Source organism: Choloepus didactylus, chromosome 11 (assembly GCF_015220235.1).
Source record: "Choloepus didactylus isolate mChoDid1 chromosome 11, mChoDid1.pri, whole genome shotgun sequence".
Taxonomy (NCBI): Eukaryota; Metazoa; Chordata; class Mammalia; order Pilosa; family Megalonychidae; genus Choloepus; species Choloepus didactylus.
The window spans coordinates 35,560,407-35,704,585 of record NC_051317.1 but is presented as its reverse complement, the minus strand read 5'-3'; the positions used below and the strand labels follow the sequence as shown (position 1 = coordinate 35,704,585).

The following is a 144,179-nucleotide window of genomic DNA, read 5'->3' as shown; positions in this document are numbered from 1 at the left end:
ACTCCCTACTGTTAACTGGCTCGGCCAAGAAAGCGAGGGATCCTGCACACATCTTAATCTTACAGTGCAGCTCCCCACTGATCCCTCCTGGTTACTCGGCCAAACCTGGGGCTTCGGAATCTATGAGAAAGGAGCCAACCGAAGATCACTTATTCTAATAAGAAAGGAGGCTTTAAACCAACCAAAGAAAAATACTGTTATAAAAAAGCCCTTTAACATTGGTCCCAATAAAGTCATTAACCCCCTTTTTCCACAGCCCCCCAGCCGTACCTCAGCTACAAACAACGCATCGCCAACCCCACCACCCCAACCTTTTCTACCCCACTCTCGCTACTCTTCTCGTTATTCCTCTCCCCTCCTCAGCCTCATCCAAGCCGCCTTTGCCTCAGTGAACTCCTCCAACCCCAATTTTACCTCCTCCTGCTGGCTCTGCCTCTCCACCTCTTCCTCACTGTACGAGCCCGTTGCCTCCAACCTCTCCTTTTCAGAAAGCACAGAAGACAGCCCCTCGGAGTGCAATTGGAATACCTCTGCCATCCCCCTAACCTTTCATTCAGTTTCCTATACGGGAAAGTGCGTCCGCCCTCGCTCCAGTAACTCTCCCGACCTCACTGCCTGTGCCAGCTACTCATCTCCTAGCAGCTCGGCAAAATTTCTCATTCCTCATAACTCCTCCCAATGGCTCTGCTCCTCTACAGGACTTACCCCCTGTCTCAGCACAAATATCATCAGCGAATATAAAGAAACTTGCCTCCTAATTGTCCTTATCCCTAGGGTCTTATATCATAGCGAAGAAGACTTCTTCCTCCGTCTGGAAAGAACTGCAGCTCCTGTCCTTCTGCAAAAGCGAGAGCCCATCACCGTCCTCACAATTGCCTCCCTCCTAGGTCTTGCCGGCGCTGGCACCGGAATCGCTGCACTAGCCAGTCAAGGCTCCGCCCTAACTCACCTCAGGGCGGCTGTTGACGAGGACATTCCTCACTTACAAAACGCTATTTACCATTTAAAAAAAATTCTGTCAATTCCCTCTCTGAGGTAGTGCTCCAAAACCGCCGAGGTCTTGACCTTCTCCTCCTCAAAGAAGGAGGCCTCTGCGCCGCCCTAGGAGAAGAGTGCTGTGTTTATACCAATTCCACAGGTCTCGTCGAGAACAGCCTGAAAAGGGTCCGAGAGGAACTAGAAAAGCGTAAAAGAGATCGAGAAGCCACCAATTATTGGTCCAGTTTTTTCACTCCCATCCTCCCATACATCCTTCCTTTTCTTGGCCCCCTATTAATAATTATTCTAGCTCTCATCTTAGGACCCTGCCTCATCCGCAAAATTGTCCAGCTTGTAAGAAAACAAACAGATGCCCTTTTTTCCTCGTTCGTGCAAATCCAGTATCAGCGACTCGCCACCTCTGATGCCCCCCACTCCAAGATGACAGCCAACCCTCCGCGACCTCAACGCCACCGGTCAACCCGCCGACCGCGAGGCCCTTCTCAATCACCTGAACATCGCTCTCACCTCGAGTTCCAGCTTCTCTGAACCCCTGAACTTTAAACCCCTGAACTTTAAACCCCTGAACTTTAAACCCCTCACCTTCGCCCAGCCCGCTGCAGCGAAGCCCTTGTCAAGCGCCCGGGCACCACACCTACACTGAACTCCAGCCCCGCTGAGCCACCGTCAACCCCTTTTTCCCTTCCCTGACCTCCCCCTTCCCTCACCCTTAGCGGACCTCTCCGGTAAAGCCTCTTCCTCTAATTAGAAAAGAAAGGGGAATTGCGGGGACTGAGCTTGTACCTCGGCTTGCCAGGCCTGGGCCAGGGGACCTGATCACCCCCTGGGGAGGGTAGTAGGTACGGGCGTGAGTGCCCTCTGCAGCCCCCCCGAGCCTGAGGAGCGAGGTCAAGGCAGCTCCCTTTTCCTCACCCAAAATGCCACTGGCAGGGGAGGCTTGCCGGAGGAAACCGCCTTTCTCCCAACTGCCCTTTCCCCACTTCCTTATCTTACCCACATACTCCCTTGTGCCAAGGCCGCTCCTGCCACCGCCAGCGCGCATGCACCGTGGCCAGAACAACCCCCGCCCGCTGCAACGGCTCCTGAATCCTCTCAGAACCAATCCTAGCCCCTCTCCCTTCAATATTGCCATTTTAGGCTACTTCACCTCCTTTCCAGCCCTGCCCCTCTTACCAGCCTATATAACCTGTAATCACCCCTGAATAAATCTCTTTGGCGCATACCCCTACTGGATGAAGAGTGTTTTTGTCCTTATCGCCGCCCTCCTTGCACGCCTCTCGCCGAGGACTTTGGCCACGTCCTCCACCTCGCCCTCGCCTCCGGGAAAGAGCCCCCGCCGCCGGTACCCTTTAAGCAGCCCCGAGAGCTGAGGGCTCGGCTACCGGCCGCCACTCCCCCTAGAAGCAGTAACCCCGACCGCAGTTGATCAATTTTACTCCATAGTAACTCAAGAAAAAGGCTCCTTCAGTAAAAAATAAATGGAACACCATTTGGTTCCCCCAAGGAAATTTTACCCTAACATTAGTTGTAACCAGCCACTGAGGAATTATCACAACCTCACATCCACAAACATTAGCTCGAGAAGTTGGTCCGGCCTCTTCATATTAGAGAGGATATTTCAAATACACTCAAAATCCAAGTTGCCACTCTCTAAAGTTCATGAGTTCTGGAACCTTCTTATCAAAGTTTCCTTCTGGACCACACCCTGCTGGCATTAATAGTTCAGTCTCTCCTTGAAAGCAAAAATTAATTCTTCCTCCAATGTTAGCACAACGTGATTATTGAATATTCCTGATCACTTTGATATTTTCTGACAAGATATTAGACAATTTTCCCTCTCACCAGCAAGTACTAGGAATGACCAAACATAGCTTCTTCAAACCTGGAAATCTGAAAGCAAATGTTACCTCTGTGAAAGGCATGCTAATATTAACCATCAATGTAAAAGTAATGAAAATCCTATAATTCACAGTAAAATCGTCAAGCAACTTTATCAAGTATAAGTAAATACTTGGGTAAAATCTGGAGTGTTCTAAAATTGTACCCAACATGAAAAGTCTCGAGGTACTAGTTGGCTTGGAGAAAATAAATACAAAGGAAAGTTTACACATTATTATTTCAAGATTTTAAAATTACACTTTTCTGCAGTCAGCAAAAATAGTGATTTCTTTCATAAATGGAAAAGGGAAGTCATAATCTGTCACCAGCTCACCAATGGTAATTGAATCTTTAGCTTGTGCACACTCTTGAAAATCAAGACTGAAGTCCCATCTATTAGCTGTTAAATTTTGGATCCGTGTATGGTTTCTTTTTCATTAAGCTGCTAAATCCCTTGCGTGGAGGTTGCAACTGTGAATTACTGATTAGCCCTAAATTTAACTGGATTTTTTGGGTAAAATCCAAAGTTCTAATCCACAGAGGCTGAAACTATTTATAATTTTTGTTTGCAATTTCCCCAGTCATGCCGTGGTAGGTCCACGTTTTCTTTATTGAGAATGAATTCTGATTTTCAAAGTGTCTCTGAATCACAGTGACAAATGCTTTCCAAACAAGTAGAAAGACTGTAACCAAAGGATATGGACTACTGAATTGTTAGAAATATAAATTCAAAACATTTTTCTCTAACGTCTTTTTATTGGTCAAATAGGGATGGAGAGAAAAGACAAGCCACATTTGATGACGGGATTGTTAAATTCCTTAGGTTTGACAACAGTATTGTGGTAATGTAAGAGATCACTGTTATTTTAAGGAGATGCATGATGCTGTTATACTTAGGGATGAAATGTCAAGATATGGACATCTTATTTTCAAATGATTCAGCAATAAATATATATATACACACACACATACATATATAATGTTAACCATTATTGAACTTAGAATTTAGATCTTTATTGTACAATTATTCTTATAAATATTTGGTAATATTTATAATCAAAAGTTATATAATATATGCAGTTAAACAATATAATTTTAAAATTTTATAAGAAAAAGGGATGGTGATGTTGGGAAAGATTTTCTTCCACTGATAAATTTGACATTTAATACTTAATCTGTACCTACCCATCCACTCCCCCTATATCCTACCCTGGGCAGAGTGAGACCAGCCCTCCTGTGCTAGGAAAGGACGGGGCTGCCTTTCCTTTAAATGACTTAAAGGCTTTGGGGACACGGGGATTGAGTAAGTGTATTTTCCCTGTGTGTAAACATGTCTTTTGGGGGTTCAGAGGATGGATGGTAGTGGTTTGAGTTACATATTCCAGTTAAACAAGTTCTTGGTCTTGACTCACATCCTTGTGTGTGTGTGAACTCACTGTAAAAAGGACCTCTTGAAGATGTTTTTTAAAGTGTGACCCAAATGAATGAAGTTGGGCCTTACTCTGGATTACTGGAGTCCTTTATAAGCAGAAATAGCTCATTCATAGCAAGAGAAAGCCACATGGAGGAGCAGAAACTGGAAGTCAGTGGAACCCAGAAAAGAAAGGAGGGGACATTGCCATGTGACAGGAAATCCAAGGATTGCCAGCCAGCCAGAATGCTACTAACCCTGGGAGAAAGCAAGCCTTCCAGCCTCTGAAACCATGAGCCGATAAATCCCTGTTGTTAAGGCAACCCGCGGCGTGGTATTTGCTTAGCAGCCTGGCACACTGAGATAGGAAGCTAAAACATTTCCATTTACGATCTGCCATCTACTTAATAGGCCCTTTTGAGCATTAACTGAGCTCTTATGAGCAAGGTGCTTAGGGTGGAGCTTGGCACAACGTAATTGCTCAACACGAGTCCACGGTTATGATTATCATTATCTAAAACTATCATGCATACTGCCTGCTACTGTCCATTAAGTGCCACTTGTATTGCTCTACTAGGATGGTGCAGGTGTTCACGGAAGGAAGGAAAGATCCCTGTTGGCTGTGGTCGTCGAGGACGGTGACACGGGGCAGGGAGCTGCAAATTCAGAGAGGTGGAAGCAGATAAGCAACTTCATAGCTTTGAGGAAAGCAGTGGTAAAGCCACAGAAAAGTGAATCCTTAAGACATATCAGGGGCACAGTGACTAAACAGCCTAGTGTTCTGATAGTAGAGGGTTCCCCTGATGATCAAAATGTGAAGTAAAGAGGAAACTTGAATCAGAATACAGGACATTTTGAAAGGTGAAATGCAGGATATCTGAAAAGGTGAAACAACCGTCTCTTCTTCTATTTTCCTTATGTTCTTCATCCCACCCACACACCAACACACACACAAACTCCTCATCAGTAATTCAGGAAGGAAAGTAAACCTTCCATTAAAGGGTGACTCTTCAATTGGCCCACTGCTGGCCCCAACCTCAGGAGGCATGAAATGGGATCACTGTGAGAAACACTTGCATGGTTAAGTAAGCATACTTTTAGCCAGAAAAACCTCTCCTTCCAGTATGTCTGTTGACTGATTAATAACTTCTGTCTTTCTTTACACATGAAGCTTCAAAATTTCTCTGCAAAACTTTAAGGAGTTAAAAGTTGCTGCTTAAGCCATATTACCACGGCAGGCTAAGACACTACCAAACAAAATAGGACTACATTTTTACAACTGAGATATGTGGAAATTACAATGTAGGAAGCATTTCTCTGCATGTTATCTCCTTTGAGCCAACATCTTAGGGCCAGGCTGTCTGATCAGACTCCCCATACTCTTCCGTGGGGCATTTTTGAATGGAAGGTTAGCATGTGCATTTCTTGGACTTCACTTTCCAAACGTGCAAGTTGAACATATGGGAGCATAATTATAATTCAGCCGAGAAAAGGATTCCATCTGTGTGCTATATTGGCTGAATAACCTGTGTGAGACTTTTAATACTTGTGAGTCTCAATTTCCTCATACATATTTACCACTCAAATTATGATGTATCTTGTAATCAAAGAAGGGATTTTGTGAATCTTAATGCACTATGTGAATACTATCAATATTGTTCCCAATGACCAATTCTCTGAAGAAACTTAATAAATGGTAATTCAGAATTATCCAGGTTGACATATGAGATGGGCCACCACTTATTGAATGCTAATGATGTACCAGGCATTGTGCTCAGCTTTTTCACATATTATCTCAAGTTCATCCTCAGAATAATTCCATGAAGTGAATGTTACTAGCTTTCCCATTTTGCAGAAGAAGAAGTATATTGATAACTAGCTCAGGACCATATATTAGGACAGGGGGAGTCAGGCTCCACACCCAAGTGCAAGCTGGCATTCTCACCAGCTGTGCCTCTGCTCAAGTTTTCATTCCCTAGTTGTACACATGTGTTTACAAAAATATGATTAACTTTACCAACCCTGTATCTTGCAGAACCACCTCCCCGACTACCTCAGATGCACAGGCAACAAGTGCTGATTGTTGAGCTTTACTGAGGTTTTGTGGTTATTTGTTACACAGTGCTACTGTGGCAAGACTAACCACTGCATCAGGTCATTCCCACACTCAGCCAAAGGTGAGAACCACTGACTGATTCATCAAAAGTGTCTCCCTCTTTCCTAAATATAGCTCATTCCACCTCAAACCTATATCCTACCACCACCAAACCCATACCTACCCCTCAGTTTCTCAGCCTAAAGAGCACTTCTGGAAATGTCTACACTGATGCCCTGCATCCCTGGCTGTGCTCCTCTCCTGTCACTGTGCTGCCAAGGCACCATGTGCTTGCTACAATTAGCACTTCTCCCAGGTCATTGCGTAGCAAATAGAGAAAAGCTTTATACTTAGGAGTTAACTGAAGATTTCCTTTCAAGCAAGAGCCTAGTTTAGTAAAAAGGGACAGTACTAAGCCAAGGAGCTAGATAATACGTAAGGGCAAAAAAAGTAAGGGGAGTACTTAGAAGTGTTGGAAATGACCAAACTCCATGTTTCTAAATCTGCAGAAGCATTTTGAAAAAACCAAAGTGGTGGGGGGAGGAGGAGAAGCACTCAGATGTCATGATCGCTAATCACTAACCCCGACAGTGAACTTTAGAGTTTATACTGTGGCTTCTATGTACAAACTGCTCAACAAATATTTAAACATGATTAGGATTACCTTATTAATCCTGAGTCTTTCCTGATTAATTGGGGAAAAAAAATTCTAAATGCTAAGTGTTCTGTTCTTATAGGCAAGCTAGATTAATACTGAAGCCAGTACCACATCAAAGTCCTGATCATTTGAAATGGTAGAATGTAGCATTACTTGCACAAGAAATTGTCCACTATATTATATATATACATATATATTATATTATGATATGTTATATTATATTATGATTTATATTATATTGTTATATTATTTTATACTCAGACCTGCTAAGAAGGTACTGTAAAGCTCAGTCCCTCAAGTACATTGTTTTCATTCCCAGATAAGACCCATGCCTTATGACTTATATGTAAATGGAGTTTCTACAGTGTTTGATGAGTAAATCTTTGATTTAAAGTACACCGCTCATATTGAAATATTAATAGATATTACCTTTGAAAAAAATGTTTGCTTAATTTAAAAAACCATGTCAATAAAGTTCCAATCTGAGCTATTACACATTTCAGACTGATGAAGTCTGAACAAATGAGATATATTATGCTATCAGACACCTTGACTTTCCAGACAAATGTGATTTAGATTATGTAGTATAAAACACATTAATGAAAAAGTAGACTCTACATATTTTCATTTCTGTGGAAGAATGTCAGGGTTCAAAAACTGGGTCACTTATAGTCAAAAAAACATTGTACCCATATTCATCAAAAACTTGTATTAAAATATTCTAATCAAAACTACTAATAACAGCCCAAAACTGGAAACTAACCAAATTCCCACCAACTATGGAATGCATAATACATTGTTCATTCCATGACAATATATTATTCTACATGTAAGAATAAATTTCACACAATGGAGTATTATGCAACCTTGAAAACGAACATTCTACAACATGGATGAGCCTTCCAAACCCAATATAGAGCCAAAGGAGCCAGACACAAAAGGTCTCATTTATATAAAGTACAAAACTCGATAAAACTAATGTCAGACCAGCAGTTCCCTTTAGAGGTGGTGGTGGCTAAGAGGGAGCAGGCAGGGGCCCCTGGAGTGCTGGTAAGTTTCTGTTTCTTGCTTGGAGCCCTCGATGCATGAGTGTGTTCCACTGTTGAACATTTGAGGTGTGGATTTCTTGTGTACATATGGTACACTTCAATACAAAGCTTTTGCTTTTCTAAATTGGATAGTGAAAATAAATACCCAGATAAGGTGGGCAGAAGGTTGCCACAGAAGGAGGTGTTTGCAGTACACTGTTTTTCAAACAGGTTGCATTAGAAGTCTGTCTGATAAAGAACACATTTGGCTCTGCTTCCATTCCACAGATCAAAATGCACAGTCACACCTGAAGCACCTGTTTCTAAAGGGCAAGAGAAGTCACCGCTGAATATGACAACACACCACCAAGGGCCAGGGGATGGTCTATAATTGCTAATTGTGTGACCCAGGCAAATGATCACTTCTCAGCTCCCTTGTCCATCCAACAAGACTTGTTTTAAGAATCATATGAGAGAAACCATGGAAGTATGTGTTGTAAACTGCCAAGTACTACACAGATAAAAGTTAGCAGCTTGGAGCCTATGGCAAGATATCTTATACAAACCAGCCACAAAAATCATGCCACACCTGGCCACGGAAATCTTAGTGTCTGAATATTGGCTATGCTTTTACGGTTCAAGTCCAAGTCATTCATTCACAGCAACCAGTGCCAGAAATCAGAGTGCTGTTCCATGATGAATTAAACTTTTATTTAAAGCATAAACTCCAAGAATTCAAAACACCACCATTTTAATTTGGAATTTTCCTTCATAATCTTTCAAAGAAATAAGAGACTGTCTCATTATCTAGTGTTATTAAGACCAATTTTATCACTTTATGATCAGCTATTGTTTGCACTCTTCATTTTGATGGAGCCTTCCTTCCAATGCATGTGACACCTAACTCTAGTCTAATTTTGGATCCACAAATATGCACTGCACACAGCATTTCACTTATCTCTGAAATAAAATTATTGTTCTAGTTCTAAATTTCTTCCTCTAGCACATTATTGTTTGTTGAATTATTGATCTTACTTGGGAAAGTAGAATATTAGCTTTCAAGTCCTTTACATTTAGATGCCATTTGTTAATTTGCATTAAGTAGCTGGCATGATGAGCCCACTGGGAATTAACTTTGCTTCTAGCTGTTACTAATTATTAACATTTTTTATCCTTGGTCTTCAAGTATTTGTTTTGATACCCTACTTTCCTATCTGTTCCAAGTCATAAGTCATCAGGCAGGAAGCAATTAAACCATCAGATTGCCCTAATGGTAACACCCTGGGAGATCATTTATATTATGAACTAGAGTTTGCGTTTTAACAACCAATAAAGATCAATCTGTTTAAATATTGAAAATTAAAATACAGAGACTTCCTGATTATAAATTATCCTATATTTGAATGTCCAGATTCCTCTGCTGAGCTTTGAATTTCTGGCAATGGGGAGAATGGAGCAGAGGGAACTACCACTTCTTCCCCAAACACAAAGAAATCCTGGATAAGTGGTCCAAATTGTTTAAAAGTACAGAGTCAAGCTCAAAAGAAAGAAAGAGCAATTTTCAGGGTGCCTAAATGTAAGAGGGAACTTGCAGCCAGTGGTTAAGTGGGAGGTGATGCCCTGACATCCCAGAGACGCAGGTCATGGCAATGAGCCCTAAGAGCCGGGGTTCAGGATTTTAATGCCCACATTGGGAGAAGTAGTGAGGTCTTGGGCCCTCGGGATGTAGGAAGAGCGGGAACTGATAGCCCTGCATAAATCTAGCACCTTTGAAGATCTTACTCCTCCACTGAAAACTTATTCTGTTATCAGAAGTGGGGTTGTAGCAGTTATTTACGGCTGTGTAACAAATTACCCCAAAACTTAGCAGCTTATTAAAACAAACATTTATTATCTCCTAGTTTCTGTGAGCCAGGCACCGAGGTGTGGCTTGACTGGGTCCTCTGACCCCTCCCGAGGCTACCGTCAAGGCACAGGTTCAGGTAGATTGGCTTCCAAGCTCACCCATGGAGCCCCTGGCAGGATTCTTCCTCAATAGCTGTTGGATGAGGGTCTAAGTTCATTGCCGGGTATTGGCCTGAGGCCTCCCTCAGTTCCTTGCCACCTGGGCCTTTCCCTAGGACAGCTAACAACACGGCAGCTGGCTTCCATGACAGTGAGCAAGCAAGAGGCCAGAGAGGGCCCACAAGGAGGAAGCCAGAGTCTTTTGATAACCAAATCTCAGAAGGAGCATCCCTCACATGTGCTGTATTCTACTTCTTAGAAACAAGTCTGGGTCCAGCCCACACTCAAGGTAAGGAAATTATACAAGAACGTGAACACCAAGAGGCAGAGGCTGTTGTTATACTAGAAATGGGTTGGCTTTTATAATGGGGATTTGTTAGCTCACAAATTTGCAGTTCTAAGGCCATGAAAATGTCCAAATTAAGGCATCAAGAGAAGATACCTTCTCTGAAGAAAGGCTGGTGGTGGCATCCGGGGTTCCTCTGTCACATGAAAGGCACACGGCCGGTGACTGTTGATCCTTCTCTCCTGGCTTCTGCTCTCTCTTAGCTTCTAATTCTAGTGCTTTCTCTTTCTGAGCTTCTGTGGGCCCTCTCTTAGTATCTCCTGGGGCATTTCTCTCTTAGCTTCTCCAGGGCAAACTCTGGATTTTATCTCTTAGCTCCTCTGAGCTCTCTGAGTTTCATCTGTCTCATAGAGGACTCCAGCAAGGGGATTAAGACCAACCTTGAATGGTCTGGGTCACATCTCCATGGAAACACTATCAAAATGTCCCACCCCACAATAGAGCTGCCCCCATAGGGATGAATTAAGAGAACATGGCCTGTGGAGGTGGGAGCCACTGACGGAGCTTGCTGCCTTCTTGCTACTGCTCGACTTCCCAGTTCCCCCCACTCTCCACCCTGGACAGAGAGGGTAGCCGGGTTGTGGTTGGTCAGATAGCCCCATCTCCTGCTGCCAATCCCCAGCCCTAACCAGCACAGAGCAGACGCTGGCAGTGGCAGCAGCCAGCAAGGAGGAAGATGGCGGGAAGGCTGCTGGCCTGTGTGATGGACTGTGGCAGCAGGTATAAAAAACTAGGATGTTCTGGAAATACAGGACTACAGTTTATCATCCCTCCGTATTAAGGAGTCAGCAAAAGTGGGTGATCAAGCTAGGAGGAGGGTGATGAAAGGTGTTGATGACCTAGATGTCTTCATCGGTGATGAAGCAATAGAAAACCCCACATATGCAACAAAGTGGCCAATCCGCCATGGAATAGTTGAAGATTGGGACTTGATGGAAAGGTTTATGGAGAAAGTGATCTTTAAATACTTAAGGGCAGAACCTGAAGACCACTATTATCTTTTGACTGAACCTCCACTGAATACCCCAGAAAACAGAGAATATACTGCCGAAATGATGTTTGAGTCCTTCAATGCTGCAGGCTTGACACTACTGTGCAGGTTGTTCTTGCCTTAGCTGCATCTTGGACCTCCAGACAAGTAGAAGGGACATTGACTGGCACGGTCATAGACAGTGGCTATGGCATCACTCATGCCATTCCTGTGGCTGGAGGGTATGTGATTGGCAGCTGTATTAAGCACATTCCAATCACAAGACGAGATGTAACATAGTTTATTCAGCAACTGTTGAGAGACTGAGAAGTAGGAATCTCCCAGAGCAACCCTTGGAAACAGCTAAGGCAGTAAAGGAGCACTGTAGTTATGTCTGCCCAGATTTAGTAAAAGAATTTAGTAGAAGAATTTTAAGTATGACACAGATGGGTCAAAGTGGATTAAGCAGTATACTGGAATCAATGCTATCTCAAAGAAAGAATTTTCCATTAATGTTGGTTATGAGAGATTCTTGGGACCTGAAATCTCTTTTCACCCAGAGTTTGCTAATCCAGACTTCACACAACCTATCTCAGAAGTAGTAGATGAGGCAATTCAGAATTGTCTTATTGATGTCAGGCATCCTCTCTGAAAGAACATTGTCCTCTCTGGAGGTTCAACCATGTTCAGGGACTTGGGACGCCTCTTGCAAAGAGATTTGCAAAGGACCATGGATGCCTGGCTGAAATTAAGTGAGGAATTGAGTGGTGATGGATTGAAGCCAAAGCCTATTGATGTACAAATGATTGCACACCACATGCAGCGATATGCAGTCTGGTTTGGGGGTCGATGTTGGCCTCCACACCTGAGTTCTACCAAGTGTACCACACCAAAAAGGATTATGAAGAAATTGGACCTAGCATTTGTGGTCACAATCCCATGTTTGGAGTCATGTTGTAAAACTGACTTCTAGTTGTCAGGGCTAGGGCACTGGAGAAGAGATCTTTCTGATTACCTGTTTTGTCTGGATGGCTGGTTTTGAAGTTTAAAGCCTGACTTGACAGTAATAAGACTAAACATAATTATACAGGAATATTTTAATAAGTGTATCAACATGCAAAGATTGAGGAAAGCTAAAATGAATAAGTGTTTTTCTTTAGATTGAATAATTAAATCTTATATGCAACAAAAAGAAGTGGGTTTTAGTTCTCTCTGTGCCCTGATATTTTGTTTGTTATTGAATTATCCAAACTCCATGGGATTTATTGGTATGTAGATAGCTCTATAATGCTTGAATTGTACACATCTAAGTGTGCAGTGCCAGAGCTTGTTTATATTTCATACTTTTTATACTTTGAGGAAAAAATCAAAGAAAAACTGTAATATTTGAGGAAAAAAAGTGACCAAGTAACAAGATAAATTGTAAAAATAGCCTCATGAGACCTGACATACGTACTCATGGGATTCCAGTTATTAGAAATGGCTTCTGTCCCCTTCTACCCTTCAATGGTTTTCTTTGCAAGTGCTTTTGGGACTAAAAAGCTAGCATTTTGGATTAACTGACGCCTGCTAGTGCTTTCTGATTACTCTCATTCTGTTTCTTGCTTTAATAGAAAAGTAAAGACCAGACTGTTGGACCAGTGTTGCAATTCTGTAGTGTCATTTCTTATTAAAAAACCAATAATTTGATAATGAAAATCGGTGTATTTAAAGCCTAACACCATTCTAATAAAGGCACACATTTCTTTTTACTACTTGTTTCAAGCTCTTTAATCTCTTTACAAGTTAACTAATCTATTTTCCTCAAACTTCTACAATAGTTCTTTAAAATCACAAGAGTTGGTTAGCATACTGATTTTTATATATGCTCTATACAAATAATTATGAACTTTTAATATGTTGAGTGCTTTCATTTTGATAACTAGAGTGCCATTTGATATTTTTATTTGTATGTCATTTCCAATTTGAAAGCTTTTTGAGTGCCAGTCCCTGACATATCATGGAAAGTTAATTTTCTTTGCATTTAAAAATATCTGGATCATGAAGAAAAAGTGATGGAAATGAATTAAAACTGAATTAACTAAAAAAAAAAGAGAGAGAGAGAGAGAGGACATGGCCTTATACAGGGTACATAACAGATTCAAACTAGTACACTCCACCCTTTGGAACCCCAAAAGACATGTTCTTTCCGTATGCAAAATACATTCATTCCATCACAACATCACAAAAGACATAAGTCATTTCAGTTTAATAAGTTTTATCAAATCCGGTACAGGTGGTTTGTCCTAAGGAAAAATTCCTCCTCTGGCTATGGACCTGTGAAACTTAGAACAAGTTATCTGCTTCCAATATTCAAAGGAGGGACAGTCATAGCATAAACATTCCCATTGCCATGGGGAGAAATTGGAAGGAAAACAGGGATCAAAGTTTCCAAACAGTTCCAAAAACCTGCAAGGCAAACTCCATTAGATTTCAAAGTCTGAGAGTCATCTACAGCAAGAGATTTTATCCTCGGGGCTTGAGAGAGAAACAGTCCCACACTGTCCAAGGGCTTCTGACCTGCTCTCTCCAAACACTGAGGGTTTCAACATTTCCAAACATTTGGGGAGACCACCTTGTTCTCAACCCCACCCTCTTCAAGCACCCTCTGCCATCTCTAGGGCACCCTCTTAACCCCCTTAGAGCAGTGGGGTAATGGCCAGGCTCTCCCCAATTCCTGGGGAATGTGCTTCACCCTCTCTGAGGCATGGGGCAGCAGCATTCTTCCTGAACAACAGGGAGGCCAAGCTCCCCTCAATTCCCCAGTTATCTGAGATCCCTGGGGTGGTAACACTCCCCGATCAATGGGCAGAAGGCCCGCCCTCTGCAAACTCCAGGGCAAACTCACCCTCTCCACATGCAACGGGGGCAGGGGGTGGAGGAGCTCTACTCTCCTAGCCCGAGATTTCTTTGCTCCAGATCTCAGCTTCCATGGTTCTGCCTTTGAAGTTGTTTTTCCTTCAATCTGTCCCTTTTCTGTCCCTTTTAGTCCAGACTGGCAATGGTTCCATTTATACAGATCCCACAAAAGACTTGTTGGTTTGGCATGCAGCATACAGGGATCCCAACCTTCAGACAATAGGACTTTCCACAAATCCTTTCTGGATAACTCCATCTCCAATCCTGGCTTGTACTGAAATGGCTGACTGGTTCCATGTTTGGTTAAATCCTCACATGGGGCACTATTCTCTGTGAACTCACTTTCTGAAAGCTCAGAGTTTTCCAAGCCATCAATTTCTGGTTTCTTGTACCCAAGAGTTCAGTTTTTAGGTTATCCCTTTTCTCTTGCATTTTACTCTAAGCTGCAAGGAGAAGTCAGACTTCATTTTCCACCTTTAGTTTGGAAATTTCCTCAGCTAATTGTCTCAGCTCGTCACTTTCAAATTCTATCTTCCATCCAACACCAGGACTCAATTTTAGCAAATTCTCTGCCACTTAAAATAAGGATCACCTTTCTTCCAGTTTGCAACAGCACATTCATCATTTCTGTCTAAGTCCTCATCCAAAGTGACCCGAGTGTCCGTATTTCTACCAACTGTCTCTTCAAAGCAATCTAGGCCTTTCCTATCAAGCATCTCAAAGTTCTTCCAGAATCTTCCCCTTTTCTATTATAAAGCCATTCTAACATTTTTGGTATTTGCAAGCCCAGCAGCACCCCACTCTTCTGGTACCAAAATCTGTTTTGGTTTGCTAAAGTTTCTGGAATGCAATATACTTTTTTTTTTTTTTTTGAAATAAATTCAAAGTTATAGGAACAGTTGCAGAAACAATACTAACCCCATACAAAGAATTCCATCATACCCTGACCCCCTTCCCCCGATAGCTCAATCCACCAACCTTAACATGCTGTCACATTGCTATTTCTTTCCCTCCCTCCCTATCTATCATCCATCATCTATTGCTCTGTCTTCTGAACATATGAGAGCTAGCTGCACACATACTTGAACATACACTATAATTCACGTATACACTTCCCATGAACAAGAACATTCTTTCATGCAATCCCATTAAGCACAGCTAAGAAGTACAACAGGTTCAACAATGATACAAAGCCTACATTCTATATCTCCTTTACCTTATGTCTCAACTGTGTCCCTTTGAGCCACCTGTCCTCTATCCTCTAATTCCATCCAAGTTCATCCTTGGCATTCAATCATCTATTTAGACTGTCTTTTTTTTTTCAGTTGTGGGAACATATATACAGCCTAAATCTTCCCATTCTACCCCCTCCCTAGCCTTCCATTAGTGGGATTAATCACCTTTAGAATGTTGTAATGCTCTTTCCCACCATCCATTACTAGAAATTTCCCTTCACCTCAAAGAGCAACTCCACCCTCATTTCTTAACTCCCCATTGCACCGTCCCCCATTTCTCTTAACCTGAACTCTACAATTCATCTCTATGGTTACATTCTCTGATAGTTTCTTTGTGTTTGCTGTGGGGGTTAAAATTAACCTCTTATATCCGTAACAATCTTGTTTTTCTTTGATACCACCGCCACTTCAATAGGACACATAAACTATGTTCTTATGCTCCTCCATTCTCCTACCTTTATATAGTTGTCTAAAATTACGTATTTTACATTGAGTTAAAAACCACTGATTTGTCATTAGGGTTTGTGTAATTTATATCATGTAGGAAGTAAATAGTGGAGTTACAGTTCAAAAATTATTGACTTCTGTTTGTATTCCATTGTGGTTGGAGAATGTGCTTTGAGTATATTCAATTTTTTTTCTTTTTTTTTTTTTTTAATTCCTTGAGTCTTGTTTTATGTCCCAGCTTATGGTCCCTTCTGGAGAAAGATCCGTGATCACTAGAGAAAAATGAGTGTCCTGGTGCTTTGGGATGTAAGGTACTATATATTTCTGTTAAAATTCTCTATATCTCTTTCTTCTTTCTGTTGTTTCTCTGTTGGTAGGGTTCCCTTTAGAATCTGAAGTAGGGCAGGTCTTTTATTGGCAAAGTCTCTCAGCATTTGTTTGTCTGTGAAAAATTTAAGCTCTCCCTCGAATTTGGAGGAGAGTTTTGCTGGATAAAGTATTCTTGGTTGGAAATTTTTCTCTCTCGGTATTTTAAATATGTCATGCCACTGCCTTCTCGCCTCCATGGTGGCCACTGAGTAGTCACAACTTAGTCTTACGTTGTTTCCTTTGTATGTGGTGAATTGCTTTTCTCTTGCTGCTTTCAGAACTTGCTCCTTCTCTTCAGTATTTGAGAGTCTGATCAGAATATGTCTTGAAGTGGGTTTATTTGGATTTATTCTATTTGGAGTTTGCTGGGCATTTATGCTTTGCATATTTATATTGTGTACAAAGTTGGGGAAGTTTTCCCCAACAATTTCTTTGAATACTCTTTCTAGACCTTTACCCTTCTCTTCCCCTTCTGGGACACCAATGAGTCTTAAGTTTGGACGTTTTATTTTATCTATTGTTTCCCTGAGATCCATTTCGATTTTTTCAATTTTTTTCTCCATTCTTTCTTTTGTTCTTTCATTTTCTGTTCTGTGGACTTCTAGGACACTGAGATGTTGTTCAGCTTCCTCTAGTCTTGTATTGTGAATATCCAGAGTCTTTTTAATTTGGCCAACAGTTTCTTTTATTTCCATAAGATCTTCTATTTTTTTATTTAGCCTTGCAATGTCTTCTTTATGCTCTTCTAGGGTCTTCTTTAGGTCGCTTATATCCTGGGCCATGGTCTTCTTGATGTCCTTTAAATCCTTTGCCATGCTTTCGTTCCTCGATTGTACTTCTTTGATTAATTCTACGAGGAACTTCGTTTCTTCTGATAACTTGATTTGTGTGTTTGGAGTTGGATTCTCCATATTGTCTGGTTTTATCATATGCATTGAGATTTTCTGTTGTTTTTGGCCTCTTGGCATTTGCTCTGCTAGACAGGGTTCTTTTAATTTAAAAAAAAAAAAAAAAAAAACTATCTAATTTTTCAGAAACACTGTTTGGTGACATACACTTTCTCTAACTAACCAGCAGATGGCGTCTGTGAGTCACCTATACCTCTCAAGTCAGTTCTCTGCCTTGTCCCCACATTATGTGGGGAAACAATTCTTGTGGGGTCTAGCTGGAGAACTCAGCCTGGGTGTGTTGCTGGAGCTGTCCGCCCTGAATGTGGGGCGCTTGTACGGGTGGTCAGGGAGGAAGGACAGCCTCAATATTCAAATCCCCCCGGTTCCCGGAGATTCAAGGCTGCTGCAAGAGTCCAAGCCTTCATTTCATTTCAGCCCCAGCCCCTCTCTCTCGATGTCCCACAAACCACCGGACTTGGCGTAGTGTCTCTGGGATCTCCGAGCTGGTCCCTCTGCCCAGCTGCGCTCCTCCAGGACCTCTGGTGAGGGAATGTTGTGCTACGTCATCAGCGTGCACCGTCCCTCAAGGGAAGCCCTGGGCCGCCGGGCCAAGCCGGCTCGCTTTCAGCCTTATGCAAAAATGGCCAAACGGGGCATCTCCACACCCCTCTCCTCACACAGTTCCTCCTTCCCAGCTCCAGGACAACGGGCGGGGCTCTGGGCTGCGGGCACGGCCCCGGGCAGGAGTTCATCCAGCCCTCCCGGGAGCCAGCTGCTAGCTGCGGGGATTCTTTCAGCTTCTGGCTCTCCACTCCGTTCCCCCAGCCCCAGGGTTATCTGCAGAGGGCTATTTTCCAGGCCAGACACCGAGAGGCCAGCCCAGCCCCCTCTTGCTGTTTTACTGCGTGTTTCCCACGATCGCACCTGCAGCCGCTCCTGGCTTTTCCCCTTTTTCCTTTTTTTTTTTTTTTTATTAAAAGAGCCCATTGGTCTCCAGACACCAGATTGCTGCGTGGCTGCGGGACTTCCAGCCAGCTTACTCACTCGTTTCAGAATGCAGACTCTCAGTTTCACCAAGTATACAGCCCCTGGGAACTAGCAGATCTCGTCCAGCTGGCACATCGCTGTAACCGGTATTCTGGGTCACTCTCTGGTCCTTATCTAGTGTTTTCCACGGAGGTGTTCCTTAGCCCTGTCTCACCTAGCCGCCATCTTCAATCTCATTTGCAATATACTTTTATAATGGGGATTTATTATTTACAAATTTACAGTTCTTAGGCCATGAAAATGTCCAAATTAAGGCATCAAGAGGAGATACCTTCTTCAAAGAAAGGCTGGTGGCATCCAGGGTTCCTCTGCCACATGGAAAGGAACATGGCTGGTGACTGTTGGCCCTTCTCTCCTGAATTCTACTTTCTCTTAGCTTCTGATTCTGGTAGCTTTCTCTCTCTGAGCTTTTGTGGTCCCTCTCTTAGCATCCCCTGGGGCATTTCTCTCTTAACTTCTCCAGGGAAAACTCTGGATTTTATCTTTTAGCTCCTCTGAGCTCTCTGAGGTTGATCTGTCTTTTATCCTCTCACAGAAGACTGCAGCAAGGAGATTAAGACCCACCTTGAGTGGGCTGGGTCACATCTCCATGGAAACAACCCAATCAGAAGGTCCTACCCTACAATACGTCTGCCCCCACAGGGATGGATTAAGAGAACAAGGTATTTTATGGGGTACATAACAGATTCAAACCAGTACAGGTGCCATCTTAGAAGCTTCTGACCACAGGGTTATTGGTCTGGACCCATGTAATCTGACTCAGGAATATGGTTATTAGAATCTAGAAGCTTGGAGGAGGGTCCCTGCAGAGCCCTGACACAGACCTCTACAGAGGGATCTGCCTGGCTGGTCCTAGTGTCTCTGTGGGTTGGGGTGGGGTGGGGGGGCATGAGACCAGCATGGACACTGTAAAAAAAAGCTGGACACTCGAACCATCACCACTGACAAACCATTGCTGGTACAACACTGCAAGAATAGTGGGCAAAAAGGAAGGGGCAACTTCCTTCTCCCACCTCCTGTCTTCCATTACCACTTGGGGGTCCCCTATTGACCAAGTTACAAGACAGCCAGATGGCAAAGGGGAAATGTGTTTTGCAGAGCCCAATCCTCTGCATCATAAAGCCAAGTAAGGAAGGAGGGACATTGAAGCTAAAACACCATGGCCAAATAACCAGCCCAAAAAGTAAGAATAAATATCTTCCCAAGAAAGTAGCAAGGAGGCTTGTGTCTGCTTGGGAACCTGGGCAAAAATGATTGTAAAGTCCCCAAGGAGAAATCAAAACAGCTTTTTTGTACCTAGCATAGGTCTGGAATCTGATTTTATGCAACACAAACAGTACAGGAATCTCAAAAAAATAACGCAAATAACATCCCGGACAAGTGAAACCCTGTGATTCCAGGAGGAGAAAATGCAAAACATGCTGGGGACCCTTTGATGACACGGGCCCATGGGCCTACCACAGAGGAAAACAGATGTCCAGTGAAGATGAGCTCATTATCAAAAATTAAAAAACAGAATAGGAAACGCTCCACCATAATGGTGATTCAGTTGTCACCCCTCCCCGCCCAAAAAATACAAAACATAACAGGAGAATTAGCACCATCAAGAATTTAGGAAATTAGAAAAATCTGGAAGAGACTGTGAAGTACATTTGTTAGAATTGATAAAAAAAGATAAATAGATAATAAAAGAACAGGATAACATGGGGGGAAAGAGGCAGATTTTTTAATGGATCACACTTCTGGAAGAGAAAAACATGTCCATTAAAATGTAAAACTCAGTGGTCAGGTTAACTAGCAGATTAGACAAGAGGGAAGTGAGAATTGGCCATCTGAGAGCTCTAGAGCTGAAATAATTATCCAGAACACAGCACAGTGAGATAAAGAGGTTTAAAAAAAAAAACAAAAAACCTCCAAAAACAGTTTCTAGATACACATGGCAGCTTTGGTCTCCACATTTACACCCCTCCTTCCTAAAATTCCACTGGGTGACAGTGATACACAGGTACCTCGGAAAGGGCCAGTGCCTGTGGCACTCAAAACAGAATTGGTTGACAGAGTGTACGAAAAGAGGCTGGACCCTGTTCCCCTCTTATTTCCTAGCAGAAAACTGGAGTTTTCATTTCCAGAGAAGTTGACTCAGATGGACCCTGGACTCAGACAAAACGGGCACAGCTGTGATCAGGGCCCACGCCAGAATCTGAAGGCATAAGCGGAAGGCCACATACTGGCCCCTTCCTGCACTTGACCTTGAGAATATGGACAGCCAAGGTCCACTTCTCAGACAGTAAAGTACAGGATGTCCCTCTTGGGAAACTGAGTCACTCAAGACAGAAGACCTACATTGTTTATAGAAAATGCTTTACTCAGAGATCTGGTAAATGTAGGCTGTAGGTTCCACTAAAAATGTCTCCATGCATTGCCGAATGTCCACCGCCAAACAGAGTGAGCACGAAACTCCTCCGGTTAAGAACCACTGCTCTGGGCTGTCACCATGCACCCCCCAACTAAAGGCCACAGCTCTCCCTTAACTCAGTGGAACAAAGGCCAGGAAATGGGCTGCTCCCTGGGTTCTGTGAGCTACAGTGGACTCAGAGCCTCTCTATACCCCAGTGTTCTCAGACTAAGAGGAAAGTGGATTGGATGTGGTCAGATCTTTCAGCTCTGAAATCCCATGATCCCATACCACAGGAAAGTGTTTCTGCATGTGCAGATATGCATTCCAAAAGTGGTGTGTTTCTGACACAGGAATTGCAGCTGCCTGCTCCGCCAGGACCCTGATTTGATCGATTCATTAAGATGACCCCATAATGGGAACCTTGGAATGAATGGCCAGTAACGACAGAGAGCAGCTTGTTCATCCTCTCATTTGTAGTCCAGTGAATTTGCCATCTACTCCATAACACTCCATCAATTTACTCAATAGACTGCTGCACCCAGAGGAATAGAGAGCAATAAGCAGTATTATAACACTAGATTATACTCGGAGAGGGCATTAAAGTAGTAGAGAATTATAAAGCAGAACCACTCTTCTTGGTTTAAAATGATTAAAGATCACATCTTAACAATGTGAGTTCTTAAAAAAAATTAACTTGTTTTCTAAATCAAAACCCATGTTAAATTTAACAATTCTTCAACAGAACTTTGAGATCCTCAAAGAATAAAAGTGTAGGGTCTGGTTATGCAGTACCTAATATTTGGGAAGCACTTTTAAACTTATGAAAAATTTTTCATATCTACATTTCATTTTATTTTTACAACACTGTAAGTGAACTGGAATGACTTGAGCTGTGATGATTTTTAGATGAACAAAGGTGCAGAGAGCTTAAGTTGCCCCAGATCACATGCAGACACTCACCTCAGGATTCTCGTTATAATGCTATTCATCGTGCGACAAAGAATGCACACTGACCCAGAAGATCTTCTCCGTACACTGTGCATCACCTGGGTCTCTATGCATGTTTGTTTTTTGGTCCAGTTTTGAGCCTCTGCTACTAAACAGAGATGGGGGAAACAAGCTTGGGAAGAGGTCAAAAGAGACGAAGTCATTCTGAATTTGAAAAATGAAACCTAAGAGAAAGACCTTAGAGAAGAGAAAGGTGGGGAAAATAAGGTAGAACACAATCAGTCAGACAAGATCAGGATTTTTTTAATCCAATAAAAAAAGAAGTATTCCAAAATTAATCAAGTTTAGATCAGAAGGAAAGCACTGTAAACTCTGAGGTTTGTCAATAGGGTCGCATTAAGCCCTAGAGGAGTTGCAAGTGCCCCATTCCAAAGAGGATTCCCAGGAAAAGGTAGAGTTGGGGGGTGGCTCATGTAGCTGCTCTCCAATCCTTTTTTAAGGCTTCCCATTTCAGCGTGTTCTCTCTAAAGTGCCCTCTAGCAGGGAATAAGGTCCATGGTTTCCATTTTCCCCTGTCAGATGCTGAAAGCAACATGTTGCAGTAGAAAGAACAAAACGCTGCCAATCAGGAGACCTGAAGACCCATTGGCAAGGCATTAACCTTTGCCGGCCACGTGATCCTCACTTGTGAAATGGGAGTATTGAACTAGCTGATCTTTAGTCACTTTCAGCCTTGATCTTTGGTAAATGGGGCCAGATCAAGGGAAAGTAGTTAAATCCCTGAGGTTTGTCCTAGCACCTCTAGCTTTTCCTTTTTTCCTCCCTTCTTCTCCAGACAGTGCCTTTATCCTCCCCATGTTAAAACAGGATAGGATCTGATTCTGTCCGCTATACTTTGACAGAAAGTGTCTTCTACCAACCTACTGTCTCCCATCACATGTATATAGCAAGTCTTTGAGTCCACGTTAGTCCAGAGGAATGGCGTGCCAGCCAAAGCTGAAAGTAGAGATTTGATGTGCAACAGGGAAGGCACCAGAACTTCCATTTGGCTCTTGCTCAGCTTTGTCCTATGGATGACATGACTGGAATCATTTCAGAAAGTCTGTTGGTTGGGTCCAAAGAGAAAAATAGAGGAGGATTGCCCCACTCCCTGTCCCTCCATATCTTTACCCCATTCCTTCCCAAAGACTATTGGATATGTGGGCAGAATTCCAGGGATGTGGGTATGTGAAGAATCAACTTGCCATTGGAGCCTGTGCCTGCAAAATATGTCATCCTGCTGTCCACACTGGGAGGCCCCATTTCTCTCTGCACTTGCAGGTGCAAGGCTTGTATGGAATGCTCTACCGTAGACAGATAAAATTTACTGCAAGGGAAATCTGACGTACTCTCCAGAGAGTTATTTGGACTTCATGATAATTAGGAGTAAACAATAAATGGCCCATTGGCTTTGTTGGGTTAGTTTTTAATTTTTTCTTTTTGTTTTTTGTTTTATTTTGTTTGTGTGTGGTTTGCTTTTTATTTATTCATTTAAAAAATATTTGTTTTGTTTTGTTTTTTATTTATTTATTTTTGTTGGGTTAGTTTTTGGTTTCTCACTTTGGTGGCTCTCTTGTTTTTATCAGTTGACAGATCTTTTTCTGCTCTTTTGCATGGTTTAATTCTAGTGTCGCTCGCTCTCACACATACACATCTACACCCTTGTTCTGAATACAGCAGCTGAAAGTAAACTGAGAAAATTTGTAAAACAGCGACACATGAATCATTATCAACAGCATGAAACTAAGAATGCAGCTCTAGAATCTGTTAATTCTTTTGACAACTGTTCCTAACACAAGTTCCTTCTAGATCCAGTGACTGGGCCAGACTGTGACATTTAAAGCACCTCTCATTGTGTTTGAAATGTTCACCCAGGTTGGTGAGAAAAAAGAAGCACACAAGTTCACAGCCCAAATCAAGGATGATTGCTCTGCTGGAAAAATCAGAAACTCAGAAAAAAAAAAAAAAAAGAGAAATTGTGGGGATGAAGCTAAAACTTCAGGAAGAAGCTTTCTTCACTTCAAGTCAAATAAATGAATCTAAAAGTCCCTTGTTCTGTATCTTTTGAGAACTGTTTCTAAAGATGCTCCAAGTTGTGATCAACAGAAATTTAAAAATAACAGCAAACAAGACTAGGCCTAAACATGAGCTTCTTACTCCTGGTAAAAATAGAATCCTCAGTGGATCCTCTCTTAAGGTAGGAGAGAAAGAGAAAAAGAGGCAGAAAATGTGAGTATCCAAGAAACACAGCCACACGCTGCGATGCTTTAAAATAAAGCAAAAATATTGACTCCGTGGATTAATCAGCTGGAGGAGCCTCCACATACAATTTCCCAGATAAGGGGTAGTTACGGTTACTGCACTTTGGAAAGCAGAAGTGGAGGGGAAGTGTCACTTTAGATAACTGCAATTTAAGTAAAACAACAGCTTAATAAACTGTCAGCATCTCCCTCACAGTCTAAAAACAGACGGGCTTTGCTACCCAGGAAGAATGAGAATTTTTAGAAGGGCTGCAATTTAAAGAGTCTGTCGTAGCCCTTTACTGAATCATTAAAACACTGAAAACCGTAACTAATGATGAAAACCTCAAATTCTCGTCAGAAGCTTCGATGCTGTGTCATATGGTCGAGAGTACAAAACCATCATCATTTTCAAATTATGAAACAGAGAACAGAAATTATATAAGTGCCAACTTTGAATAGGGTTTTGGCTGAAGTGTCTTTCCAATACAGTGGTTCTCATTGTCTGCTGTAGTCTGGCTCTGTAGTAGCGGTGAACACTGCATTAGTGAATATTGAACCATTGTCCCCAGGGGAAATACAGGGTTAGGTTTCTGCCAGCCTCTGGTCACAATTTTCATCAACTGTTTAATATATAACCTTGTTTTATGTGTGCTTCTGTTGAAAAAACACCTTGCTTAATATAGTCTGTTGGTTTATTAACATTGAACTCACAGCCAACAGCACTGTAACTCGTGCCTGAACAAAGCTAACCTGACACATGTATTTTCTCTGTAAGCCATGTCACCTTTTTGCATTTAGGAACACTGGACAGCCTTCAAGCAGTGTGCTTAGGAGTCATTTTAAACAGCCAAAAAAAGCACAAAAAATGTGAAAAACGTGGCACTAAATAGACCACAAAAAGGAAGCTTACTTACGGCATGAGCCCTGCAACAAGAAGGCAAGGCATCATTTTGTTTGACCTCAGCTGGGAACAGGTGCATCAGACAACTCAAAGTTTTCACCACTTGGGGCATGCCCGCCAATGTCTGCAAAAGCACCTAGCAAATTGATTTGGGGGTTACAAATAAATTTTAGCAAGGAGGTGAGTACACAAATATGGAATCCACAAATAGTGAAAATCAACTTTTTTTTTAATTATAGAGCGTCCATAAGGCTAATATGGTAGCTAACATTTCAAAGTCAGACCTATGAAAAAGGTCATATAAATGAACATATATATTTCAGCTATGCAATGAATAGCTTTCCTTCCTGCCACAGATGGGATGACCAACTCCTCCAGGCGTATCCAGGACTTTCCTGGTTTCAGCACAGAAAGTCCTACTTCCTGGGGAATTCTTTAGTCTAGGACCTACCAGGACAGTTGGTCATCCTAGCAGCAGCACACCGAGCCCCAGTGTGTCGTGAGCTGCCATAAGTTCTAACAGAGCCCTTTTGGGGAGATGTAAGTACCTGGCACCTTCAGGAAGTCATTAGAACCCATTTGTCCCCTGATCCTAACATAAGAAGCTGGCATTTGCCTTATTTTGATTTGAAACTAGAAGGCAAATGGTTGGAGATGGTGCACACATACAGTTCTTGAAACCTGTCCACAAGCAAACGTAGACATTCCCGAGACTTCCAATGGCTGTTTCCTCACGGGTCCTGCAGGATGTTGAAGATGTGTGATTGTAACAAGTTCTTCAAAAGGTGGAAGTGGCCCTGGCCAGTTCAGGAGCTGTAGGTTTCTGTCCTGGCTCTGCTGCTGACCTGCATAACCTTGAGTAAGTGGCTTCCTCTCTGTGGTTGACTGGCCAACGTGGAGGTCACTTCCCAGTTAGCTGACCGTCCGTATTCTCTCTTTGCTGCTGGATGATGTTAAGCTGCCCCTCTCCAGTCGCAGTTTCCTAAGCAACTGTGTGTCTCTCTCCGGTTTGGGGCAGCATGAGACAATAATATCAATCTTCAATAGGACATTTTTTTAAGGACACTAAGTGTCCACAAGGAGGATAAAGTTAGTAAACAACACTGCTCTATTCAACTCCCCCTGTCCCCCAAGTAATCAGGCCTAACAAGGAACCCAAACTCTGACACAAATTGGAATTCCTACCACATGGAAGCAAGTTACCGAATGAAACTATACCTTTATGTTTAATTACTAATGAAGGGATGACACTATGGACTCATGCTATCAAGCCTGCAGAGGGGATGGCTTTAAGTGATGGAGGAAACCATGCTCGAGTTTTAATGTATCTTCTTTAAACGAAAAGACTCATAAACTTTTATCTTTATGTTGTTTACTTCTTTCCATCAAAATTTAATTCTTATTCCTTTGGTTGTTGGTCCTATTCATGATATTTTGTTTAAAAAGTAAGCTCTTGTCACACCAACTTGGAAATAATAAGACAACACTGCGTCCGTTGTGGCCCATTGTCTAAAAGTTGCAGATCCTAACCCAAGAAAGCTGTGCTTCTGGTTGAAAGATGGAAAAAATTCATCTCTGTCATGTTTACTGTGTGACTCTAGAAGGTCCTGCCAAGAAGCCCAGTTCTTTACATGTTCACACCTTTTGGGTTAAAGAAGGACTAGGTCAGTAAAAATTAATTAAAGGAGTTACTTAAGCAGAAAAGGGAAATTACTGAGCAATTTCGTACTTCTGGGTGAAAACCCCATCCCCTGAACAAGTGGCTTTGTTTCCTGATTTAACAGTAGGTGTTTCTTAGCTTCTTCAACCCACCTGCATCCATTTGCACAATGACTGAGCAGATGCAATTAGCTTCCAGTGAGCCAAGTAATGGTTTTCTTAGAGGATTGGGAATGCTTTCTTAGACTCTCATGTGTACTGCTGTCTGCTGAGGCTTCCTTTAATAGCCACAATGTGTCTTTTCTCAAAGTACCAGGCAAACATTTTGCTGCAAAAAAAACAATGCTGTGGGGTCAAAGAGCAAGTTGAAAATGTGGATGGGGAGAGACCAGTCTCGCTGCTACTTCCACCGGTGAATTCAACCTGGAAAGAGAGGAAACCAAGGTCCCGGAGCACCTCCTGACTGCCAGGCAGCTCACCAGGGCTTTCCCATACCCATGCCAGCATTCTAGAACTTCAGTTCCACGAGGGCAGAGACCTCATCTGTCCATGGCAGGCACTCCAAACATACTTGTTTCTTAAGGCAAACTGAAGGCCTTAGGAGTCATCTCCGTGGTCTTGCTCAGTAACTTCTCACTTCTCTGGGCAGGTGATTCTGGAAACCAGCTGTATTCCCTTGAGTCATCACACCTGGAAATGCTCTCGGAGCCCGAAGGTAATATCGCCACGACTTTCGGATTTAAGGAAATGGGGATAAATTTTGACGGATACATTTAAATCACTTTTGAATAAAGAGGACATTAATAGCTAGTACAGGAATGACCATCACTGGGGAAAGCATTTGAATGAGACTAGCAGTCTAATCTAAACAAAGAAATAGCATCGTAACTGCTTAAATAAGCAAATGCTATCTATAAAGTTACAAGGTCATCTAATATTCTTAACTCACCTGTATTTCTTCAATACTTGCTTTAATGACAAATATTTGAGCGCCTATGATGTGTGCATCTGGCACCATGTCAGGGCAGTGGGGATGACAAGCTGGAGCACACACGGCCACGGTTGAGCAATCAGTCGCCATTAAGACTCCTGCCTTCCAACCCACTGATGACCACATTTCATCAAATCTGAGACACATCAATTGTAAGACACAGCCCTAGTTCAGAGTTGGTAAAATGTGAAATATGGTATTGTCACTCTCCCTGCACTTGGTTCCATTCTGTTCTTAATTCTGTCACTACTACAATTGCCACTACCCACATGTAGGTAGGATAGGGCACCTGAAGGTGCCTGAAGATTAGGCTGGAATGGGGGCTCTTCTTACTGAAAGGGAGGTTGTCATGCAGACTAACCAGTTAAACTCCCAAGCATCAGTATCCTCTGTTAGCACAATCTACTGTAATACCTTCATTTGAGTACACAATTTGCACACATGCGGAGTTTAATTTAAAAGAAAATTGAAAGTAAAAACACATTTTTTACACTTTTTTGTGAAATATAACATATATACAGAAAAGTGGTAACTTTCAAAGTACAATTTAACAAGTAGTTAGAGAGCAAATTCCAAAGAATGTTACGGGTTATTTCCTTATTGTGAAATATATATACAGAAATGTGGTAACTTTCGAAGTATAATTTAAAAATAGCTATAGAGCAAATTTCAAAGTATGTTATATGTTACAGTTCCACCATGTCAGTTATTTCCTTCTAGCTATTCCAGTACCCTAGAAACTAAAAACAAAAATTATTTATATAAAGATTCAGCATTTGTAATCATTTGTTAAATCCTATCTTGTCTGTTGCTACCTCTTCCTCTCGTTTAATCATTTTCTCAATCTTCAGGGGTGTCTGAGCAGTGAGCACCCTAGCTTGTTCATATTAAAAAGGGGTGTCGACATTATGGGAAGGGGGCTGCATCTGGTTGATGTTCTTGAAGAGGCTGTTATCTCTGGGTTTTGGACTTATCTGGCATAGGAACTCTCTGTGGGTTTTAAGTTTCTGAAAAGTAAACTTCGTGAATGAAACTTTCATAGAGTCTCAGAGAGGGACCTAGGTATTCTTTAGTATTTTCAGGACTACTGTTAGTTAGGACTTGGCATACTGTGGGCATTTAGAATATCTGAAAATGCATTTTTCATGACAGAGTGAAGAAATATAAGAATTGGAGGAAAAAACCTAGATTCTTATGCCTATATACTATTGGCAGATCCATCCATAAATTCAATTGCTACAGATAAAAAAAATCTGTTATTTTTTCATAATGAGTGCAAAATGATTTGGCAGGCTGTATTCTGCATGCTTTGAGTGTATTTTATCCTAGATAAAGATTCCAGTGAGTTAATATAGCAGCTGTATCCCCAGTTTTATTTTAGAAACTGATGCCACTTTTGCTTATGTTTTTATAGCCAAAGGAACTTATCCAAACAACTCATTCAAAAAGAGGAAATTAAAAGCAGTTTTCCTTAAAATCATTCCCATCTTTTTGGTTCCTAGAGGGAAAATATTGACCATTACTAGGTAGATGTTTTCATATAAATATATCAAGGCTTCCTAATTATGATTTTTAATACTGAATCTTGGAAAAATTTTAGGGTACAGAAATTTTGTCAACCAAGAAACCATAATTCCCTGAAACACTTCCCCTGTGGTAAAATTATCACACCAAAGACATTCAACTATGAAAGTAAAAGGTATAAATATGAACCCCCAGAACCATTAGCCTCCCAAAGGGGAGGGAGGGATGCTGGATTTCATAGCACCTGACATGTAATCGGGTCTTAATAAACACTTATTAACTGAATGAATGAATGGTTGGATGAATAAATGACTTGCACAGCTATAGAAGAAGAAACTGTGATAAGGAAAGTGTGACAGTTCCAGGACTATAGAACACTTTAGAATAGATATAAAAAACCAGCGTGGGATTCCACTGGCTTAAAGGATGCAAACATCCTTTACAAAGGATGACACAAAGGAAGCCATGGTATGTTCCCAGAAGGGGTCGCAGGTTTAGTCTAATCTGTAGGACCAGAGAGATTGTGTGTGCTCACAGACAGCAGGGAGACAAGCTCAAAGCAGAGTATGGATGGGCTTTCTAAGTCAGGATTTTCAAAGAGCCGCAAAAGCCAGGCACAGCTCTGTTGGCTTCCCACTGTGGACACTACAAGGCTCAAATGAGCTCATGTGGGTTCTTCACAAATTAGAGGACTTGTGAATCATTTCTTAGAGACTGCACAATCCACAGACAGACTGAGGCAGGGCTAGATCTCAACCACATGTATCCTGAATCCATATCCAGAGCTGGTTCTCCTAGAATGTGATGCTTCCTGATTCTCCAGCACCAAGGTAGAAAACAAATGAATGAGGGCAAGCCCTGAAAATAGCCAAAATAGTGGCTGAAAGTAAACAGAACCGTCTTTTGACTCAACGCTTGCCATTTATCCTTGTCACATGTCCTAATCAAAGAGTAAGGGACAGATCCTGATATTGAATGTTTCTGCTCACTGCCACAGACGCTCACCCCCAGTGTGGCAGGAGGGGAAGGCGTCCAGGAATTGCTTTGCCTAACTCCGTGCCACCGCGGCTCTGCTGCTGCAGAACTGCTGAGCTGGGTTCCGCTTTGCCTCAGGTGTCACTGGCAACATTGTCAGTTAAGCAGCGATTGCTGAGTCTTTATTCCTGGCAATGAGGCGAGAAATAGAAAGTGCACAGCTGGATTTTCTCATCACAGATTGAGTTTGCAAGGCTTAGGGCTGGGGAGGGAGGGAGTCATCTTTTAACGTGCTAACTGAATAGTCAAGCTGAAAGTCAAAATCTGTAAAATCTAAGAGGGAATCCCATCTTTTGTCTGTCTCTAGTTCTCAGCTAAGTCTGCCCTGTAAAAAGAAATAGCAATTTTCCTGTAGATAATTAAATGAAACAAGTATGAACCCTCCCCAAAAGTAAAAGTCATTAGATTTAAATAATTCAAATATAAGTCCTGTCTTCTCTTTACAGCTGGTCTTTAAACTTCGTGAGAGCAGGGACCTTGTCTTCCAGCTCTTTGTGTTTCCCAGGGTGCAATTCATGGTGTCATGTGCCCGCCTCCCAAACGAGGCCCATCTCAGCCTGGGTGGGGGTAGGGGGCCTCTTCTTTGGCCTCTAGGGTGGTGGCTGTCCTCATGTCTGCTGCTTTCACATCCATTAGGATTTTGGAGTTCTCTACTTCTTACAACCCAATCTCCCCTCAATGCTCCAATCTCCTGCTGTAGTTAATCATTCTTTATACGCAGCTTTCCCTGTTCAAATTACAGGGGGGTTTCTGAATCCTGACTACACCCTGACAGATGTAACATCCATTTTTTTGTTTCTCTTTGTGTTCTGTTTTGTGGATCTGGAGGGACTCGTTAAAAAGGATGGTGTTCACAGCAGCGGAAAATGGCAGCCGAGGGGTATTTTTCAAGATTAAGCAACGCATATGAAAGCTATAGACAGGTGGATGCACAGATGATTGATATTAATATAACATGTGTAAATGAAGTAGATAATGAACATTGCTTTGAGGGATCTAAATTGTTGCCCGAAAAACAGTGAAACTTGTGATATTTATTTCACTTATAAATGAAATTGAAATATGTTATAACCTTTTCTATAATAATTATATTAATAAATCAATATTTAATAATAACTTAATGTCAATATATAATAAAGATAACATCAAATATGATGCCATTATACTGTGTGAATGCAGTATATAAATGTAACAGTCCATTTCTGAATCTAAGTATTGTTTTGAGAAATTTATTGACAATTCTAGTTGCATCTGCCTCAGAGAAATAAATTTTCTCCAAAGTGACCTGAAAAAAAAAAAAAAAAACAGTTAAAAACTATAATGACTCAAGATATGTTGACTATTGTGGGGTCACTGTTAAAAGAGAGCCAAGTATTGGAAAATCATGATTATAACAACATAATTAGCAATTTTGCTAAAACAAAGGCAAAGAATAAAAATTTTAAGAATAAACATATAATTTGTGAATTCTGTGTGCTTTTTATCTTATTACTCATCCAAACATCGCTGACACATCGACAGGGTACCCAAGCATGCATCATAATAATTAAATAGATCCATTACTATTTTGATGACCCTGGATCACTCTAAAGCAATAGTTTTACCATTGTTTGTTTTTTTTTTAATTTTTGTGGTATGAAATTATATTTGTCAAGGTAGGAGGATAGAAACTAAATTTCTTAACTTGATTTGTAGTTTTAAATATTTAGATAGGATGTCCGTGGGTCTCCATTTGTACTGTTGCCCTGATGCCCACAAGTGCTGGAGCCGCTGGGACTCCTTGTTTCTTTCAGATCTCTACTGAGATGCCATCAGATCTGTGATGTCTCTCCTAACCCCACTTTTTAAAATTGCTCTCGTCAACACTACCCTGCTTTTATTTTTATTCACTTAGCACCTTCTACCATAATAGGTGGGGGGCCCAAACCTCCAGTGCCTTCTGCTTCCCCTGATGGCCTCCTTTTTCTTTCTTTTGGTCAATGCCCCACCCATGTACCAACAGACATTGGTCGGACCTGGCTTCCCAGGAGACCATCGAGGGGCCAGGAAGCAGTCAGGATGTGTGGGAAGTTTACTCCCTGAGCCAGTTTGGATATATCATGTCCTGCCAAAAACCATATTCTTTAATGCAGTCTTGTGGGGGCAGATGTATTAGTGTTGATTAGGTTGGAATCCTTTGAGTGTTTCCATGGAGATGTGACTCCATCAACTGTGGGTGAAATGTTTGATTAAATTATTTCCATGGAGGTATGGACCTTGCCCATTCAGGGTGGGTCTGGATTTAATCACTGGAGTCCTATAAAAGAGCTCACAAGCAGAAGGACCTCAGAGCACCTGTGTGTGACATTTTGGAGAGCAGCTGAGAGAAGAGCTGGAACACAACCCAGGATCAGCAGAAGATTTTCTAGACATCATTGGCCTTTCTTCCGTGAAGATATACTTTTGTTGATACCTTAATATGGATATTTTCATGGCCTTCAGACTGTAAATTTGTAACCAAATAAACCCCATTTATAAAAGCCATTTCTGGTATTTTGCATAATGGCAGCATTAGCAAACCAGAACACTCCCCGAGGAGTGAAGCTTAACCTAGGGGAAAGAGAAGATGGGAACCAGCCAGGCTGTTAAATCCCTGTCTGTTGTGACTATGCCAAGATGCACTACCTCCTTGCAACCCTTCCAGAGAACTCACACACACCAAGAGAACAGGCAGCCTGCTGTGCCTCTTTGCTGTGTTGCATTGCTTCACATCTTCCCTTATCTCACTCCCCTCCTTCCCACATTCTCCCCAACCTGGTGTGGCACCTTCCGAATCAAATTAGCATGGGAATCCCTGCCTCAGTCTCTGCTTTCTAGAGGAGTTGGACAAAATAGATTCTAGATATTTTGCTTATTTCATGTCTTCCTCCTAGAATGTAACCTCAGCAAGGGCAGAAATTTCATCTATTTTATTGTCGGCCATTTGAATGGTACCTGGGACCCAGTAACTGTTGAATGAGCAGATGAGTTTCTAGCACAGTGTCTGGTAGTATCTTGGACACATAGGAACTGCCCAATAAATGGGGATTTTCACCATTATTCTTATTATCTATGAGCTTCAAGATAAGCTAAGTTATGCACTACATGCTTGACAATATACACAAAAATCCTTCTACCTAGGAGCAAAACCTTAAGCATGTATTGAGAAATATTTTTATATAAAGTTTTAAGACTGGATTGGGTTTTGTTCTGTTGTTGTTAATGAGCCCTAATTATACTTCATTGTTCTTACCAATGGAATTCTGGGAGAAACTGAGTTAACAAAAATATTTGTCAAAAAAAAAGAATAATATTAAGAATATTAAGAATACATAATGCAGGTCACAGAGTAGAGAGAATTTAAAAGGAGAAGTCATAAAAGGTATAAAGACGAAAGTCTCTGCAAGGAAGGACAGGCCTGGATGCTCTTGGCTGAGAAGGAAGGGCTGTCAGAGAAAGGAGAGAGAGGCCAGTGAAAATTAATCACAAAGTTTTGCAACGTTGTCTCCCACTTGATAACTTTGAGATGGCAGTTTGAGTACCTAACAAGCTATTTTTTCTGTCCTTTTAGATATGTTTCTAGTATAGCACTAACTAGTTGTGGCAATTGCACTGATCCCATCCACATGGTCCATAAGAGGCAAGCTTTAGTAGAGCTTCAGATTTCAAACATTTCTAAAGAGTTGTGAATATGAAAAATATCTCACATTATGATTATGTATCAGGAACTACCCATCCACCCCCATTCCAATTTGCTAATGCTGCTGTTATGCAAAATACCAGAAATGGATTGGCTTTTATAAAGGGGGTTTATTTGGTTACAAAGTTACAGTCTTAAGGCCATAAAATGTCCAAGGTAAGGCATCAATAATAGGGCGTCTTCACTGAACGATGGCCAATGGTGTCCGGAAAACCTCCATCAGCTGGGAAGGCATGTGGCTGGCATCTGCTCCGGGGTTCTGGTTTCAAAATGGCTTTCTCCCAGGACATTTCTCTCTAGGCATCTGGGGGCATTCTCTTAGTTACTCCCAGGCAAACTCTGGAGTAGCAAAAGTCTACTTTCAATGGCCATCTTCAAAATATCTCTGTTGGCTGCACCTCTGAGGTCCTTCTGTTTGTGAACTATTATTATAAGTCTCCATTGATTTAATAAAGACCCACCCTGAATGGGTAACACCTCCTTGGAAATTATCTAATCAAAGGTCTTGGCCAGTTGATTGAGTCACATCTCCATAGAAACATTCAGTCAAAGGATTCCAACCTAATCAGTGCTAATACATCTGTCCCCACAAGATTGCATTAAAGAACATGGCTTTTTGGGAGCCATAATATATCCAAACTGGCACACCCCTCAAAAAAAACAAAAAGAAAATCTACTATGACAGTAAGAAAATTTAATAAAGTAGCCATTTTTTTTAAATAGCAAAGAAAAATAAATTACAAACAAAAGCCAGTGAGAAGATATAATAGAAGACCCCATTTATGAGAGCAAAACAGAGAAGAAAATACTTAGGCATAAACTTCGCAAAGGAATGTCCAAGCCAATGTAAAGAAAACTATAAAGCACTCCTAGAAGAGATTTGAACAAGTGGAAAGATGTACCATGTCCTTGTATAGGAAGACTCAGAATCAGCAATATCAAGTTTTCTCTAAGCTAAGGTATAAATTTAATTATTATCTCAATTTTTAAATTACCAGTTTTTTTTTTACTGGAGCCAGACAGATCAATTATGGTGTTTCTTTGGAAGAATAAACAATCCAGAATATTACCCTGAAAAAGAAAAGGAATAGAAGGGAGGAGGGTGGCAAGACACATCAGATATTAAAGCAACCTGTAAAGCTTCTGTACTTTCAAAGTTTCCCACTGGTGCTTGAGTACACAGACCAATGTTACAGAATAGAAAATCCAGAAATAGATGCACATGAATATGGAAAGTTATTATACAATAAAGACAGCATCTTAAATCAGCAGGGAAAAGATGGACTTTTACAGAAGTGCTTTGGGGATAACTATATCGCCGTATGGAAGGAGACAAAATTGGATCCTTTACTCATACTGTATACCAGGATAAATTCCAAATCACCTATATTTAGATGTAAAAAAAGATCATAAGAAGTTAGAAAAAAATATTGGTGAATGCTTCTTTAATCTGGAGGTGAAGAAAACTTTCCCAATTAATTTCCTAATTATGATTGAAAATCTAGAAGCAATAAATGAGAAGACTGATTAACTTGATTGCCAAAAAAAACCCACAGAAAACAAAACATATTTTTATGGCCAAAACACCCACCGTAAGCAAAATTTTAAGAAGGCAAATGGTACACTAAGAAAACAATACATGCATCACACAAAGTGTTAACATACCTAATGTATAAAGAAATTCTTAAAAATAAAGAAGAAAAAGGTCAACAACTCACCAAAAATAATCTAGAAATGTAAATAGATTATGCAACTTACTGCTAAACAACTGAAAATATCTCAGCTTCACTCAGAATAAGAGAAATGCAAATTAAAACTACACTCAGATACCATTGGATTGAAACACGTCAAATATAGTTAAATCCAAAAGCTTATAATGATACAAGCAAAAACAATTTTCATTGGACACCTTTGTACACCTTTTCATTGGACACCTTTGTAGGATGCTTGGGAACCAATTTATTATTGTGAAAATCAGTGAATAAAGAGGAAAAGAGCAAACAGTTAGCCTCCCTGTTGTAATGAATTGTCCATCACTGCAATAAAATAGATGATAAGAGAACTTTCTCTTTACAGAATTATTCTAGCTGATTAGTGGAGAGTGATGGGATTCAAATATCATCAATTTGCAATCCCTAATGAATCAATGGATTGGGGAAAAAATGACATTTGACAAAATGTATTTTACCTTAGGCCCAGCTATCCCACTTCTGGAACCCATCCCAATGACATCCCAGCAAAAATAAAAATAAAAATATACATGCAAAAGGCTATTCACCATAGCACCATTGGAGGTTGCACAAAATGTGAAACAACCCAAATGTTCATCAGCCAGGGAAAGGGCAAATTAACTAAGATACAACTACATAATGGAGTACTATGCATCTCTTAAAAAGGAATGAGGAAGATCTCTATTATGATGGGATTTCTAGAATCTATGGCCAGATCAAAAAAAAGCAAGGTGGAATATAGTAAATACATTAAGCTAAGAAAAGAGGTGAATGTGAATATATATTGGAATTTGCTTAAAATTAAAAAAAAAAAACAATAGAATATAGATGACCCATGAAAATGTTATTCAAAGTGAAAGGAGCCAGTCACAGAAGACCACATATTGTATGATTCCAATTATATAAATTATCCAGAATAGGCAAATCTGTACACAAAGAAAATAGATTCGTGGTTGCCCAGAACAGGGGTGGGGTGACAGAAATGTTCTAAAATCAATTGTGATGATGATTTATTAAAACCATTGAACTGTACGCTTTTAATGAGTGACTCATATGCCATGTGAATTATATATCTCAACAAAGTTGTCAAAAAAAAAAAGGAATTCAGGAGCCAATCTGGTCAAAGATAGGAACTTTGATCCTCAATAAGAATAATAATGTGCAATGAATTGAAATATGTCAAATACAGTTAAATCAATAACTTTATATGACGCTTAAAAAAATTCTTGGTTACCTTTGGAGAAATGTCTGGGAACCAGCTCGCTATTATTAAAATCAGTAACTAAAGCGAAAAAAATCAAGTATCAAATCTGCCTTTCCAAACTGAACAGTCCCTTGGTATAATCAAATATACAATAAAAGGGGACTTTGTATTTACAGAAATAATTCAGCTAAAAATGAAAAATGAAGAAATAGAACATCACCTTTTTGCAATCCCCAATGAATGAATGAATTCAGTCAATCAGGGATTGTTTTTGTATGGCCCTGAAACTAAGGATGGTTTTATATATTTATTGAGTTACAAAACAGAACAAAGTATGTGCATCAGAGACCAAATGTAGCTCGCAAAGCCCAAAATCTTCACTATCTGGCCCTTTACAGAAAATGTTCTCTAATTCCTGGACTGATGATCATCTGAGACAGGCAGTCACCGTACGCTTCCTCATGGAAGGCAGGTCACCCCAGGACAGGCCAAGCAGCCTTGCCAAATACCAGACCTGACGCTGATCAAGCCCCTACCTGTCTAGCCAGCACTTCATAGGAAGGACAGCAGACAAGGAGCAGGATAAATGTCCCCAAAGGGGCACAGACCAGCCTGCTGGGACTCCACAGATTCAACGCCCAGTCATTTCAGCAAAGACCTGCAGACAAAAGGAAAAGGAGATGAAGGAAAACCTGTAGATTAAGAAAGATGTAAGGGGCATGTCAACCAATGAAAATCAAGGGGCCTTGTGTGCATCCCAATTCAAACAAACAGATGGGGAAATAAAATATAAAAATTTAACACTTTAAGACACGCAGGAGAAAGAGAGCACTGACTGGGTATTTAATGTTATCAAGGAATGACTGCTAATTGTGTTTAGGTGTGATGATACATAACATGCAATACACCCACATAAAGAGTTGATCCTCATAATTTGTGGATTCTGTACTTGCAAATTCTCCTACCTGCCAAAATGTATTTGTAAACCCAAAATCAACAGTCTAGGTGCCTTCCCGTCATTTGTGGACAAAGTCAGAGCAGCAAAAAATGTGAGTCACCCAGTGCGTGTGTTGAACAAGGAGAGGCTCTGCCTTTTTGTTCCAGCTCCTGTAACTGCAAACCAGTGTTCTTTTTGTGGTATACTTACTGCCACGTCTTTCTCATTTTTGTGCATTTTGTTGGTGATTTTGATGCTTAAAATGTTCCCAAAACTAATGCTGAAGCGCTGTTGAATGTTCCTAAGTGTGAGAAGGCTGTGATGTGCCTTTCGGAGAAAACACACGTGTAAGATCAGCTTCATTCAGGCATGAGTTACAGTGTCGTCGGCCGTGAGTTCAAAGCTAATGAGTCAATAATCTATATTAATTGAGATATTTTTAGACAGAAACACTCATAAAACAATAGTTTGTATTGATTGGTTGACAAAAATGTGGCCAGAGGCTCATGGGAACCTAAGCCTGTATTTCCCCTACAGCAATTGTTCATTATTTGGGATTTGCCAAGTCAACATTCCTGGCATCTGTGCAGAACAGAGCTGCTGCGGATAACGAGACTCAACTATATTTTATTTCTTATAAATACACAATAAATAAAGTTGCTCTTAATCTAGCTTTTTAAAGCAATAAATAGGCATGAATTAGCTTGTTCTAGTCCTAATACTCTCCAGCTCACCCTTCCCACACTCACACCCCTACACGCCACTGCCACCTCCTTTCACAAACCCATGAAGAGAGAAAGTGCCTCCAAAGATGTCTCCACACCACACCAATCGACCCCCCACACCTGAAGCCTCTTCAATCACAGAGAAATGCCCCTTCACTTCACTCTTATTACAGCGGGAAGCATCTCCTCCTTCCTTGGCATCAAGCAAGGAGTTTTTGGAAGCCCGTCTGCCCACAGGGACTTCCCTTAGAACCCAGAAATAATTGCAGTCGCCGAGTCATACTTTTATAAGCATTCTCCTAAAAAAAGTCTTTTAGAAAGTGTGACAAGTTTTTAAATGTTGATTTAAATGACCACTCCAAATACCTTCTCCAATCAGGGGTGGGGATCTGAGATTTGAGGGCAGAGCACACTGGCAGGAGAAAGGGGAGGGGAAGAATTTCTAAGCAGGTAGAATACAGGCCACTGCTCTAACTCCTCATCCACTCCATCCCATGTAAGAGAGAAATCTAATGCATTACTACCAGATGTGTGCATAGGCCATGCCCATTTATGTTGCTAAATTTCCCCCTAGATTTTCCAGCTTTTGATTTCCACAGTGAAGATTATTTATTCCTAAATGAAGACTTTTATTTTCCCTTCTGTTTTAGTCTCCTGGGGCTATGTTTTAGTTTTCTGGCTGCCAAGTCAAACACCATGCAATGAATTGGCTTAAACAATGGGGATTTATTGGCTCATGGTTTTGAGGATAGGAGAAGTCCAAATAAAGGCATCATCAAGGCGATGTTTTCTTCCCAAAGACTGGCCTCCTGGGGCTGGCTGCTGGTGATCCTTGGCCCTTGGCTCTTCTGTCACATGGCAATGCACATGGCGGCCCCTTCTGGCCTTTTCCTTCTCTTCCAGTTTCCATTGACCCTCAGCTTCTTGCTTCCCATGGCTTTCTCTCTATACATCTGAATTTAATTTTGCTTATAAGGGACTCAATAATTGAGTTGGACCACACCATAACTGAAGTAGCCTCATCAAAAGGTCCTACTTAAATGGGTTCATACCCTCAGGGATGGATTAAGTTTAAGAATGTGGTTTTCTGGGGTTCAGAGCTCCAAACCACTACAGGCTGCCATAACAAATACCACAAACTGGGCAGCTTAAATCAACAGAAAACTATTCTCTCTCAGTTCTGGAGGCTGAAAGTCCAAAAGCAAGGTGCTGGCAGGACCTTGCTTCTTTTGAAACTTGTAGAGAAGAATCCTTCCTTGCCCCTTCTGGCTTCTGATGCTCCAGGTGTCCCTGGGGTTGTGGCAGTGTCACTCCATTCTCTGCCTCCCTCTCCAATTGACCTTCTTCCCTGTTGCTCCGTTTCCTCTCCTCCCCTTATAAGGATTCCAGGGACATTGGATTTAAAGCCCACCCTAACCCAGGATGACTGCGTCTCGAGATCTGTAATTAATTATACCTGCAAAGACCATATTTCCAAATAAGATCACGTTCCAAGGCTCTGGGTGAACATGAATTTTAGGAGCACACTAGTCAATCCCCACACCATCCTCTAGGATGTTCTGACAGCAGCACACTCCTCCTCTTGCTTCCCTGCCCCCCTGGACTTCTTTCCCACACTCGTTTCCTTTATCACCCCAGGCAGGCCTGAGACAAACTTAAGAAGGCAGAAAAGCTTTCTCCTTTCCTCTCACTTTTGCCTTCTCCCCACTTTTCCTTACTCTTCTTCTCAGTCACACAGAGCCCTTGTGGACAGAAGTGATTTTCCAAAACCAGATTGCACTAAGATATGAGTGCTTCACAGCCATTAGTGCTTTTTAGAATTGCCCATCCAAGAGGCAGCTGCATTTTAAAAGAAGGTGCCAGAGGAAACTAATGGTTACTTCTAAAATTGTCCAACGCTGATGCTTGTGTTTCAGGGTCCGTGCATAGTGGAGGTGGTAGCTATGGAGCCCGGGGCTCTTTGCCACTGGTGCATCACCACAGCTGCTGGAAGTGTTGGCTGGAAACTCAGGGCTGCCTCCTTCTCCCAAGTGGCCTCCCTGTCCAATGGGAAGTTACCCCATCCCCCGGCCATCCCTCAGCAACCAGCATGGAGGTACGAAAGACTGCCCCCTCACCTCCAAGGGACCATCGGGGTGGTGTAAGTCTCACTCCTCATCTTCCTGTGGGGTCAGGCCGAAGCTGGTCTCCAGCAGAGAGCATATCCTCAGTTAGCTCCCGCCTGTCATTTCCAACGCCCCTCACTTCCTTCTCCTATGACCACCGCTCAGTAGTCACTCACACAACTTCCCTGTCTCAGACTCGGCTTCTGGGGAACAGAGAGTATTTTGGAGGGAAGAGAACTTTCCAGAACTTTCTGGAACCCACAGTCCCTTCACAGCACAGAGGCATTTGCTCCGTCCTGTCCTGGGAGGCACAGCCTGTCTTCCCTCCCGTCTCAGGGTCTCCAGCCGGAACCCCTTCCTCCCAGATAGCTCGCAGCTTTGACGGCAGGGACATGGCAGCTCCAGAACAGGCCTGAGGAGATGACGCCGTCGGGAAGGCCCCAGGGACATCACCTCGCCCTCCTCCCACCAAGCAGCCAGCAACACAGACCCCCGAGGACATCATGGTTCCCCCCAGTGAATGTTTACACAGCGCAGTCCCTCCTGTTTGCCATCTTACACAATTTCTCAATCCATTTTAATGTGCCATGGTGTTTGGGGATGACTGGGGGCAATTACAAAGCCTCACTCATGTGACAGACAAGGCAGAAAGACTGGAAAAGGAAAGGGGAAAAACTCTTTAAGAATGTCACCACTTTAAGAATCACTAGGGGAGAAAAATCTACCCATTTCCCCACTTGATGTCACATGGGAAACAGTTTTAGCGCTGGGTTTTCTCTTGTAATAAAGAGAAGAAAGGTTTATCCTCTGAATTTGTGGCAGTTTGGGAGAGAGATACTGGTTTTTGTGTTTCGTTTTCCTTATTTTTATCTCTGATTGAGTTCCTCACACAAATGACAGTCCAAAGAGCAAAGGGAAAGGAGATGATTCAAACCACTTTCCTTCGAACATCTTTCAGGCAGTGCTGGGCAAACCCAGACCTAGAGATCATTAATGACTTCTGAATGCTGTTTGCATAGCAGATGATTTTTAAGAATTTATTTTGGCACTTTAGAAGCCTGTTCCCTGCTTAAGACTGCTGTTTGCATTCTACCATATCCCAAAAGCAAGTACATTCCAAAGTAAGAAGACATCTGAATCTCCTCCGTCCAGCCAGTTTTCCATGGCAAAGCCTCTGTTGGGTTGTCTCCAGGGACATTCCAGAATATTTAGCCAAAATTCTATTTTAAATAGCCTTGTCACAGCCCAAAAAGGCTTTTGTAGCCAAAGGACTGAAGAAAGCACCAGACACATTCTGAGACATGAGCTTTTATTATGGGGCTTACTTACAGGGTGGGGAAGTCAAGTCATGTTGCCCTGAAAGCAGGAGCTTCTCTGAATGGATTCGGGAGCTGCTCTGAATGGCAGCATGTTCAGAGCATGTGGAAATAGTCTGCACTTTGAGGAGCTGAATAAGCTGATTATAAGGGCTCAACATTCCAACGGGTATGAGAGCATAAGGTGGGGAGCTGGGTCCATGCAAGGCAGGGAGGGATTGATTGTAATCAACAGGGAGGAGGGGAGGATTATAGATTATCTTGTAGATAACAATATCTCAGGGAATGTCAGAGAGGAGGTAGTTTTGGGTATAGATTATATTTAGCAACTACTATTACAAGGAGAATAGGTCAAACCTTAACTGTCCCAGGTCACACGAGCCGCTGTGTGTAGTCTTCAAGGCCCTTGGTGAATGCCCTGTGCCCGGGTTCCCACAATCCACCCCCATGCAGCGATTTGCGTTGACCATAGGACAGACATCACATCCATAATCCACCATAACTGTACTGTGAACAGCAGAGTACAAGTAAACCAGTACACATGGACAGTAATCCTGTTAACAAATAGCACCATGGCCAAGTTAAAGAATTAAACCATTTGGACAAAGGATTGTCAGATAAATGTTCAATATTTTGTATATGATCTGGCATGTGATCAAGAGCTTGTGTTACATTTTGTGAGTTATCGGGTACGTTTACACAACATTGAATATTAATTAAAGCACAGGTACACCTGGGGCGAAAATAGCTAAAGGATAAAACTACCAGGAGGCAGTCTGCTTTATTCTATATCTCGGTGGGTTTTTTGTTTGTTTGTTTTTGTTTTTTTTTTTTTTTACCATTTTCTAATTTTGTCTGCAGAAATAAATTTCCCTTTCCTCAAACTTTCTGCAACTTTCTGCAACCATCCAGGTTTTTGTCCCACATTTTCTCTTTTCCCTTCTGAAACAACCAGTCATTTAGGACAAAACTACTTTCCTTTTCCTTTTCATACAAACATTCTTTATACCTCTTATACTTAAGTTACCAAAATAATTTTGGGAACCATTTTCAAGCAGACATTCCCCAGCATACAATTGCCACTAAAATTAAAACTTGTTAGAATAATGCTAAATACAACACTTTAGCTAATGCATTATTGAAACAGTAATATACAATTTTTTAACAAGAATTAATAGCACATGTAGGAACAATATATAAACTGAGTTTTCATTAGTGGGTAGAGGAGTTCCAGGTGAGGGTTTTTTTAATGTCCTATTCTCCCCCTGTGGGGAGCACTTTGGGGATCTACAGTTAGTTTGGGGTTGCAAAGTTATAAATACAGTTCCCTGGGGGATGGGGGCCCCAGATGGGGAATACAAATAACCTTTGTCACAATAAATACCCTATGGGTTTAGGATTCTCAACCAGCTTGGCTGCATGGGCCAGAACCAGAGCCAATTGATCTTATTTTCCCCAATTTCTAGTGTTTGTGGCACAGGCAAGAGCAGATTATTATTGCTGCCTGGCTGTGGCTTGAAGGCAGCTGGCCCCCCTTATGTGAATTGGTAAGGCTTGCATGGACCCCACGGTTACCATTGCCACAGGGCGGGAGCCGCTGCTTGGGGTCTGGAGTTAATGCTGGTACAGTTGTCAAGTCCATTGTCGTAAGGAGTTTCTATCAAGTGTTCCTCTAAAAGACCGTACATTCTTTCAATTAACCAATCTGCTGTGGGATTATAGGGCAAGTGAAACGTCCAAAGGACATTATGTTCTGTAGCCCAGGTTGGGTTAACTGCCAAGTGAAGGGGGTCCCCCTACCACTGTCCATGTGTGTGGGGGCCCTGGAAAAGGCACTTAATTTTTTTTTAAGCTACATATGGTAGCTCACTAGTTGGCCTTGACCCCTGGAAGGCCAGCAGCAGTCCGGTAGCTGTACTTCTAACTTCAATTCCTCTTCTAAGCGGCAGACTGCCACATCGGCCTTTAAGGCCTTTTCTCTAGCCGCACACACAGCCTCCAAGAACGGCCAGGCTACTGCTGCAGCACGCTGGTGGCTTTCCTTTTTCTCATGAAATCCTGCTAGTCCTGTGGCCTATAGCAGGAGAGCTGTTAGTCCAGCCACGAAGTCATACGTATCTCCTTACTCCCTCGGCAGACCCCATTCATCAAGGAGGGCACATAAGTGTCCCAGGCCACCCCAGTATCCCACCCAGGGACTTTCTGTTTCTCTTCCCCAAGTTCATGTCATCAGTGGCTGGGATTTCTTTAGTCTCCAGGCTGGCATGCCAATTGTCATGGCCCAAGAGGGCTTTTGTAGTCAAAGGACTAAAGAAAGCACCGGACACGTTCTGAGACATGAGCTTTTATTTTGGGGCTTACCTACAGGGTAATCAAGTCACATTGCCCAGAAATCAGGAGCTTCTGTGAATGGATTCAGGAGCTGCTCTGAATGGCAGTGTGTTCAGAGCACAACATGGAAATAGTCTGCACTTTGGGGGGCTGAATAAGCTAGTTATGAGGGCTCGACATTCCAACCAGTATGAGAGCATAAGGCGGGGAGCAGGGTCATGCAATGCAGGGAGGGATTGACTATAATCGACAGGGAGGAGGAGAGGATTATAGATTATCTTGCAGATAACAGTATCTCAGGGAGTGTCAGGGAAGAGGTAGTTTTGGGTATAGATTACATTTAGCACCTGATATTACAAGCAGAACAGGTCAAACCTTAACTGACCTAGGTCATGCAAGCTGCTGTGTGCAATCCTCAAGGCCCTTGGTGAATGCCCTGTGCCCAGGGTTCCCACAAGCCTATATTTTAAAATATAGCCATCATGCCAGGGAAAGCAATTGAATCTTTCTTCACATCTTCCTCCACAATAATTTTACCCATATTTCCTATATCTTATTTTCTTATTTGCTATGGGCATTTCTTTCACTTTTTCTATCTTATTGTTGATCTCATTTTTCAACCAGTCCTGTCACTCTAATTATAGCAGATTGATGAAAATATTCTACTCTGTTCTATTCTTCCAACCTTTTTAGATTGAAGATTGAAAGATGAGAAAAATGTAGAATCTGGGTTCTGGAATCTTACGTTCAAATTGGAAGGCCATCAAATACACACAGAAGTAGGATGCTAGGTAGAGCATGATACATATAATGAGAATTTTACAAACACAGGTGAATCTCGATCAGTCTAAGCCAGTTGCTGTCATTCTATTCCCTTGTTGGTGACTGATTTAGGCTTAGAAAAGGAATACGGCCAAGTAAGATGTAGGGGGAATCTGCTGGGAAATATCTGGCAAGGTTTTTCCTGGGCTTCGAAAGGGACAGGGATGTTATCACCAGCATGGCATGCCTGGAATTGCAGCAGCCATTTTTGGACCACGAGGGACACCAGCCTAAAGGACCAAACAAGGCACCAGGGACAGCAGAGATGATTTTATTGAGCTGCTGGATGAGCCAGTGCTGGTACAGGCCTATCTCAGGGTTTCTGGTTTAGGAAATAATGAATGCCCTTAACCTCGAGCTGCATTTTTGTAAGCTTGTCTGGCTTGACTCCTCTCCCTCCTGACTTGGGACAGAATTTGGAGGTTCCTGGGCAGAGCCCCCTATATCAGCACTCACCACGCCACAGCTCCTTAGTCTGAAGCGTCTTCTTCTTGGAAGAAATGGAGCAAACAAGTGCAATTTCCTGGTAGCCAAAGCCCACGTGTTTCACGCTGAATCCTTTGCAAGCAGAGCTTCTGTTCCTGGAGTGGCTTGCACTGATTTTCCCTGGATGCCTTCCAATGTTGTCAGCATCCTAGTGCTTGTGTTTCCAAACCCCACTGCAGAATTCCAACTGTGGGCTCATCAGCTTCCTCAAGACTATTTTCTTTGTGTTTGCCAGGTTTCTTTTCTGATATGAGCCAGATTGTTTTCCTACCTTATCTACTGATAAAGAATCAAGTCAGTCTCCACATCCCCCCACCCCCAGCTCCCCCCACCCCCAACCCTGGGCTGCCTGCCATCCTTCCCAGATCTAATCTCCCGTGGTGGGCTTGAAATAGGAGCAGTCCTAACACCACTTTATGTGGCACTACAGAGTTCTCGATGGTTTACAAAGCATTTTCTCACGTGCCGTCTAATTCCATCCTTGCAATGATGTATGAGATAAATAGAGCAGGCCTAATTATTCCTGTTTCACAGGAGAAGAAACAAATTTAGGGGATGACTGGTTTACCCAAGGTCACAAAACATATTGCCGGCACAACTAGAGACAAAATCCAGAATTAAACAGAGCTTCTGTCCATCTAATTCCATTCCATTCCACACATTTACTCCATCCTCCCTTGTGCTTAGCACTCTTGGGCCAGCTTGGAACACCGGTGAGGATGAGGACAGATTTTCAGATCCCTGCTTAGAACAAAGAGAAGGAGGTCAAATCGGTGTCAAATGACAATGCCTAAAATCGAGTAGCCTCCCAGTCTGTATTTGTGATATGAATTTAAGGAGATTCCAGGAATTTCATATACTCTGCTCTTTCTTCCACTAGGACAAATCCCCTTAAGTTTGTTTGTTTGAACTCCATTGGGAAATGAAAAGCAGAGAATGGAGAACATTCCATGTCTATGGAGCAGACCAATGCATGTGCTTAGCATCGAGAGCAGAGGCGAAGGGGACAAGGGGATGGGGAGCACCCAGAAAGAAGGGGCTCACAGTGGGGAAACCAGGACTTACCTGGTAAGCTAAATAAAAAAAGAGAAATATTAGTTACATTTACCGACCACTTCTGCTCTAGATGTATCAGTTAGTTAGTGATGAGTAACAAAACGTCCCGAAAAATCTGGCACCTTGAAACCACAACCATGGATCATTTCTGAGTTAGCTGGGCATTCCTGCTGGGTCTGGGCCAGGCTTGGTGACCACGGCTGGGCTCATCCATGCATCTGCAGTCAGCTGGCTGGGGGGCTGGGGACTGGCTGATGTGACAGCCTCATCAGGGACATCTTGGCTCTAATGCACATGGAATCTTATCCTCAGCAGGCCAGTCCAGGCATGCTCTCATGGAGACGGCAGAGAGTGTGAGCATGAGTGGACATACACAGTCTCCTGAGCCCTAGACTCTGAGCTGCCACAGTGTCACACCCACTGCATTCTTTGGACCAAAGCAAGTCACAGGGCCAGCCTATCCTCAGGGTTGGGGAATTGGGTGCCACCTCTTAATAAACAGAGTTGCAAAGTCCCATGGCAATGGGCTTGGGAACAAGGAGGGTGGGAAACTGTGGCCCGTCACATGTGTTGAATTTTATGAGTGACAGAAGACTCTTTGTCAGATGGACCTTGTTCTACCACATGGAAAATAACTGCAGGCTGGTCTTACTACCTGTTAATACACACTGAGTAGGGCCACCAAAAAAGCATTCTTTGAGATGTTTTTGCTTATTAAGAGGTCAAGGGGATGTTTTTGCATGAGAGAGAATTGCAGTCCATATGACTAAAAATAAAAGAGCAGACCCCGGAGGATGGCTTTGTCTCAGGGTCAGGGCTAGCAACCCCTCCCGGGACAACGGCAGTTGGAGGGTTTTCCGGTTTGCGAAAGCTGCTGTTATGCAAAATACCAGGAATGGATTGGCTTTTATAAAGGGGGTTTATTTGGTTACAAATTTACAGTCTGAAGGCCATGAAAATGTCCAAATTAAGGCATCACTAAAGGAAGGCCAATGGTGTCCGCAAAACCTCTGTTAGGTGGGAAGGCACCTGGCTGGCATCTGCTGATCCCGGGTTGTGTTCCAGCTCCTTTCTCAGTTTCTGTGCATTCTTCAAAATGTTGCTCTTTGGGCATTTCGTACTCTCTTAGCTTCTCTGAAGCAAACACTGGGCTAGACTCTCCAAACTTTCAGCCAAAGTCTGCCTCCAGGGGCCGTCTCCAAAATGTCTCTCTCTCAGCTGCTCTGAGCTCCTTCTGCCTGTGAACTCTTTTATAGGACTCCAGTGATTTAATTAAGACCCACGCAAAATGGGTGGAGCCACACCTCCATGGAAATAATCTAAGCAAGGGTATTACCCACAGTTGGGCGGGTCACGTTTCTCCATGGAAACAACCTAATCAAAAGATTCCAACCCAATCAACACTAATACACCTGCCCCCACAAGACTGCATTAAAGGATATGGCTTTTGGCAGGACATAATATATCCAATCCAGCACAGAGGGTTTGGGGGCTCGCCATCTCCTGATTTAGTGCACACCTACCACACAGAGAGGGCTTTACCAGCTTTGCTGGGTGCAATCCTCACAGCACCTGTAAGTAAGGAAAATTCCAAGGCTTGTTATTGAGATTTATGCAGCATACTTCCAAGAACTCTGCTGTGAAGAGAGCAGATGTCAATTTCATATGAGATGTATTTATGAGAACACCTTTTTACTAAGTTATAGGAAAAAAAATGCTTCTGTACTTTGTATTACACAAAAGGAACATCATTATTTTCAACCAGAGCTGCTCAGAGCTATAGAATATTTTAAGGCTTGACATTTTTCTACTCAAAACTAAAATGAACTATTAGGAAAAAAATGTAATACCTGGAATATACAATTCTGAATATATTTTTGTGATTATCTAAATAAAAATAGTCAAATCTGTTATGGAATTCTAAAATTCAGACTTGATCTAACACCTATTCACATTAAATGTGTGAAAAAAAATTTTTTAACACCTCTCAATGGATCCAGTCATGTGAGTGTGTCCTTATTCTATGGTACAGAATGTTTTCTGTTGTTTTAAGATTAAATAAGAACTACCCTTAGCACAACTGCCGCTATGCAGAAGACGTGGAGTCAGCCCAGCGTCTCTGCTAAAAACTGAAAAATTATGAAATTCATAATCCTGTAAAATTCGAGCATATTCCCTTTTACTAGCAGACAATAAAATGACAGCCATGTTCAGGCAAACAGGTGCCTACAGTTAAGGAAAGGAATACAGCCAAAGCCTTATGTGATGGTTGCTAGGGTTAGGCCCAGCAGATGAGCACATTCTGGAAAAGGAAGCCAACAAAGGCAGCCCAGCAGATGCGCCGTCAACACTGCCATCCTTTCTCCTGAATTTCTCTATCCGTTAGCAAACATCTGGAGTACCTGCTCTGCACAGGACATCTCCTTGGAGGTAAAACTGCTCCCCCCTGCGATATGGGGCCTGAGGGAGGACCGAGAGGCCCTGACCCAGCAGTCAGAGTTTTCACGTCAGGGATGCCCCACCAGGCCCAGGACATCTCTGCATCCTTCTCAGATGTGCCTCTTGCCACAGCTCTCCCGGGGCTGACAGCAGCGACCTTGCGTCTCCTTTGAAGGTGCTGCCCAAGCCCCCACCTCTACCCAGGCAGGGCCAGGTGTGCACGTACAGGTGGAGGGGAGCACGCAGAGAGGCCCATGGGCCTGCCAGCCTGGCACACTACCTTGGCAGTATGTGACGAAGAACCACAGACTGGGTGACTGAAACCACAGGAATTTACAGTCTCAACTTTCTGGAGGCCACAACTACAAAAGCAAGGCTTCCTCAGGATCGTGCTTCCCCTAAAGGGGGAAAATTTGTCCCACGCCTCTCCCCGGGCTTCTGATGCGTGGCCAGCAATCCGTGGTGTTTCTTGGCTGGTGATGGCATAACTCAGCCCCTGCCTCTGTCCCATGGCATGCTCTCTCACGCGTGCTCCCTCCCTCCCTCTCTCTCTCTCTCTCTCTCTCTCTCTCTCTCTCTCTCTCTCTCTCTCTCTCTCTCTCTCATCTTACTCACTAATTGTCCAAATTTCCTTTGCTCATAAGGATACCAGTCATATTGGACTGGGGTCCACTGTAATCTGGTTTGGCCTCATCTTAACTAATAGCATCTTAAAAAGATCCTATTTCCAAAATAAAGTCATGTTCAGAGGAGCAGGCATTAGGACTCGAGCATGGCTTTTGGGGGAGCACAACTCAACCCAGAACAGGCAATCACCACACTCACTCGGGAAAGCAAGGGGCCAGGTCAGGGTCGATACCCTCCTTCCAGCTTTATCCCGTTGAGTCTGCACAGGCCAGTGCCCAGGGTCTAGCAAGGTCAGGGGAAGGCAGGGGAGCTAGGGTTGAAGGCCCCATGGCAGAGAGGGCCTCGGGGTGTCCTGGTGAAGTTTTACTCACAGAGCTCCAGGAATAAACTATTTCACACCAAGACTCTCCCTTTAGCCCTGGAAGGTGGGATTTGTATGTTACATTTGAGATACAAAATTGGTTGCAGAAAGACTAACATTAGAGATGATAGAAACTAGCAAATAAACTGAAAGATTGTTCCTGACCTTAGAGAGGCAGCAGAGGGATGTGACTTAGGGCCCAGAACTGTGAGTTCAATTCTGCTTCTGCCACCTGTTGGTTGTGAGACTTGGGCAAGCTACTTCACAACTCTTAGGACCTGACCTTTCCCAATAATGAAATCAGAATAATGAGGGGACCTACCTCGATGGATATTTGTGAGGTTTACGGCAGCTATAATGTGTGAAGATTTTAGAGCAACACAGGCAAATAGTAAATGCAGGTAAGGGCTGAGTAGTCCAGCCTCAGGGTGCAGAGAGGCTGCTGAGGCTCCAGCCTATACCTCTAACTCTGGGTGGAAACTCAGGCCTCTACCTCTAAAAGCCTAAGTGGTAGCTGCAGAGGCCAGACAAAATCTGAGAAGTGGACAAAGACTCGGGTTCCTGAGGTCAGTGTAAGTTGTCACTGGTAAGAAGGAGGAAGTCCTGCCAGAAGATTCCAGAGAAGCCCCAAGGCTCTGGCACACACAGCCAACCCACCAACTGCTCACACCTGCCAGGCAACCAGGAGACATTAGCTCCCAGTCCCTTCCAGATTCCTCGTTGGGGCATATTTTCCTCTTTAAAGTTCTCCCAATGTTTATTTTAATTGTAACGAAGGAGCATTTGACAAAAAGAGGGGAAGAAGGTGATAGAGTTACCCTGATCCTCTTCTAGAGAGAGCCATTCCTCAGTCTTGGCCTGCCATGTACAGCTCTGAGCAGCGGTTTGCCCAGCCCAGTGAAAGCCTGGCCCCAGTCTGACAGGCCGAGGTTGGAGGGAAAGATGCACGAGGTACACAGAGACAAGCACGGCAGGAGCACGGGGGCTGCCAGAGGCCCTCGCTTGCAGGAGCTTAGGGTAGCTTCATGCGCCTCACAAACTAGCCCCAGTGCTCAAACACACACACGTACACACCACAGACACACACACACAGGCTCACACGCAGGCTCACAACACACACACATTTCAGCTGAGTGGCGGCAGGGGCAGTGGCAGTAGTCGCGTCGGATCACTCATCTGTTGCAGCACACATGGGTTTCCTGGAAGGAAACATTATGTCCAGCCCTTGTCTTCCAGGGTTTGAGGCTTGAGAACTGACAGCCACAGGCATTGGAGGATTGGGGAACATTTAACAATCAACCCTCTGGGAGCTGGGGGGGAGCCCTGAATTGTAGGGTCTGCCCTTCTCGGTAGGGTAAATGCGTACTCTGTGGTTGATTTCAAGCTACCAACATAACACCAGGAAACAGAATTAGGAAGAGATGCAAACAACCAGCTTCGGTAAGCAAAACCAGCCGGCTTAGGCACAAAGTAGTCAGAAAGCGTGGGAATTGAAAGAATGACTTTCCAAAGTCAAAACACCATGATGCCAAATACCAAGAAATAGCCATAGATGCACTGTCTCAACCACGCCCCAAAGTTTATTTTTTCCACTGAATATATTTACTCAAGTCAACGAAGGCAAGGAGAGAGATCTTAGGAAGGAAAGACTTCCTTTTGACTTCTGGCAAAATGGCTAGTTAACAAATGTAGAAATAGTACTACATGAGCTCTAGGAGAATCCTCTCTTAGGAGCTGTTGGTTTGTTTGGGTTTTGTTTGTGATGACTTCAAACAGTTTCACATCATGCTGAGTGAGGAATAAAGAACTTACTAAAATGCACCCCAATCTAAGCGAGGCCTCTATGGGAAGAGTCTGCCTTCATATGTGTAGGACAATTTGCACGAGGAATGAAAGACTGCTCATCTGAACTCTCGGGGAAGACCAGCTGGGTGAACAGAAGCAACACCCCATCCTGGAAATCATTAAACCCTTCTTTCTGCAAGCAAAAGCTGGTGCCATTGTTCTGCAAAATCCTCATCAAACCACTTCTTTTCACTCCTCCGCTTTCGCCCATTGTTTGCAGTTCACATTTTAATTAGGCTTTCTGGATATAAACCTGAGATGACTCCCAATGCAAACAGAGAAAGCTTCCGTTACAGCCCATTTGAAAAACTGCCCACTGGAATAGAAGAGAAAACAGTCTGTATTTATCCAAAAGTAATGGCGCCTCAAACAATAAGTCAAGATTATAATATTCTTGAGGGAGCCAAAGTCCTCAATTCCAATCTAAAGTATACAATTGTTTGTCTCTATGCTGAATGAACTAACATACTCCGATTGCTGTAGAGGACAGTAATCCAAACAAAGGCAGAGACGAGATAAAAATAGGGCAACTCCCCAGACACCAGCGCCCAAGCAGAAAGCTGTAAACGTATTATAAATGTGGGTTGAACGCCTCACCTTTCGGGCATTTACCAATGAAGCCGTGGAGCTATCAGAGCCTGGGTTCCCAGAGCTCAGGCTTCTTTCCAACTCAAGATAAAAATTAAGCTGCAGCTTCGACAAGGAAAGGAATCCATGACTCTAGGCGGCCACTTTAAGTAAATTCAGTACCCAAAGTCCCACTCACAGAACACAAATAAATAGGAAAGGCTAGGTTGACAGCTAGCCTTTACATATGTTATGCCCGGGAAGTATTACAGAAACCCAACTTCAAGAGGCATCTGGGCGAGAAAACCAAGGCTCAGAAAGAAGAACTTCCCCAGTTCCTGCGGCTGATAAGTGGAAGCCTCAGATTCAAACCCCAGTGGGCCAGGATCCAAAATAAATGATCTTTCCCCTACAACAGAGGGCAGGTGGCTGCCTCCCTATCAGGACATTCTTTCTATCGCATTCCTTTAAAAAATATCTTTTCCTTCGTGAGTTTCACAGAAACAAACATTGCATGCTGCGCACTTTCTAGAAACTTGTACCTTGAATGAAGTCAACCTGTTTCTCCAGGTAACAGGGGCATTGGTTACATGTGTACAACGATGCAACCTCCTCTAGCAGGTAGGCGAAGAGCTGAGGGTCCATTCCCTCCTCCACCACTTGGTAGATGTGAAATCTTTGGTGAGTTACTTAACCTCTCTGAATCTGTTTTCCACATCTGTAAAATGAGGGTAATAACAGGTATTGCCATTGAAAGTGTTAAATGAGATAAACCAGGTAAAAGCTCTTGGCATGTTGCCTTGTGCTTTTCGAGGGTTGGTTGGATGTTGGCTATGATTTCTGTATTTCATCAATCCGAAGAGGCATATTTATTCACGTTTTAAAGTTCCTTCAGTCAGATGGCATCTTACAGTTTAGAGCATCCTAGCCTTCTGTCGAAATTTAATGGTGCATCTTATAATCAAGGTGTCTTGATTTGATGAAATATGGTGCTGTAATTATCTGTACATAACAAAAGCGATCTGACTGTAAAATAATGAGATGGCTTCCGTGAGCTGTGGACAATAAGCAGCCTTATTATTTTATAATAGCCAGGCACGGATCTCCCCTAGAAATGTCTCCCAGGAGCATGAGTACAATGGCAAAGATGGGTGGACTCTGCCTCCCAGCAGTGAACAACTTTCTATAGATCTGTCTTACTTTAAGCAAGCTCAAGATATGAAAATCCAGATTTCTATTAAAAAATTAATTAAGAGGTAACATTTTAAAATAAAGTTTCACTAAAGCATCCCTTTAGTGCAGTGTTCCTCCACCTTTTTATTTTTTTGTCATTGCTTTACCCTTCCCCAGGAGACTTTTAAGACATTTTTTCCACATCACCACGCCATGAAATTTAATATTACAGATATTCTGAAGATCTGTGTAGGTATTGTATGTATATCTCTCCTTTTTACATCAACAGAGTAAGATTTTGTTGCACGGGCCTCTCCCAGAACCAATTTTCACCCCCTTGGGCACAGTATCACCCCTTTGAGAATGCATGCTGTGGAGACAAATTTTATGGGGCATTGGAAATACTCGATGCCTTTGGAAATTTGTGCTTGCATTCACCATTTCCAACACCTATGGAAAGGAGAACACACAGACGCCTATTTGCTAAAACACCCACAGTGGGGGTGCTAGCTCACATTGCCTACAGGTCATGTCCCTCTGATTGTTTTTAGGCCAGTTTACCCCAGTAACACACGGGGAAGGTGGGACCCAGAGAGCTGCATTTACTCCTGTAATTGAAGAAAACGCCCAGTTTAAGCAGACATTTTTTAATGTGCATAAGTAGTCATCTACCAGATGACAAGAAGGCATAAACGATGTCGTTTATTCAAAAAGCCTTTATTGGAATTATTTTTGCAATGGCTTCCTGGGTTTTTTTGTTGTTATTTTTCCCTTTTTATTTCCCTGGCACCTGAAATCAGTGCCTGGTCAACAACTTCCCCTGATATTGTCTGCAGTTTAACCCCCAGGGGTCGGATTCTCTGCATCTCTAATGTCACTGGCTGTGGTCGGGCCCCTGGCCCCAGAGGCTTTGGCCCCAAATCCGGAGCAGCAGAAACCGAGGCTCCCGGGCTGTGGTTCCACTGCCTTAGGAGTAGAAGGGAAACCCAAGCTAGGCTTGGTCCAGAGGTGGACAGAGGATGCCCAGGGAGGGAGCTCTGCAGTCTGGACGTCTTTGCACACAGGGAGGGCGGCAGAGAGGCTGAAGGAAGGGGCAGGGGGCGGCCTGAGGAGCCCAGCTCACGTGGGGCAGCAGATGGAGAGGGTTACAGGAAGAGACAGGAAGGAGGCAGCCACCTCATGGAGCAGGACGCCAAGGAAATGGGGGACCAGGGTGCTGGGGCTGCAGAGGGGGGAGCCTGGCTGCCTCCGCCCAGGCTTGGGCCCACGTGGCCGGAAGTCCTGGCAGGAGCAGTGGTGGCCCTGGGGTCAGCCTGACCCCCAGCCCTGGTGGCTTAGCCCCGTGGGTGGCCTCCAGGCCTGCTCAGCGTAGATGGGAAGCCAAGGCCCCGAGCAGCACCCCCACCCGCCCCTGCCTGGGAAACAGGCAGGTTAATTTGCTAATGTCTGATATGCCGTTTAAAGAGGCCAGGGCCTTGCACTTCAGAATAATGAGATTAATTGCTGAAAATGTTTTGAATAAAATGAAAAGCCTGTGAGAACTCACACCTTAGTTGTGGCTCAGTACAGGGAAGCTGGAAGATTCAGGAGCATTCCATGTGGCCCTCAGCTCTGGCCTGCTGAGTCTCAGGAAAACGAGGGACCTGGTAAGAGCCTTCTCCTTCCCGGGTCTGCAGGACCTTCTGTCCTCCTGAGAAGGACCCTCCGATCTGTCGGCGTTCATTCTGAGTTACACCCCCAACCCCTCCTTCCTGCGGGCCTCAGGGATGCACGCAGGGACAGGGCTGGATCGCGGCTCCTCTACTTCCTTGTGCCACGCTGGGGTCCTTGAGAGGCAAACCGTTGAGGCTCTGAAAAAATGCACCATCTCTATTCCTGGACAGAGGGTCTGAGACCCAGCACCTCCAACCCTGGTTTTCCAGCTAACCTTAAATAAATTATAGCAGCTCTTTCCTTGTTTTGATAAGCAGAGAGGACCCTAGCTGGAGAGGGCATCCTGAGCTGAAAAAGGGGGACAGAGGCATTGCCAAGGAGATGAAACAGCAGAGGAGCAGGAAGCAGCGGCAATCTTGGGCTCAGCTCCCTGATTTCCCCAGGGCTTTGCTTTGCTTCCATCGATGCTCATAAAATAGTGGTGGTTTCAAGGAGGTCGTTTCATATCAGATGTTCTGAAATGTGGGTGGTTCAGTGAAGACATTGGCAAGAACCACTTGCCATTTTAAGCATGGTTGAATGCATACTTAATAATTTTAATTCTGCAAGTGATGTCAATTCAAATTTTACCCTGCAGAACTTCACCTTGCAAGCAAGGGAGTATGAGTCAGGTACCCTAATATAACATTGATGCCAAGGTGTGACAGAGAATTAGCTCTGCTGATGAAGCAGAAATCAGGAGCTGGATGGTTTAGCACAGGAGGAGCCTGGGAAGAGGGAGGCAGACCCAGTAGCCAGAATCTTATCCTTCAGAATGACATTGTGATGGTGAATTTCATGTGTCAACTTGGCTAGGTCATGGTGTCTAGTTGTTTGGTCAAGCAAGCAGAGGCCTGATTGTTATTGTGAGGGTATTTCATAGATGGATTTGCATCTATTATCAGTTGACTGCATCTACAATCAACAAAGAAGACTGCCCTTACCAAAGAGAGGCACCAACTCATCCAATCAGTTGGAAGTCTCAAAGCCAGAACTAAGGATTTCAGAAATTAGAAAGAAGAATTTCTGCCTCTTCTCCAACCAGCCATCTTCTTGTCGAGTTTCCAGCTTACAGCCTGTCCTATGGAATTCAGACTTGACAATCCCCACTGTCATGCAAGCCAGTTTCTATAACAAATCTGATACATATATCCTGTCTGTTCTCTTTCTCTATAGAACCCTGACTAAGGCAGACATCTTCTTCTTTGGGATCCTCCTGGTGTTCTCATTAAAATGCCGCCTCTGATTCCAGAGCACTGGGCTGGAGCCTGAGATTCTGCATTTCTAACAAGCTCCCAGAGGATGAGGATGCTGCTAGTCCCCACTCCAGACTTTGAGTACTGTCTTTGTTTCTGAGGGCCACCATAATGAAGTACGACAAAGGCTTAAAATGCTGGAAGTTATTCTCCCCCAGTTTTGGAGGCTAGAAGTCAAGATCAAGGTGTCAGCAGGGCTGTGCTCCCTCTGAAACTGTACAGAGACATCCATTCCTTGCCTCTCCCCTGCCTGCTGGTGGGGCAGGCAGTGCTTGGTGGCCTTGGCTTGTGGCAGCTTCATTCTAATCTGCTCCACATGGCCTTCTTCTCCCTGTGTCTGTCTCTTTACCAGGTGTCCTCCCCCACCCCCCACGCTTGTTTGTGTCTGTGTCCAAGTTTCCTCCTCTTATAAGGACATCAGTGATATTGGATGAAGGGCTCACCCCACTCCAGTGTGACCTCATCTTAACTAATTCCATTTGCAATGAGATTTGCAAATAAGGTCATTGTTCCAGTTTTCTGGGCTGCTTAAGCACACACCATGCAATGGGACAGCTTAAACAATGGAAATTTATTCACTCATGGTTTTGAGGCTGAGAAAATGTCCAAATCAAGGCATCACCAAGGCGATGCTTTCTTCTCAAAGACCAGCTGCCGGTGATTCTTGACTCCTCTGCAACATGGCGGCATCTGCTGGTCTCTCCCTTCTCTTCCAGGTCTCGTTGATTTTAGCTTCTTGCTTCCATGTCTTTCCCAGTCTCTGTCTGAATTCCATTCTCTTTAAAAGGACTCCAGTAATATTATTAAGACCCATCGTGACTGAGGTGGGCCACATCTTAACCAAAGCAGCCTCATCTGAAGGTCCTACTCACAATGGGTTCACACTCAGAGGAAAGGATTAGATTCAGGAACATGTTCTTCTGGGGTACCTACAGCTTCAAACCACCATAATCACATTCACAGTTCCCTGGGTTAAGGACTTGGACCTGTCTTCTTGGGGGACATAACTCAACCCCTAACAATTAGCAAACGTCTGTGGTAGCCCACAGCCATCCTCACCACCGCTAGAAGCCCAGCCCCTCCCTGGTCCCACCTCCCCTACCCCCACATACACACATTTCAGTATCCCATTTTATGTCTATCACTGTGGTTATTGCAGCCTGAAAATATCTCACTGATTCATTGATTTACTTGTTTATCACCTGCTGACCCCATTAGAATGTCCCTGAGAACAGGACCCTTGTTTGTCTCAGTCAACTGTGGGGCCCCAGGATCTAGAACAAAACCAGAGCCAGGGCTCCATCGCTGTGTGTGGGAGGAAGTGGGGAGGATGCAACTGCTGGACCCTTACCCAGCCACTGCTGCCGACCTTTCCCAGGCAGTTACTGCCATGTGCTTTTTGGTGATGTCAATCCTTCAAGAGTATAGCAGGCAAATGGTAGCACCAAGGATGAGGAAGAATAATAATCTCCTAAATTCTAAAATTACCTAAGAGGCAACCACAGCAACTAAAGTGAAACAGGGCAATGGAGAAAAGGAAAGTCCTTCCTGGTTTCAGATACACCAACATCTTGAGAAGTCACTGAAGCAAAGGAAAGGAACAAAAACCTAGGGGCTGACTTGGCAGGTGCACACGGTCACTGTGAGAAACGCAACTAGGAGGAGCGCTTTGGTGTTGACACACCCCAGGGAGCTGGAAGCCCTGGGATGGGTCCCAACAGGAGGGCCCTTGTCTGTCCTGGAACTCCAGGGCTTCCTTGCCTCAGTTTATAACTTTGCCCTGGTCTGTCTCATGTGAGCATTTCTTTAAATTGAATCAAATATAAATAGAATTCTTACATACAGAGTTAGCTCAGCCCAACTTCCTATATACACGTGTGGAGGGAACAGAAACTACACATGGCCAGCTTGGTGGCATGCCGAGTACACATAATTGAGGGATTTTTGTTCACTATGAACATAATAAACCAGTATATTTGTAGTGGGATGGTATCCAAAACCAGTTCCAGTCTTCACCGGGACACCAGGTAGGATGTCTGAGTCCAAACCCCAGTCCTTGTTTGGAAATAGGGTCTTTGAAGATGTGATTAGTTAAGATGAGGCCAGACTGGATTAGGGAGAGTCCTAATCCAATATGACTAGTGCCCTTATAAGAAGAGGGAAATTTGGACACAGGGACAGACGGACAGACAGACAGAGGGGAGAACATCATGTGACAACAGAGGCAGAGGCAGGTGAGCTGCAGCTGCAAGCCAAGGATTGCCAGGAGCACCGGAAGCTGGAAGAGGCAAGAAAGGATTCTCACCTACAGGTTTCTGATGGCACACAGTCACGCTGACACTTTGACTTTGGACTTCTAACCTCCAGAACGCTGAGAGAATAAATTGTTATTGTTTTAAACCACTAAGTTTGTAGTACTTTGTTACAGCAGCGCCAGGAAACCAAGGCAGATGCTCATCATCAGAGTGGGGCCACTGTGGTACGAGGACCTGGGGGTGTATCATCTGAGCAAAGAACAGGGGCATTTACCCTAAAGAAGTCTTAGAAGGCTTCTCCAAGCATCTGAGACTTAGGGAGGAATACAGTAACTCCGGCTAGAAAAAAACGGTCATTAGACCAATGACACGGGAAAGAAAATGTTGCTTGAGTGCAAAGGGGACTTCTGTGACAATTAGAACCCTCAGGCAGTTGTCTGTGCATTCGTGAAAAGCATGGCTTCTGGAATCTTTCCAACCTGGCTGGAGTCCGCCCTGCCATCTACTTGTTGTGGGATCTTGGGCAAGTTACCTAACCTCTTTAAATCTTGGTTTTTTCATCTCTAATTTGGGAAACATAACACCTTCTTCATAGGTAACTGCGAAGATAAAAATTGAATAATGCAAGAAAGACACTTAGCGAAGATTGTACGCACCTGCCTTAGTTTCCCTGGCTGCTGAGACAAATACCACACAATGGATTGGCTTAAACATTGGGAATTTATTGGCTCACAGTTTCAGAGGCTGGAAGGCTTGTTTCCTCCTGGAGTTGGTAACATTCTGGTGTGCTAGCAATCCTTGGGGTTCTGTGGCTTTCCTGTCACATGACAATGTCCTTTCCTTTCTCTTCTGGGTTCTGTTGACTTCCAGCTTCCCCTCCTCCATGTGGCTTTTTCTTCATAAAACCTGCAGTCATAGGGTTAAGGCCCACCCTCATTCAGTTGGCCACACCTCACTAAAAATAACATCTTCAAAAGGTCCTCTTTACAATAGTTCACACCCACAGGATGTTTCTTATCTGGGGTATATATTTCAACCTATCACAGTACCCAATAATCATTAGCTATGATCATTTCATTAGTCAGAACACACATGGCATCGTCACCTGCTGGGGGAAGAGGGTCCCACTCACCAAACACGCAGAGGCATTGGCTGTTGGCCTCTTGTGGAGAGGTGGAGATGGCCCAGGTGAGTGGTCCCGAGACCGACTCACCACCAAATCCCAATTTGTTACAAATTCGCATTCCTGGGAACCACCCGCAGAGATTCTGGTTCAGATAGGTCGGGATTGAGAGCAGAAACCTGTGTTTTATGAAGGGTTCCAGGTTGCACCAAGTGCATATTGGTTTAGAGGTACTGGACGGACAAGCATCAAAGCACTTCTCAGCTCTATTCATTATCAGCCTGGAGCAAAATATGGAAGAAAACGTGTGCACACATGTGGATGTACGTGTGTCTGCGTGTGTCCATTTGTGCATGACTGTGTCATTCTAAGCATAGCCCCATATTCGGAAAGTATCTTCATTTCAAGATTCCCCAAGTGTAAAGGAGAGAAGAAAGGTGAAGGATACAAGTTGAATTTTTTGTCTTCACCAAATTAGCCTCCCTGCAGGCTCAGGAAGCACCAGCAGCTCCTGCTGGCAACCGGGGCGCTCGCTTCCCGATTCCCTCGCTGCCCAAGCAGCTGCCAGGGGCCTCTGGCATGGCAGGGGCAGCAGGATGCAATGGGGGGTCCCGGGGCAGCTGTTTCAGCCCCCGGCTGCTTGCAGCTCTTCCACCAGGCTGCAGCAGGGGGCTATGAGCTGCCGGGGTACAAGGTGTTGTTCTCCAGAGTGGATATAGATCAGAATTTGGATCTTTACAAAGCCAAGCCCAGAATGCCCTGTAGGTGGTATTGACGTATATCTGGGATTTGTCAGTTTAATTTTCTAAGAAACAAATAGCCCGTCGATCTAAAGTGGGCATGTTCTGGTATTTGGTTTTCTATAACTATTAGCCAGTTCACATATAGGAGACCAGTCTCCACATGAGCTGTGATATTGTGTCTGTGCATGAGGGAGGTGAAGACCCCCGAGATATCCCACCCGGTCCCCATTCCCAGAGCCATACACGGACCTGTGAGAGGACAGATAAGCCCTGGGCATGTATGAAAAAGGCAGGGACGTCTGAATTCATGTGGAATACAAGAATCCTTCAAAAGAGCTGATTTACCCATAGCCCGCGTAATGCTTTTCAATTTTGTTAACTTGAACAAAGCAGACTGAACAAGCTAATCAGCCTGAAAGCTATATTGGTCCCTGTGGCAGGCTGAATTATGTACCCCAGGAAAAAAAAACAAACACATGTTTTTAATCTTAACCTGCATTCCTGAGGGTGTCAACTCATGGTAGGTAGGATCTCTTGAAGATGTTATTTTTAGTTAAGTGTGTGTGAAAATGAGGTTGGCTCTTATTCTGGATTACTGGAGTCCTTTATAAACAGAAGAAACTCAGTAATAGGGAGAGAAGCCGTGGAGAACAGCCAGAAGCTACGAGTCAATGGAACCCAAGGCTGGACAGGGAAGACGCCGCCGTGTGCATTGCCGTGTGCACCGCCATGTGACGGAAAAGCCAAGGACCAGGGGTCCCCAGCAGCCGGGCCCAGAACACCACAGTCTTTGGGGAGAAAGCATCGCCTTGCTGACTCCTCAATTTTGGGCTTCTCCTAGCCTCAAAACCATGAGCCACTACATTCCCGTTGTTCAAGCCACTCCACTGTGTGGTATTTGTGATCCGAGCCGGGAAACTAAGACAAACCCTAATTCAGCTCTGTTTATTCCTGTGTAATAGTAGCCAATTATGCCAAAACTTAGTGGCTGAACACAACGGACATTTATTTTCTCACAGTTTCTGTGGGTCAGGAATCCAGCGCAGCTTAGCCAGGTGTCTCTGGCTCAAGGTTTCTCGTGAGCTTGCAGTCAAGTGCGGGCGAGGGCTGGGTCTCAACTAAAGGCTCAACTCGGGGCACTGCAGGCATGGCTGTCCTCCAAGCTCACGCACGTGACTGCTGGCAGGGCTTGGTGTCTTGCCGAGTCAGCCTCTCCACGGGCTGCTTCACTGCAGCAGCTGGCTTCCCCCGGGATGAGCAAACCAAGAGGGCAACAGAGAGTCATGGAGAGTCTGAGGTGGAAGCCACAGTCTTTTTATAACCTCGTCTCAGAAGTGACATCCTGTCATGTTGCCATATTTTACGCATTAGAAGCCAGTCCTGGTCCAGTCTACACTCCAGGGGAGGAGGAAAAACCGGGTCTGAACACCAGGAGGTGGGAGCTATGGGGGGTTAACTTAGTGGCTGCCTTTCCCATTCTGAATCCGAGTTTCCACTCAGCCACGTCTCACCAGGACATTCTACCATTTATGGTTTTGTCTGCTTGTCACAGCTCAAGTCACAGATAGGAAAAGATGGACTTCTCTGGAAGGGTCCACGTATATCATCTTCGCATATACACAAGAAGTAAATCATGGAAAATCCTAAAGCAGCCCATTATTTGAAATAGTACCACTTCTTTGTTGACACCTACAACAGAGCGAAAATGTGAAAGAGAGCATCTTTGACCTGTTTGGTTTCTATAAACAAGTCTACACCACTAAGTGATACACTGTGGCAGCGCTAGGCAAACTTTCAGCAAAAGGCCAGATAATCAACATTTTAGGTTTTGCAAGCCATATGGCTTGTCTTGCATCTACTCAACTCTGCCATTTCATCACAGAAACAGCCATAGACAATATGAAAATGAACAGGCATGGCTGTGTTCAGATAAAATGTATTTATCAAATGAGGATGCAGGCTGGATGGGCTGTAGTTGGCTGAACCCTACCACAGAGAATCATTTTATTGCCCACAGTCTATTACAGAACAAAACAAAATGAGCAACACAGGTGCAGTAGAGCTAGTGTGTCACTAATTCTAACAATGGCAGTGAGGTGACACATGTATAAAATGCTTCACCAAAACTATGTTCAAATTGTACTGAAGTCCCATTGCCAGCCACCATCCAGGGAGCAAACCTGAGACATGTCAGCTCTCCTGCTGCCTGTAATCACACTGAAGTTGTGTGACCTCCTGTTCCGGTTTGCTAATGCTGCCATTATGCAAAAGACCAGAAATGGATCGGCTTTTATAAAGGGGGTTTATTTGGTTACAAAGTTAGAATTCTACAGCCATAAAACTGTCCAAACCAAAGCATAAACATGAACATACCTTCACTGAAGAAAGGCCATTGGCATCCGGAAACCTCTGTTAGCTCGGAAAGCACATGGCTGGTGTCTGCTTGCTCCCAGGTTGCATTTCAGAATGGCTTTCTCCCAGGATGTTTCTCTCTAGGTGTCTGGGGATGTTCTCTTGGTTTCTCCCAGGCAAAACTCTGGAGTAGCAGAAGTCAACTTTCAATGGCCATCTCCAAAATGCCTCTCTTGGCTGTTCTTAGCTCCTTCTGTTTATAAGCTCTTTTATAGGACTCCTGTGATTAAATCAAGACCCATGCTGAGTGGGGAGGGCATTACCCACAAAGGTATTACCCACAGTTGGGTGGGTCACATCTCCATAGAAACAACCTGATCCAAAGATTCCAACCTAATCAACACTAATACGTCTGACCCCACAAGACTGCATTAAAGAACATGGTGTTGGGGGGGACTTAATATAGCCTAACGAGCACACTGCCAAACCAGTGAGGGTGGTAAGGCCTGAAAGTTTTCCTTTGTCATCCTATCTGGTCAACTGAAACAGAGGTAGCATTAATTTCTCTTAATATGACACACAAACAAAAAAACCCATTCAAGTGGTGCTGACCATTTAAAATCCCATCTGTTTAAGTGATACAGGTAGCATAAATAAAAGAAAAGGCTCATCGTAATAACTATTAAAGCTCCAGTGAAGGTAGAGGAAAAGGCTTGGCCATGAAGACTTGTTTTCTGAGAGCCTAGAAATGCAAGCCAGGCAAGTCACAGGGGAAAAGGAGCTGGATGGAATCTTCTCACCCGCACTCCATCCACAGAACCAATCAGATACCATTCCAAGCGATGGGCTCACCTTGCATTCTCATCATTTACATGGCATTTCTGAAACCCCACACATTTTGACTCGATTTGGTGTGCGCCCTCGTGGCAAGAGTAAGCGACCTCAGATGGCAGGATTACAACGGATCCAGGTCAAGAGGGACACAGGTCTGTGTGTGCTTTTCTTGTGCTTTCCACGGGACTCCATAAAGCACACTCACACCCTCCTGGGACAATAGGATTTGTAATTACAGTGTATTCATACACAAAATCAGTCAATGTTTTCAACTGTGCTCAAAAATTAATGTAAAGAGGTTTAACTTTCAAAAGGGAAATTAATGCAATGATCATAAATCAATGAGCTAGATGTTAGCCCTCAGATGCGTCATGAAATCAGTTAATGATCCTTTCTGCGGTAAACACGATCCTTAATCATTAAGATCGTTACATACAGCTTCTCTCAATGCCTCAGCCAATTCTTCAAACATGCAACATTCACATTCTAACCATCAAGTGAAAGAAAACTAAGGAGATTTCAGGAATTTGGAAACTGCTGCAGGATTCTGACTTCCTGGCTATAGTCCTCTAAAAACTACAGATCAAGGGAAGTTCCATGGTTCTCAAACTTTAGCATGTAGCCAAATCACCTGGAGGGTTTATTAAAACACGGATTACTTCTGGTTTAGCAGGTCTGGATTAAGGTGAGAATTTGCATTTCTTTACAAGATACCAGACGGTGCAGATGCTACTGGTTTGGGGGACTGTACTTTTGAGAAACACTGCTCCTGAGCTGGGGTCGGCAAAATTTCTGTAAAGAAAGCATTGACTATGTGATGCCTTAATTTGGACTTTTTCCCAGCCTCAAAACAATGAGCTAATAAATTCTCATTATTTAAGCCAACCCATTGCATGGTATTTGCTTCAGTAGCTAAGAAAACTAAAACACTTACCCAGACACCCATGACATGTTTATTAAGGTGCAACCAAAAGTAATTTCCAGAAAACATAAGCATGGCAAGTTCTAGAAGAAAGGCAGTTTAAATGCAGAAGAGTCCTTAGAAGTGCAAATCTAAATGCAAATAATGGTTAGGTAACACTGGGGTAACTAATGACACCACCCAGCATTTCCAGGTTCAGGCCTCCCTTCACAGCACTTACTAGAATCCCTATTTACCTGGTTTGTTTGCACACTGCCTGGCCCAAGAGAATGTAAAATTCCTTGAAGCAGTGACTATGCTCACAGCTGTTTTCCACTGTCAAGTACAATGCAAGGAATATAATAGGTACTTAGTAAACACTTACTGGATGAATTAATGATTGAATGAGGAGATTAAAGAAACAGTGAAAACTCATTATAAATTTTACAACTTAGCAATTCTATCTGGAGAAAACAGGACTTTTAAAGACCATAGTACCACCAACGAAAATTAGGTTAAATAAAAGTCACCAATAAATACATTGGAGAAGACATTCAGCCTCAATAATTGCATAGAGTTACAAGCTGCGATATTTTTTCCTAAGCAAATTTGCAAGGATTGAATAAAATAAAAATATACAGTGGTAAAAATCCATGGAAACAGGCACCCTCCTGGCAATGGGTTGTGTAAATTGGACCACCGCTTTAGAGAGCAATATGCAACTTGTATCAAAAGTCCAAAAACTGTGAAGATTGTTTGCCCCAGAAGTTTGATCCTAGAAATTTAAGTAAAGGAAATAATCAGAGATGGGTACGCAGTTATTTGTGTTAAAAATCCTGATACACGCTTATTTCTAACATTGAGACATTGGAAACAACTTAAGGGTCTACCAAAAAGAGAAAGGTTAAATAAATGATAGTGTCTCCATAAAAGAGTACTACAAAGTCATAAAAATTGTGTAGTAGAAGAGTATTTGCCAAGAAAAATAAGTAGGCTACAAGACAATGGGTTCAGGATGAGATAGTTAAAAAAAGAATCCTTATCTATTTTTCCTCTGAAAGTCTGGAGGGCCGTACAACAGAATGTTATAAGTTTTGGGCTGTAGGCAGTAGGATTGTTAATAAGTAGTTGCTTTCTCCTTTGGACATTACTCTGCTATTTTGGTTTTCCCAACATGTATTTTTTTGTATTTTTTTAAAGAACTGCTTTCATAAAAAGTAATTCTCACTTGAAAGTTGTCAAAACATTCATATGGTTAATTAAGATAAGGCACACATGCAGCTCTGGAAAAATCTGGTTTGAGACCTTCTGTCATTTCACACCTAAAAGCCTGTGAAAACGCTGTGATGGTTAATTTCATGTGTCAACTTGGCCAGGTTATGGTATCCAGTCATTTTTTCAAGCAAGCATTGGCCTGATTGTTACTGTGAGGGTATTTTATAGATGGATTTGCATCTATAACCAGTTGGTTGCATCTACTGCTGATTGCACCTACAAGCAACAAAGGAGATTGCTCTCAGCAATATGGGGGAGTCTCTTCAGTCAATCAGTTGAAGGTCTTAAAAGCCAGAACTGAGGATTTCAGAAGTCAGAAAGAAGAATTTCTGCTTCTACTTCAGCCAGCTAGCTCCCCAAGAGGAATTCAACTTCAGCTTAATCAGAGTTTCTAGCTTGTGGTCTGCTCTATGGAAATAAGACTTGCTAGACCCCAGTGACCCAATTCCTATAGTAAGTATATATATATCCCACAAATTCTGTTTCTCTGGAGAACACTGACTGATATAAAAGTGCTTTTGAATAATAATGTCAATAACACTCTCAAAACTCTGAAATTGTGCAAACTACCTTCACAGAGGCAAATAGCCCAGCACAAGAGCTTTTAAATCCTGAAACAGCTGTAGTGAGTGCAGGAGCCCAGGCAGTGGCTAGTGCCACTGTCAGTCGGGAGGACAAGGCATGTGCTCCCTCCCATCTGAAGGGGCTGTCTCAGCACCTGTGAGTCTGTCCAGAAGAGGGGAGCCCCTGAGAGCCCCCCTGCTGACCTGGGCTGCTGCCGGAGCAATGCCAGCCTGGGTTGTAGTCCGTCCTCTTACAGGAGGGAGGAAGCAGCTAGACTCCTCTACAGACTGAGTGGTGGTTTTTTAAGAAAATCCAAATCATTTAAAAAATTTTTATCTTAAATCAGTAAGTCTTTAAAGAATGACCTGTTCTCAAAGTGTGACCCAGGGACCTCAGGAAGCTCCCTAGACCCATTCAAGTGTTCTGTGAGATCAAGAGTATTTATATAGCAATACTAAACTATTAATTTTTTTTCACCATCATTCTCTCACAAGCGTACTGTGGAGTTACCCAGGGGCACGTGATATTGCAAGTGGTTAACACAGAAGCAAAGATGAGAATCTAGCCGTCTTCTCTTAAGCCATACCCACTGCCTCTGTGTTACCCTTCCACAATCACCTTGCTCTCAAGTCAGACTGGACCAATCACTATTTTGGGAACACAGACCACTGTCTCCCACCTCCATGTGTCTACTCTGCTTGTCCTCCTTACGGAACGCCCTGCTCCTGCCTGACAACCGGAAAGCCAGCATGCTCAACCCGACAGGCTCCATTCCATGCTCGCTGTCCCGTGAAACCTTCAAATTTTACCATTACCACCCACCCACAAACCAGCAGGAACTTTCTGCTTTAGAGTATTTGTCACATTCTTCCTTGTACTGTATGTTTACTTTGATGTTAACCCAAAATTCTAAGAATAGCGTGTTTAGAGTAAACTTTTGTTTTTATGTTACCACATTGTGTTGCCATAGTTTTCAATACGCCGACACACACACTTCTCATACGCATTCGAGAGGTGTGCATTGGTATCACTCATGAGTGTGCAGAGGCTCAGGGAAGATGGAGTTTTCCCCATGGTCACACATCTGATGTGTGGTAGGGCTGGGTCTCCAACCTCCATCTGGAGACACCAAGCCCAGCTCTCATGGATGTACAGATACTCCATCTCAGACTAACCCCTCATGAAAAGTATGATATTGGCTGTAGGTTTTTTGTATATGTTCTTTATCAAGTTAAGGAAGTTCCCCCTTAGGATCTCATGGGCCTAAAAAGGCAGGGGTAGCCCTTCGAATCTTTCTGCTATTTTTCTTAATCTCTCTAAATATGACATACTCACACCTGAAGAGCCCTTTCAAAAGTTTTAATTTATTTTTATGTTGTTAAAGGAAAAAAGGACAAAACAATGTTCTAATACCACTGAATCCTGGATAAATAAATAAATAAACAAACAAACAAAGTAAATGTACAAAAATATGTTGTTCTTAGGGGGGATCTTCCTTAACTTGATAGAGAACACACACAACAAACCTACAACCACCATCGTACTTAATGGTGAGAAACTAAATGTTTTCTCCCTAAGAGCAGGAAAAAGGATGTCCCTTCTCACCAATACTAATTGTGCTGGTTTGAATCGATTATGTCCCCCACAAAAGCCATGTTCTTTAATGCACTCTAGTGGGGCAGGCTTATTAGGCTTTTGATTAGGGTGGGACATTTGATTAAGTTGTTTCCATGGAGATGTGACTCACCCAATTGTAGGTGAGATCTTTTGATTAGATTATTTCCATGGAGGTGTGGCCATGCCCATTCAGAGTAGGTCTTGATTAGTTCATGGAGTCCTTAAGAGAGCTCACAGAGAAAGAGAACTCAGAGCTGACACAGAAGCTGACATTTAGAGATGCTTGGAGATGCAGAGAGAAGGACATTTGGAGATGTTAAGCTAAGAGATGAAGTCCAGAGTTTGCCCTGAAGAAGCTAAGAGAGGACCCCCAGATTCTTAGAGAGAAACACCCTGGGAGAGCAAGCAAGGATGCATGGAGGCTGAGAGAGAGAAGCTAAGAGAGACAGAAGCCCAGAGACATTTTGGAGACAGCCATTTTGAAACCAGAACTTGGGAGCAAAGGACTAGTAGACACCAGCTATACGCCTTCCCAGCTAACAGAGGTGTTCTGGATGCCATTAGCCATTCTTCAGTGATGGTATCCTCTTGTTGATGCCTTAGTTTGGACACGTTTATGCCCTTAGAGCTGTAAAATTGTAACTGAGTAAATCCCCTATATAAAAGCTAATCCATTTTTGGTATTTTGCATAACAGCAGCACTAGAACACTATTCAACATGGTTCTAAAGTCTTAGTTAATGGAATAATACAAGAAAAGGAAATAAAAGGTATGCAGACTGGGAAGGAAGAAATGTTTGTTCACAAGAAATATGTAGAAAAATCTCAAAGATATGCCTATATAGAAAATCCCAAAGAATCAACCAAAAAACTCCAAAACCCAACAAATGACTCTAGCAAGGTTATAGGATGCAGAGAGTAATATACATAGGGTATATAGCAGCAATGAACAATTGGAATTTGAAATAAAAAACATAACACCATTTATAGTAGCACCCCCAAAATTAAATACTTTGGTATAAATCTAACAAAATACATAAAAGATCTATATGAGGAAAACTACAAAACTCTGATGAAAGAAATCAAGGAAGCCATAAATAAAGGGAGAGATATTCCATGTTCATGGATAGAAAGTCTCAATATTATTAGTCCATTCTTCTCAACTTGATTTATAGATTCAATGTAATCTCCATCAAAATCCCAGCAAGGTATTTTGTGGTTTGACAAACTGATTCTAAACTTTAAATGGAAATCCAAAAGACCCAGAATAGCCAACACAGTACTGAAGAAGAAAATCAGAGTATACACACTACCCAACTTCAAGAGTTACTTACTACAAAGCTACAGTGATCAAGACAATGTGGTGTTGGTGATTGTGCCGGTTTGTATATTTATGTCCCCCAGAAAAAGCCATATTCTTTAATGCATTCTTGTGGGAACAGACGTATTAGCATGGATTGGGTTGGAACCTATTGGTTCAGTGTCCATGGAGATGCGCCCCACCCAACTTTAGGTGATAACTCTGATTGATAATTTCCATGGAGGTGTGGTCCCGCCCATTCAGCATGGGCCTTGATTAGTTTATTGGAGCACTATATACGCTCAGGCAGAAGGAATGAGCTTGCAACAGCCAAGAGGGACACTTTGAAGAATGCACAGAAGCTGAGAGAGTGGCTGCAGATGAGAGACAGTTTGGAGACGGCCAATGAAAGCAGACTCTTGCTCCGGAGAAGCTAAGAGAGGACAAATGACCCAAGAGCAACTGAGAGTGACAATTTGGAGAGAAGCTGAAGCCTAGAGAGGAACGTCCCAGGAGAAAGCCATTTTGAAACCAGAACTCCACAGCAGACACCAGCCACATGTCTATGCAGCTAACAGAAGTCTTCTGGACACCATTGGCCATCCTCCAGTGAAGGTACCCGATTGTTGATGCCTTACCTTGGACACTTTATGGCTTTAAGACTGTAACTGTGTAACCAAATAAGCCCCCTTTTATAAAAGTCAATCCATTTCTGGTGTTTTGCCTTCCACCAGCATTAGCAAACCAGAACAGTGATGGAATAGACAAATAGATAAATGGAGCAGAAGGAAGAGTCCAGAAGCAGAGCTGTACAAATACAGTCAGCTGATCTTTGACAAGGGGACAAAGGCAGTTCAATGGAGAGAGGATGATCTTTTCAACAAACGGTGCTGAAATAACTGGAAATCTACAGGCAAAAAAAAAAAAAAAGAAAGAATCTAGAAATAGACCTTATACCTTTCACAAATATTTACTCAAAAAGGATGATAGGCCTAAATGTAAAATGAAAAACTATAAAACTTCTAGAACATGATAAAGAAGAAAAATATCACTGACCTTGGGTTTGGTGATAACTTTTTAGATACAGCACCCAAAGCACAATCCATGAAAGGAAAAAATTGATACTCTGTACTTCGTCAAAATTAAAAGCTTCTGCTCTGCAAAAGACACAGTTAAGAGAAAGAAAAGACAATTCACAGAGTTGGAGAAAATATTTGCAAACACATATCTTACAAAGGACTTGTATCCAAAATATACAATGAACTTTTAATCAACAATAGGAACAACCCATTTAAAATGGGCAAAAGATCTGAACAGGCACTTCATCAAAGAAGATATACAGATGTTTATTTGCATATGAAAAGCTCAACATCATATAGCATAAGGGAACTGCAAATTAAAACACAATGAGATACCACTGCAAGTCCATTAGAATGACTAAAATCCAAAACACTGGCAACACCAAATACTCACGAGGGTATTGAACAACAGGAACTTTCAGTGATTGCTGGCGGGACTGCAAAATGCTACAGCCACTTTGGAAGACAGTCTGGCACTTACAAAACTAAACATAGGCTTTACCATACAACCCCACAGTCAGTCTCCTTGGCATTAACCCAAATGAGTTGAAAACTGATGTGCACCTAAATCTTGCATGCAAATGTTTATAGCAGCTTTATTCATAATTGCCCACAATTGGAAGCAACTGAGATGTCCTTCAATTGGTGAATGGATAAACAAATGGTGGCACATCCAAACAATGGAATATTATTCAGCAATAAAAAGAATTGAGCTATCAAACTATAAAAAGACAAAGAGGAACCTTAAATGCATATCGCTAAGTGAAAGAGGCCAGTCTGAAAGGGCTACACATTATATGACATTCCAACTATATGACATTCTGGAAAACACAACACTCTAAAGACAGTAAAAAGATCAGCGGTTGCCAGGTGGGTTGAGGGAGGGAGGGATAGGTGGAGCCCAGGGCATTTTTAGGGCAGTGAAACTGTTCTGTGTGACACCATAATGGTGGGTGCATGACATTACACATTTGCCTAAAACCGCAGAGCTGTGTGACATAGAGTGAACCCTAGTGCAAACTATGGACTTTAGCTAACAATAATGTATCAATATTGGTTTAACACTTGTAACAAATGTACCACACTAATTCAAGAGGTTAATAATAGGGGAAACTGAGGCACAGTGGGGGGCAGGTGTACGGAGCTCTCCGTACTCCCTGCACAAGTCTTCTTTAAACCTAAAGCTGCTCTTAAAAAATTGTCTATTTTAAAAAAATGTTTTTCAATTTCAGGTTTCAGACTCCCTTGAGATGATTTTATTGTGCTGAAAGCGTCTTTGTTCTTCATGTCTTTGTCATGTTTATTTTTTATACTTACAGCAATTCATATAACCTTGTAGGAAATTTTATACAAGGAGATAAATCCTAAGGCATAATATTGAATAACTATTTGAATCCCCAGGTATGAGAGGCATTATTGCCTCCAATATGGAAACATAATCACAGAATGTGCAAGTAGCTTGCACAAGTTCAAATAATGACTCAGTGGAAGAGCCAGATATAAAATTATCCCTCACCCTGTCCCCTATTTCTCAGCTAACACCCATTTTTCATAAATAACTTACATAGCATTTACAATTCTGTAGGAAATCAGTATTCATGGCTGTATTACTCTCATCTTTTTTGCCGTTTCTATTTTCTAACTTCCAAATAAAGATAAATGGAATATTTTGTGAAGATTCAGGTTAGTGTTATTTTCTTCTTCTTCAGATATCCTTAGCTAAAGGATAACTCAACTGTGACTAAAATTGCCCTCCATATCCTTTCTTTGCTGTTGAATCACTCTTGAAAAATGCCTCAACATTCTTCTCAATTACTCTGAGTGATTGACGAGTCAAGGCCCCAATGAAATCTCCAGAGATGCATGTGTGTGTGCGCATATAAGACTTGCGATATTCTATCATTTCTATTTGAATTTGGGACATGTATATCCTCCTTCAAGTATTATACGTGTGTGTCAAATAAATTATATTTAAGTTAATATTATTTAAAATCACCTTAGCGTAATATAATCAGAAATACCCTGGATGCTACAACCAAGGTTGAGAATAGCTGCTGCCCTCCCTTTAGGAGCAGAACCAACATCGAAAGAGAGATTCTGTGTAGTGAATAAGAAAAGAAAAATCCTCATCCTTCAGACAACAGCATAAGAACACAGAAAGTATGGGCCGGCACAGAGTAAGAAAGCAGTGTTTAGCAGACGGATTGATACGTGGGGTTCTTTTTATACATCCTGGGGCAATTCATGTATTTCATGAATGCTAATGAAAAACTCCCTCTGCAGAAATAACTGTACATTCTGTAGTATATTGCAGTTTACAAAGCACTTGTAGACCATGGCAAGAGCTGGGTCCTCTGGGGTCCTCTTGCATCGCCCCCACACCAGCTGCCAGCCCCTGTGCTTGGCCTTTCAGAGGCTCCGTGTCCTTGTCAATAACAGCAGAGAACCACTGGTGTCTCAAGACCTTCCGGAAAGTATGAGATGCCACCAGGCTGCAGGAGGGCAGAGTGAGCTCTTGGTTAAAGTCCTGAACTCTCCCAGCCACCTGAGGGAGGTGTGAGTGTTCACAGGTGTCATTTGCATATAAGGACACTCAGTCTCAGAAAGGACGAGTGACACAGCCAAGGTTACAAAAAGTACACATACGGCAAACAGAATTGCATATTCTGTTTCCATGTCAAATACTTTTTCCAGTGCCTACAGCATTCATGCTGAGGAGTATCGTAGATTCAGCACCCCTTTTATTCTGCTGAGATTAGAAGACAGCATCCTTGGAGGAAAAGAGGAAAGTGTTCCCAAAACTCTCCTTAGAAATCAACCAACAGGTAGGAGTATATTGGAAGGAATGAAGTTATTTCAGGATGTTTGTTTTTCCCGTTGCTTTGCTTTGTTTTGTTTGGAAATGGTTTTTTATTTGATAAATAAAGTAATTTTACATTTAAAAAAATCAGCCAACTATGGGAAAGTGGGGTTGGGGCTTAGAAAAATCTAGCTTCTGTTTCCAGCTTGCACTCACCAGAGTGAGGTCCTACCCAAGCCCAAAAATTGTTCTCCATTTTTGTTCATTTATGTTTTTCTTGGTGGTGTGGGCTGAACTGTCTCCCCCCAAAAAAAGATATCATGAAGTCCCCCCAAGTACCTTAGAACATGACCTATTTGGAAGTAGGGTCACTGCAGCTGGAATTAGCTAAGTGGGGGTCAAATCCAATATGTCCTAGTCCCATATGGATTAGGGTGGCCTTGTCCACACCTTGACGCTGATCTGGCCTCTAGAATGGTGAAAGAATAAATCTCTGTTGTTTTAAGCCACCTAGTTTGTGCCTCTTTGTTATGGCAGCCCTAGGAAACTAAGGCAGCTGGTAAAATGGGGATAACCTGCCTCCCTCCCAGAGGTACTGAGAGAATCAAATGAGACTATTCATTCAGCAATTCCAAAAATGCCTGCCGAGTATGCATGTCTACGTGGAGTGCTTACAACGGGCCGTGCCTGCATCTCAGGCCCATGGGGCTGGTGGTTCCCTGCTCACAAGTTAAAGTAAATGTCACAAAAGATTAGCGGCCACGTGCTATCCATGCACCACGTACATTTTTCATTCTCTGTGTGTTCTCATGCTGCTCTTCACTTAGGTAACAGTTCTAAGAAATTAAATGTAGCTGTGCTCCTTGGGAAACAGAATTATAGGGTGGGGAAGTCTACCAGGTGCTTCTCCTGGCCCACCATGGTTTTGGGTACTGGGAACACAGCAGTGGGCAAGCCGGACAAGGTCTCTGCCCTCGTGGAGCTGGCATTCTAGTGAGAGGAGACACACAATGAACGAGCAGCCAGACAAATGCAGAATTCCAGGTGAGGAGATGAGTCATGTCTGGGCTGGCTTCCCAGATTCAGTGGTCAAGGTAGGCCTCTCTCGAAAGCGGATTCCAGAATGAGGAGTTGACAACACAAGGAGCTGGGGGTGATGGTTCCAGGGGCAGGGAACAGCTAATAAAGTCCTTAGGAGAATACGTTGGTCATGTCCAAGGAGCACAGAAAGGCCAATGTGGCCAGGGAGGAGCCCTGGGAGGAGCTCAGAGAGGCAGGCATGGCACGTCACGCAGGGCCCGGTAGGCCGTGAGCATTAGGGGCTGTGTTTGGCTGTATGTAAAGAAACCCACCTACAGGAACTCATAGGAGGCTGTTTCCCACACAACAGAGGTCTGCAGACAGCAGTCCATTGCTGTCCAGAGCCTCCACAGGTCACCCAAGTCCCACAAACCTTTGATCTTTCTGCTCCAGCAACTTTTGCATGTAGTTTTCATCCCTTTGGTTGTCTCATGGTTGCATCATGATTGCTCTGCCTTCCATCTCCTAAATTTAATGTAGGAAGAACCACAAAGTCACCCCAAGAAAGGTGGTACTCACATCAAGAATGCAAAATTTCCCCAGAAATCGCCCAACAAACTTCCACTTACATTTCAATGGCCAGAACTGTGTCACTTGGCCACCCCTAGCTGCAAGGAATGCTGGGAGATGTGTGTTTGTTTTAAGGTTCATTACGTCCTTAAACAAAACTGTTTCCTTCAGTAAGAATGCTACTGAGTGGGCAGCTACTCCGCACCATGAGTAGTTTGGATTCTATTCTAGAGGGGAAATCATCTCTGGGGTGGGTGTGTGTGAATCAGGATTTCCGCTTTGAACATGTAATATTAGACATAGCTGTTGCAGCAGTGTCCCAACTGGGATATCCCAGAGAACAGGTCACTGTGATACTCATCATTTCAGACCTCTTGGCAGCCCAGTGGAGGAGAATGGGGCCACCAGGGCCCCCAGACAGTTCAGGTCTTGCCTTAAAAGTCTCTTCCTTATAGCCTAGGGTGCCTGAGTAGTGACATGTGTCACTGAGTCTAAGATGCCAAAGCTCATAAGATGTATCTTTATTTTATGTACCACTAAGAAAAAAAAAAATGCTGCTGTTCCAGTTTGCTAATGCTGTCTTTTCACAAAACACCAGAAAAGGATCGGCTTTTAAAAAAGGGGGTTTATTTGGTTACAAAGTTACAGTCTTAAGGCCATAAAGTGTCCAAGGTAAGTCATCAACAATCAGGTACCTTCATTGGAGGATGGTCAATGGGTCCAGAAAACTTCTGTTAGCTGGGAAGGCACGTGGCTGGCATCTGCTCCAAAGTTCTGGTTTCAAAATGGCTTTCTCCCAGGATGTTCCTCTCTAAGCTGCAGTGCCTCAAAAATGTCACTCTTAGTTGCACTTTGTATATTTGTCCTCTCTCAGCTTCTCCAGAGCAAGAGTCTGCTTTCAACGGCCGTCTTCAAACTGTCTCTCATCTGCAGCTCCTCTCTCAGCTCCTGTGTGTTCTTCAAGGTGTCCCTCTTGGCTGTAGCAAGCTGGCTCCTTCTGTCTGAGTTTATACAGTACTCTAGTAAACTAATCAAGGCCCATACTGAATGGGCGAGGCCACGCCTCCATGGAAATTATCCAATCAGACTTATCACCTACAGTTGGGCGGGTCACATCTCCATGGAAACACTCAAAGAATTACAATCTAATCAACACTAATACCTCTGCCCCCACAAGGCTACATCAAAGAACATGGCTTTTTCTGGGAGACATAACATATACAAACCAGTACAGCTGCCAATATTATCCTGCAACTTTTATTTTATACTTTAGAAATAGTTCTTTTAGGCTTTTAAGACAAGAGTTTTAACCATACAGCACTCTTACACATATATACAAAGGAAAAATTCTCAAAATTAATTGGTTGGATATTTCTAAATCTTCTTTACACTCAGAATTCAAGTCAGTGTCTGCAGTTACTCTTGCTCTGTCCCACTGATGCAGTGTTTCTTTAAAAAGTGCTTCACTGTCAACTGCAGGAGATTCTTTAAAGCTGCTGACACCCATCTGCAAGTTTTGATATGAATGCAAGAGAGTGGCAACCATATCATGACTGTCAACAGTTATCCCATTATCAGTGATGTTGAAACGTGCAGAGAAAAAAAAAATACATCTTAGGTCAACCTACTAAATATCCATTTTTATGCCTCTGTGATGCAAAAAGGGGTGAACAATGCTATTTTGGACATCCAGGTATATATACCAAGAAGGAAGTAGGATATCTGAATCTGGAGCTCAGTCAAGAGGTCAGGGAAAGAAAAGGGTTTGCTAACTTGGCATCCATAAACATCTGGATGACAGCCATACCTACAGGCCTGCAGATGAGAGTGTAGATAAAGAAAAGGGCCAGTGCTGAGCCCTGGTGTCCTCAAATGTTTAGAAGACTATAAGAAGGGAGAAGACAGCAGAGAAGACCGTGTCTGACAGTCTCCAAAGTGAAGGAGGGGAAGGTCAGCTGGGTCAAACGCTGCTGAGAAGTAGGATGAGACTGGAAAAGGGACCGTTGGATTGAGTGACTATGACAAGAAAAGTGTCCGTGGTTTGGGGGCAGCCGCGGAGGAGGTGGGGGATAAAACCAGACAATGTATTCAGACAATCTCTTTTGTCCAGAGGGGATATATAATCAAGACACGTGGCCGTGGCCGTGTTTTCTTTCAAAAGAGGTTTCACATTAGGCAAGTTTGACTGCTAACCCAGCAAGGGGGGACTGATAAGGCTGGAGAGGATAACTACAGTTGCAACGTGCTTGAGAGCTACGATCAAGACAGAGCACAAGAGGGGGTGAGCTTTGGGCAGAATCAAGGACGGTTCTTCCATCGCCACAGGAAGACGGCGGAGGCTGCAAGCACAGATGCAACCGTCAAAGAATCTGCCAAGGTTTCTCAGCGCTACCTTTCTCACCCGGGGAGCATCTTCTTTGAGCATGCTAATCCCCGCTATCCGCCGCCCCCCGTCAGGTCCCATCTGGGGTCTCATTTCCGCCCTTAATTAGGTGCTTCAATTGTGAGACGTGGTGGGGCATGCAGCAGATGGGCCGTTTCCTCCCGGAGATACAGCAGCGCCCCGGGCGCCCCCATTTGACGGCTCCTCTTCCCCGAAGCCGATACGCGTCCATCTGGGGGGCTCCGCAGGGCGCGTCCCACCGAGGACCCAACCTCACGCAGGGCCCTTTATATCCCCCAGCGACTGCCCCTGCTAACCTCCAACTGCCGCTCGCAACCGTCCAACGCCAACCCCGCGACTCTCCTCCTCCCCGCTCCTCCTCCGCCCGCCGCCACGGCGTCCAACGTGGCGCTGCCCTCTGCGCATGCTCCGTACACGGGGCGCTCGGGAACCGACGGGCGGGGCCGGACGCGGTGACGTCAGCACGCGCGCCGCAGGCCGGCAGCCTGCGAGCGGTGCCGCGCCACGTCGGCGCGCGACGACCGCGCTCTCTCCTGGCAGCCGCGGCGCGGGGCGTGCCCGTCGGCGCGCGGCCCCGCCGCCCCTCCGCGCGCGCGCACGCGCCTGCCTCCGTCGGTCCCGCTTGGCGCTCGCGTTCGCAGTTCCTCCCGGCCCGCGAGCCGCCGCCGTCGTCGCCGGCCCAGCCCGTCGGACACTCGGCCGCACCATGTCTTCGCCTCCCGAAGGGAAGCTGGAGACTAAAGCTGGACACCCGCCCGCCGGTACTGGTCGTTTCCACTTTTCTCTCCTCTCGAGGGGTTCGCCGCCGCGCAGTCCGGAGGGCGGGCTCGAACCCGCGACCGCGGGGCCCGGGGCGGGGGCGCGGAATGGGGCGCCGGGCGGGGGCTCGCGGGGAGGGACCCCCATCTCGGCTCCCGGTGCGCGGGGCCCTAGACGCCCGTCCGGGAGAGCTGGCCAGAAAGAGCACGTCGTGCCTGGCGTTGGAGACGCGCCACGTCCCGGCGAGAAACTTCGGTGTGGGACGTGTCGGCTCGTGGGCGAAGACGCGCTTGTTGCCAGTGCGGGCAAACGGGGAGTCGCGTGCAAATTAGAACGACTCCAATAAGTCCACTTGTGCACCTGGAAAAGAAAATGGTTTGATGGGCAGGACTAACCTAAAACAGACAGATTTAAACAACAACAACAACAACGAGTATCCGCAGAAACAACTGGAAGTCAGTGTTGTATTGCTGATTCGTTGTAGGCTGGCAGCATTTCTTGCCTACGAAAGAACCGAAGGGGCGTAAACCTTTTTTATCCTTCATCAGTTAATATGACTTATTTTACCTCCTTTTTCTTTCCTATCCAGCTTTTTCTCAAAAGTGTTTCTTTTTCCCCAGCAAGTTGTAAACTTTTGAGCCGAAGAATTTACATCCGTGGAGTCGTCTTTCTTAGAAAACATGATTCCAAGCAGCCTTGAGGTTCACGGCCCCTGCTCCCCTTTCTGCGCGCAGTTCCTCTTTGCTCTTTCAGCCCAGACGGGGCGCGATTCTCTTTCTATCTCCTTTAGCAAGACAGTCGTCCATATGGAAGGACAACGGGCCTGAGAATCAGAGGCGATTGGGGGGCCCAAAGCTAATGCATCCAATGTGTGCGGTTCTTTTAGGGTCTTCCGATAACAGAAACCTTAGGAAAAGCTGCTTTCTTGTTGAGGCACCAGTTTGTTACAGTAAAGATTCCCGTAATGTCTGCCCAGGAATGCACCGACCCTTCTCCTGTGCCCCACTGCAGGACCCCACTGCTCGGCCTGCGCCGGCAGTAGGACCCGTTCTTTAAATATGTTGTGTTCCAAAGTAGGGGATATTTTTCACAGGTGAAAGAGACTCAGCGACACCACTTAACAGGCATTAGGGAAGAAAAATGGGTAACTGATGCATAGGGACTTAAGAAGCATGGAAATTTAGGAACTCGTTCCACTGTATTGGTAAATAGTCTTTTGGGGGCCTTTGTGTGGCATTAGTACCTTTCAAGGAAGAAAGGTACCTCCCAAGAGATTTCCTTTCAGGATAGCTTTGACCTTTGATTTTTATTGCTATGGGTCCATGTCTGATGCATGACGATCTGGGCAGCAGAGTGGGAAGGACACCTTTGTTACACTCAAGACAGTGCTAATTCTCCAGGACCAGTCAGTAGCAGCCACCCCATGGCTCCCCAGTCCCCGCAGGAATGAGTTGCACTGAAGTGTATCTGTTGAAATGGTATCAAATCAACACAGCAGTAATTAAACTGCAGATAGAGACCTGTCAATATGGAGACCTTTAAGATCAGAGGTATAAACTGTTTATATTCACCTCCTAGGAGAAATTTTATGTAGGGCTCTGATTTTCTTTGAATTGGGAAGTAAACAGGCTTTGTGAATCACAAATTAAATAGCTCATTTATGCCTCAGGAGAGAGGAGGAAGTTTGTACTAGTGTGGCAGGGAACCTGGGTTCTAAGTTTTGAAGCATGTCAGGCAGCTTCTCCAGGGCTCAGTTTTCCTTTCTTGTTAAATGCAGCGCTGGGGCCAGATGGTCTTCTCCTGGGAAAGTTGCGGGGTGGGGCGCCTTTGCTGCTGACAGTCTCTGGCAGGATCAGAGCCCCAAGGGCAGTTAGGCTAACAGCTGAATTCCTCAAGTGACTTCTGGGGAGGTCCTTTAGCTTTCGAAACCCAAATCCAGCAAGAGTTGCTTAGGGTAGCCAGCACTGCCATTCAGCACTTCACAAGGCCCATTGGATTTGGCTGGAGTTGGAGGAAGGGCCTGGCATCCTGGGCCCGGAGATGCAGTCAGAAGGGTCCTTTTGGGGGTGGCTGTGTTTTGCCTCTTAGCAGCAGCAGCACCTCTTTACCGCCCCACCGCTCCACCCAATGCTGCAAATGGCCCTGTGTGAAAGCCTTTTTTGGCAGGAAGCTCCTGGCTTTCTTGTTTAGTCTGGCATTGCCAGGGAGTAGGCAGTTCTGCAGAGTGGATGTTTTTTTTTTAAAAAAAAAAAAAAAAAAGAGCAACCCACTATAATAAAGGATAATTATCAGGGATAGCCAGGAGCACAGTTCATAAATCAAAATAACAGCTTTAAAACTTTGAGACTGCTTTCATTAAGGGCTTAAATCCTCAATCGGAAACAATAAAATCCTCTCACAGTGATTATCTTACTGTTCTTTTGTGTTTTCTCTTTATTGCTGTCAGACCACATACTCTCTGCTGTCTTCCCACAATGCCCCTGTTTCCCTTATTGCACTTCCCTCTGCCTGTCTTCCTCTCTTGCTTCTGGGGCTGCCTCTTTCTATCTTTATCCTCAAGGGCCAGCAAAGTGCCTGTACAAAATACTCAGTGAATATATCTCCTGAAGGAGTTTCTCCAGAAGCTCTTATCACCCCTCACTTCCCCCTATACATGCCGGCCTGCAAGTTCCCCATGTCTCTGAACTCTCTGATCTAGACTGGTGATGTAAGGGGCACTCAGCCAGTTTAGGAAGCATAAAAATAGTAATAATAGTAGCTAATATTCATTTAGTGTTACTGTGTGCCCAGCATGGATCTAAGCCCTTGACACTGACTAGCTCATTTAATGAACCTCTGGTTGGGACAGTGCCGTTTGGAAAGCTGGCTTACACCCTCTGGAGCGTCCCTGTTGCCAGCTCCCCTGTGTCAGTGACTCCTGGGATGAGCACCTACCAGGCCTGTGCTCTTCGCCTCTCTGCAGCCGTCCTCCTAGTTCCAAGACTCCGGCACTTGCCAGGTGCCTGCCTCCAGGATGGGAGATTAATGAGGTGGCTCATCGGGCCTTCTGGAGAGTGTGGTGGGAAGGCGCCGTGTAAATACAAAGTCTTGTTATTTATGAACGTAGGCAGGGGTGCAAAACGTCCTGGCAAATGTGCTATAGTCTGCAGCCCTCTGTCAAAGTAATCAAATCTTAGTGATGGGAGACCTCACCACTGCTCTCAGCTACAAAATGTGGAGAAATGGGGTGAGACTGCTGGTTTCATGAGAGTTATTGCAAATACAGATTAGCAGAGTTAGAATTAGTGAGGTTCTGTTCCATCTACCAGCAGTAATAGTGTTCCACAGCAGAAATGACGAGGTCATTGTAAGCCGAACAGTTACTCATTTCTGCCAGTCTTTGTGAGTTTGTGTCGGCGATGTGTTTAAAATCTCTATTAAACACATTTTGCTGGCCCCATTTCCCTCCATTTCCCAGGGGAGCCAGAACCATATGTCACTAAAGTTCTCATAAATCTAATTTGTGAGAGCTTTAAGTGTTCCTAGTATTACTTCTGGTTTTTTAAGAAGTGTGCTTTACATCCCTTCTAGAAGCTGAGTCAAATAGGAATATAAAGGCAGTTGTATTTATTTAGAGTAAAATGGGAAATAGACCACTTCTTTTTTTAAATAATTAACTTCAAAATAGTTCCAGTCTGTCATATTGACCATTCAGACAGGCAGACATTGGTTAAGGACGCATTTAAGAGGTTGTGGGTGATAATTCTCCCTGGATTATCTCCCTGCAGGAAGGATTTCAGGTGGCCTAGGCCGCTCTATTGCACAGTCACAGACTTGCTAAGTGTACCTCCGATGTCCTCATTCTAGTCACTAATCAAGGACTAAAGGGACAGCAAAGAGGCCTGCCCCTGCACTCGACCTGCCAGGTAAAGCAGAGCCCTTTTATTACTGCACTTTTCAAGAGCTCCCAGTCAGAGAGGTGTAGTAGCATTTCTAAGATAGGTTTTAGATTTCACCTCTGTTCTCTAGGCACTTTTGTTTATGTACCCATCTCACATCTTCTGTTTGTGTCCCTGTCACGTCACAGAGTGCTCTTTGCATTCTTACTTGGCTTTGTGTGTGCTTTCCCCTTTCCAACTTCAGAACTATTTTTGTTTATATAGAGAATATTCACTTTTCTATAAATTACTTTATTAGTTACAATAAGTAAATACTGGCTCTAGTAGCAAACCACCCAAAATCTCAGTGGCTAAAGACAGTAAACGTTTGTTCTCCTGGTTGGCCTTCCTACAAGGAACGACTAAGAGACCCAGGCTCCTTCTGCTGCACAATGCCATGTCAATGCCCAGCCTCCACAGAAGTGCAGAGAGAGCGTAGCTCACTGTAATGGGGTGTAGGCAGCTGCCTGGGAGTGGTGTGCACTGCTGTGTGAGCCTTCTGCTGCTGGAACAAATTATGATAGAACATCTTAAACTTGGGATCTTACAGTTCTGTGAGTCAGGAGTCAGTGGGTTAAAATCAAGGTATCAGCCAAGCTGCTTTCCTTTCTGGAGGCTCTAGGGAGAATCTGTTTCCTTCCCCAATTTCTGAAGGCTGCCTGCATTCCTTGGATCATGCCCCCACCCCCTTGCCCCTTACTCCTTCTTCAAAGCCAGCAGTGAGTGGCCTAATCTTTCTTACCTTGCATCGCTCTGATGCTGACTCATCCTCTGCCTCCACTTCACTTTTAAGGACCCTTGTGATTATATTGGATCCACCTGCGTGATCTAAGAGGCTCTCCCTATTTTAAGGTCAGCTGAGTAGCAACATTAATTCCGTCTGCAATCTTAATGCCCCCTGGCCATGCAACCTAACATATTCACCCTTTCTGGGGGTTAGGACATGCACATCTTATTCTGCCTCCCACAGTTACTTTTTCTCATACTGCTGGCCAGGACTCAGTGAAATGACCTCAATCCAACTGCAAGGGAGGTTGGGATTGATTGGGTTTGTTGAAAATCAAACCAGTCTCTGCCTCCACCACCCAGCACCAATGCCGGATTTCTTTGGAGCACCTCCAGGCTCCAGATCATACTTTGCCGAGTGTCCCTAAACTCAAGGATACCCATGCAGCTGCCCCCATACTCCTCAGCTTGGGCATTATAGATGGGAGGTGGCCCAGTCACCATCCAGCCAGCTTCCCATCTTGTCCCAGTCACCACAGTCTGCCCTTTGGGTTAAAACCAAGTTGTGAAATGGAACACATGCTAGTGTGGGGTACAGGACCTGGGTGTACCAGTTTTGATTCAAAGTTCCATGATGCTGGCAAGTCTCGCCACCTCTCTGAACGCCATCTCCATCTCTGTGCAGTGAACGAAGCTGTTCCCATGTGATCTTTAAAGACCTTCCCATGTTAACACTCTATAGTTCAAAGCTCAGAATAGCACTTCCCTTACTTCTTCCCCATCTTTCTTAGAGATGAAAGCATCAGGGATACAAGCTCAGGAACTTATTGGGGGCTTGTGTTTTAGCACAAGCCCTTACTTCCACCCAATGTCTAAGGTTCCTGAAACCTGTCCAGTCCCCAGGTGGTGTCATTGGGATTCCCCATAACTCATGTCTGCTGTCAGTGCCCTGTCCCCAAACTGGTTCTCTCTGCCTCTTGCCCCTTTTGCCCTCTCCAGATTCTCTTTATAGGGTACCCACCCTTGAGTCCAGGAGCATCCATGGACGTGAGTGTCTCTGTGTGCCTTGTGATTCCCTTTCCTTTCTCTTAACTAAGACGGAGCATGTTCCACTGGCCTATTCCCATCAGGAAGCACCCCCCACCCAATCTCACCAGTTCCAGGGGTGGTCACATTACATTTTCACTTCGCTTATCTGCCACTGTGTTGCCATCCCTGAGACCTTTGGGTTGAATCCTAACCTACATCACTGGTTTGTTTTTTGTTTTCTTTTGTTTTTCTTGCCAGAAATATTCTTAGAACTTCTCATCTCTTCGTTAGGGTGGATTGGCTCTCCTCTGAATAACATGTTTCAGTAGCTCTTCCCAGACAAGAATACGGATAGCAGAGGCTTGTGGGTCAGGCTCCACCGCCGCTGCCTCTGCTTTGGTGGGTATTCGTGTGAATTGACAGCGCTGCTCAACTCCCCACTGGAAACCACACCAGGTTCAGGGGCCTCTTAGAGTAGTAGTGAGTGGCACTGGGAACACCCCCTGCCTGTCTTCCAGCTATAGATTTTTCTAGCCTGCTCTTCATCATTAGTCACCAGTAAGCTGTCAGTGACTTCCTCCTCCAGTCCGGGGCCCTGACCCCGGAGGGTGCTTGGGCCAGGTGATCAGATGTAGTCAGTTGCTTCCTCCATATGTGCTCCCCTGCCAGTGAATGCCTGGCGGTGGATGATGCTGCCTCCTCTTTTACCCACTGGGCAGGAAGCTGCTCTGCAGAAAGCTTTGAATTTCAAGTGCATTTTCTTTCTTAAGCTAAGTGTGATGACCACAGCCTCCCGCTAGGCCTGTACTGTCTTTCTGTGAGGAGCAGTGATGCTCTGTGTCCTGGAAGGAGTCAGAGCAGGGAGAGGTCTACCCTCTACGAGTGAGGGTGCAGACCCCTGGGTTCCAGTCCTGGCTCTGCTGCTTGTAGCTATGGGAATTGGGGCAAGTGGCTCCCCTCCCCTTTGTGCCTCAGTATCTGCTTCATAGGGTGGTGGTGAGGTTTAAGTGAGATGATTCAGGACGAGTGGTTTACAACAGTGCGTGGCACATAGCAACACCCAGCATGTGTTGCTGCTGCTGACAACAATAAAGAAGAAGCAAACCTTGAAGAATCAAAAAAATAAAATAAAATAAAATTGAAAAAGCATCAGGGATCTTCCTTACTTAGACGCTTCCTTACTTAGATACGGGTATGGGTTGAATTGAGTAAAACAGATGTGTGCAAGTCCTAAAGCCCGGTAGCTGTGAATGTGACCTTATTTGGAAATAGGGTCCTTGCAGATATAATGAAGTTAAGGTGAGGTTGTCCTGGATTAGGTGAGCCCCGCTCCAGTGGGGCTGGTGTCCTTAGAAGAAGAGGAGGACAGAGATGGGAGAAAGGCCAAGTGACGACGGAAGCAGAGGTTGCAGAGATGCTCCCGCAAGCCAAGGAAGACCAAGGATGGCTTCTTCCCTGCAGGTTTCAGAGGGAGGATGGTCCTGTCAGCACCTTCATCTCTGACCTTTGGCCTCCCTGGCCTCCAGAACCATGAGAGAATAAATCTCTGTTGTTTTAAGCCACCCCGTTTGTGCTACTTTGTTCTGGCAGCCCTAGGACACGCACATAGATGACGCTGGAACGACGGTGGGCCTGATGGTGGTACACTGACCTCACCACTGGAGCCCCGGGTGGGCAAGCCCTTTACGTGGTATCCATCCATGCCTCCTTATTCCCACCTTACATGCAAGACGACTGCGGCAAAGAAATAATCGACTTACCAAGGACTTGAACACTACGGAGGTCTAAGTACTAAAAGCATGTTTTTCAAACGTGTTGTGTAAGAGCAGCTAAACAGTGGGTCACTTCCTGTTGTAGGCATTTCACGCCTGCTAACCTGTTTAATCGTTGGCATATCCCTGGGAGAAAGAAGCATCGCCACCCTCTCTTCACCAATGGAGGACACTGTGGCACGGAGAGGGACCTGCCCAGACACACGCGAGCCAGAGCTGGGATTTGAACCCAGGCGTCCGGCTCTAGGACCCACACCCTTCACCTCTGCCCAGCATTTCCCCCAGGGGAAGCTGGTTAGTCTTCAGATGTGAAGCTGTTGCTTGAATAACAGCCACCACTACAAAAATCTGAGTTATTTTCTAAGGTCTCTCATAAAAATACTTTCATTTGCAGATAGTTCTGCCAAGATTTCTGCAAAAATAATTTTGCAGTTGTATTTTTTACAAGTGAAGAAGAGTTCCAGAGACAGTGATAAAACAATCAAAACAAATACATGCTATCATATTTTTTGGCAGTAGAGCAAGTGAAAATCAATTTGTTTCAGCCTTGAGTTATTATTATTGCTGCTTTTTATTGCCGCATTAATCACCCAACATACTGTAAGGAATTAATGAAGTTAATTGTTTTTATAAACTAAATTAAATGGAAGCACTAATGCTGGGTGCCTGAGCCCTGACATGGTGTCCTTACATCATGGAGGGATGGGGTGTCTTCTCCAGGAGCACTGAAGATGACTTGATCAGTTCAAATGGCCCCTTGACATTCATCATCAGTTTGCTTTGTAGTTAGTGGTACAGCCCTTTTGTACTTTTAGTGACACATCTGTGAGTGTATAGTTTTAAGAATTTCATGTCTGCCAAGTCAAAATGACTGAGAGACCATTTTTAAACAGACATCCTTCAGTCAGATTCTGATTGGCATGGGACGGGGGCGAGAGAGATGGCGAAGAGAGATGAATTGTAAAGAAACATTTAATGGGACCATTCCTTCAGGAGACTCCTGTGAACGAAAACGTTCAAAACTCCCTGATCCTGCATTTCGAAAGCATGGGAAGTTATTTTAACATACAACAGAGTTTTATTTTCAATCTCCATTTCCCATGGTGTGGCAGACTATATAACTTGGGAAATCCTGTTAAAAAAAAATTAAATAAACACCTAAAAATGCTGGCTCCAACTTTTTTTAAAATCTGAGTCTAAAGCCAGGGAAATCCCTAGAGGCCAGAAACAAAGATGGCACCAAAACTCCAACCAGTAAGCATCAAAGAGGCAGGGAGGGACCCCAGAGGCCCCAACAGAAAGCTGTGGCAGAAGGATGGAGGAGGGAAAAGGTACCCAGAGCACAAGGGATGACAAGGAAGCTGGTCTCTTTCAGCCTGGGCTCGGGGTAGGGAAGAAAGTCTCCTTGAGAATTTGTAAGCCAGTCCTGCTCTTACATGGGTTTGGAGTTCATATTTACACTGTTTGGTCTGGAATGTTCTGAGAACTCTGACATAAAAAGGATTCCCAAGCACCAGAAGTCCTTATCTAGCAGAATTATTGACAGCATCTCTACAAATAGAAACTACCCCAATGCCAGGCTGCAGAGGACACCCACAGATAAAACCCTCCTGAAGACAAGCTCATAATCCACAACCACCTAGCACAAGAGCAAGAATCAGCAGGCGGAAACAAACAGCAGGACTAGATTCCCAAGGACCTCAGATAATAAAACAATGGGATATTCAACCATAAAACAAGTATGCATGAAATGATTGAAGATAAAAAAGAAATGAAAACATGAGACATGTATAAGACCCTATATATATTAAAAAAAAACAAAAAAAACAACCAAATTGGAGAAATAAATATATCAGCTCTAGCAATGAAAAAATAAAATGATAGAAATAAAAATCAATAGATGGGCTTTAAAGGAGATTTTGGAGAGAATTGCTGAACAGGATTATATTTTCTTCTTTCCCAAGTAGGATGCCTCCTCTCCCATTGAAAGGAAGTGGTGGCATCAGGGAGATTTTGCTTCCAAACTCAGACCAGCAGACTCACTGTTGAAACACTCCTTTATTTTGATTGTACTCTGCTTCACCCTTTTCCAATGGACAGCTGCTAGGGTTCTCTTGGCCACGAGAAGCAAGCTTTGTAATCTTCCTGAGTTGCGGGGCTGGCACAATAGGGAAATTGGAGACTTTAATAGAGTTGGAAATGTGTAAGTCTGAGGGTTTGTTTCACATTCACCTTTCTATTCATCAGCATAATATATAAATTGTCCTGAACTTGTGTGATTCAGCAGAGTCCAACTATATTTGAAATGCTGGAGGACATGCCATGACAAAGCCTTTTGGGGGCAGAAGACTTAGGGGTTCTGAGAAGGAAGGACCTGGGGTGAGGGTGAATGGAATTCAGACTGCTCCACTATCTTTCAAGCACATGCCCTGATGCTACCAGATGCCTCTCTCTTCCGTTTAAACTTGTCCATCTAGGAATTTGCTCTACCCCCATAGATGAAGCTGCAAGGCTTTGAGAGGCCAAGTAACTAGTCTGAGACCACGTAGCTCAGGATGCCCCAAAGCTCATGCTGGTGACCTCCATGCCAAGCCAGCTTCTTGGATGTAGGGTGGGAATTTCATGCAGTTGGCCAGCATTTCCAAACTATTCCATGGAACACTGTGTTCCTAAAGGATGATAATTGATATTATTGGGGAAAAAATGGTTCTGTTGTAAACACAGTTAAGAAATCGGAACCCCTGCTGGTGGGAATATAAAATGGTACAGCAGTTCCTCAAAAGGTTAGCTATAGAGGGTGACCCAGTGATTTTACTAGGTGTATACCCAAGAGAATTGAAAACCTATTTACACACAAAAACTTGTACACCAATGTTTATAGCAGCAGTACTCAGAATATCCAAAAGGTGGGAATAACCCAAATGTCCATCAACTGATGAATCAATAAAATGTAGTCTTTCTATGCACTGGAACGTTATTCAGAAATAAAAGAGAATAAAGTACTGATACAAGCTTCAACATGGATAAACCTTGAAAACCTCATGCAAAGTGAAAGAAACCAGTCACAAAATGCTGATTCCATTTATTAAATGTCCAGAATAGGCAGTAAGTAGATTGGTTGTTGCCAGGGACTATGAGGAGAAGGGAAATGGGGAGTGACTTCTAATGAGTTTGGGGTTTCTTTTGGGGGATGATGAAAATATTCTAAAATTAATTGTGGCAATGGCTTACAACCCTGAATATACTCAGAATTGTTGAATTGTGTACTGTCATTGCCATTTTAAATGGGTGGCTTGTATTGTATGTAAATTAAATATCAATAAAGCTTAAACAGAATTAACCTGTGGCAGTCCTAGGGTTTCACAGCACCCAGTGTGGGAAAGGCTGCTCTGGATGACTTCTGCGCCCTGGATGGGGCTCTGTGACTCTGTTACAGTTGCAAACCGTGTCACTTGTAGCTGTATCACCATCAAAAGCATTGTCGGTATTTGAGAAAATACCACAGTGCAGGCTCTAAGTGGGCTCTTGCTACGTCAAGGAGGTGTGCAGAAACTAAATCCAGCAGCCACTTTCTTCTCATGTTTATATTCTGGTTACACTGCTGCTCTTGAGAAGCACTTGAGAGGAGACCAGCAACCCCAAGAGCCTTGAAAAGTTCCTGAGTGGCTCTGGAGTAAGAGATGGTGTCGAGTGCTGTCGGGCGGAATGCCGTCCTGGCAGGACTCGCCTTCCATGGTTAATAATTGTCGCTGACAGTTATCTGAACTAACTTGTGGTTGTTGAGCAATCAAAACCTTTCCAGCTAGTTCTTTCTGCTCCTCGGCTGTTCCATTTCACCTTACTCATACCCCCCTTTTTTTTCCTCATTTAAGTGAAAGCTGGTGGAATGCGAATTGTGCAGAAACACCCACATGGTGGAGACAGCAAAGAAGAGAAAGACAAGGATGACCAAGAATGGGAGAGCCCCAGGTGGGAGAATGCTGATGAATCTTGAGCCTGTTTCACAAATAACCATTATCCAGTTAAATATTAACGTTTGTTCTCTGTTTGATGCTTTTAATAACTCCTCAGCTCTCTGAGGCTCTATACTGTATATTTTTCCTTTCCCAGTCAGGGAGGTGGGGGGTTTGTCCCCACCCCAGGGAGAAATAGACAGCCAGTGCACACTCTCCTTGCTGGTCAAATCCCAGCAGTCCTCACTGCTCCCCAGCCCCCAGCCCAGGGCTGGTGCACTTGTCTGTCTGCACATGCACAGTCTCCACCTGCTCCACTATTTTCCCGTGAGTGAGCCAGTGACACTCACTCGTGGAAGTAAGAGGCTGCATGGAGCAGGAACGGATGCCGTGCTCTTTGGAGCAGCTTTGTATGGCCCCTTGCTTCTCTGAGGGGGCACACAGCTGCCACCCACATCCTCCCTGCAGGCAGGGACCACTAGCATGGAGGAAATGGCCAAATTTTTACAACCTTGTAAGTATTTTGTGCCCCAGGGTTGCATCTCTTTCCAGAGGAGCAGATCCTAACAGTCTGAGGGCAGGAATTCCCAGCTTCAGATGCAGTATTGAAAGCCCCTGGAGACCTTTGGCAACTGCCATACAGTTGAATCGGCATTTCTGGGACCGGGCCTGGCCGTCTCTGTAGCCAGGATAGAGAACTGCCAATGTAAAATGCTGACAGCATTTCCTGGTTCTTCAAGGGGATCTAGAATCAGCAAAGCCACACCCTAACTGGGACCCAGGTGTTCCCCCAGTCTTCCTGGGTCCTGCAGTCCCATCCCCCTGCAGTCTGCCCCTCTCTGATTTAATACCTTTTCACCTGGGAGGTTCTCATTTCCAATTTGATTCAACAACATCAATACAGTCCATTTCCTCTCTCTTGTGAGTTTGTCCACATGGAATAAAGTTGAATGCTGAGCTTTCTGCCTTCCTCCAGACAAGGTCTCAGCCAGAGGAGGAGAAAAAATGTGGTAAGGGAGAGAGGGTATGGAAAGAAACTAACCTTTATTTCTGGGGGCCATGTATGTTATTTTGTTTCATTCCAACAGAATAGAAGGTGATTGTTCTAGTTTGCTAATGCTGCCAGAATGCAAAACACCAGAGATGGATTGGCTTTTATAAAAGGGGTTTATTTGGTTACACAGTTACAGTCTTAAGGCCATAAAGTGTCCAAGGTAACACATCAGCAGTCGGGTACCTTCACTGAAGGATGGCCTACGGTGTCTGGAAAACCTCTGTTAGCTGGGAAGGCACGTGGCTGGCATCTGCTCCAAAGTTCTGGTTTCAAAATGGCTTTCTCCCAGGACGTTACTCTCTAGGCTGCAGTTCCTCAAAAATGTCACTTTTAGTTGCACTTGGGGTATTTGTCCTCTCTTAGCTTCTCCAGAGCAAGAGTCTGCTTTCAACGGCCGTCTTCAAACTGTCTCATCTGCAGCTCCTGTGCTTTCTTCTAAGTGTCCCTCTTGGCTGTAGCGCCTCTTCAAAATGTCACTCACAGCTGCACTGAGTTCCCTCTGTCCGTCAGTTCATTTATATGGCTCCAGTGACTCAACTTAGACCCACCCTGAATGGGTAGAGCAACACCTCCATGGAAGTTATCCAATCAGAGTCGTCACCCACAGCTGGGTGGGGCACATCTCCAAAGAAACACTCAAAGAAATCAAATTAACACTGATAACTCTGCCCACACAAGATTACATCAAAGACAATGGCATTTGGGGGACACAGTACATTCAAACCGGCACAGTGATTTTCTCCCCAATTTTCACATGAGGAAATTGAATCGCACTGAGGCTATAAACTTGCCCATGCTTGCACCTTGGAAGCTGTTGGAGCAGGAATTCAAACCCAGGGCTCCCCCTCAAAAAGGACATGCATAGCCATGCTAACCCCGCACGTCAGTTTCTGTGTGTGCTCTGCCGTGGGTTATTTTCTACAACACCTCGTATTATCTGGGTGACGGTGCAGTCACTTGAGGGTAGGACGGAGTTCCTGATGAAGTCACGACTGATGATTGCCCATTTTGAATCATGAGAACAGCAACGTGAAGGTTCAGCTCCAAGTCTGGTTTTTAAAAAAGGTGGTTTAAGGAAAGTTCTAGGATTATCTTTCTCACTGGCTATTTTTACCAAGCTGTGCTTGGATCATAACAACATAAGAAGTATCCTCTAGTCCACAATCTGAAAACTTTGGGGCCTGGTATATTTCAGAATTCAGAATTTTTTGGATTTTAGAGGGTAATACAGACTTTTCAGGGAAGACTGCAGAGCACGTAGCGTATGGTCCCCTGGAGGAGTCTTGGGCAGCATAATTAATCTGTGTATGATGGTCACACCAAGTGGGGTACATTTTTAAAATGTCGAGACTTGTGTCAGTTCAGGTCAAGTTTCGTCTCCAAACAAGTTATAAGGAAACGTTTGGTTTTCAGAGCATACTTGAATGTGGAATTGTGGATTAGAGCATATGGGCCTGTAATAATTTCCTTTTCTAGAGAAACCTGGGATGTCATTGCCCTCTTCACATCCAACAGTTTAGTTTCCTGAAGAAGAAAGAAAGAGGATGAGAGGGAAAACCTTGCCTGGGGTGGGGGGGACACCAGGAAGTTAGTATAACATGCGTGAGTTTAGGCGGAGTAAGCTACGGATAACAGCTTCAATACGGCAAGAGATGATAACTTACTGGTGTGTTTAGAAATAAGTACAGAACAACCCATTTGTTTTCTTTCTGTTGATTTCTTTTTTTTAATGAGAAGAAATACAGGATTTATGGAAGACAAGCAATTTTAATAAATATGAAAACAGATGAACAGTTGCAAGCAAAAAGATCAAGCGCCCCACCACTCTAGATGTTGGCATCTTACTCATTTTAAAGAATGTTTTCTATAGAACCAAGTATTTTGAAACAGGCCGACTGCACAGCAGGGTTTGTGTAATACATTGGCAAGGCTTTTTTGTTCCCCACTGACAGATTGCCATATTGTACTCCTTAAAGGTATATCGGAGCTTCTCCCCCTGACTTCTGCGTCACTGTTTGCTGCTGTAGGTTAAATCACTTGACACTGCATTTAGAGTGGGGACAGCTATGTACACTCTTCAACTGTTAATGCGTGTGGCCAACACAACTTTTGCCAAAAGCCCACCTCCGGCCCGGTGCTCTATGTAATAGTTCACTTCCACCGCCAAGCGCTCCTTCCCTTGTGCTGGTGGGATGGGTGGATAATCTTAGCTACTACTAATAATCATCACTAATTCTCATAGAACACAGCGAGGCAGCTCTCTTTGGAGTGTTCTGCCCATAATTAATTCATTTGATCCTCGCAACCCCTCTATTATTATCCCTCTGTCAGAGGTGGTTATTGATTACCCTCCTCCTTACTCCCACTTCAGTGGCACAGAGTAGCCAAGTGACTTTTTTCCAAGGTCACACAGCCAATAAGTGGTAGGACCAGCATCCTGATGCTGGCGACTGGGTCCCTGCTCTCACCCCTAAGCTGTGCTGGCCCCTTGAGCACCTGTTTTGTACTGGGCACTTACCAAGGGCTTCACGTTGGGTTGAATGCTCGTACCACCTGTAAGTTGGTATTATTGTGCCCATTTGATAGATGAAGAAACCAAGGCTTAGAGAGGTTAACTGGCTCAGAGATCTATAGCCAGTGAGCAGCTTGGCCAGGACTCAGCTCTCAGTCTGTCTTGACAGAGAAGCCCGTGCTGCTAGCTGTGCTGCAGGAGCCACCTGAATTGACAGAATACTTTGGACATCTATGTAGATTACAAACCTGGGTCCTCTATAAAACAAATCTTGTAGATCTTCAGGGATTGCCCCTGACCTTCTCTGCTCTCATGAAGCCCATAGTCCCCCCACCTGCTGCCTCACAGTCAGAGAAGGCCTAATTGTCGGTTTATAACAAGCCTTCAGTGGACTGGGCTAGTTTTACTATCTATGGAAAGGCCTATTTATTTGCAGAATTTGTAAAACACTTCATTGTTCCTTGGAAATGTCTTATGCCTGCAGTTCAGTAGTCACGTTGACCTAATCCTAAAATTTTGTATTTGTTCATGTTTTGAACCAGGTGTTCTGGAGATAGGAAAGGAGGTGCATGGTCTCAGATGCCAGTTGCCTCCTAGCCATAGATCTACATTTGCTCAACCCTTTGCTTTCCTTCCCAGAAACTTAAAACTGGCTTTTGTTTTGTTGACTCATCTCTGAGGGCTTCCTTCCTCATTAATGGGAAAATCAAACACTGTTTTCAGAGAAAATGAACAACTGGAACATTAAAGAGGTTATTATGTAACAAAAAAGAAAAAAGAAAAGAAACCCGCAACTTTAACTAGTAATTATTTTTTTTGCAAGTATTTATGCTACTGTTATGCCCTTTAATCTTGTAATTTTCCAGAGGTTTAAAAAATAATTTCTTATGCTACCAAGTTGTTTTGAAATGCTAGGTTAAAACAAAAAGATGTAGCAGAAGTTTGAAAATGTTGTCCAAGAATTAAAGTGTGGCTAAGTTCTAGTTATCTTGGGGCTCTTCATACCCAAGAAGAGTAACAGTATCATTAGCAAATCCCTTCCTGAGTGCCTGCTGGATGCCGGCTGAGAACTGACCCAGCAAAGGAAACCAGCGAGTTTTCCCTGAAGCCTTTTGTTGAGCATGAGGACATGAAGCACCTACTTCCATTCTGTAAAGGAGAAATCGCAGATGTCAGATGGATATCAGGGGTGAGTAGGGAGCCACTGAAAAGAACAGTGTCATGTCTAACATTTACGGAGGTCCCATGATGATCCAGGTGCAGTACAAGCACAAGATATGAAAAGGGGAAGGGTAAACCAGAAACAAGGGGGTGGGTGGGAGGGAGAGAATTAGAAGGAGGATGGGAATGGGGTAAGAGGGCGTAAGGAGGGAGCAGCACCTCTGAGCATGGCTTCTTGTATAGCTCTGACTTAGAACCATAGTAATGTTCCCTGAACCCCCAAAATAAGCGAACAGTTAAAATCAGCCAGGATGTGGGAGGGACCCAAAATGGAATACCGACCGTAACAGATGAATATAATTGCAATATAGATCATTAATATGGCCACATTAAAGAGGTGGAAGGAAAAAAGAACTGAGTAACTTTGGAAAGCAGTGTTTTTGACTAGATTACATGCAACTAATCTAAGTAACTTTAGAAAGCAGTGTTTTGACTAGATTATACACATAAATGGTGTACTCCAGTTTGTAAATGTTTCTCACAGGGCTATGGGCTTGCAATTCTGAAACTACTTTATGTATATTAAGATTGAACAGACAAGTAGATAAATCGTGGATAATGAGAGCCAAGTTTCTTGCTGTCAGAGAAAGAAGTTACAAATATGAAAGGGGAAGACTAAAGTGAATTTTGTGGTTTTAGGTCTGAATTGGAGGTGTCAGTATGAACTCATGGTTATAAATGGATGGAAGGATGGATGGATAATAAATACATGGATAGATAGATACATACATGCAGAAATAAAGGTCGGTGTGTGTGTGTTGGTATGCAAACATACTGTATTTCTTGGCTCTGTTCACTGGAAGGGCCTTAAAGAAATGACACTTATGTAGTGTGAGTGTCCCCAGGGCCCAGATCTTGGCTTCTAAGCACCTTTCAAGGGAATCGGGGCTCTTGGGAAGAGTGGTTAATTCTGGAATCAGGGCAGGGACAATCCTAGATGAGCCTGGAACACCTTGACTTGCCAGAAAATCAGGAAGTGCTCCAAAAAGGATGGAGGCATGTCAAAAGAACACAGACGCCAGCCTGAAGGAGTCCCTCCTGGCCAAAGCAGTTTTCAACAAAATAAATGGTGACAGCATTGGACTATTGCCCATAGAGTAAAATAAATAGCCATGAGCACACTGATATAAAGAACCGAATATATGAATAAATGGGAGAATGGACAGCTCTTCTTTATAGAAAAAGTTCAATCAATAAATGCATAAGAAAGGCAGGAAATATTGCCAGTAGGCAGACATATCAGCAATCATTGCTGCAGACAAGAACAACCGATGGATGCTAAAATTGGTGGGCAAAAGTTTGAGGAGAAACAGGATACTTGCATAGTCTCAAAGTATTTTCGCCAATGTACTTATTAATTACAAAACAAAAGAGTGACTTTGCAGTTGAGAAACTAGCAGACATTGCTGGAACTATATAATCTTGCTTAACGTTGCCAGGAACGAGACATGGCGCCATCGTGTACCCCCGAGATGATGCTCCAGAAAGGCGTTTTGCACCCAAAATGCAGAATTTCCATCAAATCAGGAGAAGGCAACAGACAAACCCAGATTGGGGAGCATTATAAGAAATTAACTGGCCAGTATTCTTCCAAATGTCAAGGTCATAAAAAGAAATAATGGAGTCTTTCAAAGGTATCACTGTTAGGTATATATGTTAAATTTTATAATAAAAACTGTATTTAAAAAAAAATGCCTGAGAACTTCACAGATTGGAGGAGTTGAGGCCAGATCTTAAGGGTCTCTGTGTGCCAAATCACAGGGAGTTTTGAGGGGCTGGGGTGGGAATTTAAGCAAGGCAGGTCCTTGTTGAGATTCCATAACTTAGCCAAGAAGATGGTATTGAGTTTGTTTGTTAATGCATCACTCACGCATGGGTGCCCATATGCACAGCCTTGGTGGGTTCATACAGAGATCGTGGGCAGTGATCTGCTTCAGAATTCTGAGATGCTATGATGTCACTTTTCTTTGCTCTTAAACATTATCATCCTAAAAGACAAATACCTTTACTTTGTATATATTCTTTTCATCCTGCAAGCTCAGAATGTTATGTGATAGCTAAGTTTTCTCAGTTTTGTGGCCTCGAATTCTCTTGTTTTGTTTTTGTCCTTTGGTAAAACAAACAAACAAAAAAGTTTGCATAGCTGAGGGTATAATTGTCAGTTCTAAACATTCCCACTTCCTCGTGTAATTACAACTTGGATCTTGGATCCTGAATTGAAGATGGAAGAATCAATGATCTCAGTTAACCTTTTGTTGTCACAGGTAATTAAGCAGTGTGGGTGGGCTTTCTTTAAACTGTATTATAAAAGCTGCTTAGATTGTGGGCAGGTAATAATCAATCATAGTATTCGTATAATAATCAAGAGATGAACCTGCTTAGGGTTGAAAGTAAAAGCTGTGTCAGCGTTTAAGCTTTTCCATGTGAGGAAGAAAGGCTTTGGCTGGTGTTTTGGATAGCATTGACCAGTCCTGTTATTGGGTATGCTGAATGCCAAACGATTGAGCCCCTCTCTGTGGCTGCACTACCACCCTCCTGCAGGTCAGAACTCGCCAGCTCCCCCCGGCTCTCCCTGCACTGGGACCACAATCGGTCCTGCCTCCCCGTACAGCCTGGGCCCAGCCCCCCATCTGCCTCTGTTACCCTCACCGTTGTCTCCAGTGAGACCAGTGCGTCCCCCTCACGCCCACTCCACTGTCGAGTCCCCCGGTAGCCCGAGGAACCCTTTTTCAGTTTAAGTCCATTATATCACTCCCCTGATGGGAGTCATCCAAGGACTTCCGTCACATTTGGAATGAAAGTGCAACTCCTCACATGGCCCACAGAGCTCTTCTCTGCCTCCCATTCCTTCCGTGCCCTCTGTTCTGTCCTCTCCCCTGACTCGCTCTCCTGCTCCTCCGACGGTTGCCCACCTGCCTCTGCCTGGGCTGCTCCCCTGGACTTCCCGGTGGCTCTCCCCGGCGTTCCGTAGGTCTCTGCTCAGGTGTCATCTCAGAAGTCCTTGCTGATTGGCTTCCAGTCATGCTCCATCCCCTTATCCTGACTTATTTTTTGTATATTTGAGAACTTGGTGTTTTGGTGCACACACCTATAAGATTATGTTCTCCTGACGTTTGCTTTGCCTCGCATTAATATACCCACACCAGTTTCCAGGTGCTTGGTGTTTGTGTTGTCTCTGTTTTACAAAAATCATTTCCTTTCAGCCTGTCTGTGTCTTTAGGTTTAAAGTGTGTTTCTTGTAAACAGCACATAGTTAGGTCTTGTTTTTTTATCCTGTCTGACAATATCTGCCCTCTATTAAGATGTTTAGCCCATTTATATTTGATGTAATGTAATCTATGTAAGTGATAGGTTAGGGTTTCATGTAATGTAATTTAACATAATTTAATGGAATTATTGATAAAATTGTGTTTAAGTCTACTGTCTTGGTGCTTGATTTCTATTTGATCTATTTGCTTCTTTTTCCACTGATCCTGTTATTTTGGGGGTGAATTGAATATTTTTTTGTAGTTATTTTATTTCCTCTGTTGACTGGTTGTGCCTCTGTGTGTGTGTGTGTTTACTGTTATTGTATGAGATAAGGATGAAATAAGCAGTATTTAAATGTCTTGCTAATCACTGACTTTTTACTATCATTAGCTAATATCTCAAGGTCCAAATATCCTTGTGGTGATTCAGGATATAAATCTAAATTTCTAATGGCCTTCTTAATAACTTCAGGTTTTGGGGGAGGGCTGCTTCTCCAATCTGATTAGAGGGTCGCTGTGTATAACGTGGCTCCTGAAGTCCTTACACCAGCAGCAGAAGGGTGAGTGCATCTCTTCTCTGATTGCTATTAACTTCACCCTCCAGGGTGTTTGGACAGGAATCTTTTCTAAGCCACTGGTCTGATTTCTAAAGGTTAGTTTAAATTCATTCGTAATATAATATTTGAGCACAGTTCTGGTGCTCGGGCCACATCAAGGATAAAACTCAAGAATTTAATCCGTTACCCCATTACTCAGACAGACCCTATAGAAGGGCTGCAAAGCAGTGAGTGTAAATGAGGGGGTGCAGGGGCCTGTGGGTGGCGACCCCCTCCTCCCTTCAGAGCCCCCAGGTCCAAGCAGTCTGGCCTGCAGACGAGCAAAACCTTCCACAGAGTAAATCAGTAAATCGTGGTAAAGCTCCACATGTTTTATTTTGTTTCTTTAGATAAAGTAGCAATAGAAACAGAATAGATTTTGCATGTTCATGTCTTCTTCCTGCAGAGACAAAGCCTGCTGAAGCCTGAGGGGCTGCTGCCGTCGCCACTGATAGATTGCTCATGGTCTGGCCCCAGTGCCAGTTTCGTTGTATGTGGTATTAACTAAACATTTCCAAAGCCCACAGATGTGTGCATTTTTGAATGATCAGTAGGAATGCAGCTCTGGATATTTTAAGAAGTTCTGCCCAGAATTGCCCCCTGCACACAGAGCATAAAGTGCGGGACCGGACACATGGTGCCTGGCAGGGAAGGGCACTGTCCAGCCTGATTTCTTGGCACATGTGGAGGGGAGGGAGAGAAGGCCTGGATCTGGCAGCCTCGCCGTGGAGGGAGGGAGCATATGGGCTTCCATATGGTACCAGAGGCCGGCAGGACTCTTCCAATTTGGGGATGAGAAGGAAAGCGCTGGCGGCCCAGTGTGCCTCCGTCCCTGTGGCTGTTGGGTGACGGGATCTGAGACCATAGTTGTCGAGCATCTGGTTCCATAGCAGATTTGGAAACCAGTTGTGATTTATTAGCTTCGGAGCCTCCCTGTCCTGCCCCGTCTCCTTCCCTGTAAGACTGTCACACTCCCATTCTCACCAGGAGAGCCCTTTTTATCAGATGCAGGGAGGAAAGGAAGGAAGTGGAGCTATCAGTTTTCCCTCGAAACTGCTGCTCTGTGCATCTGCATTATATTCAGCCTCTTGGAACCGATGACTTTTGTTTTTATGGTGTTACTCAAAGGGCTGCTATTTATCAGAAGTGTTTTCTTATTACATAAACATATGAACTGAATTTAAATCAACTCTCCAGTAGTCAGATTTTATAGAATAAAATATGTAGTAATAGCTACATAGAAACAAGAGCCCTTTACTGAATTTATTACATTAAAATGACCATGCCAAAAATTTTTAAACCCACTTTAATGTAAACAAACTGCATTGACTTCAACTTTCTCAGAATACGTAGCCCTCAGAAAAAGCCTGGTGAGTCACTGGTAATGAACTTGGACTTTGATTCTTTAAAGCTAAACATAGTCAATCCCTTCTTAACTTGATTGCTTCTTATTTTCCAGCAGCTGGAATGAGATGAATGGGATAAGGGTTGGAGTTAGGGGGAAAATTCTTTATCCTCGTGGGCATGTCCTGTTGGACCCTCAACTCTCTCTGGGCAGGAGATTTACTTTGATTTTGGTTGTGTACCTCCCTCTGAGGCAGGGGATGTAGCCATTGGTGGAGAATTAATGTAGAATCCAGTCACGAGGGTGTTGGGCTCAAGGAATTCTCATAGGATCATCAAATTTTGAGCTGGACTGACCCGAGAGGTCAGCTGCTCCAGGTTCCCCCAGGCTGGAGTAGATAACTTAGGAACTCAGTTAACCATGATGGAGCCCTGAGAGGGAAGGGGTCAGATTATGCTAAAGATCCAGGATGTAAAGACCAAAAGTCAAGCATGAATTGAGTGGGGATCCACAGAGTTGTTTTATGTTAAGAAGTCCTCATGAAGAACCGAAACTATGGCACTGTAACCCATAACAGTTTTTGTAATTACCTCTATAACTGCTTGTTGAGCTGTACATCGAAAGTTAACACCTGTATGTATGCTATATTTTACAATAATGGAAATAGCTGAAGTTGTGGAACTGTGACCCATGACAGTCTTTGAAATTTGCTAACTACATATTGAATTGTACTTTGAAAATTATCACTGTTATGTATATAGGTTAAAGTTCACAACAAAAAAAAATGCATTAAAAATAATAAATAACTCAAGCCCCGCCTTCAGAATGAATATTTTTAAAGTATTGTTTAGTAAAATAATAAAATTCAAATTTTTTAACCATCAAAAAAAAACTCCTCATGCCTGAAAAGTTGGGAACCTTGGCTGTAGTCCAACCCCCACGTTTTCTTAGCTGTGAAAGTGGAAGTTCATTGTGGTGAACTGACTTGCTGAAGACTCAGTTTTGCAGGACTTTGGGGACAACAGGACACTTCAGGAGGAGGTGGGGAAAGAGGTGTCCAAAGCGTATCCATTACACTTTCTGCTACAAGCAACAGAAAGTCCCAACTCAAACTGGTGTGGGCAGTGAGCCTTTTCATGCAGGGTGGGTTGGCTGCAGGAGAGGAAGGTCCCTTGTGTTCATCTAGGGCCCCCTCTGCACCACATATAGCTCTGCCTTCCCCTGGAGTAGCTTCCTTCAACAGCTGGTGACTGCTTGGCTGTAGCATCACATCCAGACACATAGCATCCAGGGGAAGAAATGGGCATCTCTCTTTGTGTTTCTTTCGGGGAGAGGAAATCTTTGCCAGAAGTCCCCTAGAAAAGTCATTGGCCAGAATTGGGTCACTCCAATGAAGGTCTTCAATGAACTCCCCAGGAGAGGCTGGCTGGCTGAAGAAGAAGAAAAAATCCTCTCTCTTCTCCCTTAAAAGTCTTCAACTGATTGGGTTAAATCCAGCTAATTGAATTATCTCATTGCGGAAGATGCTCCCTTCATTGATGCAATCAGCCACAGATGCAGTCAACTGACTGATGATTTAATAAACCAGCCTTGCAGTAACAGTAACAGGCCAGTGCTTGCTTGACCAAACACCTGGGCACCAGCACCTGGCCGAGTTGACACATGAACCTAACCATCCTGTACCTGTCCCTAACTCACACAGGCTGGTGACTGTCTTAGACATCTGGTGTGCAGTGGAATGGATGTTGGGAAGTCAGCCCAAGACCAGTACCCTAAGCCGTCGCCAGACAGAGGCCAGGCCAGGGAAGTCTCCTGGAACAGTGGGGCCGAGCAGGTGCCCCAGGTCTCTGGAGAAAAGGAGTGAAGTCCAGGGAGGGAAAAGAGACAGAGATCAGAACCTACACCCAGAGAGAGGGGAACAGGGATCAGGGCTCCAGCAGGAGGTGAGAATCAAGGCACAGGCTCTGAGTCATGACTGGTACCAGCCAAGGGCCAGAGAAGACTTCCCCTTCCAAGGGCCAGACCCTGTCCCTAGAGTGTGTTCTTGGACTTGGAAGTGGAATACATAGTGGTGGTACATGTTTAGAACAGAAGACTGAGGGCTTTGGGAGTAAGGCCAAATCTTAAAAGGTTGATCCTTACAGGCACTGTCAGAACTAACCAGAAATCACTGGTTGAGTTACTAGAATTTCACGGCCCTCAGTTCTTCTAGAAGACTTTATTGGACAAAGAGTTTTTGTGCCCTAATAATTTTTTTTTAAATGCAGCCGTTATCGGACTTCCAGGTGTTTTCCTTTCCTGCCTCACAGCCCTTCATTTATTCCTTGGAATCCATGAGGGCCTGTTATTTGCCAGGCACTCTTCGTAGCACCGAGGACACGTTAGTAAACAGGTTCCCTTTTCTCATGCATTATGTGCACAAGGGGGAGGCAGCTGGCAGGCTGTTAGAGAACCATATATATGCTGTGGCAAGTAGAGTTGTAAATGCTGTGAAGAAATATAAAGCAGGAAAATGGGATCGAGTGTTCTTCATCCCCTAAGGAAATTGCATGCGGAGGACAGCCCGATTGAATTTTCTTAACCACAATTAATGGCCACCAATGCCCTGTGCAGAATGATTGTGGCCTGAGGCACTCCACTGATGGGGAGAGAGGAAATCAAAATGAATGCTTGTGTGGCTGTCACAGGACATAGCTGGACAGGCAGCATCCTCAGGGACCCACAAATGGTGTAAACTCAGCCTAGTCCCGCTCGTGTGGACCACCAGGACCACCAGGGTAACTGAGCATGTGGGTTCCACTGTTAACTTGGGGTTGCTGGAAAGATGAGTTTTCTGCTAAGGGGAAGAACAGGGTCTTGATGGAAATGACTTAAAGAGTTATGGTCAAGGTTGAGGCTAAAGATTTTGCAAATTAGGCAAAAGTATGAGTTGTTTAGTGTGCTGGTCAAAATGTGGCTTGCTACAGCCTCCCTGGCATTCTTCAAAGGAGGGACAACTGCAGAAGATGAGATAAAAGAAGATGCCTGTGGTGTTCCCAGAATTAGTCAGAAGGTTGACTGCCACTACTTACTTTTTATTCTAGATAGTTTTGAACTTATGTGAATCAGGAATAGAAATTAAAATAAGAGAGTGGAGATTGTAAATGCATCTAAATGTTCCTTTCTAACAGGTTTTGTCAGTGTGATAATGAAATTGAGGGCAACTTTGGCCAGTCTAAATTTAGAGAAGTAATTGCTGCTTACAGTTTTGGGGTCAGTCGTGGAGGCAGGAAAGTGAAGGGAAGGAAAGTTAAGATGATGGGGTAGAAATATGCAAGTTCTTATGGGGGGGGGTTACCTGTTTTTAAAGATGGCAGTTAGATTTGAAACTTAAGTTTGATTGTAAGGCTAATTCATTCCATTTCTTTAAGCATTCCTACTTAGAAAAGAGGAACAGCTTGACTGGTTAACTTTCAGCCACAAGTAGCTGAAATGCAATAGAGGAGGACAGGATGGAACAGTTTTAAAACCTCTACTCTATGTAGGGAAAGGATTATTGATATCCTTGTTGTCGAATAAGGTTGAGGGTTGAGAGGAAAACTCAGACAGTTAACAACATGGATGTTAACTTAGTTTGCCAGAGCTTTTAGGACAAATACCATACAGTGGGTTGGCTGAAACAACAAGAATTTATTGGCTCATAGCTTGGAGGCTGGATGTCCAAAATAAAGACATCGGCAAGACTGGGTTGCTCCCGGAGAGGGCGGGCATCCGTCCCTTGGTGATCTCATTCTCCACTCTGGCTTCTCTCACTCCATCCGAATGCCCTCTCTCTATGAAGCCTCCAGTCATACTTGACTCAGCTTGGCCTCATCTTTACTCATAACAACAGTGTGTTTCCCACCCACAGGAACATGGACCACGATTAAGAGTCTGTCTTTGGTGGGGTTCATGATTCAGCCCCCAACAGATGTTATTAATTAACATTTAGTTCAGTTAGCATGGGAAGGCGGATCCTTATTGAACCTAGAAGCCCATGCCACATTCCAATAGGCAAAAATATGGGGAAGCTGTGCTGATTCGGGGCATAAAGAGTTATTTTGAAAAAAGCACAATAAGTGATGTTGCTGATGCCAGAGAGAGGACTGGGCTGGACGTCACTCCCTGGCATTTTTCTTGCCACTTTGTCCCCTTCTCTCCTACCACTCACACTTTTGCATGGGAGTTTCTCCAAAGCTTCTTCAAGGCTTGATGTGGCTTCCTTGCCCAGTGCCATGTGTCATAATCAGAAAAAGTGCTTGCTTCATTCAAGATAGGGTTCTCCTGGTTTCCCATTCATTTGAACCTACGAGTTTGGTGATCATTTCTGTTTACCTGGACTTACTGGCAGGTCACATTTCTAAAGAACATTCATAAGTAGAGTGAGATTATAAATCAGTAGTAGTACTTTAATTTCTTGAACCCAGAATCTACTGTTCTATATATCTATTTACCTCTTGTTTCCCTCTCATTTTGCCGAAAAATAGGAGAAAAGAAATGTAATCTTGTCCATCAAAGATCTTTTTTGTCTACCCCTTGGGCTAATTGTAAATCTTTTCCCCAGCATTTTAAGTAACTCTGCACTTTATGTTTTTAGAAAATAGCAGTGATAATTAAACACCTAATGCAAATTGTAAAAATGCATGGGAGACTCAAGCAAATTGTTGATAAAAGATAAGTAAATATTATTAGGAAACAAGTACAAAATAAGTAGTTGCTTCAAAAAAAGTAAACTAAAATTACCCTGATATTCTATTAATGTTTCTAGTGATTTAGAAAACTTTAAAAGAAAGTTATGCCTTCTCTTTGTGAGCTTGGCAGGTAAGCTAGCAACTCAGTCACATACTGTGTATTAATTAGTACAATCCTTATGCAAACAGTTGATTTTGTAAATATAGAATTATGCTCTTTGGCCCAGCTACCTTTCTGCTATTTTGTTCTGAAAAAAAAAAAAAAAACCTTATTGAAAATATGAGAAAAGCTGTATACACCAAGATATTCATCCCAATGTTATTTATAATGCTGAAAAGTAGAAGCTATGTACACATCCAATAATAAGGAGATGGGTGAGTAAATTGTAGCATCTCTCCCACATGGACTATCATGTAGCCATTAAAATGGGTAATTATGAAGCTCTGTACCACCATGATAAAATACGTTTGATAATGTTCCTTCAAAAACCAGCACACAATAAATTAGCATATGCTTGCTTACTTAGAAAAGATATGCATATTGATAGACTAAATTAATAACATGGGCACAAAGATAGTTGTGTTATGTGATTACTGGTGATTCTTCCTTTATTTTCTTAACTTTTTAAAAATTATTCTTATGTTTACATGTAAAGTGCAGTTTGAAATGCTTAGGAAAATTGGGTTATTTCTCCACCTTGCTCCAGTTACAGTCACAGGCAGCATGCAAACATTTCAGAGCTCAGCCTTTGGAATTCGACAGTGGATCCCAATCCCACTCCACCATCTAAGCTGTGTGACTTGGAAAAGGGATCTCATCTCTCTCAACCTCAGTTTCTTCCTTTGCCAAATGGGGATAAGCCATACCTCCCTGTTGTGAGGACCAAACCAAAGATCTACGTAAAGAGCCAGCATTTGGCTGAGCACATGGTTCTGAGGTGTGAGAGGGGGCCACTCTGGCTGGTGGTTAATAATATTTTGGGTCTTTATAACTGGCGCAGGCTACTGTTCAGTGCCCTCAAGCTGAAGAAACAGCCTGTATCACATGTTCTCTCCTCCAGGACAATGTGTTATTGAATAGTTTTGGAACTGCCTGCTGGGTTTCTAAATCTCTTTTCCCACGTATACGTTGAGCACTTTGCTTGCCTCCCACAAATTTAGATCTCATCGTTGGGCTCTCAGTATTAGGTTGTCCCCACAGAACCAGGGAATCAAGCTGTATTCCTCCTCCTGTCCAACCCCCACACCCTGTAGTATCATGAGCAAAGCCTCTGGCCCATCCCACCCGACCCCTGGCACCAATCCCTGCAATGGCTCCTTGCCTTGAGCTCAGAGATCCAGCCCTTTGAGGTCAGTTGCTCTGGAAAGCCTTCGTGCCACCGCGCCACCTCATCGTTCTGGAATGTGCGTGTCAGTCACCTGGGGTCTTGTCTGAATGCAGGCTCTGAACCAGTAAGTCTGGAGTGGCGCCTGAGACTCTGCATTCCTAACAAGCTGCGGATGATGCGTGGCTGCACATTTCCCTTGCAGAGTGGGGGTGGGAACCCTAAGGCATGTCTACCACCATGGTCACTCTCTAATAACATCTGCACGCCCTTCAGAAACATCTCAGACTACATAAGAGGAAAAGATGTTAGGTGAATTACGTCGCCTTTTAGTGGTTGGTATGTAATTATAACTACCATATTTATGGGGGTGGGGATGGTATAAGTGAGAGCTGTCCATGGGGGAGGATTGAATTTGTTTTCCATGAGACTCTGTTCGATTTTGAAAGTGTCTGTCATTCAACCTGTCAGGTTTATGATTTGTGCCATCTTAATTGGTCTTGAGCAGTGAGGAATGTAGATTGTCTCTGCTACCAAACAAGCAATTCAGTATCATTCCGAGTCTAAAAACCAGATAATGACAAATAGAAGCTACCTTTATACCAGGTGCTTTATATACTTAGTCTTATTTTATGCTCATATCCTACAAGGAGGCGGTGTCACCCTGTTTTATGGCTCAGAATGGCTAATTGGCATGCCCCACAGCTCATTTGCCTGGGGGGATTTGAAATCCACGTCTGCCTGACTCCCCACTTGCCACTCTGCTGCCATCCATTTGTATTTCCCAGAGAATTGGGGAGAAATTATTGAGACGAGAGCCTGAAATTGTACTATGAATATTTAAATTCAGAGACCACATATATTTTCAACACAAGTGTTGTATGACTAGGCACATTTAAGATGGAGCAGTTTCTGTGATTTTCTTGCTACCCCACTTGCCAACTCAAACTGCACAGTTTTACCAGGCACCACTGCAGTGTCACTGGCTTCCGTGGCGCCGTTCTCTCACTCGGCATGAATATTATCAGCTAGAGGAGCCCTGGCCTTTCTTCAGACCTCTTTGGTGACAGGAGCCACAGAGACCAGAGAACAACATCCCAGCGAGGAGGCAGCCGGCCCAGCAGAGCCAGCCGACGCGCTCCCAGGCTGGAGCGGAGGCCATCTTGATTTTAGAGCACAGCAACAGGAGATTCCCCAGAGGCAGCTGCAGAAACAGGAAATCAGACGAATAAAGTACGAATAAAAGGAAGTTGGAGTCAGGGTGAAAACTGATGATTCACTGCTATTAAATTCGTTACAGAAAAAAAAAATCTTAAATTGGAAGGGTGGTGCCAAGTAGGCCCAAAATGCTGCCAAAGAATGGAAGAGCTTGTTTCCATTTTGCCAGAGTTTCCAAATGTGGTTAAAGCTAAAAACAAAGGCAAACTTTTTTCAGCGTTGGCAAGGCTGTGCCTCTGGTGGATTTCTCGGAGGAAACGCCTTTATCGGGGCAGAGGTTAGCCTGTAGGGGTGAGAGGAGGAGGAGGGAAGTTCAGGTTCGGAGCAGCTACCGAATCCCCTACCTTTTCCTATTGGGAAGACGAGGAGAAGGAAACCACTGTTGTCTTTTGAGGTTTTCCTGAGTTCATGACTCTGTGCCCAGGTGGCCGCAGTGTCTGAATGAGATGCATTGAAAACCCAGGCCTGGGAGCCGGGACAGGGCCTCCTCCCTCCGAGTCACCACAGTCGACTCCACTTAGGGGCTGCAGAACCAGGAAAGAGAAATGTTTCCCTTGACCCAACTCAGCCTGGGCCTTTGGTTGGTTAGTTCATCTGCTGGTTATTTTAGCTTCTTTTAAAAAAAAAAAAAAATCCTAAGAAATAAAGTCAGTCCTCAAGAAACTTGGGACGATTGATTAGCCCTCACTGGGCAGTCTGCATTCCTTTGGTGGTGGAGTAGTTCCTGGGTAGGTTTTTATAAATCATTTCAGGCTTACAAAGGATTAGAGGTGCTGTGCTTTTAAATCTTTTAAAATTAATGCTTCTACTGGACATTAGTGTGAAACATTTTTAAGATAGCAAAAAGGAAACAGAATGTCTATTGTCTGTGGCTCGTTGAACAAACTCACAGGTTTACTTTATCTGTGCTATATGCTTTTTCTGCACCCAAACAGGGCACCATTTGTATTTCGGCATTTGCTTCAATAATCGTCCAAGCGGATGCCTGGCAAATGTATCCAGATAACAAAGCCCCCCCTAAAATACAGAGGGCGATGGACCAGTCTCCTTTCCATATATCCTTGGGAGCTCTGTCAACACCAGTGTCACAACTCAGCCTTGTAGTGAGAATTAAGATAATGACATATATTAACATATATATGACATATATTGACGTAAGCAACCAGCTCACCAGAAATTTTTAATGAGGTGGGAGCATGGTTTCACACATTTATTCTTTTGCTTTAGTATCTGACCCAGAGCCTGAGATGTAATCTCTCCTTGCAACTTGCCACCCCTTAATTAGTGACTATAGCATGCTTTTTCTTTATGAAAATGTGCAAGTGCAAGAACTGTTTTGTTTAATCTCCTGCCTGGTTCTTCTTCATGACTGTTTGCATAGGCCTCTCCATTCCTGGTCTGTTATTTCTTCCCAGGTGTCCCAGGGAAAGAGCTTACAATAGTGATCTAGAGGGGAGGACCCAGGGGAAGGAAGTACAGCTTCCAAGCTCATGTAGCCACTGAGCCATTCTCTGTCGTCATCATGGTGAAATGGAGGAGCCCAGTTAGAGGACCTGCATTGGCCCAGTTGTGCCAATAGCCAGCTGAGAGAAAATAAACTTAGGTAGGTAGACAGACAGACAGACAGTGGTGGTTGATTGATGGAAAGATTGGGGGAGAGAAGATGGAGAGTGGAAGTGGAATTCATTTCCATGGTTTCTAATGTTTCCATCTAATTTTTCACTTCTAATGGGTTATTAATACAGTATTTTCCCTCTTCTGTCAGGTGAAGGGTTTGTTACTGTTTTAGATGGACTAAATGTTTAGTTCAAAAGCTGCTACCTCTTTTTTGAGGAGAACAATGGCAAGAGCAGGTATCAGCAGCAAATATGGAAAGCATATCTGCCCCTGTGTCTTTGGCACAGGCATGACATCAAGGGAGTGGCTCTGAACAGCGGCTGTCCCTTCTGCTGGCAACAGTGGAGACACTCCAGCTACAGGGGCCGGGAGCATACAGACGTGTCGAGAGTATTTTTCGGTACGTGGAACACTGAATATCTTGCTGTGCGGCTTCTGAGATTGGTATTCAGTCTGTAGGCTCTCTCCGAACTGCCGTCCTTAAGAGATGGTGGTGATAGTATTTTCAAGAAAGAATTGGGTGGTGGGGCGTGAGAAGGGTATCGCTGCCAGCGGCTGGGGGTCTTCCCAAGGTGTCATCATTTTCCCCTCCCCCCAGGTGGTTTTCCTTCAGGGACCAGAACCTTCCGTGGTGTCTGAGACCGGGTGGGGGATGGCAGCCAGCAGGTGACCTGCATGCAGCAGTGAGTGAGTGTACAGATGGCAGCTGCTTTGGGGAGGGGTCCAGGAGTGGGGGAAAACAATTATTCCTTTTTTGTGCAAATGTATAGACTTCAAGAGCAGTTTACTTTGCACAATAGTTGTAGTCCTGAAAAGTTCATTGGAAATCAGAATTTCTTTTAATGAAACTTTATTTTCTTGCTGATGTAGTTTCAGGGCATATTCCAGCCCGCCTCTCCCACGGATTCTCCATTGATTACACTCAGTTTCTGCTTCTCCCCCTCACATCCTCTTAGCCTCTGGAAACCCTAAGTGATTGGGGTCCAAACCTGGAGCATGAGTGCAGAGCTGCCACACTTCCTAAAAGGGGCCGCAGCTACTGGGGGCAGTGCAGGCATGGGGTGTGGGAGCGGAGTTGAGCACCTGCTGGGAGAATTAGAAATGGCGTTCATCCACCTGCTCCGAGGTGTGCAGTACTGTCAGGAGGCCGCCTGTCAGGACCAGTTTGGGATCATCCAATTAATTGTTGCATATGACAAGCTGACGTGTAAAGAAAGTGATAAATGCCTCCGTGCCGTGCCCCAGTAAGATTCCGTGGTGAGTTTCCGTGGCCAGAGGTGCAGATGATGGACGAGGCCTGACAACTTGTTCCTCCAGCTGCCTGCCCTGGTTCCCTCCGTGGCGTGGAAAAGCCGGACCCCATTTTCCTAGAGACCTTAATTAACCTACTAATTTCCCAGTAATTGGTTCCTTCTTCTCAGCATTTTTCTCTTGCTTCCTCCCCGGCGCATCTCTGGTGGATTGATTTCGGGGGCAGGGGTGCTATTTACCCAGAAGAGGCCACACGGCTCTGTTACAAGGATTTTTCCTGGGCCCCTGGGAAGCCTGCCTGACAGATGACACCCGAGTTTCTCACAATCGTTAAGGTGTCACTGTGGGAACCCACATAGGGGTTCACTCCTGCTGGACGCCCTGTGGGTGGAGGGGCAGCGTGGACAGCCCTGTTGGGTGGGACTGCTAGCAGTGGGTGGGCTGGAAGTTACTCCCCATGCCCTATGTAGGGCCAGGTAACTTGGCAGTTGCTTTGAAAATACTCCGTAGTATGAGGTGCAACAATATCCTTCTAAGTACCAAACCCAGGGACGTCAAGCCCCAGTGCCTTTAACCCCCACACTCTCCTTAAACCTCTGGAGCTCAGGCAGAGGGAACCCGGCCCCTCTGTGGTTTGCAGATCTGCCTCCGCATCCTTCAAATCCTTTCGAAATTTCTCCTGGTTTTGTCTTTGTTGACTCATTATGGGATTTCAGTGTCGTTCTCAAAATATGAAACCGTGGTGTATGTTTCCTTAAATATTGAATAACAAGGTCTTGTGATCAGTCTAATCTCTGCCACCATTTTGAAGCAGCGATGAATGTAAACAATATTTTGAGGTGACTGTGATTTCACAGGAAAATCTCTGAGGCCTCCATTGGTGACAGCCATGGGTACCGCTGACACCACTGTCATTTGTTGCCTGGACTCATGACAGAAGGAAGTGCTCAGTGCATCCGCTGGAGTGAAAATAAAGTCGTAGCTTTTTTGCTTGTTTTCCCCCAGCCTGGTCGTGGGACCCCTGTTCTGTTTCTGGAACTCCTGGGGACCAGGAACCTCTTCAGAGCCCTCGTCCTATTCCTCTTTGAGCCATGTTACATCAAAACATATATGTCTAAACTAATATGTTGAGTTTTACTCTATTTTCCACCACATAAGACAGTTTTCGGAAAGATCTAGATGGTGTTGGGCCTCTCATGGTCTAAATCCCGTATCTACCCTCAATGTGGAAAGAACCCACAGCTTCATGTAAGCGATTCAGTCGCAAGTCTGTCTTGCTGCCGATCCTAATTACCCTTTTCATTTGAAAAATAGCAAAGGAAATGCAGGGGTAGACGGGTGAGATTTTCCCTCGCACCGTGAGTGTCCCCTGGGGCTCAGCTGTCAGACCTGTTCTTTCTTCTGTTCACCCTCCAGTAGAACTTTGCGTGTTTCCCTGCTCCCGTCCTTTCCCAGATGAGGGCCGCCTCCCGAGCCGTTCTGCCTGCTCTGCTCTCTCCGGAACACCCCGGGCCTGCCGCCTGCTTGGAGGGGAAGCTCCTCCGCAGCCTCTGGCTTCGCCCCAACCTCTGAGTGTGGCGAGGCACCGTGGGCCTGGGGGCGGGCAGGAAACTTGGGGTTTCAGTCCTGCCTTTGTGACCTTCTGGTTGTGTGATCCTGGAGAGTCAGTGTAAACTCCTAGAGCCCTGGGCTTCCTGAGCCAGTTAAACAGGATAAAAATAGTAACGCCTCCCGGGGTGAAAACACACAGACTTTGTTCTACGTACAGCCCTTGATGAGTGTCAGTCATTGCCTGTCTCTATCAGTAACCACTGACACAATTCAAGAACTTCAGTTTGGAATTAAATAAACAGAGCCCTGAGACACTATGGGGTGTTGCAGGCAATGCATCTAGGCTAATTTATGGAGCCACCTGGGTTGCCCCCCCCTCCCTGGCCCAGAACTCCCCACTGTGCCACGCTGGTCTCTGGGGCCCCTACTCCATTGAGCCTGTCATTCCAGGCACCACCCGCCTCTCTCCAGTCAGCCTTCCTTGCATGTCCCACCTGCTACCTCCTTCCATGAACCCCGGGGGCCGGGGCTGCTCAGTAACCAGGAGATGTGAGGCTCGTTCCTCCTGGGCACCTTCACACCACTCACGTCTGGAAGGTTCTCTTCACTTAGGGAGGATGGGAGCTCCTGGGACATGTGCCATGCGTGTGTCCATCCGGGCCCAGCGCAGTGCTCTGAGGCCCATCCGAAAGAATGCTGGAAGCGTCCCCCTTCTTCACCTGGCTGCCTCCTGCGCTGGCCTCAGCTTCCTTCCCAGGGGTTAGTTGCCCCTCTCCTGGGCTCTCTTGGAACCCTGTTTATGCCTCCTCAAAGCCACAAGGGGCAGAAATTGCCTTTTTCAATTTATGGTCCCTCCATAGAATGCTCACTGTGAGTAGAGCCCTGGAGGAGGCACAGATGAAAGGCCTGGGACGGGCAGCCCCAAGGAGCCCATTGCTAGAAGTTGTTGCGAATTCCTCTGCCCAGTGCCTGCTGCCACCCTGCAGGCCAGCACGCTCTCTCCGCTCCCTGCACCCTGCCAGGCCCACTCTGCACCTCAGTTTCCCACCTTGAAGATGGGGCAGTAAGATCTTTTCCATAGGATTTTTCAGAGGATCTAACGTGATGAAGACCAGTTCAGGCTCCTTTCTAGAGTGTTCTGGGAAACAGCAGGCACTCAGGAGAGGCTGCTGGCTCTCCCATCTGAGGCTCACGCCAGAGCAGACCCTTTAGGAGGTGAGTGGGGAGGGGAGAGGTAGTGTTTTCACCCTCTTTCTTGTTAATGCAGATTTAAAAGTGTTTCTTTGTCCTAGATGGGTCAGTGAGAGGAGGTGGCTTTCGCTGACTTCTTTCTGAGAGGAGGTAGCTGAACCTCCTGAGCTGGGTTCTCAGCCCTGAGGGCATCTCCGGCCCCTGGGGCTGTCACAACCAGGCCCAGCCACCCTGCTGCTGACAGAGTTGGCCTGGGGCAGGCACATCCCCCCAGGAAGTGATGCTGGTGCTGCAGTCTGGGGACCCCGCTTGGAACCACTGCCCCAGAGAATCCCAGGGGAACTCGACACGTTCTGTTCCAGTTTGAGAGCCTCACCTGGACACCTCCCGAGTAGCCATGTGTCACTTTATTTCACCTTAGCCGCAGTCTTAACTGCGTTGTGAGATGTGGGGTAATTTCTTGTGTAGCGTTTTCCAAAGCCTGCTTCCTAGTGTGCCAGCCCTGTCAAGTGCTCTATTTTAAGAGCATTTATTTTAAAAATGAGTCCCACGGTCAGCTAAGTTGGGCGGGCAGCCTGCTCCCATCCCCGTGGGAACCCACAGGCACCTGAGGAAAGGGCCAGAGGGGCCTTGTCCCTCTGTTGGGCGGTGAGGTGGGAAGGGAACAATGTGTTACAGACCTCCCCAAATCGGGAAGTTTCTCTAGCACGTTCCCTTCTGCCCTGGCTCTCTCAGAGAGTCTGAATGTCTTGAACTAGACAGCTGTGGACTTCTAGCTCTCATCTTCTATCCCAAGGAAGTTGCCTGGAGTTTTATAGGAATATGGGTTCATATTCCAAGTAGCAAACTTAAAAACATTTCTAACGGATTAACTCAAGTGGTAGAACCTCACCAATCTTTATTAATTAGAGTGAATGGTAGTCTGATTATCTTTTTTTTATCCAAATCATAAAATATTTATGACAAAATGTGGTGGCATTACTTTCACGAACATACTGTAACTCCGACTTGTCTAATGGATTGCTGCTAGTAAATTTCCCTGCAATGGAGGCATGATTTAAGGCATAAATAAGAATTATTTGTAATAAAGACATCAATTATTTGTGTATAAATTTTCATCATAAGATGTCTTGTGTTTCTTCCAAAAACTTATTTTTCTTAATGGGTTTTAATATTCTTCCCAGCATCTTGTTTGTATCACTTATTTGCCCAGCCTTTCTCCCAGTAAACAGAAACTAAAGGAGTGGAATCCAACTAATAGGGGTTTTTACTTGAGTGGAAAATTCACTCACCTGATAACGAGCACCAGCCAGTCTGCTGTGCTCCTGTGAACCTGGTGTGGAGGTTCATTCTAGAAGTCAGGGAACACTTCCTACAGGTCGGAGGCAATCTGTCTGTCTCCAAGCTCCGTTCTTCTAACAGACCTCCAGGGTTGGCATCTACCTGCAGAGTCTTGCAGCGACTCACGTATTGGTACCATTAGAGGAAAAAATGAAAGCGCAGGAATGCTTTGTCGTTTGCTGCATTTCCTCAGAGCAAATTGTGTTTTTCAGACTTGTAGTTTGTGGTCCTTTCGTGGGTCATGAGCACAGTTCAGTCAGCATTTAAAACAAAATGGAATAGGTTCAAGCAGAACCTATTAATGCACCCCAAGCTGTAAGGGCCAGAAATGTTTGTTTTAATTGTGAGTGCTGGGTCACAATGTAAAAATGAGCTGAGTTTTTATTGTACATCATGGTCACAAATGTGTGAAAGCCATTTTTTAGAAACTATTTTAAGCAATTCCAGGATAGAAAAGAATTAATCAGTTTAAGATGAAATTTTTCCTCAAGGTTTTAATTTGATTTTATACAAACACCGCCCCCCCCCCCCAAAAAAAGGGTTTTTATTTTCTGGCAGCTCTCCACTCATTTTATAACCTGTCAGCTCCTCAGTGTAGGGTCCAGCCCTTATGACTGAATAAGACGTGGAGCCCCTCAGAGGGAGGGAGGCACAGGGTGAGGCCCCCGATTAGTGGGATTTGTGGAGAATTTAATCTAAGAGATGATGCTCGGCCGTGGTCCCCTGTGTTTCACCACCAGCAGCCAACCCTTGATCAGTGCCCACATCCACATTGCTGAGTATTTTGAATACGAGACTTTAAGTTCCTCAGGTATAACCCAGTGTGCTGCTGTTGTAGCAGTGAGTTCAGAAGAGGGGGGAGAGCACAGACAGCGTCTGGGTCTGTCCGTCCCCTGCCCTGGTCCACGCTGCAGCCAGCTTGCTCCTGCCTCAGCACCTTCACGGTGACAGGTCCTCGCTGTCCCTCATCCTCCAGACGCGTTCAGATGCCTCTCTCTCTCTACTGCTGCAGCACCCTGTCCTTCCTCCTCTCAGCTCTCCGCCTAAACGTAAACCTGCAGTTAATTTCTCACTGTTGTTTAGTGTTGGGCCCACAGCTGCCTCCGACATCCGCAGACGGGCTGGCCGATCCCCTCTGGCTTCTCCGGGGGGGGCTGGACCTTCACCCCCCCCACCCTTTCGTCTCATTGCTGGAATCGAGATCAAGAAAGGAGAAACCACTTGGCGCAGGTTAGGAAGGTTACAGGTTGGGGAAGATGTGGGTGTTGCGCATTGTTCCAGAAGGACAGGAAGTACTTTCTGGGCCTCGGGGCTTCCTGGTGGGCACTGACCTCTCGGGTCAGAGCTTGACCTGCCCCCCAACCCGGTTTTCTGACTTCCAGTGTCAGGTTTACAGTTACTAGTCCATGGTGCCTGTATAATAAATTTTGTTAGGGTTAGTGTATTATACTAAATCTGAATAAGCATTTCATGACCCTAAATACTGTTTTTTAAGTTAGTAAAAATGTATCCTTGATAAAATCCCATCTTCATTTTTGTCTTGAACTATTAACAAGAAACGCCTCCTCATACATGTTTCCCAAATGCATGATCATCAATACGTAAAGCGAGTTAGCCTTAGCAAACCTGTCTGCCTCTATCTGGTTTTCTTATCAACCAACAAACATTTGATAAATTCACAAAATTGTCCCCCAGCCACAAAAAGCCTTAGTGTTTCCTGAGGTTTCGATTTTGCAAAGCTCACGCTAGGATTAGGAGATCAGGCTTTGACACTGGACTTCTGAATGGGGTCCTGGCTCCCTCTTACTTGCTGTGCAGCCTTGGGCAAGTTCCTTAACCTCTCTGTGCATCGGTGCCCTCTTCTGTAAATTGTAAATACTCATCTATTATGGATCTGGCTGTTGTGAAGATGACATGAGTTAATGCCTCCACAGAGCTTAGAACAGTTCTGGCACCGAGTAAGAGAGAAATATTAGCTATTGGTAGTAGTGTGTCCATTATGACTTGTTATCACCATCATTTTTCAGTCAAAAACCAAAAACACAAAGTAGTCATTTTCATGGATAGCCCTGGTGGTTAGATAACATTAAAGACGGTGTGTTTAGGAGGCTGGCGCGGCCTGGGTTTTCGTTGCCTGCTGTTGAAGTGTCACATGAAGGCTGGCAGGGCCATCAAAGCCGGAGGCAGGTGGCCAGCTCTGTCCCAGGCTCTGCCCCCTGACTCTCGTTTTTAGCTGAGCTTTCTGGTGTTGTGCTCTTTGATATAAGTGCTATGCTCTCCCGACTCCAGAGACTGGTTCTCCTTCCTTGTGTCACCTAATAATGGGTGTTTGAGAAACACTTTGTTTCGAGGAATTCCATAAGGATTCACGGGCAGTGACCTCCCCCACATGCATCTCACTGTTTTATGGCTCATGGAACTAGTTGGTCCAGCTCCCCTGTCAACCCAAGGATTTGATAATTTCTTGAATTTCCCATCAAGCAGATACATCAGATAATCCCAAAAGATCATCAGCGGTCAAAGCCATTGACTTCCCCTTACTTTCACATTTTCTCCTCTCCCCATTTTGTATAGTCATGCTGAGTTGGAAAGGAAAATTGGAGTTGGGCACAGAGACTCCTAGACCAAAGTTGAGTTCCCCTTTCTCCATTAAAAATGTCCGTTGTCCTCCAAGGTTTGCTCGGTAAGGATATGCTTTGCATTCAGACCATCCAAAAGGCTGTGACGCAGATGCACAGTGTTGCTCACAGAGAGCAGTGGAGGGAGTCCAGCCCTTAGCTGTGCACGCTGCAACCCCGGAGACCTGGACAGTCTGGTAAGTGGTGGTGGTTGCAGAAAGGAGGAGGGCAGAAAACACCTCCTTAGACACAGGTCTCTCGATTAGCATTGTGAAGTCTCTTGCAGCCTTTGGGGTGAAAACCTTTCTGAAGCGGATAAGCTGCATCCAGCTCGTCATGAATATGGAGCTTAACTGAAATTCTGCCTTCAATAAGTGTCTTACAGTCTTTGGCAGCGTTTACCAGAGGCTGATGGGTTCCATCATGCTTTGGGGTTCACGGGAACCCCAAAAGGGCTTCATGTCCAAATGCATTTAGGAAACCTGAGTTTCCTAAATATACTAATGTTCATTTAATCCCCGCAAGGAGGATCCAGAGGTAGGTAGTGTTTCCAAAACTTTAGTTGTCCATGGATTACTTAAATTGAGTTTCAAGAGTAGTCTTGGGCAGGATGTATTTGTGGTCACAATTCTTAGGGTTGTGGGTGAAAGGGATTTGAGATCAGTCACCAGGCCATGCCATATAATACTGGATTAAAGCTCTGTCAACCCAGAAAAGGCTGATAAGTTGGGAGAAATTCTCCAGTTGCATTTGTTTGGCTCTGCCCTGCCGAGGGTTTTGCTTAAATGGATGAATTGAACTTGACCCCCATGGATAAATGAAGAGAGCTGACCATAGCTTCTCCTTGTCATCGAAGAGCATTGCCTGTGGTTCCTTTTAGCCCCCTGACAGGCATACTGTCATCTTGACTTCTCAAAATCCATTTCTCCGTCCTGGTAGTAGAGGTCACCACAGCCCGAAGTTGCATATGGGGTAGTGAGTGGCAGGTATCCACAGGGCAAGCAATAGACAGCCAGGAGGGCTCTGAAAACTGCAGATGTTTTCATAGTTTCACGCTAAAACTCATGCAGTGGTAATAATTGAACTGATGTGAGGCTACTTCTAGTCCTTACTTATCCTACTTAGTGTAATATTCGTACATTTTGCTGCAGAAAAAATTAATGGGTTTGAATGTGGAGTGTTGTCCCTCTTGAGAGTGTTCACTGTCTGTGATTTCTGTACCATGACCTTTATCAAATTGGAAAAACTCTGCATTCTGAAGCATGTTTGACCCCAAGGGTTCTGGGTACAGTATCAGGGACTGTCGTGGAAACTCTGAGCTACAGAGACACACGAGAAGACAACTGTCACTCAGGCTGGCCCCCGGGTTGGAGGAGCACGATGCTTCATCTCTGGGTCAGGGTGCGTGGTTTCCGCGCCCTCCTGAACGCTCGTCAGGGATGTGGCCTCTAGTGAGAAGCTGCCTTGGTGCTGCGGGACCCTCTGCCGCCCACTCCTCCCCTCCTGAAGCCACGGAGACAAGCCGGCCTCCAGGAGGAGGCAGCATGTCCACAGCAGGGTCCCCGGGGCGGCCAGCCAGGGAGAAGGCCCCCATGTGTCCCCCACACCCAGGCTGCCCCTCAAAGAAGCAATCAGCATGCTCCCCAGGAGGCCAGCTACCGCCAAAAGGCAGCAGTGTTTCATGAGCCTGAAAAATCTTGTTGTACCAGTCCATTATGAATTATTGAATTAGCACTGCATATTTAGAGCAACTTCCTAATAGTTTATTAATTTACTCATCCCTTACGGGTTCCCTGGTATACTCTTAATTGTGAGGGAAAAAGAGTTTTTAGAACTAACTTTAGTGATGCTTCCAGAATTCTAAAATAGAAGCCCATACAGCTGCCTCTAAGTTGAAATTCCCCAACGTGCAGTGTGACCGGCCCATCCAGAAGTCAACTCCTACCTCCCCATGCCTGATCCCCAGGACTGCAGCAACCATGCAACCAGCCAGCCAAGACTCGGGGCACAGCATACAGTGTCCAGTATTTGGGTTACTTGGTTATGAGACAGCTAGGAAACCAAGCATCATTAATATTGTTTCTGGAGGGAAAAATTCCTTTTGGGTGTGCCCAGCTGGCCTCCCTGCTCTTGGAGCACCCTCCACCACGAGCTGTGGCCTGCCGCCACAGGATGCACCATTCCTTATTTGTGCTCTTAGGTGCTGGCGGTCAGTGGAAATAAATGGAAGCACACCAACATTTCCTAATACTTACCTGCAGATGACTGAACCTGGGTATCAGGGAGAAGCTGAAGGTAGGAAGAGAAGGTTCCAGAATTAAGACCTGCATCCGTAGGTATTTTAGAAGCAAAACATGATAGATGGTCATGTGGAGGGTGAGGATGTTATCTGTATGTCTTTACTTGCTCCAGAGTGCCACAGAAAATGCCTTGTGGTTCCTTTCTTCTTGAGACTGTTTTTGCCCTGAGTGAAGTCACACATAAAAATGCACATTTCTTTACGAGGTGCCTTTGAAACAGGACCTTCATCTGGTCACCTGTAGCATCAAACTATTCCAAGTTTTTAGGGAAATAAGGCAAGAGCCCTGTAAAGAAATCCATCTCTTTTTGGTGCCGGCAGTTGTCATCTGGAAGGTAGATTTTTTTCCTGTTAAATTTGTTCACTCAGACACAAGAGATTTTTAACAAAGCACTCACCCCATCCTCTCTTCTTTTCTCCCCCAGCTACCTGTCCTTATCATTTAAGATTCAATTTGGAGTTCTGTCACCATTCTCAGGGTGACTTGAGATGATCTGAAAAAAGTACCTCTTAGCCTCCACTCCCTCTTAACAGGGAGAAAAACGGTTTACCAGTGTTCAAGCTCAGTCTGGCAAAAGCTGGCGGAAGAGCCTGTTTGCTTGGGAGCTCCAGGTTATTGTCTCAGGGCCAGCAGATCTGGCAGAAATAAATGCATATCTCTCTAATCGCTGTTTTGCAAGCTTTTGAGGCCCACCGTGCAGGAGTTATGTGTAGTTGTGTGCGTTCCTGAGATGTGTGCCACAAACCAGCCCGGTTAGTTTCTGCCCCACCCTCCCTCCGTTGCTGCCACTTCCAGCTCCTGACGTGCTGCAGGCCATTCTCCGTGCCAGGCCCCGTGCTCCAAGCTGGGGACACAACAGATCCAGCCATGGTCCTTTGCCTTTACTGACAAAGCCTCGACTGCCTTGCAACAAGCAGGAAGTTCTTGTGGAAACACGGCTGGGAAAGAGGGGGTTCTGCCCAGAGGGTCAGGGGAAGCAATGGAAGGATAATGCGTTAGTGTCCTTGAAGCCGGGGTTTACCAGCTGGCTCAAGCTTTAAGGTTGCACCAGGCAGAGTGAACGATCCCAGCACTTCCCCCTGCAAAATGAAACTCGGAGCCCCAATAAGGTGGGAGTCAGCCTGGAATTCCGCATCGCGGCCTGGAGGGCCCATATGTCTTACTTAGATTGGTACACCCTTGGGGGCGGAAGGAGGCACTGTTAGGCACTAGCCCGGCACGGCCGTCCAAACCGAGACCGCTTGGGCCATCCTGGGGAGACCGTGAGACCCAGTACTACTTTCCCAAAGGGCATTTCCCACCTCGTGGTCAGAGAGGGGAACAGCAGAGGATCGGTTGCTTTTATTTATTTGTTTGTTTGTTTATTTTAAGAAAAGGATAGGATGATAAATAGGATGCCATTTACCATTGCAATCATTTTTGAAGATTGCAATGCAGGAAACGTTTGTACTTTCATTACTGATAATCATTATCGGACTCTCTCTTAACAGCATGTTACTGAACCATAGAGAGGCTGGATTTTTTTCTTTACATGCAAATCGATACTTTATTGAGGCAAAGGCTGAGAAAAGACAATAAATGTCTCCTGAGCTTGAAAAGAACTCCTATTTGACTTGAGGTCTTTGTACTGGATAGAATGTCTTTTAAAACAGAGTTCAGGGTTGCATTGTCATTCCCCCTCCCCCTGCCTTTAAGAAACAAGCAATACAGATGAAAACTATTTTTATCTGGTTGCTTCATTCGTGGATCTCATTTTAAATACTGCATTCTTCGTTTCCTGGGGAAATCCTCATAGCAAATGGATGTTTCTGGTCTCTCGGCTGTACACCCACTTGCCCCAGCCAGGCTCTTTCCCCAAAACCTTTACAGATTTCCCTCTTGGGTGTCCCTTTTCCTTGGGGTTCTTGCCTCTGGCTCACAAGATGCCAGCTCGCTAATCTGGTTAATTAATGGAAGCTACTGGAACAGTGAGCACAGGTGATTTACACTCTTTTCTGAATACTCAGACTTCAATTAGTCTTTCCATTGTCCTTCAGTTTGTTTGATTTGGGATAACAAAATGCAAAACCATAGAGTTATCTTATCAGTAGCATGCCACCCACAAAAACAAGAGCCCTGGCTTAGTTTGCAAAAGAAGCCAAGCCTGCCTTGAGTCCCGCCATGCTGGCTCCAGGAGGCAGGCCCTCCTCTTCTTGTTCACTGCTGGTCTCCAGCCCTCAGCACTGTGGCTGGCACACGGGGGCAGCTCAGTAAACATTGCTTCAGTGGGCAGGTAGAGGCACAGAGGGGGTGGGGCGATGTCACAGGTATGGAGACCCATGTGCCCAGCTGCCAGGCCCCAGGAATCTCCTCAGTGCCAGCTAAAGCTCTCCAACCAGAAACCACTGTTCGTTCAAAACATCCTTTCCTCTTAACGCTGTCAATAACTCCCCTTCCTGCAGGGCTCAGTAGGTGTTAAAAGGGGGAAAAAACACCTCCAACTCCTCCTTTCCCTCTTCATTTCCCAGGGATGCTGTAAAAAAGTACCACAAACCCTGTGGCTTAAAACAGCAGGGATTTATTCTCTCCCCATTTGGGAAGCTAGATGTCCAAAATCAAGCTATTGCCAGGGTTTGGGGCTCTGTCTGAGGTCTCTAGGGGAGAGGCTGTGCCTTCCCGCTCCTGGCTTCTGGTGGTGGCCGGCACTCCCTGGCCTGCCTCCGTCATCACGTGGCATCTCCCTCGGTCTGTCTGCAGGTGTCCAGTTCTCTCCTTGGAAGGACACCAGTCATATGGATCAGGGCCCACCCCACTGTAGTTTGGCCTCCTCTTAACTAACCACATCTTCAAAGACCCTACTTCCAAATAAAGTCCCATTCATAAGACCAGGGGTTAGGACTTGAACATATCTCTTAGGGAGCACAATTCAACCCGTAACAGTAGATGGTTAAAGGGAAAAGCCCTCCCACTCCTCCTTTCCCCCGACCTTAGTTTGTATTCTAAATCATTGACGTTTGCTGTGGTGACGGTTCTTACCTTCTCTGCAATGTGGCCATGCTCTTCTCCACCTGCGGGCACTGGGGGAGTGCACGGGCCTTGGCAGGAAGGTGGATGGTTCGTTTGCCCAGCCGTGCTGGAAGAAGGAAGGGTCAGGTGTGGGTGTCTGTTCACACTTGCCTTCTCCAAGTGAGGGGTTGTAAAAGAGAGACTCTCCTTCCATTTCTTAGCCTGCAGATTGGCCTTTATCCCTGATCCTCCCCAGAAGCACATCCCGTCCAGCTGGTTGAGGCCCAGGCCTGGGGGAGCTCCTCCTGCTTGTGCCCTGGGCAGCCTATGATTATCCCAGCTGCAGCTCAGCCCGCAGGGACGCCTCTCCGGGGCATGGCTGGTTCCAGTACTTTCCCCCGGGCACTGAGAAGAGCCACTTCGAAGTCCTGGAGCGTAGCCACTGAATACAGATTTTGGAGTCTGCTTCATATAGGAGGGTGGTGCTTCTCTGATTTTTATAGCTACCATCAATTCTACCTCTTGCCCCAGCCTGTAATTTGTCCTGTCTAAATCTGCTTTCATTTACATGCTAACTTGACAGCAGTTCTCTCCTTGAGTCGTGTGTCTTTGCAACAGACATAGCGTGCCTAGGTGTCTCCACCCAATATATGGGAGCTCACTTGATCTTGCAGAGGAGATTAGCTCCTTCCAGATAAGGAAACTGAGGTGCAAAGAGTTGAAGGCGTGCATTCTGCCACCTGGCTGTCAGGTAGACCTCATCTCCCTCCCGTTCTCTCAGTCCTGTCACTCTGCCTCGCCTCTCAGCCACCTGCCTTCTCGCTTGTTAAATAATAAGGCACATGGACCACTTCCGTGACATGGTGGTAACAGCAGGCCACTCACCTACCCTTGGAACACAAAGGAAAGGGCTCAGGAAAGGACAGGCCTGAAAAGGAAATGTGGAGGGAAGGAGGTAGTAATGAAGGCTCTGGGAATGGGGTGCAGAGTAGCACACGTTGGGACGTTTGCTTTGTTTCATGCTCCTGGTCTTGCATTCCTCACTTGAAGTCCTCATCAAAGGGGTTTTCAGGATCATGACCCTCCCAGAGTAACAGCTATGGGAGCATTTGCATCTCTGACAGAGGATCAGCTGTGTGGAAGTTCTGCACACTGATACAGACATATTCCATTTTCCTGGGATTGCCACAGAGATGGGGCACATCAAAACCGGGTACTTAGGAGTACTCTCAGCAGACCCCTCAGAGGCTGGGAGCAGCTCTCCTGTGTCTTTGAGCTGCACCTCAGCCCCCAGCCCAGCACCCTATGCAGTGGGTGATGCCTAATGCTCGTTAGAGGAGGGGGCAGTGTGGGGGGAGAAGTTGGTGATGAGACACGGGGACAGGCTCCCACATCCTCCAGCCTCGGAGTAGGCAGGAAGCAGGCAGGAGCCTCTTAGGTGTGGTTGCAAATACTTCCAAGTTCTGAGGCATGCTGGGTACATGGTAGGCACTCGATACATATCTGCTAAGTGAATAAATAAACGGAAACAGCTAACAGACAAGGAAACCACCACTGATGCTTGGGGCCCTGAGTATTAATTTACGCAGAGCGTGATTTGGTGACTGGAGAAGATCGGGGCTCAGAGGGCGTTTCTCAAAACCCAAACCTAAGTGATGTTGACGCTTAGTCTATACTGTTGCTGTTGGAGTATTCTGGAGTGTGTGCTCCAAACGTGTGGGTGAGGGCATCCTCTTGGATTGAATAGAAGTCATCCTAACTCCTAGATGGTTTTAAAAAGTAAGCGGAATTGGAGGTGGGTTCAGTTCTCTGCATTCTTGACTTTGCTCCCTTCGAACTGCTAATTCAGGAAAAGGAAGGAGGGCATGGTGTGATCCTAAGAGGATCCACAGAGCCAGTGTCTCCGTCAGGCAGCATTTGAATCTGCAAGTCCAGAAGCCACCGAGGACAGAAGCTTATCCAGAGTGACTGCAGCTCTATCAGCTCCCCAAATCCCTTCCCCGCTGTGAGTGTGGAAGGTGGATTAGGGCTATAATTACGGTGAATCCAGCAACAGAAATCAAAAAGCTCGTGTCCATCATTCAGTGTACTTGACTTTAACCAAAGCTGGATTTAGTCCTATAGGGCCATGTTCTGACTTTTGTTAGCTGCACAGCTCCCTGGGCCAAGAGGAAAAACCCAATTGAAAGTATCCTGAGAGCAAGTTAAACCTGCACCCGTCTTCTTTTATTGCTGGGTTCTACACATAAACATCCTAGTGATGGCTACTCCCATTCAAGGTCAGTCATCTGCCCTTCCGTGATGGAAGCAGACTTGGAGCACGTGAGGCTTTTTTCCTCTGTATTTGATTTCCCATCGGGGTGTACTTCTCCTAATAGGTATTCTATTAGCAGTTTGTCCTGTCAGATTTTTTTACTTATATGATCATTTTCCTTTTTCAACAAGTAACAGTTGTCTTCTCTCTATAAAATACATACTTTGACTTTCAACTGTGGACACCCATCTCCCCAGAACTTTGACATTGTAAAACATGCCTTTGAACCTGAAGACAGCTGATCAGATCGTATTTCAAGATGCAGACAATAAACACCCTGTGTTGAGCACCTGTTTAATCAACATTACCTGGGAACCAGCACTTCCCCACCAGTGAAATTCGAAAGAATGATCCTAAAATGTAAATGTGTTCAGCACCCAAGATGGAATAGTTTCAAGTGTAAATGTTGCTTGCTAAAACCAAATACCATATGGGAATCTTAATACATCTATGATCATTGTGCAGGTTGCCTGATACTTTTACACCTTGTCCTCTGGCTCTGATGGATAAGGGAGCATTTCTCTACCGTAATGAGCTTATGTGTGTGGTACAAGCACTTCAGACATGCACTTCCTAGGCAGTGCCTAGAAACCTTCAGGGATATCACCAAAGGATCGTTTCCAGTGCCTGGGTGAGCACATACAGACGCACGCCCGCCTACTGCCAAAGTTATCCTACAAGGTAGTTTGGAGCTAAGCAGCAGGCAGGCTTTTTGTTTTCCTCTACATCTTCTACAGTGTATACTGTAAACCTTAAAGATACATACATATATATATATATGTATTTATATATATATATATTTATATATATATATATTTATATATATATATATTTATATATATATATATATATATTTTTTCCTTTTGCATTTAAAACTCAGCCCTTGCCTTTAAGGATAACCTAGATTCTTCCTAAAAGGTGTGTTTGTGTTCTCTGGGATTATCTAACAAAGTGAAAGAGGCAGGCTGCTTCCTCTCCCTGCTGTCATTTTTCTTGTCCTCTACCATTTGACTTATACAGGAGGCTGGGAAGGAAAATTCTTTGGCACTTGGGGAGTCTTTCTCTCTGCAATGCCCTCAAATTCTGCACCCTGGCATGGCATGGTACTTAGAACACAGGAACCTGGCATTCTTCAAAAAAGCTCAAAGGAACCCTGGAATTATCAGCCTTATGAAAAAAAGGATAGAAAGAAAAAACGTATGTAATGTTTAAGTTAGAAGACAACAGCCCAATGACTCTTTGGTTTATGGATAAGCCATGATCACCCAGACACTCGAGTCCGGGGCTGTTGGCCTTATCTAACTTAATGAACGGGCAGGTGAAGTTTTGACATCTAGTTCAACAATTAGCCAGATATCTTAGAGGGGTGTTACCTGGAGAGGAGTATTTTAGAATTCCCAAACAATAGCATCCCTCCACCCAACCACCGTGGACCCCTCCTCATCCCTAGGACAGACAGGGAAGAGCAGGCTGGAGAGAGATGTCCTGAAATCAGAGGGTCCTTGAATTGGTAGGTCTGAAGCTATCGAGAGAAGGGAAGTAGCAAGTGGCCCGTGCAAGGGCGTGGTCTCTTCAGCGAAGGATTTGGAGACTCTGCTACCGCTTTGATGAACCCAATCTTAGGGTGCAGTTTGACCAGTTTGAGCAACAGCTCAAAAGTTCTCCTTTATAAGTAGCTTTGCCCATGCCCTTTAAAAAGGGATTATAAATTGCATACACCAAACTTAGAAAGAATTCGGGCCAAGATTATTTTCTCTGGGCTTTAGAATTTTATTTTAAAAACTCGAGTTGAGGTTTAATCGCCATTAGACTGACTTGATGAGTAACTCTTCCCGGCCGCGGCCCAGCCCCTCCGCCTGCGCCTGCCTGCGGCCCAGCAGGGCCATCCTGCGGAGGTCTCCTCCGCCCCGGAATCAGAGGGAGGCTGGGAAACGGCTTGCCTGTCAGACTGAAGAGTGACGTTACAAGGAAGTGCCTGGGTGCAGTCAAGTGATACATTTCCCTCTGGTAGCCAGCCACACTAATTATTATTTTGGTGTCCAGAAAACTAATAACCCAAATTAATTAAGACCAAGCCAGAAAGATATTTCAAAAACTGTAAATGGCAAGAAAGGGTTTGTTTTCCATCTACCTACTAGGAAACGTGTTTAAAACACTGCAGGTGAGTATATATTTTTCCTTAAACTCTGAAAACACAAAGCCACTGGTTCAGAGCACAGTGGAAATACAATGGCAGAATTTGTCTCTGGGGTGTCTTAAGGGACCGTCCTTTAATAAGGAGGAATGGCAGTGCTTTTTCCAAGTAATTGTCATGCCAGCAGGGCCATGTCCCAAATGATCCCACCTCCATCATTCTGAGTTAAAGAACAGTCCACCTCTTTGGACTCTACTCACTTGTGCTGGCAAAAGTGAAGGAAATAGTGTCCCTTCCTCCCACTGAGCTCTAGCATCCGAGCCCTTCTGTTGCACACGTGCATGTGCACACACAGGCTCTCAGCCTAAATGTCACCTTCTCAGGGTCTGCATGAGTCTCTTGACCAGTAGCTCCTCCCCAGGGATGTCCTAGCATGGCACCTCTTCTTCCCTGGCACATATCATCATTTATAGTTCTGCACTTTGCACTTTGGCCCCTGCACTGGGCCGTACTCTCCCCACGGGCCTCAACTGTCCTGCCCTATGCTACAGGGCACACAGGAAGGGCTCAGTCCATATTGAGGTGCGAGGGAATTGGTCGCCACCTGTACGGTACAGTGATGTCCTTCAGTCAGCAGGAAACCACATCCCACCAGCAGGAGGAGACGCACTGACGTGTTTCCATTTGTGGGACTGGACTTGAAAAGATCATCCGTGCCCCTTTCTCCCCACTTGACTTTCCAGTGACCCTAGGCAGGCTCTGGTGTCGGCCAGCACGGTGCTCCTGGTGAGTGGGCCCCAGGCGAAGGAGGTGGTGGTTTTGTCACTTTGGGCTCAGGAGAGGCACCTTCTCGAGGAACCATTTCTCACACACAGCTTTCTGGACTTGAGGGTTTGCGCAAGCTCTGCTCCTAGGTCCCCAGGCAACACCGACTACAGGGAGATTCTTAAGGAAAACCCCTTTCTGAGCTTTCAGGAACTTTCTTACCAGGAAGGGAGGAAGGGTCACGTGACACACCCTCCCAGGTTGTGATTCAGCCTTTTCCGGCAGGCGCGAGACCCCTGCTGACCAGCGCCAGCGCCCTGCCCGGGGCTCCGTTCACCACGGTTCCCAGCTCTGGAACTGAAATCCGTGGACAAGGGAGGAGCTGGTGGTCTCGGCACAAAGTGGCTCCAGACCCCTTTCCTCGCAGCCTTTGCCCTCAGCACTGCCAGCTTCCGCCGGAGGCCCTGGGAAGCCAGAGGCTTGGCTCCAACAGCAGCCACCAGGCCCCTTTACTTAGTTTCTTGGGTCTTCAGTGGTGAGAACAATCAAGCTGTTCAAATCAGGTCGAGAAGAGAAATCTAACTGATTGGGAGCCTAGAGCATTTTTCTTTAAGTAAAGTTCCTAGGTTTTGTGACATCTGTTTTATTAGACCAGAGGCCCTTTTTTGCTTACTTCAGAAACCCTCTGTCCCAGATAAATGTGATATTGCTATACACGACTAGGGGATCCAAAGATGCAACAAGTGGAGCCAGCTGGGAAGTATCATGGGAAGGTGGCTGGGATGGGGGCAGGGATGTGGGGTCATCACCCTCATGGCTCATGTTTATAGAGTGCTTGCTGTGAGCTCACCTAGGGAGGTAGGGCTCATGGCTACCCCACTTTACAGCCGAGGAACCTGAGCTTCAGAAGGGTCGGGTGGCAGCCTAGCAGGTCATTGAGGACCGTGCCACCACGGCCTGCCTCCAGAGGCCACAGCCTGCTCTCATCCCTGTCCTCCTAGCGAGGCCTGGTGGACGGCACTTTATTTGATGGGTGGACCCTTGGCTGGGCTTTCTTTCTGAAGCTTGGGAGCCAACATGTCTGAGGGGGTAGGACAAAGAGCCCCGACTTGAGAGTCGGGAACCACACTCCCTTCCAGGCTCTGCTCTGTGGCCTCAGATGCATTATCAGCTCCTCCAGCCTGTTACTGCTTCATCCATAAAAGAGAGACAATCCCTGCTTAGAGAGTCAGATGAGTTACTTAGTGCAAGTGCTATATATACTGGTTAAGTGCTATAGACATAGGTGACATTTTCCAAGGAAAAATCAATTATCAAGTCAGAAAGTAAATATTTAGGCAGATTTGAATATATAATCCAGGCTGGTTGACTCTCAGATTACATTTAGATCATTTACTTTAAAGACCTGCACCTCTAAATCATACAGAGCAAACAACTTAACAGAGGCTGCCCGTGACCGACCCTGTCGTGCCTGTGCTGAGGGGACTGGGCCGGTGGCCTAGCTCATGGCCCTGGGCTGCCCTTGTGCCCGATCTGGCTTCAACCCCCCACCCTACTAATCTGCTGTGTGACCTTTAGGCAAATTACCGAACACTCTGATTTATCATTTCCTTGACTGTATGACGGAGATAATAGTTCCTACTTCGTAGGTAGTGTGGTGAGCATTAGCTGTAATAATTACATGTAAATATCTTAACTCAGTGCATGTGATCAGTAAATAGCTATTATTCTCCAGGACTGTTCCCCATCCTTTAGAGAAAGGAAAAAGCAAGCAGCACATCACAGCCAGGCTCCCCCCTCTTCTGTGTACACATCTCCCATGGATATTTTCCGAGTGCATTCACAGGGAGAGGGGAAAACCTTTGCAGATAACCCGAGTGTTCCTTAAGCCTAGATCAAAACTGCCAACATGAAAATGATTCTCTTAAATAGAATTCTCTGGTAATGCCATGGCTGCTGTTGTGTCCACTCACTTGGATCAGGACTTGGGTGGACTCTCCCCAGACGCTTGGGAAGAAACAGGCAGGCTGGAGAGACGGGCCTTAGACTCATCCCCACCTTCACAGGAGCCTGTTCTTGGATGAAGGGGGGTGTCCTGTATGCTCCTAAGGGAGGTACAGGAGCTACTGATCCCCCAGGGCTAAAGGAGAAGAAGGGAAAGGGCCCACCTACGTAGCCAGGAAGAGCAGGGCTGGCACAGGCAGCAGGTGCCGATGCCCGGGCCTGACCATGGGCCCTACCGGTGGCCTTTGCCAAGGAGCCAACGTCAAGGTCCCCCAGCTGAGCTTGCTTCCAGTAGCCTCGGGGAGAATCATATCCTATTTCCAGGACCAGACTTGTCCGGCAGGGGCTGGGCTGCTCGGACACCTCTGTAATGTCACCTGCAGGTCTGGGCATTGGCGCACTTGGGGAGAGAGCCAAGATGGTGCGTGTGGGATCAGTGGGAAACAAGATGGTCAAGGTCAGTCTCGGTGACGACAGCATCCACAGGGTCACTTCGTGCTACAAGCTTTTCTGACACCTGATCCTGCCCATCTGCAGTTTGTGAAATCTCAGTTGTGTATAAACCTTGTTCATAAAGGGAATTTCAAAATAAAAAATAGGAAACTTGTGTTAAGGACAGGTGATCCTATTAGACTTGGACGTGTTCTTAACTCTCTGCCATTGGCCGATGCCGTTGGCTGCAGAGCCCAGGTGTGAGGGAGCTGCAGTTTCTGCTGATCTAAAGGAAGTGCACCCGGACTTTAATCCCAGCTAATACTGCCTTGCTTGCAGTTCCTTGAAATTAAATGTGTGGTTTTTTAAAACTTGGAAAGGCCTGTGAAATTGGGGAGGGCAGGAATGATATTCTTCATTGCCTCTGTTTGCTGAAAAAGTCATGTTGCATCTTCAAAACAACATCTGTCAGAAGACTTTCATCAGATTAAATACATTCTGAAAGCAGCTATCACAGTTTATAGAATCTTGGAAGTGTAGGTTGTACTTTGCCTGGAACCCTAATGGAATATAAAATACTCATGTTTTGCAAACACTGCTTTGTGAGCAGACTCTACTGAAATTCCAGTATGTGAATTTTTACTTAAACTACCATGTGTCAAAGAGTTTAGAATGTGTTACTGTACAAATGTTATAAACTATTGTTTGCCAATTTGGGATGCTATTAATTGTGGATGGACAAAGGCATTATGACAAGGAACATTTAACCTGAAGGCTTTTTGGCATAGCTGGCTAGAAACCTGCAACTCAACATGTGCTTTGTCAAAGCAAGAGCTATATAAAAACAAATTTTGCCATTAGGTCGTACATAAGAGTCCAGCCTCTTCCCATCACCCCACAGGTGGCCCCTGAGAGGACTTCAAGTAGATTATGTCCTTAGTTTTGGAGATGCACGAGGACATCCTTGTGTTCTTGGGTCCTGAAGACCTTGAATAAATTAGCAATACAGATGGATGCTATGAGGATTCCGTGCTGCAACGAAGCTCGTTCCTAAACGGAGTTGCTGAGTTTGCTGGGGTGCTGGAGCCAATTTCGGAGGGTGTGCGGAGCCTGGAGACCTGCCCGGGACTCCGTGTTGGGAGGAGCGTTTCCCTGGAGCTGACCAGAGCTAAGGCAGAGCCCCCGGGGCTGTTCCTCAGTTTCCCGCCTGGTCCACCCCTCCCACTAGAGCAGACTACACGTGCACCGTAGTTCTTGAATTTTTTTTTTTTTTAAAGTGCAACCTTAACAAGAAACTCACCTGCAAATGTGCTGGTTTGCAGGGTGTGTCCTTGTTTCTTTCAGTACCTTATTTCTTACCAGCGCCGAACACATGGAGGCACTCAGGACCAGCAATGCGGGTGGAAGCCCTTGGGTCCTCCCATCTGCCCTCCCTAGCCGCACTGCCTGGGCTGCGCCCGAAGCCTTTTCCGGCTGCAGCTGGCCACGGGGTCAGCTTGCTGCCCCAGCGCCTCGGCTGGGGGTGCACACGAGGCAGAAGTGCATACCTTTGTGTCTGTAGTCCCAGTGCCAGGGCGCCACCGTGCCCGGTCCCCAGCACCACGCCCGGCAGGGTGGATGGGGTCCCACCCGGGCAGGACGGTGGCGTTGGGGTCACCAGGCGGCTCCACCCGCAGCCTCTGTGCAGCACCCCAAGGCCCCATTGGACACCGGACAGGCAGCTAATCTCCTCTGTTATATATTTATTCTTACTAGAGTTACTCTCTGCAGATGACTCTCCCATCAAGTTTTGGGGAGAGGTCCCTGTATTTGTGCCTCTCAGAACCTTTACTTAGGTAAAAAACATTAAAAGGGGAGGTGGTTGAAACAGTCACATACTTCTGGTACCAAAAGATGGCAGTGCCTTATGGAAGATGATACTATGGGGTTAGTTATCAGCAGGGAACCATCCCTACTTCAGGCAGTTCCTAGATTTTTTAAAGAACCTTCAGAATTGCCTTAAGAAAGCTCTGTGGTCCCATTTCCACATTCCTTTCAAAAACACCTATAAAATATTATACCCAGGCCCTTGGCCTGTGGGTTTAGTGAGCAGCCATAGCAGTATGCATTTTATTTTAAACTAATCCAAACATATGCACAGGGGTCTTAAACTTACTGAGCTTACTTATCTCTGGTTGGCTATTAATCCTATAGCTAAATCATATATGTTTTAAAAACACACACACAAGCAACAAAAGCTAAATAAAATCAAGTAAATGACAAGAACATGTCTAGGCTGCTTTGTAAAATCTGAAGTTCCTTAATCTCAATTAATTAACAGAAATTATTGGGGGAATTTCGGGTGTTTTTGCTAAACTCTCAGGAGGTAAGCAATCAGTGAAACTTTCTGAACACTTGAGCAAAGCAGAATTCAGACAAATGGTTTCCTTAAAAGGGCCGCCTGCAGCTGCGCATCCAGGCCGAGCTGGCAGGAGGGGGTGACGTCCCCTCTCTCTGCCCAGCAGGACCCGCCTTCTGCAAACCTTTCCGTCCCACCTCCTCGCTGTGCCCCCTAATCTGCTCTCGGGGCCGCTGACCCCTGGTCAAGGTGTCCCTGAGGGGCCCACACCCTGGGCACTGCCTCAAGCTCTTTATGTCCTGGTATTTCTAAACCATGATTCATGCAGCTATTTTTTTAAAAAGTGTACAGGAGTAACGATGTGGAGATATGCTCACCATGGTCTAAGTTCAGAAAGCAGATTACCAAGCAACGTGACTATTCTTCTAAGACAAATAGAAAGTCAATCAGAAAACAAGCGTGGATATCCATAAAAGGAGAGACGGGATGGATAGTCAAAGCGTAAATAGTGGTTGTCTCCACGGGATAGAATTACAAGTGATTTTACCATTTTCGCTTGTGTGTTTGTCTGCTTTTCAGTGACGAGCGTACATTCTGTTTATATTCCATCCCCTCGGTGCCGTTGACAGTTTTGGCGAGCTCAGTATGAGTTAAGATGAGTGCAAGTTGAAACAGCTTCATGGGGGCTTTGCGTTTATAATATTTGGAGATCCACAGGAGGCAGGAGATTTTAATTGGCTCTAGGGTCTCACCCATTAGAAATTGCAAGGAAACCATGCCCTCCTTGAGGACTCTCAAAAGGGGAAACTCCAGAACCCAAAGATGGGGGGCATCTGGTGGATCAAGACGGGGCCTCCCCAGGTTCTTCCCAGCATGACACTGCTTTTTCGCCACCCCAGGAAAGCACTTACTTCCATGGTCTCCTTCTACCAAAACACTAGGCTCACCAGAGTTGCAATCTGAGCACGAACAAAAACACAAGGAACCCACTTTTAGGCAACTCACCTGCTGTTTGTTCCAACATCTGCTCCCTCTCTCGCTCTTTGCCTGGACTAACCTCAGGAGAAGGAAGACCCCGCAGCGTCCTGGGCCCCCTGGCCTGGCCACGGTGCCTGGCGACACAGAGGGAGAGCAACTCTCTTAGGCTCCCCTAAACCCAATCCCGTCCACCTCTGCGTAGCCTGCAGTGTCCTTTTGCCAACTGCCTGTTAAATCGGTGTTTTCCCCTTCTTGTTTTCCAGTCTGCCTAAACCGACTGTGTTCATCTCTGGTGTCATCGCCCGGGTAAGAGCCCGTCCCCGTCAGAGGGCATGTGGTGCCGTGGGTGCAAGCCCTTCACTCTGGCCTCCGTCATGCTAGAGCGTCAGCGGACACGCTCTCCGTTCCTTCTATCCTTGTTAAACACCACCGTGAATGACTGAATTGCTCCATTCGTGTCTCCAGGCTCCATGGCTTCCTTAGTTGTTCCGTTTCCACGGAGCCTGTGCTTGTGGTTAGGGATTTGTGAAATCACTGCACGCACGGAGCACACGGAGCAGGATCTGAACTGTTGCAGAAGAGCCTCCCCTCCTTCCTCACCCAGTCCCCTTCTCTCTGGATGAAGCCAGGTGCTGGCAAACTGTTTGCCTAGTGTTTTTGAGTGACCCCTGAGCTAAGAATGTTTGTATATTTCTAAATGATTGAAAAAAATCAAAATAAGAACAGCATGTCAAGATGTGTGAAAATTATAGGAAATTCACATTTCAGTGTCCATGAAAAAAGTTTTATTGGAACCCAGCCACACCATGCACTTCTGTTTTGTCTGTGGCTGCTTTCACACTATAGTAGCCAAGTTGAATAGTCACAGCATCTGAAAAAGCTGAAAAGCCTAAAATATTTACCATCTAGCTCCTTACAGAAAATGCCTGTCAACCCCTGGACGAAATAGACTCATGGGTTGTTGTCACATAATTTACCTTCCGAGAGCCCCCTCTTCCGGTGAGACCCAAAGTTCTGTTGTAACTGCAGACCTCCCACCAGCAAATGACATTTTGGGGTTGGCAGAATAACAGCATCCAGGCTCTGTTGTTCTCAGCACATTCGAGACCTTGTCCATGATATCAGAAAAAAATGCCACTGAGGGGACGGCTCACTGTTGGGGCAGCTGTGACCACAGCCACCCAGGGACCCTGGAAAGGGCAATGGGCAACACAGCGACTACTTAAGAGGAAATGAACAGCCAACCCAAGGCCAAGGTCACCCACGTGCCCGGGCCTCTAGCTGCCCCTCTAGCTGCTGGCACATGAGGCCAGTTTCCCCGGAAGCCAGATGGGCACCTTCTCCCAAGACCCAGCAGTCTGGGCCAGACCCTGTCTTGCTGCCCAGCCCCACCCAGTGTGCTTCCTTCCCAACCAGTCCCCAGACCCAACTCAACTGTGTCGGCAAATCTGAATCTAAGCCTCTGCGTCTGGTTGTTAGTTGCCCCCAGTTCAAGTGGTCACATACCGTTCTGGCAGAAGGAGCCATCTGATGGCCAGCCAGGCTCCAAACGAGGCGTGCCGTTCTCATGTCTCTTGGCACAGGGGCACGGGCAGTGGGCACGCTCCCTTGGGCCTCAGGTGCCATCTCCAGGTTCCTGGTCCTGCAGCTGCAGCCTCCCCAGAGCTCGCCATCCCCAGGAGGTGACTCCTCCCTGCTGACAGGTCACCATCCCCTCACCCCTCACCGCACCCACTCCCCATGCAGGACGGCTGTGGGACTGTGGGACTGAGGGGCGGGGGGCTTCGCACACAACCTGGTTGTCTGACGCACGTGTTGACCAGCCGTGCCCTCCGTGTCTCCTGACAGGGCGACAAGGACTTCCCGCCGGCCGCCGCGCAGGTGGCGCACCAGAAGCCCCACGCCTCCATGGACAAGCACCCTTCCCCGCGGACCCAGCACATCCAGCAGCCTCGCAAGTGAGCAGCGCCCGGACCCAGGCCCCGTGGGCACTCCCACCTTGATATCCACCCAGCCAGAGAACTGGCATCTTCCTCAAAGTGCCGCCCTATTGGGAGGTCTATGGCAAAGCAAAATGTGCCTTCCTTTGCCTTAAATCTCCATGTTTATCGAAATGAGTCAAACCCCAAACCTCGTTGACATCTGGTCTTGGTTGGCTGTCATTCAGGGATCACCGTACCCCATTTCCTCCCCCACGGTTTGGTCTGGAGGTGCCATTATCAAAATTTGCCAAGACCTTAGTAAAGTGACATTGTTGAAAGTTTAGCTTTAGTTCTGTTTCAGTAATTGCCCGAAGTCCTTACCTTTAATCTTAAAAACAATAGGGCACAAATTTGAAAGGGAAGATTAAGGTTAGAGAAAAAGCTCAATCATTTCAAGCTTCTTAAAAAGAGGACAATAGGTTTAACAACTACCGGAGAGAAAGAAATAAGAGAGTTAATTAAAATTGCAGGTTTGGGGAAGGCAGAGCAGAAAAGGCTTTTGAACAGGCCACGACAACGCTGATTTTCTGCCCCTGGTGTGGCCTGCTCAGGAAAGGCTTACTCCAGGAGGCAGCTTGTGGAAAAGTCAGGATTTAGGCTGTCGGCTCAAAGGGAGAACTTCCGAAGCGAGGTCTCTTGGTGTGAGTCCTGAGCCCGAGATTGCCTCGCTTTGCAGAGGGGCTCCGCCTGGGAAATGGGGGCCAGGCGTGTTTCTTCATAAGTCACCTCTAGAGCTGCCTTTGGGTTCTTGAAATGATCACTGGCCAAGGTAGATGCACAGCTAATTCTGAAACTCTTGAATGAGGGCATTGAAAGCATATAATGATCAGATAAAAACCTGCCAGGTTTGTTAGGAAATCCCTTTTGTGTCCATAGGAACATGAATTGCATTGGCAGATAGAAAGACCACATTCCATTTTAACTAGAAAAACCTGTTTGTCAGTTGACCGAACTGTCCAGGACTTCACTCGTGCTGACTGCACAGTTGCCCGTGGCCAGGTTCGCTTAGGAACGTCCGATTGTCCCATAGTGTTCCGCTTGTCTCCTGCCTCCAGACATCCTGAGCAGCTCCGGGGACAGTGGCTGCAGCGTGTCCCACTGCAGAGGCCCAGAGAGACACCTGGGGAGGGGCGGCCTGACCGGCGGCTCCGCAGCTTTATTTGCTGCAGGGCCTCAGTGGTGCTGTGAGGCCGTCCACCACCGGCCTCTCTGACCCTGTCATCATGTCCCCGTCTGCGGCTGGTCAAAGCGGATGCCAACCTGGGCAGACCCAAAGAGAGACACCCAGGGCTGCTTCCCACTTTAAAGACGATGTTTGGTTTCTCACCCAGTTGACTTACTGGAAGCTGGTGTGTAACTGTCACATCTCGTGTCATCAAACCTCGTTATTTCTTAGTCGCTGAAACGTTGGCATAAACTGGCACCAGCTTTTGGTGCTCCCGGGTCGGAATTCTGCAGCAGCCCCTGCGGGAAAGGCTGGATGTGCTGGGCCAGGCCTGAGCGGACGCTGCGGCTCCTGTGCTCTGTAATTCTGCACCAGGAGAGCCAGGTTATCTCCGAAGTTACGTCGTTCAGGAACTTCCCACCCTTCCTAACCTGCATCTGTGGGCTCTGGGTCACCGAAAGCAAAATGTTCCCTTTGGTGAGGTTATCTATTCTTAACTTCAAGAAGAATAATGATGTCAATAAAGCTCCTGCATTTCTTCTCACTTTTTCCTGAAATTTCAGAGATTTCTGTTTTACCTTTTACTAGAGTTGCCAGGTGGTTTCAGCAGAAACACTGTCATACTTCCAAGACTGGTATTTTTACAAATTGTTTCCCAGATACCAGGCTGTAGTCCTGGGCCCCTGGCAACTTGAGTCGAATAATCATCTACTTTAAAATGTCATAAAATGGAAAAGCTTAATACCTTGATTAAAACATCTTCCTTGGACCCAGCCACTGGCCCTTGTGCTTGGCAGGCCCTCGGGGGACGGACTTGACAGAGTGTTACTAGAGGGAGACTCAAGGGAGCCGGTGAGCAGCCTTTGACGTGCAGAACATTTGCCTTTACCCAAAGGTCTCCTGTGTGCCTTCTGAGTAGGATGAGGAAACACCCCCAGCTATGAGCCTAGAGGCCCGGAGTCGGATCTTAGAGTGCAGGCCGCAGGGAACACTCACCCTTCGGAAGGACGAGGTGCCGCACCCATGTGCCAGCCTCCCTGCCTGCCTTGGCCTTAAACGCTCTCTTCATGTTGCTACTTATAGCCTGTGTCCATCTCCCCTGTCAAATTGTGAAGCTCCGTAGGACGGGAATGAGGGTCTTGCTCATTTTTATATCACCCGGCTCAGAGTCGGTGCTCAGTAAGTAAGTGGTGGTGGACAAAAATGCCAACTCGCAGAGACATGCACACAGCCACCCCCAGGTGGGCCACACTGTTAGTGTCAGAGCCAGGAGCCCCCCACCCCGCACCGCACCCCCAGCTCACACCAGTGCCTTTCTGAATAAACTCTACTGGGAGAGCACTTTACCCACCACAGAGTCCATAGCCCAGCGTCTCTGGCCGGCAGTTGGAGCCTGAGTGCAGGATTGGGGAGAGGAGACACTGAGGTAGGGAGATGGGGCCTCGGGGCTGCAGGCACCGTCTGACCCCAGTTCCAGGAGCTTGGAGGCCTTACGGCTCTCAAGCCTTCCGTGCAGTGAGTCTGTGATTTTAGATCCCACTTCTTTTTAGTGTTCCACTGGTGATGGTTGTTGCCATTTTACAGATGAGGAAACTGAAGCTCAGCGTCCAGTTTCAAAAGTCAGTGTCAGCAAGTGGCAGAGCTGAGACATGCATCCAGATCATCTGTGCCGGTTTGAATTTGGGGGCAGATCTATTGTGGGTGGGACCTTTTGGTTAAGCTGTTTCAATTGAAAGTGACCCAGCCCATTCAAGGTGGGTCTTAATCCTTCACTAAAGTCCTTTGCAAAGAGAATAAAAGACAGTAAAGCCCAGAGAGCTTGGAGAGAAACACCCCAGGAGAAACAAGCAAGGACCCACAGGAGCTAAGAGAGAAAGCCATTGAAACCAGAACCCAGGAAGGAAGGACCAGCAGACGTTGCCATGTGCCTTCCCATGTGACACAGGAACCCTGGATGCCAGTGGCCTTTCCTCAGGGAAGGTATCCTCTTTTTGGTGCTTTAATTTGGACATTTTCATGGCCTTAGGCTTGTAATTTGCAAACTAATAAATCCCCTTTGTAACGCCAACCCATTTCTGGTGTATTGCATTCCGGCAGCTTTAGCAAATGGAAACATCATCTGACTTGAGGTCATCCTCATAGCACCTCGTGCCTCTCCCTTGTCTGGGCCATGGGACTCAGGAGCAGAAAGCCCAGGTAGGAAGAGATGCGGCCAGGAGAGGATCAGAAAAGGCAGTTTTGATGTGAAGGGCAAGAGGGCCGAAACGGTGCTGTGATTTCAAGCAGGGCCAGGGTGGTGGGGAAGGTGGTGTTTTAGTTTCCTGGGCTGCTAAAGCAAATGCCATGAAATGGGTTAAACAACAGGAATTTATTCTGTCATGGTTTCAAGGCTGGGAAAATGTCCAAATCAAGATGTCATCAAGGCAATGCTTTCTTCCCAAAGACTGGCATTCCGGGGCTGGCTGCCAGTGATCCTTGGCTGCTCCGTCACATGGCAGTGCACATGGCGGCATCTTCTGGTCTCTCCCTTCTCTTCTGGGTTCCGTGGATGTCCAGCCTCTTGCTTCCTGTGGCTTTCTCACTATATATATCTGAATTTCATTCTCTTATAAAAGGATTCCAGTAATAGGGTTAAGGCCCATCCTGACTGATGTTAGATGCACCTTAACTGAAGTAACCTCACCAAAAGGTCCTGATTACAATAGGTTCACACCCACAGAATGGATTAAATTTAAGAACGTGTTTTTGTTCATATATACAACTCCAAACCACCACACTCCACCCTCTGGACTCCAAAAAGACGTGTTCTTTCTATATGCAAAATACATTCATTCCATCACAATATCCCAAAAGCCTTAAGTCATTTCAGAAACAATGCTAAGTACAAAGTCTCCTCATGATCAGTTATGGGTGTGGTCTCTCTTGGGGCACAATTCCACTCTGACTGTGGGCCAACGAAACCTGTTTCCAGTATACAAAGGAGGGATTGGCATAGAGTAAACATTTCCATTCTGGAAGTGAGAAATTGGAAGGGAAGGGGAATCACGGGTCCCAAGCAATTCCAAAACCCTGCAAGGCAAGCTCCACTAGATTTCAAGGTCTGAGAGTCATCTGGGAACAATATTTTGTTCTCCTGGCCTAATGAAGTGGCAGCCCCACCCCTTCCAAGTACTTGCCCAGCAGCCATGCTCTCTCTGAACACTGGGGCACAGGCTCCACCCTCTCCAAGCACTGGGGAGGCCGCACTCTTCCTGAACAATGGGGCAGAAGACCCTCCCCCCTCCAAGCACCAGGGCAGACTCACCCTTTCCACACACCTGGGTGGGCCTGCTCTCTTGGCCCAAGAAAATGTCTTCAGTCCAAACCTCAGCTTCCATGGTCTTGCCCTTGAAGTGACTTTTCCTTCAATTTGTCCCTTCTCTGTCCCTGTTAGTCCAGGCTGGCAGTGGTTCCATTCATACAGATCTTGCAAAAAATGTGTCAGCCTTGCCTTTAGTACACAGGGATCCAAACCATCAGACACAAGGACTTTCCACAGATCCTTCCTGGATAGCTGCACCTTCACTCTTGACTTGCACTGAAATGACTGTGCAATCCTCAGTTAAACCCTCATATGGAGCACTTTGCTTCCTGAAACTCAGACTTTTCTAAAACATTAATTTCTGGCTTCTTTGTGCCTAGGAGTTCAGTGCTCAGCTTATCCTCTTCCTCCCCCATTTTACTATAAGCTGCAAGGAGAAACCAGGCTGCACTTCTCACATTTAGCTTGGAAATCTCCTCAGCTAAATATCCAAGTTCATCAGTTTCAAGTTCTGCCTTCCATCTGGCATCAGAACTCAATTTCACCAAGTTCTCCGCCACTTTAAAGCAGGGATCACCTTTCCTCCAGTTTCCAATAACACATTCATCATTTTCATCTAAGTCCTCATCAGAAGTATCTTTAACACCCATATTTCTACCAACAGTCTCTTCAAAGTAATCTAGGCTTTTTCTATCAAACATCTCACAAGTCTTCCAGAATCTACCCATTACCCAATTCCAAAGCCATTTCCACATTTTTGGCATTTGCAATAGCAGCATCCCTCTCCTGGTACCAAAATCTGTTTTTGTTCCCTAGGCTGATGAAGCAAATACCATGAAGTGGGTCAGGTTAAACAATGGGGATATATTTGCTCATGGTGTCGAGGCCAGGGAAATGTCCCAATCAAGGCCCCATCAAGGCGATGCTTTCTCCCCGTAGACTGGCATTCCGGGGCTGGCTGCCAGTGATCCTTGGCTCCTCTGTCACATGGCAAGGCACATGGTGGCATCTTCTGGTCTCTCCCTTCTCTTCTGGGTTCTGTTGATGGCCACCCTCTTATTTCCTGTGGCTTCTCTCTCTGTGTCTGAGTTTCATTCTCTTACAAAGGACTCCAGTAATAGGACTAAGACCTATTCTGACTAAGGGATCACCTTAACTGACGTAGCTTCATCAAAAGGTCCTGCTTGTAATGGGTTCACACCCACAGGAATGGATTAGATTTAAGAACATGTTTTTCTGGGGTATAGACAGCTTCAAACCACCACGGGTACTGACAAAAATGAGCATCAATGGGGGAAGAATTCATGTGGGAGAAAGGGCAAATTCAGGGGGCTGGGGTGAAATAGATATTGGTGGACCTGGCAGGTTGTTAATTAATTGATTATCTTAAACCATCTGCCCCTGCCTGAACGGCCTGGTGTTCTGCTGTCCTGCAGCTTTGCAAACTTCACCACTGCTGTGCTGCATAAATATTTCTTTCCCCAAACCCCAAACTGAACTTTATTCCCCCAAGCCTTGGCATCCTACTGGCCTTTGCAGTATCAAAACAAAAAGAAAACAAAAGCTCAGGCTTTTCTTGATCCTCCCAGGAGGCTGGGGAGAGCCATATGCTCTTGGAGAGCAGAGAGAGGTGGGGGCTGGGGGTGGGTGGCTGCTAACCAAGAACTGTGAGTCCCCAAAGCGGCCTCATCCAAGTTCATTTCAGCTCATTTTTCTTGGGGTCCTCAAAGCACTGCGGAGCAGTTTTTATTTTGACCACTTCAAAGGGTATTGACAACATTCTAACTTTTAACTTGCCCTTCCAAGCAGGCTTTCTGAAATTTAATTAAGGGCATTCATTGACAGGAGAAAATTTTTCCCTTTGCATCCTCTTTAAACTCTGAATATTATTATAAATCTAACTACCGTCCTTTCAAAAAAACTGTCCAATTTGCCAACTGGAAACAATCCAACATGAACTGATATAAAGACCTGATAGCACCTGGAGGATGTGGGATGTCACAGAGCTGCCCGGATGAGCTTTTGGTTATGTTTCAGCATTGCCATTCTGCGCTGCCCAGCATCCCTTAAAAGAGAAAGTCCACCATTTGTGGCACAAGAGTTAGAGTTTCTGTGCAAATTACCAGAAACCCACTTGCCACATTCTTTAAATAGAGATGTGCTGAAACTTCCGGAATGTGAGTAGGATACTGTAAATAGTTCATGTGTCACTTCGGCCAGGTTATGGTGTCCAGTTGTTTAGCTAAACCAGCACTGGCCTGATTGTTACTGGGAGGGTATTTCATGGATTAAAATCATCAGTCAGTTGATTGCATCTATGGCTGATTGCATCTACAATGAACAGGGGAGACTGCCTTCAGCAACGAGAGATGTCTCATCCAATCAGTTGAAGGCCTTAAAGGGAGAACTGCTAATTCCAGCAGTCAGAAAGAAGAATCTCTCTCTCTACTTGACTAGCCAGCTTCTAGGGAATTCAGCATCACCCCCATCAGAGGTTCCAACTTGCTGGCCTGCCCTACAGAACTCGGACTTTCCAATCCCCTCGGTGAGATGAGCTCATTCCTATAAATCATCTCTTTATATCAACATACACATGGCTGTGTAACTCCTGTCAGTCTGTTTCCTGGAGAACCCCAATACAGGTACTTAAAATGATTCTCCTAATCTGTAGGGCAGTGGTTCTCACCTGGGGCAGTTTTGCCCCCCAGAGGACATATGCCAATGTCTGGAAACATTTGGGTTGCCATAACTGCAAGGGTGGTGCTAGTGGGTAACATTTAGGGGGTAGAGGCCAGGGATGTGGCTAAACATCCTACAATGCACAGGACAGCCCCGTAACAGAATTATCTGGACCAGTTCACATGGTTGTGTTCTAGAAGCCTTTGACTTAAATTAATGCAATTAAATAACCGAAGTGAAGTCTTCCTCACCCCAGAATCTAGAAAAAATAATATATGCGTTTCCATGGCAAGGGTACATTTAATGGAAGCAGCTAAAATAGCTCAAGCTTGTGTTTGCTTTTCAGCTCCTGAAACAAAAAATAGCAAATTGCTATGATGCAGATTTGCTCCTTGTTGCAGTGGGAAATTTTAGATAAAGCCAGTCTTTTCATTCAGGGAGACTGTGCAGTGGTTCTATAACATACTAGTTGTTTTTGCAGTCACTGATACAAAGGACAGCAGAGATAAATGTCCTTTAGTGGCCTGTCCAACACACCTCGTCCAGGCAGGACAAGCACAGGGGCTTTTGTTCGGCTATTTAAATATTCTCCAAAAAAAAGATCTAGCAACCTCTTTCCAAGCAATTGTAGCCTATTTTCCAAAATGAACCATGTGTGCCTCAAGCTGATTAACCTCGGAGCTATCAGTATATACAGCAATGGGGTGAATAGCTAAAGAGGAAAGTAAGTGTCTCTCTACAGAACAAGCAGCGTAACATAAAATGGAGAAAAAAAACTTGTGCAGACGAAGCTCTCCTTCAGCACAAGGATCTTGACCCATCTCTTGTATCCCCATCTCCTAGCAGAGTTCCCCACCCCTCTCATCACAGGCCCTCAACAAATTCAGAAGGAAGAGGTATGATAACTTGTGGAAAATGGCCATTCTTATCCCTGGCACTTACCCATAACTCCGAGCTAACTAGATTCTAGATATGGAATTCTGGCTTCCTTTATATCTCTCAGATACTGAAGATGTTCAGCTAGCTGACTCTGCTTTAAGCTATAACACAGACACCTAGACCACTTCACAAGGTATATAAAGGCAAATTTCAGAGCGCTACATGGAGCAAAACCCTGCAAAAGTCACATGCTTTATCACAAGCGTCCCCACTTTCTATATCAGTGATACCTCCACCTCCTGTCCATCACATGGCTAGAAACTTTCAGGTTCAATCACTTCTTAAAAGCACTATTTCAGGGTGCTGTCACTCTCTGGGGAAGCCCTGGGTGGTGAGAGAAGTCATTTGGTATATATGAACAACACTTTCTGTTAGGGTGAGAATCACCCCAATTCTGGTTAAAACAATTAGTGGACACCAGACGTTGTATCATACCAGAAACCAGAAAGGTTGGAAGGCTTCACAAGGCATTTGTGGTTCATGGATCTTCTCAATGTAATTTGTAATCTGAACACCAGCACAGTGTGGCTGAACATCTCCAAGGACCTGTGGCCCTTTTGACAAACCCACTTCTCAGGCAAGAGTAAACGGTGCCCCAGAGGACAGATTTTAGAAGTAGAAAGAATCACTGAACAAAAACAACAATAACCAAAAAACAAAATAAAATCTAAGAAACAGTGTTTGAAATAGCAATAACTCAGGTATTCACAAAGTGTACCTAGGAAACCATCTTAAATTACTTTATGATGTCACTTTACATATATTTAAGAGCCCTAAGATGGTGTTAAACCCATAATGCCAATTAAAACAGCTGATGAAGTCCCTCATTTATTTTCTGTTTGGGTTTCACTGCCTTAATACTATTTTTTTTTTTTCCATTTAACCCAGGGAACAGCAACAACACAACCAAAAGGATTACTACTTCGCAGGCACAAAACCGCTGCAATGTCTAAGAGAGAGAACTGACACTAGTTCAATAAACAAGTATTTTCTCCCAGGAAAATAAGATAGTCTGAACATAAGAGAACAACTAACAGGCATTTACTAATGAATACTTTGTTTAAACCATATAAACTTAACCAGAGTTATAGTATCTTTCATAAATCACAAAGGCACCGAAGTGGACAGATTTCCCGTTGGAGGAGACTCAAAGCCTGAATCATCATCACTATTGCCATAACCGCCACCATCATTGTCACCATCATCACCATCACCAAAACGTCTTCACCATCTCACAAGCACCACCATCATCATCACAGTTATCACTACCACCACCATTATCATCACTATCATCATACTCACCATCATCTCCATCTTCACCCCCACCATCATCACAACCATCATTATCATCACCATTATCACCATCATCACCATCATCGCCACCATCATCGCTATCACCACCATTATCATCACCATCATCACTGTCATCACCATCATCACTATCACCATCATTACCATCATCATCCTAACATTTATCAAGCACTTTCTATGTGCCAGTCATTCACAGCCACCCTATCTGGTAGACAGTGTTATTATTGCTGTTTCACAGGTGAGTAAACTGAGGTTTAGTATGGTAATTTTCTTAATTCACATAACCAGTAGGTAATGAAGCTAAGATCCATCTGACACCAAGTTCCACGCTCTCCACCATCAATCTAAGGAGCAGGTTTC

At 44.9% G+C, this 144,179-nt stretch overlaps 1 protein-coding gene, 2 long non-coding RNA genes and 1 pseudogene across 5 annotated transcripts; 2 read left to right on the top strand and 2 right to left on the bottom strand.

The window, feature by feature from the left end:
- Positions 1 to 11,351: 11,351 nt before the first annotated feature.
- Positions 11,352 to 12,349, top strand: LOC119505985 (annotated as a pseudogene).
- Positions 12,350 to 47,850: 35,501 nt separating this feature from the next.
- On the bottom strand, positions 47,851 to 70,468 carry LOC119505977. 2 transcript variants are annotated; one of them, XR_005210917.1, is made up of 3 exons: positions 70,423 to 70,468; positions 61,542 to 62,213; positions 47,851 to 48,015 (listed from the first exon to the last, which is right to left on the bottom strand). It is a non-coding gene; the product is annotated as an uncharacterized LOC119505977 (long non-coding RNA). The 2 variants fall into 2 exon arrangements; XR_005210916.1 differs by lacking the exon at positions 70,423 to 70,468 and adding an exon at positions 62,898 to 62,960.
- Positions 70,469 to 70,501: 33 nt separating this feature from the next.
- On the bottom strand, positions 70,502 to 77,608 carry LOC119505978. The gene is made up of 3 exons (XR_005210918.1): positions 77,536 to 77,608; positions 74,699 to 74,790; positions 70,502 to 70,523 (listed from the first exon to the last, which is right to left on the bottom strand). It is a non-coding gene; the product is annotated as an uncharacterized LOC119505978 (long non-coding RNA).
- A 176-nt stretch (positions 77,609 to 77,784) lies between these two features.
- On the top strand, positions 77,785 to 143,753 carry LOC119505976 (death associated protein). Of its 2 annotated transcripts, XM_037798925.1 has the most exons (5): positions 77,785 to 78,000; positions 89,315 to 89,411; positions 132,706 to 132,748; positions 134,291 to 134,400; positions 143,397 to 143,753. In XM_037798925.1, the coding sequence occupies exons 1-5, from the start codon at positions 77,946 to 77,948 to the stop codon at positions 143,512 to 143,514; spliced, it is 423 nt and encodes a 140-aa protein (XP_037654853.1). In that variant the 5' UTR covers positions 77,785 to 77,945; the 3' UTR covers positions 143,515 to 143,753. The 2 variants fall into 2 exon arrangements, with proteins under 2 accessions (XP_037654853.1, XP_037654854.1); XM_037798926.1 differs by lacking the exon at positions 143,397 to 143,753 and having other exon boundaries at positions 77,802 to 78,000; positions 134,291 to 136,138.
- The last annotated feature ends 426 nt before the right edge of the window (positions 143,754 to 144,179 follow it).

Excerpts from the sequence above, each read along its gene's own strand:
- LOC119505976 (XM_037798925.1), top strand. The coding sequence starts at position 77,946 with ATGTCTTCGCCTCCCGAAGGGAAGCTGGAGACTAAAGCTGGACACCCG. Across the intron at positions 132,749-134,290 it reads TCTCTGGTGTCATCGCCCGG|GGCGACAAGGACTTCCCGCC; the intron begins GTAAGAGCCCGT and ends GTCTCCTGACAG. Across the intron at positions 134,401-143,396 it reads CACATCCAGCAGCCTCGCAA|GGAACAGCAACAACACAACC; the intron begins GTGAGCAGCGCC and ends CATTTAACCCAG.